The 144179-nt window shown below is 38.1% G+C and overlaps 1 pseudogene; it reads left to right on the top strand.

The window, feature by feature from the left end:
• The first annotated feature begins 37819 nt into the window (after positions 1-37819).
• Positions 37820-99046, top strand: LOC108395209 (BRISC complex subunit Abraxas 2 pseudogene; annotated as a pseudogene).
• The last annotated feature ends 45133 nt before the right edge of the window (positions 99047-144179 follow it).

Below are 144179 nucleotides of genomic sequence, written 5' to 3'. Positions count from 1 at the left end.
GTAGACTGGCTTCCCTGATGACTCACCCTTCCCTCCATCAACAGTTGCAAAGTGCCTGTCAAACCTTAGGGAATCAGGTGCTTCTGGATTGGCTGACAGCTCTCATCAGAGCAGTTTGGCCTAATCAGGGTGATTTACCATGCTTACCCAATAGCTGGAAAACATACACAGAGCTCCAACAGGAGTTGCAAGAATTGGGCATGAAAAATATCATCTATAATATGGACCCCAGGGCCCCGATGAGGAGTTGTTCACCATAGGAATGAGAAATCTGGTGCTCCATAAAGCTCCCCCATCTCTCTATGGGTCCCTAGTGACTATTTTTGTCCATATCAGGCAGTGCATAAGTGAGGCTACTTGTACTTTAGCTCATCTGGGGAAGGTTGAAACAATAAGAGCCTTGAAGGAAGTATGGGCTATGACTGAAAGGAGAAGTGCAAAAGGTCCCATGAAGGTGTTGAGGACCCAGATGTGGGTTGATTTGATAAAAGCTGGGGTAGTGGGAGAAAAACTTGATGGGAAGCCAAAGAGGATCTTATTAGAACTGTGGCACCAATTAAAGCCAGAGCAGCAGTTCCAGCCCCTGAGGTTCAGGAAATGGAAACTAGAGTCAAAGCCCTATGTCTGGCCTCTGTCCCTGCAAGACTTCCTGGGGGTCAGTACTCTGGCTCCACCTGGGCCCTCACAATCACAGGAGGATGATTGGGCATTGCAGTTCAACTGAGGGGAGGGTCAAGGCCTCCACCTTGGGGGATGTGTTGGGGACCAGAAGTTACATGTAAAATGATATTCATTGGTCCCCTGTGAATATACAACATGTCCTGGCCATGGTGGACACAGGAGCTGAATGTTCCATGATTTACTGTGACCAGGAGGGTTTTCCAGGGACTCCCCACCTGCCCTCCACTGTTTTTAGAGTGGGGCTGAGTGGAACAAACCCACATCCCCTTGAGAATAGGGCATCTAATACTCTGTGTGATGTTATGCTCATGTCTGATTACCTTACAGATAAATGTGGCATTTTTGCAAGAGTTTTGGGGTCTTATAGGCTGCAGGAGAGTGTTTATTACACACTTGGCATAAATTCTGAAGCTCTTATGCCATATGGTACGAAAGGGCATCAGGTGGGGCTGGCATGCAATATGTGCATTTATCTCCACTGTTACAAATTGGACAGTCAAGGCCATGAAGGCCTTGAGTAAGACAAACCCATCAGGGCCCTGTGAGCTGGATATCCATGTGACTGAAGAGAGCTGTGGCTAGGGCCTTGGCAGTGCCTGGTAGCACAGGTGCCTTGGCTAGTAGAGCAGCTTGCCTTAAGCAGAAAACAATGTAGGCTGTAGCCTGTCAGTGGTGCCTTCCTTTGACCTTTGAAGAGTTCAGCAGAACCCCATCAGAAGTGCACTGTGTGACTGAGTCCCACAGCAACCTGGAGACTACATGGCCTTGGACATTTTGACACATGGACCAATGATGGCTGACCCTTCTGGCTTCTTGGGAAAAAAGCCTAGAAGCTGGCTTCATTTGTATTCCTGGGTTAACAGCAGAGTGGCCCCCAAAGATCACGGTAGTGTACCCAAAACATCTGGAAGGTAAAATCATCTTATTGGGGAGTTTTTCTTACCACTGTGGCCAGTGCATTTGTTTCCCATAGCCCTACATATAGACCCATCAGTAACCCCACAGGGAGAGGGGTGAAAGTCTGGTATACTAGAACTGGATGAGATCCCATTCCTGCCACTGTCCTATCACAGGACCACTCTCTTGCTTGTATCCTATCATTAAAACATGCATCTTATCGCCCTTAAGATTTTCTTCTATAGTCCCTGTGGGCTGGACCTGGCCCCTGGCTGCAGCTGCTGTGTGATGATTTGTCTGAACTCCCTTCCTGTTCAGCTACTGCCTGTGGAATGAGCGAGCCATGGACTTAATCTGAATAGGACTTTGAACCTAGCTGAAGCATCCAGCTTGAGGATTATCATGATTTTATTACTGCTGTTGATATTTTATGTTATTAGCCTGGTTACAGTGCTTCAGTTTTCTCATACAGGGGCCTTTGCGGAAGATGGGGAATGTGTAGATTGTGAGGTGAGATTTCTGGAGGGGTGAGCTGTGGGCAAAATTGAAGTATCTTGGCGTTAGTGCATCTGCATATCCATAGGTGTTTCCAAGGGGTAGAGAGATTTAGTCCATTTGCATATCAATAGATAATTACGAGGTTGTGTGAGGGTTTTTCTGGATTGGAGAGGTTGGGTGGAACTGTCTGCAGCTGCAGCCTGGTCAAGAGAGAGCCAGGACAACTGCTTGTAAGAAATAAATGGGTTTCTTAACTGTAATTCTCCATTTGAGTGATTTCAATTTTAGAGGTATTTTGCCTGGGGATTTCCCCCATAGTTACAATCTTCTTCTACTCTACGGTGATAATGAACTACTTAAATTTCCTAGAATGTACCAAACTTTCTTTTACCTTATGTTTTTTGCATATGGACTTACTTTTGAATGTAATATTCTCAAATGGCCACCCTTTTCTAAAAACCACCAGTGCCATGAGCCCATTGCCTTCACTTGCCTATAGAAGTTCTTTCAAAACTCAGCTTACATTGAATATACTGTGCGAAATCTTTCCAGCTCCCAAGATGAAGGTAGATTCTCTTCCTATGTGATATCCTATATGATATCCTGTTTTTGCCCCTGTTGTAATACTTATCAATATATTTGGTTATATGTTAAGTTTACTTGCCCGGATTCTCCACCACAGTGTAGACCTCTTGAAGGCAAGGATGGATGGAGTCTTATTCTAGGTTATATCCTCAGTACTGTGATGGTTACTCACACATTATAGATATTGAGAACCTATTCTTTGATTGTATTGACATTAGCCATTGGGAAATAATGCAATAAATCCAAAATGCAGGTGTTGGCTTTATAGTGGCTAAAAGTACAGACACTGGAGTCATATTGCCTGGGCTTGATCTTCATCCCATGTAAATTGGCCTTGGGTCAGTTACTTAACCCTCTGTGACTTAGTTTCTTCCCTGGTAATATAGGGAGAGTAAAGGGACTGTAGTTCATAAATTTGTATTAGACTTATAAGAGTTAGTTTGTGTACAAAAGTCTTACTAGAACTAAGTTTAAAATCAGATTGTCAAGAGAGGAACTGTAGATATTGAAATTAGAAAGAGAGAGTCTGAGTCCAAAATTTCAGACCACAATTTATAGGAAGTGGAAGATTGTGTGAGGGCATGGATATAACCTGTATTCCTTTTCTTCCTGCTAGGTCTTGCATCTCAAAACATTTAGTTCATTACTATCCCTAGAGCAATATTTCTCCTGAGATTGTCCTTTGCCTTTCAGAATCAGAACCACCTTATCTCAGCTTGGTAAAAATATAGATGTCAAGACCTCATTACAGAATCCTTGCAGGAGAGCCTTGGAGAGCTGTATTTAAATACCACCCTGGATGATCATGGTGCCTGAAGTTTGAGAACTGTGCTTTGAGGTTCACTTATCTGGACATATTTCTAGAAACAGAGATGAGCAAGTGAGGTTTGAAACAGACTCCCTACTGATTCATAAATGCTTTTCATCACTCTACTGCTGTCAGTCATAATATTTATAGCTTTTATAACATTGCTTGCTTTATTCCTTGTGTTTTGCTGTTTGCAAAAATAGAAGATATAATCAATGTCCTCAAGTAGCTTACAGTATAAGTATAGTTAGTTAAGAGATGGATGTCAAACATACCAAACAGTTACATAAAAATTACAAACCAAGGTAAAAAGGAACAAGCCAAATATTACAAAATAAAGTTTGGTGTTTACTGGAAAGGTTTTGGAAGTGAGTTGAGCACGAATTATGAGTAGGAATTGGTTGAGCAGACGGGTGTAGAGGAAATGTCTAGAGAGCATTGAGGCAGAGGTAAGAATGTGAGTAATGGAACAAACATGGGCTAGAGGATGGAACACTTAGGGAAGCTTAAAGAATTAGTACTCAGATCTTTCATGTTAAGCAGCAGAAAATTTTGGGGGTCCAAAAACTATCTTTCATTTCATCCAGTTTATGTCCCTTTCTGTCCAAGATGGCACTATTTCTACTGGTATAACCTTGTCAAAATCCTTGTGGGCATCCCTGGTATGTCAAGGTGATCTGTGCATTAGACAGATGATTTTTCACAGGTCCTTCCTGAGCAGCACCATCCCTACCTAGCTTCTGCTGAGATGGTTGACTGGATCCATGAATTACATGTCTAATCTCTTTAGCATAAAGTTGCTCAGCCACACCCCTAGCCTTTTGTCCAGAGTATGATTTTCTTAATTATAGCATCCCTTGCAATCTGGATAGGCTAATAACCTCCCAAATCATTGAATATTGTTTATTTTTTCTTTAATAATTCCTCTCTCAGTTTACTTCGTTTCTCCTGCATTTTACTAAAATTATCAATGATAAACCAGGCCATATCTGCTATACTTTTCTTGGAAATGTCTTGAGCTAAATATCCAAATTTATCTCTTGAAATTTCTGCTTTCCATACAATTGTAGACTACAACTCAGTCAAGTTATCTGCTGCTTTATAACAAGTACCACATTTCCTATAGTATTCAATAACATGTTCCTCATTTCCTCTTGAGATCTCACCTTTAATTTCCACACTGGCACTAATAGTCTCATCAAGGCAGTTCAGGCTTTTTATATCATGTGCCTTAAAATTCTTCCAGTTTCTACCCATTATCCAATTCCAAAGCTCTGCTTCCATATTTTAAGGAATTTGTTATAGCAGTGCCCCATTTCCTGATCCCAACATCTGAATTAGTCAGAGTTTCATACATATGCTCGTGAGGAAAAAACTATACTGCGTGTGTGTGTGTGTGTGTGTGTGTGTATGTGTGTGTGTGAGATTGTATATGAGCTTTATTTCAAGGAATTGGTTTCCACAATTATGGGGCTAGAAAGTCTGAAATTTGTAGATTCAAGTAGGCTGAATCTCTCAGGCAAGAGCTCAAGTTTCAGTCCATAAATGAAATTTCTTCTTCAAGGAAACCTCAGTTTTGCTCTTAAGGCTTTTCAGGTGATTGTATGAAGCTTACCCAGATCATGAAAAAAATCTCCTTCACTTAAAATCACTGATAGTGGTTAACCTTATCTATGAAATATCTCAACAGCAACACCCAGATTAGTATTTCACTTAATAACTGAAAACTGTAGTCTAGCCAAGGTGACATATAAAACTAACCAACACAGTGACTGAATGTGTTTTTCTGGCTGCCTGAATCTGCTGTCCTCTAGCTAACTCACAGTCACACTTGAGGTTGCAGCATAAATATCTTGTCATATTTGGTGAACAGCTTTCTCTGGGCCTCTGACCAAGTTCACTCCCTGTTAAATGTCCCTGAAAGCACTGTGCAATTCTGCACATCCACTCCTTATTTCTTAGTCAACTCTGGAACCATCTGCTGGATTGTGAATTCCATGAAGTTTCATGAGACTATCTCATTCCCTGCATAGCTGGCACTCCATAGAGTGAGGGAATGGATAGCTCACAGGTTAGGTTGATCCAGATGGCAGGTTCTCTCCATCCACAGCTCAAGGATTCAGGACCAGCTCTTGCTATTTTAACAGGCACCAAAGGAATAAAGAAAACCATGTTCTTGCTCAATAATACTTGACTTTTTTTTTAAGAGCATTGTGTCTAGAGATTAAACAAAATTAAAAAAGATGTTTAAGAAAATACAACATCAACTTTAACAGTTAAATCTGAATAATAGTTTTCTTTTCTACTTAGTATATGCCCTCCTATAGGGCTACAGAAAACCACTGGTGCAATGGGTGGGAAGCCCCACGATAACCAGAGTTTTAGGATTTGACATAAAATCTGAAAATATATTTTTAAAAGTAGTTGAAAGAATAGACTTTGGAATGATATAGACATGGATTTATGTCCTGATTAGAACACTTACTATCAAGTGATCTTGACCAAATAACTTTCTTAAGCCTTAGCATCTTTATAGTATTAGTTAAGATACTTCCATAGAATCAGTCTACTGAACTAAATGAGGAGTTCATATATTTGAGGGGATGACTATTTCAACCTGTCAGAAAGGAGGCAGACTTGGCTGCCAAATTGAAAACAACTCTGGTATTCCAGTACCTGGGCTATTCAAGACAATGAAAGTAGTCAACATGCGCTTGGAGTTGGAAAGGCAATAATCCAGCAGAAAGTAGAGACTCTGCTGTTGATGGAAAAATCAGAGACTCTGAGTACTATTTGCTGAACATTACATTTGAGCCAGGCAAAATTTATACACAACTATTTGATGTACAAAACATTATAGTTTCTTTAGTTTCACTTAGAGAAAATAGTTATGTATATGCTATGTAAATCCCACTTATAATCTTTATTTGTAAAACAACTATAAAAATACTTGCTCTACTAATAATCCAGAAGTTGTTGGGAAAATCAGAACAAAAATGAGATAATATGTTTGAAATTGGTTTGTACCTCATGAAGAAAATACAAGGTATAATTATTTAAAGGTTTGTATCTACATGCTTCAACAACTGAACAAATATGTTCTTAAAAAAACAAATCAATCAAGCTGGTTGTTATTGATCATTATGTGGACAGAACAATTGTTGATGTGACAATCTTTCCCATTGCAACTGGCTGTCACAGCATCATATTGACTGACAAAGAACAGTGATTCTCAGTCCTTTTCAGTTTCCAGATTCCACAAAACATTGAATGAAGAGATTTGAAAATAGTAGTTTTAAAGTCTCCACTCAAGGCTTAGTCAGAAGATAAACTTCAGGTCACAACTTTGATGTGTTCTGAAAAAGCAGATATTGACTATTACTATGCCCCCTGCTGTTTGTCTTTGGGAGATGCCCTAATTTAGACCTTTTGACCTTCTGGACAGATGGAGAATAGAAATAGTCATGGGACTGGTGAAAGGATGAGCAATGATGGTTTCTTTTAGTTGCCAACAATGATATAATTTTATAATTCAAAATGGCTTTAAAACCTTATGTATGCCACCCTTTCTCAAGATCACATTCCAATTTATTGGAAGTTAGGACTACAATCCAGATTTTCTGAGGCCAAATTAAATATATCCCACTCCCCACTTCTCACCCTCAACTGTGCTGCACTTAAAATAAATAGAAATCATGTTAGCTTTAATCTACCTTCCCTTTTACTTGAATCTTACATGAAAACAGCATGTAAGGGTGCCATAATTCTCAATAACCTCAATATGTGTTTTATCTAGATAGATTTGCCAGAAGATGGCACACACCTCTCTATTTCTACTACACTGGACAACTCATGAATTAAGTCTGCCTACTGTGACATAGTTGGGGCTATACTTCATCTACCATTATGTTCCCTGACAAGTTCTTAAGAAGACTCCGGATTATATTAAACAAAGACTGCTGGAAAATAAGGTCTCCCATAAGCCTGCTTAATGGTAGGAAAGCTGATCACATTCCCCATTCCAAAACCCATTTATCTGGAGCAGTTATTCTGAGTGGGTGGATCACTTCACTACCAAAAATGCTTATTTTCCTTTAACTCAACATTTCCTGAAACAGTAAGGAATAAGTATGAGTCATTCTTAATCATCTTTAAAAGAGGAAAGCGTGAACTTAATTTAAACATTGCAGTAGTGGCAGTAGACCTACATAGCTGAACAAAACAATACCAGCCTTGATGTAGTCTTATGACAATAGCCAGTAGCCTTCTGAATACTTTCATGTGGAAAATCATTTGAATTATAAATGTTTCAACTAAGACCAGGGATACAATTTCAGTTATTGGCCATATTCGGAGTGTGAGGAAATGACAGTTCACTGAAGTGCTGACAGGGCTTGGGTACAGCCCTCAATGTTTTTTCTGATCTCTTCTTGTTCTTTGTCCATAATAAACTCAGAATCAATGCTTATCATGACAGAAATAAGTTGGGAAGCACATGTGAGCTACAATCATAGGCAGAGACTAGAGAGCAAAGAGAATGGCATCAGAGGAAGGAAGACTACAGAAAAAATTTGATGTTTAGCACGATAGACTATGGAAAATTCACACTACTATAGATTGATTAGTAAAATACTCTAATTACTGAGAATGCTCTAAACTATCACTCTGAAGTCCTACATGGATCAGAGCGAACGAAAACCCAGAGGCAGGATTCTGAGAAACTGGAGGGAAAAAGCCATTGGGGCTAACTTCCAAGTGAGATGCAGGTCTTGAGCTAAACTCTTCTCCTCCCCAAGCACTTACTGTTCTGAGGGAAACATGAGCAAATGAACTGACCGTTCAGGCATTTGGTGTGATGTGGCTGTGATGGAGACAAAAGTCCATTCAGTCACATGGGACCTAAAATGAAAGTAAGGAGCTGCACAATGAATCCAATGTATCACCTCCCCCATATGTCAGCTTTACAGCGTTGGTCACATAGAAACTTAAAGAGGTGAGAGGCTGGTGAATTAATCCGATGCATCATCACAGGATACCTTGGCATCTCTCTTAAAATTCTGGCCTACAAAGGTGTAATTATGCTATAGTATTTATGAATTGTACAAGTTTCCCTTTTGCTCGCTCTTTAGAAGTTTTCCATAAAAAAAGTACACAGGCTGAATCAACAGCAACATTAAATAGGAATCATCTTTTTTTTAAAATTAAAAATAGGAAAAGTTCCATTCCCATATTATAAAAATAAACTCCAACCCAATTATTTTCTTCTATTCAGTTCAGTTATCATATTTATCCATATTGTGTTCTTGGGCTGATAATGAGAGGTTTACCCTCTTTTGGGGAGGTCAGGGGGTCTCTGCCTGTCAAAGAAGAGCCCCATGGGATCAGAAAGTATAATGTGTCTTATGTTTGTGTCTGCACACTTCTGTTTACTTCTGAGGAAGCTGCTCTGTGTGGATTCGCTTTCAATTTAGAACATAGTTCTCATTAATTAGATTGTTCTTAATTAGCCAACCAGCAGGCCGTAATAGCTATTTTCGTAAAAGGGTTAAGTCTTCTTTTGCTTCACATTTATTTGAATTTCACAATTCAAATAAGAGAGGAAAACAGATCCAACTTTTCTCAGGCTGGAGACACTGATGGGATATGAGATGTTACATAGTCATGAGACAGTTGGTCTGAATAATAAGCGAAAACCTTAAATCCTACAACATTTTGGCTTGAATAATAGATCATTAGGCACTTATAAAAGAGAGGATCTTGATGATGGAATTGGACAAAACTCCTAACAATATGTTTATGTTATATAATTGCCCTGAAAGTGAGAAACCAAAGCTTCCTTTCCTCATATATGTAATCTTAGAAAACATAGTTTGTTTTAAGTTAGACCTAAAATTACAAACCTAAGTTATGTCTAAAGTTAGAAAAGGCAACTATTTCCACTAGTGCAGGAAAACCACCTTGGCTTAACAGTTTTGCAAATATACATTTGGAAGTAGAGGTTATTAGCTTTTACTCTTGGTGCTAGAAGGACAGCGTAAGTCCTCACACCCCATACTTTGAGTTGCCTGGTGACTGGGTGACAATGCTATGCTTTGCAGGGTCAACAGGCAGTTGCAGCTGTCACAAAGAGCAGCAGGGGACCATGCAGTTGCTGTATCTCCATTTTAACCTTTGACAACTGTTTGAGTTAGCAGTTGAGCTGCAGCAAAAGGAACACCCAGCTTACTGTCATTTATTTCACTGAAAAATGAGAAAAGCTCCATTCCCATATTATAAAAATAAATCCCAATCCAGTTATTTTTTTCCTATTCAATTCAGTTATCATCTTTATCCAAATTGTGTTCTTGGACTGATAATGAGAGGTTTTACCCTCATTATCTGATTTGAGGGGTGTATAGATTTGAAGGCTGATTTGAAGGGTTTGTGGAGGTGAATTACTATTCCTTGTCAAAATGGCATGATGGCTTCTGGAGTTCAGTGGCCTGAGGGACTGAATGGAAATCCCATTGGTTTTAGTGGTAAGAGAGATTTTCCAAGAAAGAAAGTAGATGGTGAAGGATTCAGGTTGATCTCTCACCTAGGCCTAAAGTGCCACAAATTTCTTCTCACTCAGCTGGCACACAGGGGGAGGAAACAGAATGATTTGATTTTTTCTTGGGGTAACCTAAGGTAAATGATATTTAACAAGGGCCATTTGGAATTGGACAAGATTGTGTAAATGCATGAGAATTTTTATTTATTTTACTTTACTTTTGGGGAGTTGTCCAATTCCTACTTTAAAGGCTTAAGAACTGTGTCCAAAGCCTCAGAATATCATGGTTTTAGTTAGTATCAGCACACATTTGAAATAAGGATGATTTTCCTTGCCTGTTAATTAATGACTTATTGATAAATAGGAATCCCACGTTATCTTTAATACATATTTAGGTTGACTAAAATTATTAGGAAATAAGTTAATATCTGGGCCCTGCTTACCTGTGGAACAATGTTATACAGGCTCAATGTAGTCACTCAATAAATGAGGGCTTTTTGTTCATTTCACTTTTTATTTGATAAAAATACCAAGGCATTTTCCTTAATTTTTAGCCTGTTTCACACTTTCTTGACTTTTGTGTGTTTTTTAGAGTAATGGGCCACTGGTTTTCCTAATTCAGAAACAGACAATTTATTTTCAATGTGGATATTGCTGTGTCTCCTCCTTCAATTTCTCTTGAGATTGGAAAACACTTTTTTTTTCTCTTGCAAAACACTAAAAGGCCTGAAAATATCTCTGAATCTTGTACCAAAATGCATGGTGCCCCATAGGTAGCAAAAAGAAAAATTATTTTAGGATTTGTGAGTTTGTTTCTTTTTTCTGCCAGGAACCTACTGTTCCTTTGAAAATTGCTTGATTGTCCTCTGGAAAGTGGGCTAAAGTCCGTTCCTGGTGCAATATTCTAACCATTTGAGCAGTGAGTAACAGGTCAGGAACTAAGAGATTGACTCAACCCCAAGGTTTTCATCAAAAACCTACTCTGTGCCAGTATTTTGTAGGCTAGTCTGTGTGACAGCAGACCTAGAAGTCTCTATTTTATAACCAAGAACAAAATTAAGTTTACATTTAATTAAGTGCTAGTCTGAGTGATTCAGACTATAGACATTACAGGAGTTCAGAGGAAGGAAAGACTGAAAATATCCAAGACCAGCATCATTTACTTGAAGTGAGTAATCATAGTGCTTATTTACAATGTTTCAGAAGTCCAAATAATGCAGTGAAATCTGACAAGATGAAAAAGCTGACACAAGTACTCAGTGTTCACATGGAAATAGTAGATTAAATAGTAGGTTCCTCTGATCCAGCTGTGACATTGAAAATGTCACTTTTACTTGTTATGTATATTTGCCTCTGAATTCCTTTATATATAAAACCCAAAGGTCACCTGACACATCACGAGGCAATTACTACTGTTTTCATTGTGCAAGTCAATGGCTGACAAAGTACACATCATTAACAGTTCAGGAATCCTCTATTCTTTTCTCTTACACCCAGGCATTTCCTTGGTGATACCCATGGTTTGGCAGGGGTAGAGAAATAAAGTCAGTAGGAGTAATCACAAAGTTGCCTGCTGTGAAGAAGAGTGAGCTTTATTTACAGCACAGCACTCTGTTTTTGTCTTAAAAGAATTACATCAACTAAAAATCATATATAATAGACTTGGCAGAAACATAAGCTGGTGGTCAGGCCTGATTATATCAAGTAGAAACACTTGGAAAGTAATGTTGCCAAGGTGTGGCTCACTCAGATTTATAACAGGTGTCCACAGGACTGTAATCCTCACACATCTCAACTGCTTCTTAAATGCTAATATTTTGAGCTAGTGATATCCTGTGGCTCTAAAACAAAAAGTGTTATGCTAATTGAGATCTATCCAAACCTTCCATCTAAGATAAGGTAGAGCCTAAAAAGAAGTCATGTAATGAATTGATCCTTTCATTGCAGCATCTTCATGATAAATCTTGGGGAACTATTTAGGCTGTTGATATAAATCAAGCTAGGAAAAAAATGGAAAAATAATATCTTGATCCACAATAACAGACATAGAAAATAAAATTCATTGGTAACAAATAATTACTATGTAACAGAATGGGTATTGTTTGGGTTCCATTTGCCATTTTTTCCCCTAAAATAGTATGCTCAAGGTCTAATGTAATAGCTTTTAAAGAACTGCTCTGTGTGTGTGGATAGAGCACCAAAGCCTTGGTTCCAGCCAATAAATTCTAAAAGAAATCGCTTGTTTGCTTGTCTGTTTTTCTTTCTAGATCGCGAGTTTTACAAACGCAAGGAATGTCACTTCTGCCTATCTGTCCTACCAGTCCCCAGCACAATTTCTGCTCATAACAGAAGCTCAGGAAATGTTGGGTGACGATGCTAAACAGAAATATTTTCAATTATGGGTTTTCTCAAAAGCGAGAAGATTAAGGAGAAAAGTGGAGACTAGGTAAAAGTCTTTGAGGCATTTAGTTATCTGAGCAAAGCAAGGCTTGATAGAGTCCCTGTTGGCATGGCCTCACTGTAATTAGTTAAACAAGAAATGTGAAATAAAGAAACAGTGCCATAGGGTTAATGCGGTAATACTTTTGTTTTCCTTATATAGCATTAAGCAGATTTTTAATAACCATTCAGGTATGATCTAGACTTAATTTTGGATTAATCATTTAAGCAACATCTGCCACCTTTACATACATATTTGGACTCTAGGAAGTCATTTTGCCATGTGTTAGGACTTCCTACATTTGAGAGATCAAAAATAATGAAAATAAATTTGGAACCAGAAGAGAGCTCTTCCAGTAGGAAAAAATGTACCCAAGAGTATGAAGCTGATACTACCATATCTGAGAAGGCCTGTTCAACGTAATTATTCAAACAGATAAAAGAGTTTATTTTTGGGATATTTTAATATTGTCTGAAAGTTGTTCTAAACAAGTAGGACATCATTCAATTCAATGGCTAATGTACATATGCACCTCTAAACTGGTAGTTAATTTTTATTTTCAGATTCTACTCTACAGTACATAGAAACTTCCCAGATGTAGTATGGAGCATCTAAGGCGATGTGTAATGTTTTGGGGAGTGGGGATGTATCTTTTCTATTTAAAGATTCTGCTGTTTAACACAAATATTGACTTTTTTAAAGTATTTGTATGCCCATGAAGGCAGCCTCTCCTCTTAGGTAGGTGTATCATAAAGATTTTATAAATGAGAAACAGAGGTGAAGAGAATATATTGCTCAAGTGCACACAAGTACAGTAAATAGCAGAGACAGGATTTGAACTCTGGCATATGTCTTAGAGCCATAGTACATTTTCTTCATTAAAAAGACTAACTCAGTATTTAGATAAAAAAAAAAAAAAAGATGCACTGAAGATCAGTTTGATGACCAGCAACCCAGCTCCAGTCCACCTCTCTTTGATTCTTCTCAAAGGCAAGGACTTCTCAGTTTGGAACATAGTCTTCCAGACTTTTTGCTATGTATTTGCATATATCCATATGTACTCCTAAAGGAATATATAGTATCATACATTTTATAACTTTAATATATGTGATGTAATGCTATTTTGTCATTTTGAAACAATTTTAACTCAACCATATGTTTTAGAGACACTTCCATGTTAACATATTTAATTCTACTTCTTCCTTCTAAAATGCTACATAGTGTAGCATAGCAGTATGACCATATCTTCTTTTATTTTAACCAAATTTTTTCTTAATTTGCAGTAGATTATTTCCATCTGGGGGAGGAAGGATGCATATGTAAGGCAATTCCTTGACTTCTATTGTATATTACCTCTACAGAATTAGAATATCACCATAAAAATTTGAACCATAGCTATATTTAAGACTAGAAAGCTGGTCTTTTGGGTTGTGGGAAAACTGGACATGCAGTTAAAATAGGTTTCTTGTTTTGAAGTAATATATTCATGACTCTCTGAGTCTCAATGTTCTTAGCTATAATTGGACATTGATATTATTACCTGCTCTGCCATATGTCTATATCTATATTTTTGTTTTCAAAAATATAAAGTATTTTATGAATTTTAGGTGAAATTATTATTACATCCATTCAAATTCATCATGCATTCATTGAATATTTTCTATGAGAGATATTCTGATGTAGGCATCATGAAAGCAAAATAAATATTTTAAGAGCATGTGATGGAGTGACAGTAAAATACACAAATATAAAAATTTCTGAAAAAGGACTATATGATCTGAGTTGTAGGAAAGAGGCAAAGTTCAGCTGGATTATAGGTGAGGAAGAGAGTGCTCCAACTAACGGAGCTATGAGATTCTTGTTGAGAGAGATGAGATACATAGTAGAAATTAGAGACACATTAGAGTATAGGAGGAAGAGAGGAACAGATTGTTGCAAATTCCCTCTTATATAAATTGGACTTGGATATTTGTTCAGGCTGGCATTCTAGAGCTATTGAGTCTTTCTGGCATGAGGCTCTTTCCAGTGCATTATTAAGGAATCTAAAAGCCCTTGTTTAGTGTCAGAATTATACTGGAAAATCAAACATGCAGAAGATTCTAAGGAATCTTCCAATAAGCAAAGCCCGCTCTGATGCAGTGCCCCAGCAAATCTGAGACACATTAATATGCCCAATCCAGGACTTCTGGAAGGTGGATGCCTGGGGAGACCTCAGAAGGCACCAGAATTCAGAATCAGGGGTCTCTACCGGCTGTTCCAGGCTTTTCAAGGACAATGAATACAACTCCAGTGGAGGTTGGAAACTGGGGAAACTCAGACCTGTCATCAGGCATGTGGTATGACTTAGGATATATTTTGACTGATGGATAAGGGAGGAAGACAGAAGGCAGTACAGAGGGTGAAGACAGTAGAAATGTGGCTTAGAGTACCTTGTGACTTTGAATGCCAAGGCAAGGCTCTGATTTTAATGATGCATGGTGAAATATTAAAGCTTTTCTTCCATGGAGTGACACATGATCAACTCTATCCTTAAGAGGTATTTCTTACCAGACTGTGGGTAAATTAAACGAGGAAAGATTGCAGAGAGTGAAAACACTTATGGGATTATTATGATAGGCTGGGAAGCAGGTAAAAATAGTGGAAGGGGAAAAGGACAGACACATTTGAAGACATTACAGAAATTGACTTCTTGGGATGATGGTTCAGCTGACTTGATGTGGACATGAGGAAAAGAAAGGAGTCAGAGATGTTAGTCACAGCCAAAGTGCAACAGCTATTTAGTTGCTATACACAAGGCATCGTGTCTATATATATATACATGTATATCTGTGCATATTCTTCTGGTTCAAAGTGTTTTCCAAGTATCATAGCCATTACGTTTCAGGAATATGATAGCATATAGATCTTAAAATCCACAAAGTACTACAAAGAGGCTAACTGACAATCTTCCTGGTTTGTTGTTTTCTTGATGCATGAAACACTTTGTGCCAGCTTTTTTTATAAAGGGAAAAAATAACAATAATGTAATTTCCTAAATTCCCTTCAGTCTTTGAAAATGAAAGCCCATTTCCAGATAACGAATTTGAGTGTGGTGAGATTTAAATGCTATCCAAATAAGTTACATTAACTCACAGTTATTTATTTTAACAATGTAGAGGAACCCCTAGATAATTGAAATCCATAGATAATTGAAAAACTGCATTTAGTAATATTTCTCAGCCTCAATCCATATCAAAATTTTTATTGGCATTATAATCAAATAACAAAACTTTCTCATTTAAATTTCTCTCTTCTCACTTATATGGGAAGGGAAATGCCTAGTTAATAAAGGGCAGAAGGCAAAAGGTACCTGGCTCTTTTCTAAGGGCAGATCAGAAACTGGTTGTCTGAAACACTTATACTACATAAAACAATAATTCAACCAAAAGCATTTAAATATAGTTATTTGGGTATTGTTGAATGCTTTATAAATAAGAGAAATTGACTTTTAACTGGAATTGTAGTATCATTAGGTTCTGAGCTTTATAATGCTTTGAATTGGAAAGAAAATAGTTTTGATGTTGGCTTTAAATTTTTTTGTTGTTGTTTTGCTTTGGTTTGGTTTGGTTTTGAAATTAGAAAATTTTATTTAAAAAGCTTCAGAATTATAAGACTGAATAAAATTGAAATAGCTAAGCCCACAAATGATGTGTTTTGCATGTTGGTAGCATTTACAGTTTTGGAGTTATTAAAGCTTAAAACTAGAATAAGAATTTTTTTCCTGTTCTTTTAGCAAGTATTTATATATATATATATATATATATATATATATATATATATATATATATATATATATATATATATATTATTATTATTATTAAAGTATCATTGATATACAATCTTATGAATGTTTCTTATGAGCAACACTGTGGTTATTACATTCACTCATATTATCAAGTACCCCCCACCCCATTGCAGTCACTGTCAATCAACGTAGTAAGATGCTACAGACTCATTAATGTTCTCTGTGCTATACTGCCTTCCCCGTGACCCCCCTACATTGTGTGTGCTAATCATATGCCCCTTAATCTCCTTCTTCCTTCCTCCTTCCCTTCCCTCCCCCACGCCCTTCCCTTTGGTAACCACTAGTACATTCTTGGAGTCTGTGAATCTACTGCTATTTTCTTTCTTCAGTTTTGCTTTGTTATTATATTACACAAATGAGTGAAATAATTTGGTACTTGTCTTTGTCTGGCTTATTTCACTGAGCATAATACCCTTCAGCTCCATCCATTTTATTGCAAATGGTAGGATTTGTTTTCTTACGCCTGAATAATATTCTATTGTGTATATGTACCACATCTTCTTTATCCATTCATCTACTGATGGACACTTAGGTTGCTTCCATATCTTGGCTACTGTAAATAGCTACTGTAAATAGTGCTGTGATAAACATAGGGGTGTATATGTCTTTTTGATCTGAGAACTTGTTTTCTTTGGGTAAATTCCCAGAAGTGGAATTCCTGGGACAAATGTTATTTCTATTTTTAGGTTTTGGAGGAACCTCCATATTGCTTTCCACAATGATTGAATTTACATTCCATCAGCAGTGTAGAAGGGTTCACCTTTCTCCGCATCCTCACCAGCATTTGTTGTTCCTTGTCTTTTCAATGTTGGCCATCCTAACTGGTGTGAGGTGATATCTCATTGTGATTTTAATTTGCATTTCTCTGATGATTAGTGATGTGGTGCATCTTTCCATGTGCCTGTTGGCCGTCTGAATTTCTTCTTTGGAGAAGTGTCTGTTCACATCCTCTGCCCATTTTTAAATCATGTTATTTGCTTTTTCGGTGTTGAGGCATGTCAGCTCCTTATATATTTTGGATGTCTACCCCTTATCAGATATGTGATTTATGAATATATTCTTCCATACTGTAGGATGCCTTTTTGTTCTACTGATAATGTCCTTTGCTATACAGAAGCTCTTTAGTTTGATATAGTCCCACTTGTTCATTTTTGCTTTGGTTTCTCTTGCCCAAGGAGATGTGTTCAGGAAAAAGATGCTCATGTTTGTATTCAAGAGAGATTTGCCTATGTTTTCTTCTAAGAGTTTTATGGTTTCATTACTTACATTCATGTATTTTATCCATTTTGAGTTAACTTTTGTGTATGGAGTTAGACAATAATGCAGTTTCCTTCTGTTACATGTAGCTGTCCAGTTTTGCCAACACCAGTTGTTGAAGAGGCTGTCTTTTCCCCATTGTAGTCCATGGTTCCTTTATCATATATTAATTGACCAATATGCTTGGGTTAATATCTGGACTCTCTAGTCTGTTCCATTGGTCTATAGGTCTGTTCTTGTGCCAGTACCAAATTGTCTTGATTACTGTCACTTTGTAGTAGAGCTTGAAGTTGGGGAGTGTAATCCCTCTGCTTTATTCCTCCTTCTCAGGATTGCCTTGGCTATTCAGGGTATTTTGTGTTTCCCTATGAACTTTAAAACTATTTGTTCAAGTTCATTGAATAATGTTGTCAGTTTTTTTGATAGGGATTGCATTGAATCTATGGATTGCTTTAGGCAGGATGATCATTTTGACAATGTTAATTCTTTCTACCCAAGAGCAGGGATGAATTTCCATTTATTAGTATCCTTTTTAATTTCTCTCAAGAGTATCTTATAGTTTCTGGTGTATAGTTCTTTCACTTCCTTTGTTAGGTTTATTCCTAGGTATTTTATTCTTTCTGATGCAATTGTGAATGGAATTGTTTTCCTGATTTCTCTTTCTGCTAGTTCATCATTAGTATATAGGGATGTAACAGATTTACGTGTATTAATTTTATATACTGTAACTTTGCTGAATTCACATATTAGTTCTAGTAGTTTTGGAGTAGGTTCTTTAGGATTATTATGAGCAATATCATGTCATCTGCAAACAGTAGCAGTTTATCTTCTTCCTTGCTGATCTGGATGCCTTATGTTTCTTTGTGTTGTCTGATTGCCATGGCCAGGACCTCCATGACCTCATTTATTCTTCTTCTTCTACCTTCATTAAGTGTGAGTTTAGACTGTTCATTTAGGATTTTTCTTTCTTGAGATAAGCCTATATTGCTACACCCTTACCTCTTAGAACTGCCCTCACTGCATCCCACAGAAGTTGCAGTGTTGAGTTGTTGTTTTCATTTGTCTCCATATATTTCTTGATCTTTAATTTAATTTGGTCATTGATCCATTGATTACTTAGGAGCATGTTGTTAAGCCTCCATGTTTTATGGGATTTTTTTGTTTTCTCTGCATAATTTATTTCTAATTTCATACATTTGTGGTCTGAGAAGCTGGTAGGTACAATTTCAGTCCTTCTGAATTTACTCAGGCTCTTCTTGTGGCCTAGTATGTGATCTATTCTTGAAAATGTTCCATGTGCACTTAAGAAGAATGTGTATCTTGATGCTTTTTGGTGAAGTGTCATGTAGATATCTGTTAGGTTCATCTATTCTAATATGTTGTTCAGTGCCTCTGTCTCCTTACTTATTTTCTGTCTGGTTGATCTGTCTTTTGGAGTGAGTAGTGTGTTGAAATCTAAAATGAATGCATTGCTTTCTATATCCCCTTTTAATTCTGTTAGTATTTATATCACCTATGTAGGTGCTCCTATGTTGGGTGCAGGGATATTTGTAATGGTTATATTCTCTTGTTGGACTGACCCCTTTATAATTATGTAATGTCCTTCTTTGTCTCTTGTTACTTTCTCTTTTCTGAAGTCTATTTTTTCTGATGCAAGTAATGCAACTCCTGCTTTTTTCTCCCTATTATTTGCATGAAATATAATTTTTCATCCCTTCACTTTTAGTCTGTGTATGTTTTTGTGTTTGAAGTGAATCTTTTGTAGGCAGCATATAGATGGGTCTTGTTTTTTTATTCATTCTGTAACTCTGTGTCTTTTGATTGGTGCATTCAGTCCATTTACATTTAGGGTGATTATTGAAAGATATATACTTACTGCTATTGTAAGCTTTGGATTCGTGGTTATCAAAGGTTCAAGGGCAGCTTCTTTACTATCTAACAGCCTAACTTAACTCACTTAGTACTCTATTTCAATTACAATTTAAAGATCTTTTTATTTTTCTACCTTCTTTTACTTCCTCCTCCACTCTTTATATGTAAGGTGTCATAATATGTACTCTTTGTGTGTCCCTTGACTGATTTTGTGGGTAGTTAATTTAATTTTGCCTTTTCTTGGTGATTAAGTGGTCTAGTTCCTTTACTGTGATTTTATTTCCTCTGGTGACAGCTATTTAGCCTTAGGAGCACTTCCACCTACAGCAGTCCCTCCAAAATACACTGTAGAGATAGTCTGTGGGAAGCAAATTCCCTAAGGTTTTGCTTATCTGGAAATTGTTTAATCCCTCCTTCAAATTTAAATGATAATCTTGCTTGGTAGAGTATACTTTGTTTGAGGCCCTTCTGTTTCATTGCATTGAATATATCATGCCACTCCCTTCTGACCTGTAAGGTTTCTGCTGAGAAGTCTGATGATAGCCTGATGGGTCTTCCTTAGTAAATGATCTTTTTTCTCTCTTTGCATGCTTTTGATACTCTGTCCTTGTTTTTGATCTTTGCCATTTTAATTATTATATGTCATGGTGTTTTCTTCCTTGAGTCCCTTGTGTTAGGAGATCTTTGCACTTCCATGGCCTATGAGACTATTTCCTTCTCCAGATTGGGTATGTTATCAGTAATAATTTCCTCAAAGAGCCTTTCCCTTTTTCTCTCTCTTCTCCTTCTGGTATCCTTATAATGTGAAAATTGTACCATTTGGATTGGTTGCAGAGTTCTATTATTCATTCATTCCTAGAGATCCTTTTTTCTCTCTGTGTCTCAGCTTCTTTGTTTTCCTGTTGTGTAATTTTTATTTCATTTACTGTCTCCTCTACCTCATCTAATATGTTTTTAAATCCCTCCACTGTGTGTTTCATTTCAGATTATTTTTCAAAGTTTCTATCTCTTTCTTGAAGTTCTCCCTGAAATCTTGACTATTTTTCTGTATCTGCATGAGCATGTTTATAGTTTTTACTTTGAAATCTTTATCAAGAAGACTGGTGATTTCAGTTTCACCTAGCCCTCTTTCTTGTGTCTGTTGGGTTTCTGTTTGTACACAGTTCTTTTGTTGTTTCATATTTCTAATGATTATGATGGAATAATAACTTTGTGTATGTGGCACTCTCTAGTTCCCAGAAACTTTACTCTTTGGAGCTACCCAGCCCCTAGAGTCATGGCACTGGTTACAGACAGGTGGCACCAGTTCCTGCTGGCAGGAAAGAGCTCTTTCCTGCTTCCTGGCTGCAGTGCCTGCCTCCACTGGCAGGTCTGTGTGCTGAATGCACAGGGAGGAGCCTCTGCATTATGCCCCTATAGCTGCCATGGATGGGGCCACCATTCAGCTGGCATGGCGTGATGATGGGGCAGCAGGCGTGCAGACTGTTGCCTGCTGGGAAGAAGGAGTGGTAGGCTATGTATTGCAGTGGAGGGCCTCACTGCTCCATCACCAGCGAGAGGCATGTAGTGTCTGAAGCTCCTGAAAGTTCTCAACCTGCTGGGCTGAGTGCACTGGGACAATTTGTCCACCTGTCCTTTCTCCTGAGCAGCAAGCTCTGTGCAATTCTTGCCCCTTTAGCAGCCATCTCATTGTTGGGAAGCCTTTCAAAGCACCCCCTTTCTTTTATCTCAGAGGAGTCAGTTGTGGTTACCTGTTCTCCACAAGTTGCTGGAATCTCAGTCTCTTCAAGCATTCCACCTGTCTTTTCTTTTCAAGCCCTCTAAGCTCCAGAGCACCATTTAATATAGGTTTGTGCTCCCAGAGTAGATCTCAGGGGTGGGTATTCAGCAGTCCTAGGTCTGCACCCCCTCCCTGCTCCATTTCTCTTCCTCCTGCCTGTGAGCTGGTATGGAGGGAGGACTTGGGTCCAGGTGGATTGCAGCTTTTCTACTTCACCATTTTCCATGAGGTTTTCTCTTTTCTCCAGAAGTAGACTTTCTGTCATAGTCTTCTTTCCAGTCGTTCTTTTAGGATTAGTTGTACTTGCTATATTTTTCTGTTATATGTAGTTTTGGGAGGAGGTTTCTGCCTGACTTCTCATGATGCCATTTTTTCTCTTCTCGGCTCTGTCATTTTAAGTGTACAATTCAATGATTTTTAGTAAATTTACAGAGTTGTGCAGTTATTATTAAAATTCAATTTTAGAACATTTTCATCACCTTCAAAAGATCTCTTGTGCCTATTTGCAGTCAATCTCTACTCCCTCCCCTAACTCTAGGCAACCATTAACCTCTCTGTCTCTATAGATTTGCCTTTTCTGGACATTTCATATAAATGGAATCATACAATATGTAGCATTTTGCATTTGGCTTCTTTTATTTAGCATATGTTTTTGAGGTTCATCCATGTTGAAGCATAGATCAATAGTTCCTTTTTACTGCTGAATAGTATTTTATCATATAAATCTGATACATTTTGTTTATCCATTAAGACAATCATGTTTTGCAGTATGGAATAAGCTAAAGGTTTAAAATATTGTCTATAGAAGAATTAACTGCATTTTTCTCATGTTCAGGAGATTAGAAAGTTACTAAAAGTCTTATATGTTGTAAATCAGGCTTTGAAGAGGTTGAGATTCTTAATCTCCTGGGAAAAGTTTGAGGAAACAGAAAGAGCTCTGAAGCTATAGGCACCAAAACTGAACTATTACCAAACCTTAGGACTGACTTGGTTAAAAGAAAGCATGAAATTAGAGCATCCTGTTACCCCTGAGAATAGTTTAGTACTACCAGTTCAAAAATTAATGCTAACCAGACTTCCTCTTGGGAACAGCAGCATGAGGAGCTCCAGGGGCCTGCTCCCCAGTGAAAGAACCACAGATGATAGATGATAGTTCCCCACAGATAGATGATTAGAATTATACATTCATATCTATTTTATCTGTAAACACACACAAACCACACACAACTATTTTAAGTCTCTGGAAATTGTCCTAAGGGTATACTGAAAATAAATGAAGAAACATTTATTCAAGAAACTACCGAAGTTTGATAAGTACACTGAGAATCTGCATATTGAGCCACATCTCACTTCCTTCTGCTCTTCCTCAGTCCCTCCCCACCACCAGCTCAGCTGACAGAATCTCCACTCCAGGTGGAGATGGCCAAGAAGACAGCACTCTCTTCTCAGGCTCCAACCAAGGATGTAGGTGTGGTTGAGAAGTCAGAGGCTTCCTTCCTCCAGCCAGCCTCCACGCATAGGAGGACGCTAGCGGGTGAATGCTCTGCCCAGCCACAGCAAGCCAAGAATAATATTAGGGCTCTGATCATCTTCTCCCTAGCTCACTCATAGGACACATCTTCAATGCCAGGAGAGGTAAGATGAGAACAGAAGCTACTGCCCCCACCCAGTGTTCAGAGCAGTTGCTCAGGGAAAAACATAGTCCATAAAAACAAAGTATTCCAGAGCTTTCACCAAGGGAACTAATTCTATTTAAAACACAGTGTGTGTAATTTCAATACTAAGGACTTATCAAAAACAATGGAGATCTAGGTAATAAACAATTAAGAAGAGGCTGCTAGCTCTTTGAGATCACCAGACCAAACCCCACGCAAACTAGTTACCAGAGACAGCAGAGAAATAGCTAAGAACAGCCCTCCGACAGTCAGAACGAACATCCAAGACTGGCCTTAAAAACTATCTCTGCCCATTTTTAGCTGGACTGGACTGGGGAATAATTTATGCCTGAGGACATTGTCCAAAACAAAAGAGCAGTCCACCCATAGTTAGTGCAATCTGAGAGTTGCATGTGATACCAATAGAGGCAGACAGCTTAACTGAGAGATCAGGGAGACAGATAGACAGAGACCTGTGAAAGCAACTGCCATCTCATGGTGATTGTGTACACACACAGGGCTGTATCTTAGGAAGGCCCAATCAGAGGTTTCATATAGCAAGCCCACCAAACTTCACTTGAATATTCTAGCCAAATCACTAAACAAATAAACAAGCAAACAAAAATAAAAACAAGCCCTGGAGAGGGGGATGAAAATCAATAGCCAGAGTAGCTACAATTTATTACCTAAAAAGTAGCTTCCAACAAAATATTATGATATATACAAAGAGCCAATATGATCCATACATAGGAAGTGAATGCACACAACAGAAATCAGCCATGAGAGGGCTCAGATAACAGTAATGCTCCTGGGAACAATCACCTTCAGTCTGGCTGGGAATGGAAAGGCTTTCCAGTAGTTCAGGACTTTAGGTTCCCATCCAAAGGCTTCTGGAAAGGGACAGGAGTGACAGTCACCAAACAACCTGTGGCTATGCACAGAAAGGAACAATATATTCTGTGGACAACTTTTAGAAGTAATGTTTTAATACTTTGTCTTTCAGATGTGTCAGCAATGGATATATGTAGAATATAAAGGTATAAAAACAATGGAACAGTATAATATGTTCACTTAAACTCAAACCTCAATAAGAGTCTACTTCTAAATGCTACCTGAAATACTAAATAGAAACATTTATGGGTTGGATTAAATTTAATGTTTAAATAAAATATATTACTTTAAATTCTTATGTTTTATTATTATATGTTGAAGCCCAAATACTCTTCTCTGCTTATATCTAGGATATAAAATACATTGTATAAGGTAACTTCCCACTTAAAACCGATTTTTCTTCCTTCCTAGTGCTCTCAGTTTTTCTCAGAGCACTACTTTAGGTATTTATAGAGATGCCTCAATCATCTTGCATATTTGATATATTTGTTATGATATGTTTATGTAGGAAGGGGCCGTACTTAATAAAAGAAACAATCTGGTGTTATATATAATGTCCATTGCTTCAAAAACGCTTCTAGTATATGCGCTGCCTCTGTTTTGGACAGTTTGTGATGGGAATACCAGATGTCAACTAATAAATTGATACAAAATTTCCAAGAACACCAATTAAAAGATAGTTCTTAATTTTTCTGCAAGCGACCAATTAAAAACTAAATAGAAGGTTATTCCATGAAGTCCATTCATTTAGGAATGGAAGCAGTGAATTCTAAGACAATTCCATGTGTTGCTGCAGAAGAAAAGAAACAGACCCTTCAGTGCTGTTTGCACACTTGTACAAGTTCCTCTTCTGTGAACTCAGGTTTGATTAAATAGAAATCATGGGAAATCTGGTAAGCATGTTTAGAAGTTCTTCCATAGAAGAATTATAACTCTATTAGAAATATTGTGTATTAATTCAAATAATCATGTAGATTATCTTTGAATTTTAAAAGGAAAAATTTCAAGCAAGATACAACTGTGCTTTAAGTATCTATAATTTTTCTTTTTAATCATGGGGATCTGTACCACACAAAGGTTAAAGATTTTAAATATTTAGTAAAATGTACCTTTTAACCTTCCCTCTCTCGGAAGGCAATCCAAACTATTCAATTCGTTAAATTAATCCTTAGTGGCCACAGCAGAATAAAAATTTCAGTTCTTTAGCATGCAAATGATGCTATTAATGTGTGGAAATACACAGCACACAAGTCATTTACTTGTCTAAGTGAATTCTGTTCTGAAACCTGCAATGTATTTCATATATAAGTAATAAGGATTAAAAGCAGTGTAAAAATTTAATCTAACAGAGAATGCAAAACATTAGTTTCTTTTTATGGACAAAATTCTGTTTTAAAAATTGTTTTGGAAAGGTTGTAATGCTGTCTTTCCACCTAAGACTGGTTCAGGCTAGGTACTTTGAGTATCTTGTAATTTTAATGCACTTGAAACCTTAAGGATAAACCTTTCAGTGATCTTTGGGATCTGGTATTGTTATTTGGTTTGTGTGTGGTTTTCTTAAAACATTTTTATTTTAGAGCAGTTTTAGATTTACAGAGTTACTGCAAAAGAAATAGAGAGGATTCTCGTATACCCAACTCAGTTTCCTCTATTATCAACAACTTGCAACAGTGTTCTTTATTTGTTGCAGTTAGTGAACTGATGTCAATACAGTATTATTATTATTATTAACTCATTTCCATACTTTATAAATTTTGTTGCTCGAATTGTTCCAGCTTTGACCATTGGGAGCTTTTAGTTGGCTCTTGGACCCCTTTCGCATAATTTTTTTTCTTTTGAGCATTTATTTTTTGGCACTACAAGATGCTCTCAGCTCATCTTGCATATTTCCTGCCACATTCCTCGATTCAAGCTTTTCTCAAGAACACTGGCCCTTTTTAATAGAGAATGGTGTAAAAAACCAAGATTCTTGACCTGGGTGTGCTCGTTACTATTGGGTTATTGTTGTTTCTAGGCCCTCTAAGCTGAGAGACTAAGCAGATGTTTGTATGAGTAGTAATCTATCTCTATATACACATCTACAAATATTTCTGTATATCCACCTGTATCTATATTAAATTAAACACAAGTTCATTAGAGTCTGTAATCTATTACCACATGGATCATTCTAACCTCTTTCCCCTTGCTTATACTCCCACTCCAACAGTGAGAAAGCTGGTCCCATAATCTGCTGTCCATTTACTTTAATTGTTCAATTCCAGTATCCACATATTGGGCTTTCAAAATTGCTAACCCACATGCCAGTAGGAAGCAACTTTATCAAACATAGAATACTGCTAAGTACAGTTAGGTTTGCCTTTAGTAATATAGATTCTATTCATTTCCAAATTTGTTAGGTTATCATCTTTGTCTACAAACCCTTCAGTGAGGCTGTTTAAACAACTATAGTACACTGAGATTCTTTTATCATCTTTTGCATTCCATACTAGATTCCTCAGCCTTATACATGTTTTTTTTTAATTTGCATACATTAATGTGCACTTTTTGTGCTGTTAAGTTTTAGGACTTTTAGCAAATACAAAAATTGGCATTATAATATCACACAGAATACTTTTAGGGCCTAAAATCCTTTATTTCACCTATTCAACTCTGTCCTCCCACAAAGTCCTGGGAACCATATATCTTTTTCCTTTCTTTGTTGTTTTTTCTTTTCCAAATTTCATATAATTGGAATCATATAGTATGTAGCTTTTTCAGAACTAGCTTCTTTCACTTGGCAATATGCATTTCAGATTCATCAATGTCTTTTTGTGGTTTGACAGCTAATATCCTTTTATCACTGAGTAATATTCCATCATATACCACAATTTGTTTTTCCATTCACCTATTGAAGGACTTCTTTCTTCCAGTTTTTGGCAATTGTGGATAAAGTTGCTATAAACATTCATATGCAAGTTTCATGTAAATATCATTTTTGAAATCAGTTGAATAAATAACTAGGAGCATAATTGTCAGATTGTGTGTTAAGACTGTGTTTAGCTTCATCAGCAAGTTCTAAACTGTCAAAGTGGCTATTCCTTTTATTCCCACCTGCAATGAATAAGAGAATCTTTGATCCTTATTTTTGCCAGCAATTCCTATTGTCAAGTCTTTGCATTCTAGCTATTCTAAAAGTTGCATAATGCTATCTTATTGTTGATTTAATGTGCATTTCTCTAATGACAAAGATGTTGAAGATCTTTTCATATTGTTATTTGTCATCTATAATGTTCTTTGGAAAGGTGTTTGTTGAGATCTTTTGCCCATTTTTTTCATTGAGCATTTTGTTTTTTATTGTTAAGGTTTAAAAGATCCTTGTACATCCTGGAACAGTTTTCTTACCATATATAGGATTTGAAAATATTTTCTTCATTTGTGTTTCACAGAACAATTTTTTATAATAAAACCTAACTTCTCAGTTTTTTCTTTTATGGATCATGATTCTTTCTAAAAACTCATCACCAAATCCAAGGTAATTCAGATTTTCTCTTATGTTTGCTTCTAGAAGCTTTTTAGATCTATGATCCATTTTCAGTCAATTTTCATATATGTTGTGAGGCTGTATCTAGGTTCATTTTTTTGCATGTAGATATCCAAATGTTCTAACACCATTTGTTGGAAATATTTCCCTTTCTTCATTGAATTGCCTTGCAATTTGTCAAAACCAGTGATAATATTTGTGTGGGTCTATTTCTGGGCTCTCTATTCTGTTTCTTTGATCTATATGTCCTTTTATTACAATACCATGGTTTTTGGACTATTGTTTGGTCTTATATGAAATCTTAAAATTGTGTAAACTGAGTCCCTTAACTTTATTCTTCTTCAGAATTGCCTTGGCTCTTCTATGCCTTTTGCTTTCCCAATACACGTTATAATCACTAGAACCTTCAAATTAAATCTCCCTCTTTCAGTGGGCCCATATACTGGCTATGATCTGTCCACATGTTTCTTTGACAGTTTCCTTCTCTCACCACCAGCCTCTCTCCCACCCTGTCGAGAAAGGAATGACTAGTGAGAGGAGTGTCCCCGTGGGCTCTGAAACAAAGCTTTTGGAGTTTTCCTTCCTGGAAGGTAGGTTTTATTAGGGAGAAGATATCTGGTACATTTCACAATAATGACTTATCCTTTTCCTGCTAGAACAGCAGGGGATCTAGCTCAGATTTTTACTGTGACAATCTAGTGGATTCCAGGTGGAAAGTTCCATGGAATTAAGAGAACTCCTTAAGCCTGGAGCTGCCAAGCAAGACCCTCACACTCAAGCTAGTTCACCTTCAGTCTCCGTCAGCTAATTAAAATTAGTTTAAGTGTCCCTGCCATTTTATGGCTCCAGTGGCTTCCACTTTAGGTAAGCAGATATCGCTTATGACTCTCCAGATTCACATTTCTATCCGGACTTGTGGTGACTGTTTGCCCCACATTATTTTTTGATGAATCAAAAAAAAATTTCATTTTTCAGAGTGTCAAAGTTTTTCTTGTTTCTTCCAAGCTTTTGACATATTTGAGCTAAAACCTGAATTCTATAGTGTTTTTAAAGCAGTTTAACTTTTTCCTCTTTAATGCCCATACAGTAAAATCTATAGTTTGATAAAGACCTCTATTTTCAAATTTGTGATAAATCTTCACCTTGGAGTAGGTTTGGAAGAACTTGGTAATTCTTTTAAAATGAAGAGAGAAACTTTATGTTCAGTAGTTACCTTCAGCATCTGAGATGTTCCCTTCAAACCGTCCTCAGGTCCAATTTTGAGCTCTTACATATAAAAATATTTACTGAACAGATTTGAATTCACTTTAGCTAATGCAATCCCTTTCCAATAAGATTAGATTTGTGGGAAACAACCACAAAGGCAGTATTTATAAGGAACTTTTAATTAAAACAATATGCAAGGGTTTCTTTAAATTAGAAACATATTCAAGGAATGTAATTTTACCTGGAATATAGCAGGTATCAGTAAAGATATGGTTTAAAACATACATTCCAGTTTCCTCAATCCTTTGTTTCTGGAACCAGCTTAGCTAAATTAGGAGCAGAACTAGTTCATTTCTTTGGTTTCCTTTGGCTCATTTATCTTCCCTTTGAAGATTGAATTATAAAGGTTAGTAGTGGGAATCCAGATGAAATAAAGGAGGTGACCAACCCAATATCCTGATAAACTCTCAGATTATATTATGTTATTATGAAGACAGTTCTCAGTGCTTTACCTACAAAAGGATAAATATGAAATTCTGTTGTATGGTTTCTAAGGCATTCTACAATATGCCATCAACCTATTATGTCAGAAACATTCCTCAGGGTAAACATTAAACATACAGAAACTGACTTGTGTGAATAAACCAACAACCTCCTCTCATCTTGGAAAGCTCTCTATGAAACTGATGCTCATCTTTCAAGGTTAGATAATTTACATATTGACTCACCTAAAAGCTAGGTCATCTGTTAACTCAGAGCTCTGCGGCAGCACAAGAAATACTGAGACGAACATTCAGTCCCACTCTTAGAATTTAGATCTTAGAGAGACAGAGATAGTTATAGTACTCTGAAATAAATGTTACGATAGAAGTTAATACAAAGTCTTCCCTCATCCCCATGACTCGAATAATTTGATCATTTCTTATTGCTTACAGTAAACTTATTTTACCTATTTTATTTTTTATCATGATACATTATTTTCATAATCTCTTAATTCAATATATTATAACATTCATGAAGACTGATTAAAGGTCTTATTCATTATTTTATTTCCACAGCATCTAGCATAATGCTTTGAGATAACAGCTGTTCAAAATGTTTGCAAAATAAACCTGTAACATTTTACTCCTTAATAAATGACATTTCTTATCAAAATAAACTTTCTGTTACAAAAAATGTGAAAAATTCTTGGAAGACTTTATATTAGGACTACTTAACATAGTTTGTAGGTAGGTATTTTACACTAAGAATTACTTAACTCCTCTAATTAAAGATTATTATGGTAACATCATTAAACTTTCTACAAAGAAAAATAGGAAAGTGTATGGAATGTATGCTCAAATGTAAAATGCTCCTAAAGATAATTATAAAATCTAAATAAACTTTGTAAACATTTATCATGCTTTAAAGTTTTAATATATCTGACTGTCTTGCCAATGGGTTTGAGCCCAGGGCAAGTTCACTATGGATTCAATGTGACCAAAGAAATTGACAGCAAAACGTTCTTTGGGGTAAAAGGGATTATCACCTGGCTAGTTCTCCTGGCAGTAGGTCCAGCACTAGTGTCTCTGGCCCTGCCAGATAATAGCATATTGCCTAAAGGTGTGGAAGCAGTACCCTAGCAACAGCACAAGTACATCATCAGGTGGTTTAAGTTCAGTGAGGATCCTGGCCATAGGAACACCAACTTCCCCACACTGACACACAAAAGTTTAAGCGGAAATGAATGTTAAGAGAATTAAGAAAAAAAGTTATGTCCTTTTGGTTAGAAGTAGATGTTGTTGATACAAATTGTCATAATGGGTTGAATGTTTAAAAAGTTCTTTCAAATCACATATTTAATTACTGACTTTATGGCACTATTAACATTTATAGATTCATACTGAAGAGCTATAAAATAATGAATTTACTAAATAAATTTTATTAGCCTCACTTTTCTTTTTGAAAGAAGTAAAGCCCAATTTTCTGCATTGCATTGGTTCAGAAGGGTAAATTTCCTGCCAAATGTTAGATATACCTACACAAATAGGCTATTGTTATGAGATAACATTCAGCAAAGGTTACAAGGGACATTGTATCAGATTTTCTATCTTAATGAATGATAGTAAGTATGAATGAAGCAGAGTTTCTTGAAGATGCTTATAATCTAAATAATATATGCAAAGGATACTTTTATAGAATGGAAAGGCTAGTATTGTTTTTCATTCATTTATTCACTCAGCATATGCATTACATGCAAGGCATGATGTCCTGCAAGAATTGGTATGTAAAGTTATTAACCTCATCCCTGTTTCTCTCCTTTGCACTTTTCCCTTCATTCAGAAAATGTGTAATGTGATATTTATTCTAGAATTTTATCTGGACCTTTGATTTATCTTATCATTTTACTGTGATGGTTGAAAGAACCTTGTGTAGTACATTCTATAGAGTTTTGCCTAGATCACACCCTTCAGGGCAGAGGCACTCAAAACTAGGACTGCCAGGCAATTCACAGTTGCATTCCTTCAACTGTCCTTAGTTAGTTTATTCCTTCCTCTGATGCAGTGGGCATCTAATGTGTGGCAGGCAACAAGGCCTGGCCATCATGCTTCAATCTGGAAAAACTGAATTCCCATCTGTGGGGAAGTCAGGGTTCCTATGGCCAGGATCCTCACTGAACTTAAACTACCTGATGATGTAACTGGCCTGTTGCTGGGCTGCTGCTTCCACACCTGTAGGCAATAAGCTATTATTGTGCTATATAGAGAGCTTGACCCAGTGCTCTGGGCAGAGAGGCAGAGAGGCTCATGCTCGACCCACTGCCGGAGAACAAGCTGGGTAATAAACCCTTTCAACCCAAGAACATTTTGCTGTCCATTCCTTTGGTCACAATGAATCCATAGTGAACTTGCCCAGGCTGAAACCCATTGGCAAGACAATTGGCATAGTTGGCAGGATTCACTGTTGACCAAGGGAAAAGACAAGCTGCCCTTATGGGAGGGGTACTTCAGCAGGCTGCCCCTGTGAATGGGAAAACAGTGGATTGTCCCCCAATGGGTATATGGTCTGAGGTGGCTTACCTCCTAGAGGACTGGGCCATATCCCAGGACTGGAGACAAGTGGAGGTGACACCTGAGACAGTAGGGGTGGCTCTTGATGTAGTAAGTAGATTCTTTGAGAAGCAGAGTGCCCATGAGGCAGCGGGGACTGTGGGTTGGCTGCTTCTCACAGTCTTAAAAAGGTCTACAGAGGAGACCCAAGAAATGGTGGCACAAAAATGCGAGCTGTAAGGTGGAGACAAGATGGCAGTGTGAGTAGGACAGTGGGAATCTCCTCCCAAAAACATATATATTTTTGAAAATACAACAAATACAACTATCCCTAAAAGAGAGACCAGAAGACACAGGACAACAGCCAGACTACATCCACACCTGCGAGAACCCAGCACCTGGTGAAAGGGGTAAGATTCAAGCTGCAGCCCGGTGGGAGCAGAGGCCCCTCATTCCAGCTCCCGGTGGGAGGAGAGGAGTCAGAGCGGGGAGGGAGAGGGAGCCCAGGACTGCTAAACACCCAGCCCTAGCCATCTGCACCAGAGTGCAGACACACAGTGCCTGCATGGGGTGCTGGAAACTAGGGAAGCAGGACAGTAAGACCTGTGAGCAGGTCCCGAAGCCGGCACCCCTGGGAAAAAGAAAAGCAAGTGCTTTTTGAAAGTCTTAAAGGGACAGGGACCTAACAGCTGGATGGAAGCTTCCCGGATCACAGTCCAGCAGCTGATAATTCCAGGGAACTCCGGGCACACTAACCTCCTGGGCAACAACTCTGAGACCCCTCACGGAGGAAAAAAGCCAAACAGCCCACCGTCCATTATCCCTCCGGGGCCCTGCCATAGCAGAGCAGTGGCCTGAGGCTGACCATGCCCACAGCAAGGGAGCTTCCTCCATACCGTCCTGGCAAGATACAGAGACACAGTCTACATGCAATTGCCCAACACAAGCCACTAGGGGTAGCAGTTGTCCCAGTAAAGAAAGGCCAGGAGCTAGTGGAAAAAGTCTAGGCTCTCCCAGCTGACAGATGCATCAATGGCATACCACTACACCTATCAACATGAAAAGGCAAAAAATTTTAATCCAGACAAGACTAACCCAGACAGCTTCTATATCTTCTACATCTTCCCCTGAGAAGGAACCTGGGGAGGTAGATATAACCAGACTTCCTGAAAAAGAATTCAAAACAAAAGTTATTACCATGCTGATGGACTTGCAGAGAAATATACAAAAACTAAGGAGGGAGAATACAGAAATGAAACAATCTCTGGAAGGACTTCAAAACAGAATGGATGAGATGCAAGAGACCATTAATAGACTAGAAAACAGAGAACAGGAATGCAGAGAAGCTGATGCAGAGAGAGATAAAAGGATCTCCAGGAATGAAAGAATTTTAAGAGAAGTGTGTGTCCAATCGAAATGGAACAATATCCACATTATAGGGGTACCAGAAGAAGAAGAGAGAGAAAAAGGGATAGAAAGTGTCTTTGAAGAAATAATTGCTGAAAACTTTCCCAAACTAGGGGAGGAAATGGCCTCACAGACCACAGAGGTACACAGAACTCCCATGACAAGGGATCCAAGGAGGGAAAAACCTAGACACAAAATAATTAAAATGGCAAAGATCAAAGACAAGGACAAAGTACTAAAGGCAGCCAGAGAGAAAAAAAAGGTCACCTACAAAGGAAAACCCATCAGGCTATAATCAGACTTCTCAACAGAAACCCTACAGGCCAGAAGAGAATGGCATGATATACTTAATGCAATGAAACAGAAGGGCCTCGAACCAAGACTACTGTATCCAGCACGATTATCATTTAAATATGAAGGAGAGATTAAACAATTCCCAGACAAGCAAAAGTTGAGGGAATTTGCCTCCCACAAACCACCTCTACAGGGCATCTTACAGGGACTGCTCTAGATGGGAGCACTCCTAAAAAGAGCACAGAACTGAACACCCAACATATGAAGAAGGGAGGAGGAGGAATAAGAAGGGAGAGAAATAAAGAATCATCAGACCGCATTTATAATAGCTCAACAAGTGAGTTAAGTTAGACAGTAAGATAGTAAAGAAGCTAACCTTGAACCTTTGGTAACCACAAACTTAAAGCCTGCAACGGCAATAAGTACATACTTTTCAATAATCACCTTAAATGTAAATGGCCTGAATGCACCAATCAAATACACAGAGTAATAGAATGGATAAAAAAGCAAGACCCATCCATATGCTGCTTACAAGAGACTCACCTCAAACCCAAAGATATGCACAGACTTAAAGTCAAGGGATGGGAAAAGATATTTCATGCAAACAACAGAGAGAAGAAAGCAGGTGATGCTCTACTAGTATCAGATAAAATAGACTTCAAAATAAAGAAAGTAACAAAAGATAAAGAAGGACATTACAGAATGATAAAGGGCTCAGTCCAACAAGAGCATATAACCATTATAAATATGTATGCACCCAATACAGGAGCACCAACATATGTGAAACAAATACTAACAGAATTAAAGGAAGAAATAGAATGCAATGCATTCATTTTGGGAGACTTCAACACACCACTCACTCCAAATGACAGATCCATCAGACAGAAAATAAGTAAGGACACAGAGGCACTGAACAACACACTGGAACAGATGGACCTAATAGACATCTACAGAACTCTACATCCAAAAGCAACAGGATGTAGTGCACATGGAACATTATCCAGAATAGACCACATACTAGGCCTCAAAAAGAGCCTCAATAAATTCCAAAAGATTGAAATCCTACCAACCAACTTTTCAGACAACAAAGGCATAAAACTAGAATAAATAGTACAAAGAAAGCAAAAAGGCTCACAAACACATGAAGGCTTAACAACACACTCATAAATAATCAATGGATCAATGATCAAATCAAAATGGATATCCAGCAATATATGGAAACAAATGACAACAACAACACAAAGCCCCAACTACTGTAGGATACAGCAAAAGCAGTGTTAAGAGGAAAGTAAATAGCAATCCAGGCATATTTAAAGAAGGAAGAACGATCCCAAATGAATGGTCTAATGTCACAATTATCGAAATTGGAAAAAGAAGAACAAATGAGGCCTAAGGTCAGCAGAAGGAGGGACATAATATAGATCAGAGAAGAAATAAATAAAATTGAAAAGAATAAAACAATAGCAAAAATCAATGAAACCTGAGCTGGTTCTTTGAGAAAATAAACAAAATAGATAAGCCTCTAGACAGACTTATTAAGAGGAAAGGACAGTCAACACAAATCAACAGAATCAGAAATGAGAAAGGAAAAAACATGACGGACCCCACGGAATTACAAAGAATTATTAGAGAGTACTACGAAAACCTATATGCTAATAAGCTGGGAAACCTAGGAGAAATGGTCAACTTCTGAGAAAATTACAACCTTCCAAGACTGACCCAGAAAGAAACAGAAAATCTAAACAGACCAATAACCAGCAATGAAATTGAAGTGGTAATCAAAAAACTGCCAAAGAACAAAACCCCCAGGCCATATGGATTCACCTTGGAATTTTATCAGACATACAGAGAAGACATAATACCCATTCTCCTTAAAGTTTTCCAAAAAATAGAAGAGAAGGGAATACTCCCAAACTCATTCTATGAAGCCAACATCACCCTAATACCAAAACCAGGCAAAGACCCCACCAAAAAAGAAAACTACAGACCAATATCCCTGATGAACGTAGATGCAAAAATACTCAATAAAATATTAGGAAACCGAATTCAAAAATACATCAAGAGGATCATACACCATGACCGAGTGGGATTCATCACAGGGATGCAAGCATGGTACAACATCCAAAAATCCATCAACATCATCCACCACATCAACAAAAAGAAGGACAAAAACCACATGATCATCTCCATCGATGCTGAAAAAGCATTTGACAAAATTCAACATCCATTCATGATAAAAACTCTCAACAAAATGGGTATAGAGGGCAAGTACCTCAACATAATAAAGGCCATATATGATAAACCCACAGCCAACATCATACTAAACAGCAAGAAGCTGAAAGCTGTTCCCATTCTATAGGGAACAAGACAGGGATGTCCACTCTCCCCACTGTTATTCAACATAGTACTGGAGGTCCTAGCCATGGCAATTAGACAAAACAAAGAAATACAAGGAATCCAGATTGGTAAAGAAGAAGTTAAAATGTCACTATTTGCAGATGACATGATATTGTACATAAAAATCCCTAAAGACTCCACTCTGAAACTACTAGAGCTAATATCGGAATTCAGCAAAGTTGCCAGACACAAAATTAACACACAGAAATCTGTGGCTCTCCTATACACTAACAATAAACTAAGATAAATCAGGAAGACAATTCCATTCACAATAGCATCAAAAAGAATAAAATACCTAGGAATAAACCTAACCAAGGAAGTGAAAGACCTATACCCTGAAAACTACAAGACACTCTTAAGAGAAATTAAAGGGGACACTAACAAATGGAAACTCATCCACATGCTCCTGGCTAGGAAGAATTAATATCATCAAAATGGCCATCCTGCCCAAAGCAATATACAGATTCGATGCAATCCCTATCAAACTACCAACAGCATTCTTCAATGAACTGGAACAAATAGTTCAAAAATTTATATGGAAACACCAAAGACCCCGAATAGCTAAAGCAATCCTGAAAAGGAAGAATGAAGTGGGGGGGATCTCACTACCCAACTTAAAGCTCTACTACAAAGCCACTGTAATTAAGACAGTTTGGTACTGGCACAAGAACAGAGCCACAGACCAATGAAACAGAATAGAGACTCCAAACATTAACCCAAACATATATGGTCAACTAATATTTGATAAAGGGACCATGGACATTTCCCTGATAAAGGGAAATGACAGTCTCTTCAACAGATGGTGCTGGCAAAACTGGACAGATACATCTAACTGAATGAAACTGGATCACTGTCTAACCCCATACACAAGAGTAAATTCAAAATGGATCAAAGACTTGAATGTAAAGTCATGAAACCATAAAACTCTTAGAAAAAAACATAGGCAAAAATCTCTTAGACTTAAACATGAGTGACCTCTTCATGAACATATCTCCCCGGGCAAGGAAAACAAAAGCAAAAATTGAACAAGTGGGACTATATCAAGCTGAAAGGCTTCTGTACAGTAAAGGACACCATCAATAGAACAAAAAGGTATCCCACAGTATGGGAGAATATATTCATAAATGACAGATCTGATAAAGGGTTGACATCCAAAATATATAAAGAGCTCACACACCTCAAAAAACAAAAAGCAAATAATCCAATTAAAAAATGGGCAGAAAAGTTGAATAGACAGTTCTCTAAAGAAGAAATTCAGATGGCCAAAAGATATGAATAGATGCTCCACATCACTTGTCATCACAGAAATTCGAATTAAAACCACAATGAGATATCATCTCACACCAGTAAGGATGGCTACCATCCAAAAGACAAACAACAACAAATGTTGGTGAAGTTGTGGAGAAAAGGGAACCATCCTACCCTGCTGGTGGGAATGTAAATTAGTTCAATCATTGTGGAAAGCAGTATGGAGGTTCCTCAAAATGCTCAAAATAGAAATACCATTTGACCCAGGAATTCCACTTCTAGGAATTTACCCCAAGAATGCAGCACTCCAATTTGAAAAAGACAGATGCACCCCTATGTTTATCGCTGCACTATTTACAATAGCCAAGATATGGAAGCAACCTAAATGTCCATGAGTAGATCAGTGGATAAAGAAGAAGTGGTACTTATACACAATGGAATATTACTCAGCCATAAGAAAAAACAAATCCTACCATTCGCAACAACATGGATGGAGCTAGAGGGTATTATGCTCAGTGAAATAAGCCAGGTGGAGAAAGACAAGTACCAAATGATTTCACTCATATGTGGAGCATAAGAACAAAAGGAAACTGAAGGAACAAAACAGCAGCAGAAGCACAGAACCCAAGAATGGACTAACAGGTACCAAAGGGAAAGGGACTGGGGAGGATGGGTGGGAAGGGAGGGATAAGGGTGGAAAAAAAAGAAAGGGGGAATTACAATTAACATGTGGAGTGTGTGTGGGGGCACCGGGAGGGCTGTGCAACACCGAGAAGAGAAGTAGTAATTTTACAGCATCTTACTATGTTGATGGACAGTGACTGTGAATGGGGATGTGTGTGGGGGGGACTTGGTGAAGGGGGGAGCCCAGTAAACATAATGTCCTTCATGTAATTGTAGATTAATGATACGAAAATAAAATTAAAAATAAAAAGAATGCAAACTTCAGTAGATTCCCTGAGAACAGAAATGGTATTGATGAGCGAGGAGGCACCACAAGAATGTGAGCTGCAAACCTCTGTGAATTCCCTGAGGCAGGAGATGGCCTGGATGTGGGAGGAGGTGGCACAAGAGCACCGGCAGCAAGGAGCTATTGGAGACAAGACCGCAGCACTGCCAGGTGTTCTGAAGGAGGATGAGACCATCAAGCAAAAAGATGAACTTCTGAGGGATGCACAGGTGGACGTGGCACGAGAACATCAGCTGCACAGCATTGAGCTGAAGGTAAGAGAGCTTCTGAAGACTGCGGTAGCATTGCTGCGAGGCACAGTAGATAAGGTAAAGGTTGTAGCAGAGGAGGCACTTGGGGGAGGGGAGAGAAAGGTGCCATCAGCCCAGAAATGGAAGAGCTGGGGAAGGATGAAGGGGTTTTGGAGGCACTGACTCCTCCTGTATTGAAAGCACACCTAATGGTTGTAAAGAAAATAAAGACCGAGCAGCTGAAAGTTCCCTAAGGAGAGGAGCAGCCCCCTCCCCAGGTCATGGAGCACTATGGTTCACCCCTATACTCAGGCTGAGCTGATAGATTTGGGCTCTTAGGCAGATGCCCTCGGAGTCAATATCAGCTTGGCTCCTATATCTGTGGGACGTAGGGGTGGCTGGAATTGTTCTGTCTGGATCAGAGATGGGAAAGCTGGCTTCCCTGACAGTGTAGCCTGCCTTGAGGCAGTGATTGCAAAATGCACGTCAGACCCCAGGGAGTCACTGCCTCCTCAATTGGCTTATGGCTGCACTTCGCGCTGTGTGGCCGAATCCGGGTGATCTCCCATCCTCTCCTGTTAGATGGCAGACGTATGCTGTGCTCCAACAGGTGCTATGAGAGCTAGGCATAAGAAATGCCATCTATAGTCCAGACAATTATAACCTGGATAAAGAGATTTTCACTACTGGGATGAGAAATATTGTACTTCAAACATCTCCTACATCCCTCTTTGGGTCTCTAGTGGCCATTCTTTCCTCTCACTTAAGGCAGCCCATAAGCGAGGTGACATATATAGTAGCAGACATAGGAGAGGCAGAAGCAAAGAGAACCTGGAGAGAAATAAGACCTGTTACTCACAAGAAGAATTTACAGGGCCCTAAGAAGGTTACAAGGACCCAGATGTGGGTTCATTTAATATGGGCAGAAGCAGATGGAAGGAAATTAGATGGGAAGTTAAATAGGATCTTACTGGAGCTATGGCAACAGCTGAAACCAGAGTAGCAGTTCCAGCCACTAAGATCAAAGAGGCAGAGGTCAGAGACAGAGCCACAAGTCCAGCCTGTGTGTTTGCAAGACTTCCTGCTGGAGAGTGAGCCAACCTCACTTGAGCCCACACAGGAAGGTGATTGGGGAATATGGTTTGACTGAGGGAAAGGTCAAGGTACCTGCCCTGAGGGACCAGGGGGGGACAGGAGGCCACATGTTGAAAAGCTATCCATTGGTCCTCAGTGAACATACATGTCCTGGCTCTGGTGGACACTGGGGCTGAATGTTCACTGACTGACGGTAACCCTGAGTGGTTCCCCGGGACCCCCACTATCATAGATGGATATGGGAGGAAGGCTATCAGGGTGAAAAAAGCCCAAATTCCTTTGGGAATAGGGCATCTACCCCCAAAAGAGTATACTGTGTATATATCTCCTATTCCTGAGTTTATTTTGGGGATTGATATCCTGCAGGGTATATGGTTGCAGGCCACTGCAGGTGAGTTCATACTGAAAGTATGTGTGGTGAAGGCAGTTCTGAGGGGACATGCTAGGCACCCACCCATAGCTTTGCCTGTGCCTTGGCGGGTGACTAATACTAAACAATACAAACTGCCTGGAGGGCATAAAGAGATTGGAGAAACTCTCTAGGAGCTGGAAAAGGTGGGTGTTATAAAGCCCACCCATAGTCCTTTCTATTCCCCAGTGTAGCCTGTAAAAAAGCCAGATGGCACCTGGCGTATGACTGTGGATTATAGAGAACTGAATAAAGTCATACCCCGTATGCATGCTGCTGTCCCCTCTATTGCAGACCTGATGGATACCCTCAGCCATGAACTAGGAGCATACCATTATGTGGTAGATCTGGCTAATGCCTTCTTTTCCATTGACATTGAGCAGGAAAATCAAGAGCAGTTTGCCTTCACGTGGGAAGGATGGCAATGGACTTTCACCATCCTCCCACAGGGGTACCCCCACAGCCCCACCATCCATCTGTCATGGATTTGTGGCCCAGGACGTGGCTACATGGGAGAAACCGCCAACGGTGCAGCAGTATCATTATATTGATGATGTCATGCTCACATCCGATACTCTTTCAGATCTAGAAGGTGCAGCACCTAGACTGCTACAACATTTACAGGAGAAAGGATGGGCTGTGAACAGCACCAAGGTTCAGGGACCTGGTTTGTCTGTTAAATTCTTGGGGGTCGTCTGGTCAGGTAAGACCAAAGTTATACCAGAAGCAGTTCTAGACAAAGTCCAGGCCTTTCCTACCCCCACAACTGCAACATTGCTACAGGATTTCTGGGTCTTCTAGGCTACTGGACAGTGTTTATACTGCACTTGGTGCAAATTCTGAAGCCCTTATACCGATTGGTACAAAAGGGCATCAGGTGGGACTGGGATGAGACATGTGCATCTGCCTTTACTAGACCAAAACGGGCAGTCAAGGCCATGCAGGCCTTAAGTGTGATAGACCCATCAAGGGCCTGTGAGCTGGATGTTCATATCCCTGAAGATGGTTGTGGCTGGGGTCTCTGACAGAGGCTTGAATGAACTCACCAACCTGTTGGATTCTGGTCACAACTCTGGAAGAGGGCAGAGCTATGATACACTCTGAGAGAAAAACAACTGGCTGCTGTGTATCACACCTTGCTGGCTACAGAGCCCATCACTGGAATGGCCCCGATAAAGGTAATAACCACCTATCCCATCTTGGGGTCGGTACAAGACTGGACCCAAAAGCCAAGGAGTGGTGTGGCACAAACTCTCACACTAGCCAAGTGGGTGCTTACCTATAGCAGTGTAGTGCCCTCTCTAGTAGCCCCTTGAGTGAAGAACTCCAACACTTGTTGAGGTCAGTGACATATACTAGTGAAAAGCAGGAAGAACTTACTTTTGAACCATTAGTAGCAGAGAGTCCCTATCAGGAGGGAAGAGCCCCTGTACCCGAAGATGTATGGTACACAGATGGCTCCAGCCATGGCAGCCCCCAAAATGGAGGGCCATAGCTTTCCATCCTAAGACTGAGACAATATGGATGGAAGATGGTGAGGGGAAGAGCAGCCAATGGGCAGAGTTGTGGGCTGTGTGGCTTGTGATCAGCCAGGATCCCTCCCCTATAGTTGTCTGCACTGATGGCTGGGCTGTCTATCATGGTTTGACCCTGTGGCTCCCAACCTGGTACCATGCCAACTGGCTGGTTGGTCACCGACCCTTGAGGGGCAAGAATTATGGCAAGACTTATGGGCCTGTGGTCAGACCAAAATAATTACAGTGTACTATGTGACAGGTCATTTCCCACTGGCATCCCCAGGAAATGATGAGGCAGATAAATTGGCCCAGATACATTGGTTAGAAGGAAAGCCTGCCTCTGATGTCACCCAATGGTTACATCAGCGTTTGTTGCATGCAGGGGAGAAGACAATATGGGCTGTAGCCCATCAGTGGGGCTTGCCTTTGACCTTCAAAGAAGTTAGTAGAGCCCGGAAGGAGTGTGTCGTGTGCTCCAAAATAGACTTCACCAAGTTCCACAGCAACATGGAACAATAGCTAAGGGGCCCATATCCCTCATCAGGTGGCAGATAGTCTATATCAGGCCTCTACCTGTGTCAGAAGGATAATGGTATGTGATGACTTGTGTGGCCACAGCTACTGGACTTCTGCTTGCTTTTCCTACCCGTTGTGCAGAGCAGCAGGTGACCAAAAGAGGCCTGGAGCATCTCTTTGCTGCCTGTGGCTGACCACAGGTGATTGAGAGTGATCAGGGCACCCATTTTGCTGGACATACACTGCAAGAATGGATACGACAGCTGGGAAGCAAGTGGAAGTTTCAGGTGGTATACAATCCTACAGCAGCAGGCATGATAGAGAGGCACAATGGCTTGTTAAAATCTGGACTAAAGTCAGATACCAATAGTCTGCGGGGATGGTCAGTCCGCTTATGGACTGCATTACAGTGTTTGAATGGGAGACCCCGAAATCAAGCCCTGAGCCCTGTAGACATGTTAACACACATGGCTGCCTCCCTATACAACTGCAAGCACAAACCAAGGAAGAATCACTGAAGTTGAGGTTTGGCCACCAGAATATTATCTTGCTGCCAGCACCAACTGCACTGAACCCCGGAGACTCCATTGAGTGGATGTGGCCTTGGACCTTTCGACACATGGACCCATGATGGCTGGCTCTCCTGGCACCTTGGGGACAAGGCCTGGAAGTTGGCCTCCTGTGTATTCCTGGAATAGCAGCAGAGTGGCCCCCAAAGGTCACAGTAGTATATCCTGAATGGCCAGAAGGTAAGAGCATCTTACCAGGGAGTTTTGTTTTGTCATTATGACCAGTGTATGCATCTCTAGCAGCACTATATATAGACCCTTCAGTAACCCCCATGGGGAGAGGAGTAAAAGTATGGTATACTAGACCTGGGAGGGACCCCCTTCCTGGTACAGTCCTATTACAGGACCACTCTCTTGCATGCATCCTACTTGATGGACAAGAGTTGCCTATGTTGGTGACATTAAAACATGTGTCTTATCGCCCCTAAAGTCTTTGTGGATTGGGAACTTCCTCTGGCTTGAGGATTATTATAATTTTTGTATCAAAATCTTGCTGTATCTTAATTTTTACTATCTCTAAGTTGTTATCCTCTGTTGCTATTGTGGAATCTGGTTACAGTGCTCCAGCTTTCTCACACAGGGACCTTTGCGGAATATTGAAAACTTGTAGATTGTAAGGTGAGAATTCTGGAGGGGTGGAGTGTGGGGAAGTTGGGGTTCCTATGGCCAGGATCCTCGCTGCATTTAAACCACCTGATGATGTAACTGGCCTGTTGCTAGGCTACTGCTTCCACACCTTTAGGCAATAAGCTATTATTGAGCTATATAGAGAGCTTGGCCCAGTGCTCTGGGAAGAGGCAGAGATGCTAGTGCTCGACCTACCACTGGAGAACAAGCTGGGTAATAAACCCTTTCACCCCAAGGACATTTTGCTGTTGATTCCTTTGGTCACACTGAATCCATAGCAAACTTCCCCAGGCTGAAACCCATTGGCAAGACACCATTTCAACTCCTGAGCTCTCTATGGAACTGTCTGAGGGCCTATGGCCTCTGTGGCAACTATGCATTGAAATTCAGCTTATCCGTCTGCTGGTCCTGCTTTCTCCACTTCCTTTCAAGTGTTGTTCCCCAGTATACTTACCTATAATCTCTTAATATGTATCTGCTTCTCAGTTTCTGTATAAAGGGAACTTTACCTAAAAGAGTCAGTACTGGAAGTTACCTAGAAAGTAGGCTCTAAAATAGGACTCTGGACATGCATTATCTGTTGGTCAGATAATCCTGGCACATTGTGGTGGTATATGTTAAGAATTTTACTGGTGGTTGTCTTGCCAATGGGTTTCGGCCCTGGGCAAGTTTGCTATGGATTCAATGTGACCAAATAAATTGACAGCAAAATGTTCTTGAGGTGAAAGGGTTATACCCAACTTTATTTCAGGGTGGCAGGTCAGTCACTAGAATCCCATTCACTCAGAGCAAGTCTGCAGGCAGCAAGCCAGTCTCTGCCTCCAGGTCCTTCTGTCTGTACAGCCATCCTCTGGGACCCTCTGACCACACAGCTGTCCTCTGGACCTCTCTGCACAGTTGTCCCACACAGCCATCCTCTGGGCCTCTGTCCTTGGCGCTGCCACCACTCCAGCCTCTGCTCTGCTCTCCTGCAGCCTTGTAGCTCTGCCACCATGTTGTGCCCATAGCACTGGGTGGAGCTCTTTATATAGAGTCAACAGCCATGTAGTGCCCACAGGTGTGCAGTGAGCTAGTCAACCAGGGCCAGGTGAGAATCCTGGCCACAGGAACTCTCATTTTATCCACAGTGGTGAACTGGGTAGGAAGGAATTCATTAATGCTTGCACTATCTCAAGTGTTTGAGAGGTACAAGGAAATTAATAATTCTAAAGACTATCAAATCAAATGGCTGTTTCTGTGCAACATTGATGCTTTGGGGAAAAACAGGCTGAGAGTGATTAATAATTAATTGAAGGGAAAGTGTAAACATTACAGGGTTTCCTTAGTAGCATATAAAGAGACTCTCATTGCCTACAGCCAGAGGGCAGACAAGCTGAAGATGAGACCCAAAAATTAATTTCAAGGGTAGCAGAACTCCGGAGGTTGAATTCTTAATCATAGGAGGTTTTCTGCAGCAAACTAAGGGCTCTGATGGAGAAGAACTAGGGCCCTGAAACTTGGATGGAGGTACCTGATGAAGCCCTTAAGACTTTGGAACCCAGAACACTTCTCTGGGCTTGTAGAAAAGAAAAACTCCTCCCTGATAAACTAGCAAACTCCCTTGCTTGAGGGTGCCATGTAGAGATTTCTGTCTCACAGAAAACATGAGGCTATTCTGAGCTTGGTGCGAGAGGAAAAGGATTACATGCTGATAGTTACAGGATCCAGCCAACACATACAGGCAGGAGTTGTGCAAGTATATGTGGAACTGGACCTTGAAGTTGCTAAATCAAGGGAGTTGGATTGTAAAGTTTGATAAGGGGAAGTTCACCAATATGGAAATACTTTCCCATGATAAGAATTTAAAGCCCAACAGAAGACTTCTAGTGCTATCATGCTGTGAGGAGGGCTGCTGAAAGCTGGAAAAATGATGGCGTACATTACAATGAGTAGAAATGCATGTCACATGGTGGAGGAGGGATCAAAAGACTGGGAGAAATGGGCATTGCATATAAACTATATAAGCCCAGAGTACACACCAGCTGACCATGATCCACAGGGAGCCTGAAGGGCATGCCATTTACCATGTGATGAAAAGTATGCTGGTTAGAATAGTATTAGTATTATTGAGGAACTCAGTGGTAGGTCTCTTCTGTAGGCCACTGCTAAGGTTAATAGATAATGCTTTAAAACCAGATTCCCTAGTGGTAGTGGGTATGATGGGATCCCAAAATAAGACAAGGCAATCACAACTACATGGTGGCTGCTCCAAAACATGCTGCCACATTGTTGCTGCTGTGAACTAAGACAGAGGTGCTGGTGAAGCCAGTAATAATCAGGCAACCCAAAGACAGGCTTTTGTTTAATTCTGCAGCTGCTGCCTTCAATGCTAAACTATGTGGCTGGCTGAGCTGGTCTTTCGTGGCACTAGAGCTGTAACCCATACACATTCCCGTAAGGCTGGGAGACCCTCAAATCATTACCAGATTATGGTTTCTCAAGCACTTTATGAGCCTTTGTGACTTTGATCAGGACACAGATGTCTCAGTTTACACACACACACACACACACACACACACACACACACACACACGTGCACACACACCCACTCATACACCACTCAGCACAACCATTTCTCACATGGTGTGGGTAAAGTGAAGGTTCTTATGGCCAGGATCCACCTGAACCTAAACTACTTGATGTAACTGGCCTGCTGTTAGGCTACTGCTTCCACACACTAGGCAATGAGCTAGTATTGACTGAGTCACTATACAGAGAGCTCTGCCCTGTGCTCTGCACGGGAGCAGAGACAGAGGAGGGTTACAGACCTGTAGACTGTTGGATACAGACATAATTCTAGTGCTCGACCTATTGCTGGGAGAACAAGCCAGGTAATAAACCCTTTCACCCCAAGAACATTCCATTGTCATTCCTCAGTCTCACTGAATCCATAGTGAACTTGCCAAGGGCTGAAACCCATTGGCAAGATATACAGCTACTTGGTGGTTTTGGAACTGGATCAGATCATCTGATCAGGCTCCTCTCTCTAAAAAAGAAGAGGTTGGGATTGTAAACATTTTCTTCCCAATTGGGTTTTCATAGCTTATACTTTTCTTACATTATTCCCAGAAAATTGAATTCTACATACCGAGAAATCCAAAATGAAGCAATCTCAATTTAAGAAAAAACAAAACAAAAATAAATAAAATGTGTTATAATCTTTCTCCAAAGCAACAGGTAGTCATTGTCACATATCTGTTGTGTAAAGGCCATGTGAGAGATTCCTCCCAGAGCAAATAAAAAACAAGGAGACTTACATCTCTGTGTTAGATCTGGAGAGTCTGGTAGTTTAAATACCAGGTTTGTGCTAATAGCACTAGGCAAATATTTAATGTGCCACCTTACCAGACATTTTTTAACAAACATATTAACTTTATTGGTTAGAAAGGAAAGACAAATTAGATATAACTGAAAATAAGTTAATTATTATGGTATGCTGTCAAATTAATTCAAAAAGATAATTCAGTCTAATAACTTGCTTCATTTATTTCATTATTTAATACATTTTCAGTTTAATTTTCACCTGTTTGCTATAAACTTTATATATATATATATATATATATATATATATATATATATATATATATATATATATATATACTTATTTTTTAAAGCAGAAGATTATAGAGGCAAAGTAAATCATGGTAATATTGCAGTTGAAATTAAATGTTAGAACTTTGTCTATGATGATGAATAAGAAGTGAAGTCAAAGTTTAAATTGAGTATTTTCCCCTGAAGTACACAGATTGGTTGTCTGCATTTGATAAATATTTTTTTATAATTGCTGAAATCATATTTTAGACTGCCTCTATGAATATGTCCTCCCTGGAATATTTTAAATCTTTCAATGTGTTTATTAGATGCCTATATTATAAAGTGTGAAATGATTGTTTAATGAACTTTTTCTTCTACTATGATGCCCCCACCCACAAAACTACACTGCAGTGAAAGCCATGTGTCATAAATAGAACATTCCTGAAGACTCTGATACAGCATCATTTAAAAACTTTAAATTGCAAGCAGCTGATGAATGAGGTCCCAGACATAAAGGCTTCAGCTCCTGTTTCATTGGGTGCCAGAGTACAGCCTATTTGATACAGGAATGCAGTATTTCAAAAGCAAAATCTGGTGCTGCTGCACACAGCAGTGTATGATGGAAAACGTTAGGAGGCTCATGACTTCTGCAAAGATGGGACTGATTTTTTGGTTGGGGATGGAAGTTTCGAATCAAAGGACAGGGACTTTAAAATCATCCAGTGACTGCAATAAAACTCAGAAATTGCTGTTTGAGACATGTTAAAAAACAAAGGCCCATTAAAGAAAGACACAGAAGTACTCAACCCTGCAAAGAGAGAAATATCATTTACTAGTAGGGACTAGTGGCATGCATTTTGCAGAGTGTATTGGAAGAAGAAAAATCTCCTCAGTGATGCAGCCAAGGGCTGTCGATCATTGCCTTTACCTCTACCTGGTAATTTTTTTGCAGGTGTAGGAATTTCAAGGTAAAAAAAAAAAGAAACAGAGGTAACTCTGAAGGGAAATGTTGGCATGCACCTGTAGGTCACACTTAAATGTTTTAAAGGATTATTAGTAGAAAAAAAGAAGGAAATGGCAAGAAGCAGCATATTCTGTGCAATGCTTTGCAAGATATATTGTTAATGGCATTCCTGATAATTTGCTTTAAACATTTCTCTGTTTTATAACCATAGATTTGGGGGTGGGTTTGAGGATGGAAAGGGCATACAGAATGGATAGTCCACTTAATCTTGATAAATCTCTGGTACGCTTTTTTACATTTTTTTCCCAAAGCAAAACAGAACCAAATACTTAAGCTTTACATTATAGTATCAAAGCCAAAAATAAACAAAACCTATTGTAGTACAGAATAACTAATGATCTTTCATTATAACTACTTTTGGCCTCATCTAAAAAAATCACAAAGTTTTAAGCATGAAGGACATAAAACTGAAAATACAAATTCATACTACAATGGTACTCACCAGTAAAAGAAACAAATTGCTGCAATTAAACCATGTCCTTGATGACCTTACCTAGCTTCATGGAGAATTAGAATTACAGCAGGGATTGCTATTGAAATAAAATTGCAAATTTCTCTTTTATTACAAAATGAAGTATGAAGCTACTGCAGTTCAGATTGTCTCTTAATTTCAGCAAACAAATATTAGATGTTTATTACTTGCCAAGCAATGTGTAAGTTATCAGGATAAAAGTGTAAATATGATACTATTTCCTGCCCTCAGCTTGCTTATAATGCCCCTGTAAAGTCAGAGATTTGTACAACAGTTCCGTAAATAGTGCCTAGTATCCATGCCATATTGGTAAAGTTGTGAACTAACCCGACTGCAAAGATGCAACCAAAGAAAGCTAAATTTTTTTTTTAAGCCATGGATCTTGAAAATCATGAATACGTAGACTGGGAAGGAAGAGATGCTGTCAATCACCAGCTTGACGATCAAGCAGAAACAGAGAAGAGGAATGAGAGGGATTGCCAACTTGCATCAGGTTTTTTACAATATGGTTTCACTATTTGAACGGAATTGAATTCTAAGATTATTGGAAATACCATAGAAGGGCTATCCTCACCCCCCACAAAATCATAAACAGTTTTTGAATTATCTGATACTTTGTACAATCCACGCCTCAGCTCCTCTCCATTAAAATAAAGACTTGCTTTCCATTTCCTCCCTGTCAGTGTGATTAAAAGGTGAACACATATTATTTAGCCCCAGGCAACATCTTGCACAGTATCTCTGGCATTCAGTAGGGAATTATTTTGCAGTTAATGAACTACTGAAAACATTTCAAGCCAGGCAAAATCTGTTATCAAGTTCATTTGCTACTTTTCAAATATATTCTCATTATTTTTGGCACATGAGGGAAATGCCAGTTTTAAAAAAGCCATTTAAAGCTAACAACTGTTTCTAATCAAACTTGGTTGGAGGGTGAAGGCAACGTAAAGAGCAAAGTATTAAAACAGCACCGTCCCAAACAGAATCATGAGCACACACTCCACTGTTAAACCCTCTCATGAGAGCAGGAATAAGCAAATGGCTTTGAATTTTGCTTAGAAAGTATGAGCAAGTGTTTTTAGAAACTGAAGACAGAATATTCATTGGAAAGTTATCAAAAAGAGAGTGACTTGTTATTTTCTTTTTTTCCAAAATACAAAATTTTTTTGTTTTTCATAGCAAAAATACTTCATGCTAAATGCAAAACTCCAAACAAGTACGAAGAAGAAACTAGCTCCCATGAATTTCACTAAGAACACTGTGTGTCATTCCCTCTGCTGCGGCCACCCTGACCTCCTGCTCCTCCTGAACCACCCAGCAAACTCCCCAACCTGGGGCTTTGGCATTTGCAACTGGAATTGTATTCTCTGGATATTTAGTGCTTGTTCTGCACTACCTCACTTCTTACAGTTTTCTACTTAAGACCTTAGAAAGTCCCATATTCACTCTGAAACACCGATTCCCCACTTCACTGCTCTCTATTACCCTTTCCCACTGAGAGCACATACGTAATTTACCCAAGTCCACACAGCTAGTAATGGCAGACTCACGGCTCACTCAGACTCTCTGCTGTAGGTCTCTCTCTCTCTCTATATATATATAAATCTGTGTCTATACATCACATTTACTTTAATCAATCCATTATTGTTGAATACTTAAATGGTCTTCATAGTTTCACAATTGTAGTCACTGCTGTGAATACTTACCTGGTTATCTTCTTAGAGTGAATGTTTACATATGAGGTTGCCAGATCAAAGGGTAGGCACATTTTGAAGGCATTTAAATCATTTACACATTTCTGTACAGAAATTCGGTCCTGACTTCCACCAATAGAGTCTGGGGGCTTTGTTGCTGCGCCCTGCCCCTTGTCCGGGTCCTGCCCCCTGCCCGGGTCCTGCCCCTGTGGCCAGCACTTGCCGGTTATTGGCGGGCAGCAGGGTGGTTGGGCCGTGAGCTGTGCACCGATGCTGCCTGAATAAACTTCCGACCCTTTCATATCTTTGCTTACTCAGCTATATAATCTTTAGACAAGTTATTTAAACTCCTTGTCTTCCATTTTGTATTATATATTAATATACTTTTTTATTATACATTTATACATTTTTATCCTTTCAGTTTCTTTTTGTCTTTTATCTGGGTTTATGGTATTTGTTTTCCATACACTATACTTGTTTTTAATTTTAGTTGGAGGGGGCTGTTTTTATAGTTTTGTTTCAGGTTTTATATAATCAAATTTATCAGATGTTGCTTTATTTCTGCCTAAGTATGAAAACTATAACTCAGAAGGATATAGGCTCTTTATTATTATGTTTTCCTCAGTATTTTTGGACTGTTCTTTTGCTTGAAAATCTAGTCTGTATTCATGAATACATATTCTAGTAGAGTTGATGCCTGCACAACACAGGGGTTGGGTCATTAGTCCCCTCACAACCATGCATTTGAAAATCTACATATAACTTTTGGCTCCCCCAAAACTCAACTGCTAATAGCCTGCTATTGACTGAAAGTCTGACAAATAACATAAACTCCCTATTAACACACATTTTGTATGTATTATATACTGTATTCTTGCAATAAAGTAAGCTAGACAGAAGAAAAGGTTATGAAAGTCATAAGAGAAAATACATGTACAGTACTGGACTGTATTTATTGAAAAAATCTGCTCATAGGTGGACCCAGGTAATTCAAACCTATAATGTTCAAGAGTCAACTCTATAACTTAAAAAGTACAAGAGGATTTGTTCCTTTTGGGAAAATCAAACATGAAACAAATGTACAAAATAAAGGGTGGAAGTTCTCATCTGCTTTCACCAATTCTAAGACTAATTGTTATTAACACTTTCTTGTATATCCTCTGCACTTCCTCTGATATATGAATTCTATCCATTATTTTGCAACTTACTCCTCACTTAAAAATATGTAGCATAATCCTTCTATATCAGTATATTGAGATAAAACTTACTCTTTTACTTGCTTGGGATTAAATGAGAGTTCCTGTGGCCAGGATTCTCACCTGGCCCTGGTTGACAAGCTCACTGCACACCTGTGGGCAATACATGGCTGTTGACTCTATCTAAAGAGCTCCGCCCAGTGCTCTGGACATGACATGGTGGCAGGGCTGCAAGGCTTCAGGACAGCACAGCAGAGACTGGAGTGGTGGCAGCATTAAGAACAGAGGTCCAGAGGACAGCTGTGTGGGACGACTGTGCAGAGAGGCCTGGAGGATGGCTTTGTGGGAGGGCTGTGCCGACAGAGGGGCCCAGAGGCAGAGACCAGCTTGCTGCCTGCAGACTCGCTCTGAGTGAACAGGATTTTAGTGACTGAACTGCCACCTGGAAATAAAGTTGGGTATAACCCTTTCACCCCAAGAACGTTTTGCTGTCATTTTCTTTGGTCACATTGAATCCATAGCGAACTTGCCTGGGGCTGAAACTCATTAGTAAGACACTTGCCTATATAGATTTCCATAATTTGAAAAATGTTAAAATTGATTTAATTATTAAGTGGTAAACCTGTAGGCTGACTCCAGTTTTTGCTACTGTACATTTTTCAGCAATTATTTTTTACATATATCTTTGCACATTTGTGCCAATATTAATGGATGATGGATACCAAGATAATCAACTGATAACTCAGATGATATGTTTATTTAATAGTTTTGTAGAAACTGTTAGATTGCACCAATTTACACTTCCATTCGTAGTGGAAAGTGTGTCTATTTTCCACTCTGGCAAATGTTGGGTATTTACAGTCTAATCTGAATCAAATGTAAGTAAATTATTTTTCTTATCCTAAATGTAGTAGTAGGAATTTCTTTTTATATTTTGATGTCCAGATCACATGAAGATCTATCCTAGACATGTGTCCCTGAGGGAACATTTTTTATGTTAAGTATTTGATATTTTTTCTTTCATTATTTCTATTTTCATTTGTAGAATACTTACACTGCTTGTGAAATTTCTATTAGATTGATATTGAATCTTTCAGATCTATACTCCATGCCTTTTAAATTTTCTTTACAGTTTTACATTATTTTCAATTCGTACTATACTTTGGAAAAAAGTTATCTTCTAGATTACCAATTCCATTTTATGGGTTATTAACTCATTCTTTAAGTAGAGATTTGAAATTATTTGTACAATCAATTTTTAACTTTCAAGAACTAAAATTATATCTTTTCCTGTATTAGTTACTACCAGTTTTCCACCATTTCATCACTCTCTGCTTTGCCAACAAAATACGGAATGGCGATGTTTCATTTTCCAGCCTCCCCTGAAGCTAAATGTGGCCATATGAGGTGCTCTGGTAAATGTTTAACACCTGATTCTCTGAAAGAAAAGAGCTGTTCTTTGCAGCTTTCGCTGATTCCATGGTGTAAGTACTCTCAGCTGAAATTACTTAAGGTTAAGTCCCTTAATTCTTTTTTTGGGTGCAAAGCTTATTCTTGAATCTTATCAGTGAACATGTTCTCCATTATATATTTCAGTAGTTAATTTTACAGGGCTCACTGAGAACAAACATCACAGCCGGGCATATGACTGAACTCATCCTGAGTGAACAACCTACTGACTAGGTCTTGGTTTACTCTCACTCCACCTGCAGTGATAAACCTAGACCTTGGGTCTAGATTCCCTGAAGGCAATTCTATTTCACTCAGAAGTTACCCTATTTATTTGGCCTTATCGGATTGCATGTCTTTTTGTGCTCTAAATCTGTCATTAATCCAGTGTAATTCCATTTATATTTTCAGAATATTTTTCAGTGTTGCTCAGTTGATAACCCCTTCTTGGTGTTCCACCAACTATGGGTTGCTTTTATATTTATATTCTTTTATCATTGAAATTATCTTTCAGAAGAGAAGAGGATATAGTTCACTATACTGAACTGGAAACAGGTGAACTTTAGAATCAGATAAGTAACAGTTTCAAAAATTCAGATGTTCAATAGATTTCATGAATGTGGTGTGTAAAGAAAAAGAAAGACATTAAGGTTATAAATTATAGTACTACTTTGTAAACCTCTTAGTACTTGTAAAGACTTAAGATTATTTGATGAAGACTTTCCATGTCATTAATATTTGAGAATACCCTTGTGTTTCATAACATTTTTTAACTGCCTATTTTATAATTTGTTTGCTTATTTTTTGTTGGTTGCTGCAATCTTAATTTAGTTTTAATTTTTAATTACAGTTTAATTTTAACTTTTAAGCAATATCATGATTGTGGGGAAAATGTAAGTCCCTATGGCCAGCATCCTCACCTGACCCTAAACTACTTGATGATGTAACTGGCCTGCTGCTAGGCTACTACTTCAACACCTGTATGTGATGAGCTATTACTGACTGAGTCACTATATAAAGAGCTCTGCCCAGTGCTCTGAGAGGAGGCAGAGATTCAAAAGGATTATGGACCTGCAGACTGCTGGGTGCAGACATGATTCTAGTTCAACTGCTGTGAGAATAAAGCCAGGTGTAAACCCTTTTACCCCAAGAATGTTCCATTGTCATTTCTTGGTCTCATTGAATCCATAGAGAACTTGCCCAGGGCTGAAACCCTCAGGCAAGACAATGATGGACTTTGCTTACATTTATAGTTAATCCTTAATATAATTTTGTAGAAATTAATCAGGCCAACAATTTCTATTTATCAAATAAATATTGGTTTAAATAGCCAAATTAATTAGATAGTGGTATTTCAGATAGAGATGCTAAATAAAAGGAGAATTGGCCTTAGGAGTTAAGTAGATGTGATACTAATCTTAAGAATACCATCCAATCTCTGTATTCCTCAATTTCCCTGGATGTAAAATGGAGATTGTAATGTCTTGCTCATGAGATTGTCGTGAAGATTAAATGAAATGCAGTGTGCACAACACTGTGCTTGGTAAAGAGTGATTTGTCAGTCACATTCAGGTACAGGTTGTACACTGCAGTTATACAATGCACACCTGTGTGGTCATATGTATAAACTCTGGCTTGAAATACATGCTTACTCTTTATATCAATATACTACTATTGTAGATACCAAAGATTTTTAATTCTTTTTTCATTAGTGTTCTGAACTAAAATATATAGCCAATTATCACAGTTTTCATCAAGTTATATTTTCTTGGGTCTAACTTAAAATTTGAATTTCATCTTTGATTTTTTACAAGTAAGCTCTGCTTTATGGTAACTGGCTTCATGAATATTTGCTCAGCATTTTTCAATGGAGCTTTTGTATATTTAAAAAAATCATTGAAATTTTTCTCCCACCCTTCCTGACTTCTCCAGATTATTTGAGAAGGCAGAGTTGACTTTCTGAATAATTATGCATTTTGTGGATAATTATGTGAGAAAACACTTGTTTTCTGTTTTTCTATTTTAATCTAACATGGTAACTCTTGAGATAAGATCATATATACCAAGAAGAATTTCTATTTTCACTGTTAGAGAATATAAAAAGTAAGTAGGCTATCACTCAGTTCTGAAGCAATATTGAATACCTACCATGTAGCAGACTTTCTTCTGGGGGAGTGGCAAACGAGACATAAATAGTCCCTAATCCTCTGCATCTCATATTCTATAAAAAGGATAACAAGAGTAACTTGAAAAGTTTTCATAGCCAAACAGTTCTATTTTTCATTGAAACCATACATGAAAATTCTATTACTCAATGAGAAGGTGTTCAAATGAATGGCATATTTAAACACTCACAACAGAGGGAAACCTGATAGTAGATAGTTATTCTTGCCCAATATCTACATATATTGAGAAATAGATCATGAGCTCCCTGTCCAACTTTATATGAACACTCCAGCCTTTAGAAGAGCAGGCTTGCCAGAACAGCCCTGTCACTGAAATTATCTTCCATTGAAATCTTCAGCATTTCCTAATCTGAAAAATGATATGAACCAGAATATTTACTTTTCCCTGAAAATTATCCGCTATCCCAGGGAAGAATCTCTGTTTGTGTTTTTGTTTGTTTTTTCAACAATAGGGAAGAATGTTTGAAAAGTATTACATTTACATATAAATAAAATTTATATCATATTCTAACATATACATATAATAAGTGTAATGAATACAATGTATTAACATATACAAATAAATTTATATATTTTTATGCTGTCTGGACATGCTACATATTCCATAAAAGCCTCTTTACCCATCTTGCATTTTAAGTTTCAATTCCATATTAAAATTTTTATTGTATCATTTAAATATTAAAACTCAATCTTATGGACAGAAAAATGTACAGTAAAGCATTTTATTCTGGTATGATCTTACCATAAAGAATGATGGAATACCCTTGATTGGATATGGTAGTTTTTGAACACAGCATGAAATTGAATTGACCTTTTAGGCAAATTAATTTCACTATTGGCTCATATTGAATTTGTGGTAAAGAAAGCTTTTCTAGGCTTCTTCACATGCATTGATGTCAAATCAGTCTAATGATCTGCCTGGCTCCTGTCCCCATCACATACCAACCCTGAGAGAATTGAGAGCCCTCACAAACTTTAAAAATCTATATTTGGGGCTGGGCAATTTACCATTTGTTAATCCATGATTATGTCACCTGCATTTGTAACTTTTTTAATTTGTTCTTTAAAATGAAGTTTTCCCAGACAAGTCAGTATTAACAACTGCCATCATCTCTTCTCTAAGTCCTAAGACCACTTTCTTCATTTCTCATCTCAAGTTTTACTCTTAAACAATTTGTGTCTCATCAATGTATTCCTGTTTATTCCCACTCTTCCCTGTGCATCCTGAACTGTTTTATTTTCCTGATAGAGATATAGCTCTTGACACATAAGTATATATCTCAGGCTTATGTTGATGACATATTCTGGTCTATTTTAAGCTCCTTACCTTAGTTGCCCTTAATTACATACTTTTACTTTAGTCTTACTTCTAAATCTCTTTTTATTTGAAGTATAATTGATATGCAATGTCCCATTACTTTCAAGGGTACATCATAGCAACTTAATATTTTTATACATTACAAAATGATCTCCATGATAACTCTAGTTACCTTGTGGCACCATACATGATTGTTATTTGGGGTCTTTTGTAGTTCCATACACATTTTAAGATTCCTTGTTTTAGTTTTTTGAAAAATGCCATTGGTGTTTTGATAGGGAGTACACCGAGTCTGTAGATTGCTTTGGGTTGTATAGATATTTTAACAATATTAATTCTTCCAGTCCATGAGTATGGAATATCTTTTCATTTCTTTGTGTTGCCAGCAATTTCTTTCAACAATATCTTATAGTTTTCAGAGTATGGGTCTTTCACCTCCTTGGTTAAATTTATTCCTAGGTATTTTATTCTTTTGATGTGACTGTAAATGGGGTTGTTTTCTCAATTTCTCTTTCCCAATGCTTGTTATTAGTGAATAGAAATAAAATTGATTTCTGTATGTTAATTTTTCATACTGTGAGTTTACTGAATTCATTGATTAGTTCTAACAATTGTTTGATGGTCTTTAGAGTTTTCTATATATAGTTTTATGTCATCTGCAAATAGTGACAACTTTACTTCTTCCTTACCGATTTGAATGCTTTTTAGTTCTTTTTTCTTGTCTGATTGCTACAGCTAGAACATCCACTACTATGTTGAGTAAAAGTAATAAGGGTGAGCATCCTTATCTTGTTCCTAATCTTAGAAGAAAAGCTTTCAGCATTTCACCATTAAGTATGATGTTAGCTGTGGGTTTGTCATATATGGCCTTAATTATATTGAGGCAGATTTCTTTTATACCCACTTTGTTGAGACTTTTTATCATAAATGAATGTTGAATTTTGTCAAATCCTTTTCTCCATCTACTGAGATGATCATTGATGTTTATCCTTCATTTTGTTAGTGTGATGTGCCAAAATGAATGATTTGTATATGTTGAATGCTCTTTGCTTCCTTGTAATAAATCCCACATGATCATGGTCTATGATCCTTCAACATATTGTTGAATTCTGTCTGCTAATTTCCTTGAGGATTTTTGCATCTATGCTCATCAGGTATATTGGCTTGTAATTTTCATCTTTTATAGTGTTCTTATCTCGTTTTGTTATAAGAGTAATGCTAGCCTTATAAAGTGGTTTTAGAAGAGTTCTGTGGGTCATAAAATTTTACATGTTTTTTTTAATGTTATCCTCTCCTCTTTTTTCTCTTTTCTTTTAGGAAAGCCAGGTTAGAGGCTTGTATTGGCAGAGAAAGTGAGAGGACAGAGCTCCTGGCTCACACCAGGAGGGGACAAGAGAGCCCCCTCTCTATATTTTATACCAATTTGTACTACCACCCACAGTATGCACCTCCTGTTCTCTTATCCATTTGCTAATACTAGATATTAATACTAGATATTTTTGTGTATATATGTCTCCTAAATAAAAATTTGTGTCTTATTTTAATATGCTTGTATTCAACAAATATTAATTCAGGGCATGTGATAGAGCAATTTTTATTATGTTCTCTGGATAAACTAAACAATACAAAATTACCACTCAAGGATTTTTCATTCTGGAATGGGATTGGGTGGGAGTGGGAGAGCTAGAAAAATCAACTAATAAGCATTCAAAGAGTGGTAAAACTGCAGGAAATTAAAATGGGGTATTATGATAGATATTGAGTGGTTGGTAATTTTATTTTGGGTAGACTGGAAATGCTTATTTGAAAATATACTTAAATTGCAATTTAAAAAATAAGAAGGAGTCAGTCATAGAAGGAAGAGGAACAGCTAGTGCAAAATGTCCTATTTAGGAATGAGTTTTATTGAAGAAACATGAAAGGAAAACACTGACTCTAGAAAACAAATATGTGAGATGAGACAGAAGTAATCAAGATCCAAATATGTAACTGGCATATTAAAGTCCATATAAGTATTAAAAGACATAGGAAATGTGTCCAAGACCAAAGAATAAATTATAATTGGGTCTAAACAAATCATAGTTCTATTTCTGAATTCCAAGTCTTCCTTGCATTTTGAGAAAAATGTGAGCAATTAGGGAATTTTGCTTGATTATGATTTGATGACTTTGAGTTGAAAAGTTGATGACTGAGTAGAAAATATAGTGGGATAATAGAGAAGGAGTAGGAAATAATGTCATATTAATCTGAGAATGGAGGAGTGGATTCATGGATTTAAAGCAGTTAAGTCCTTCCTGAGACTTGAGTCCCTGACCTCCATAACACTACTGCCCCATTAAGTGATATTATTTGTTTAAGCCTCTGATATTTGGGTTTGTTGTCTCTCATAACAAACTTATTCAAATATAGCAGATATTGGTTGATATTTAGAGGGAGTGTGATTTAATTCAATGTACATTTTGAAAAGAACATTCTGGCTGTTCTGTGGATACTAGGATATGTGGCAGCAAAGACAGAGGCAAAATTATGAATGGCCAATGATTCATAAGAAGATAGTCAAACTGACTTAATATTTATTGATCATTTACATTAGTTTTTATGTCATTTTCTTGGCGTGCTGCTGTAAAAATTACCAAAACTAGGTGGCTTAACACCACAGAAATGTAGTCCCTCAGCGTTCTCGAGGCTAGAAGTCTGAAATCAAGTGTTATCAAAGCCATGCTCCTTCTGAAGCCTCTATGATAGGATCCTTTCTTGCCTCTTCCAGCGTCTGGAATGTAAGTGCTCACTGGTTAGTGGCAGCATTAACTCCATCCTCTGCTTTCTTCGTTAATAGCCATGTAGTCTGCATGTCTGTGGGCCCAAGTTTTCCTCGTCTTACAGGACACTAGATGTTGGATTAGGATCCAGTTCAACCCATAATACTTGGTCATATCCTTTTTCTATTGTTTTTACTAGATTATTTGCCATGTTCTTACTATTATTTTGTGAATTCTTTAAAAATTTACACACGCTGTAAACATTTTTTTAACTTAGTCTCTATACTTCATGTAAGAAAAAACAATCATTGGAAACCTTGCATTTTAAATAAGTAGTAGTCTTTCTCTTTTTAAATGTATAACATTGTGCTACTTGTAAACATATAATTCCAAGATTATTTTTCAGTTCATCCATTTAGTCAATTATCTTATTTAATATTTAAAGAATTGATTTTTCTTATTATTTTGGAATTTACTTTGATAGGGATCTTAATTATGTTCTTTCTTCATGCCCTTTAACCTTATCCATTAGCAAAGCTATCTACTTATATTTATTACCCACATAATACAGGCCCTGCCATCACTTACACTGGTCCCCCTGATGTTCTTCCTACCTGGTTATCAGGTGAACTAAGTTATTTATGATATATCCCGAAGAGCTTCTAGGAAAGCTGACTTGGAAATTTCCAGGCCTATTTTTTCTGGTCTGAGCTAGCGTTGCCTCTGGAAAATTCTGCTCCTACAAATTTAACATTGCCAAGTGTGTATGTAGAGACTCACTAAATGGGTGTGCTCTTGATAGATTCAGGAGGAAGTAGCCTGGAATGGAGGGGCAGGGCATAGAGTGAACAACAGGAGGAACTCCAACTCTCAATGCTCAGGAGAAAAATCACTAGTAAGTGGAGAGTTCTTGAGCTAACAAGAATCACAAATTGTGACTGATAGATTTTTTTTTTCTTTTTAAGAAATAAGGACTTTTGGAAGATGGAGGCATGAGTAGGGTGGAGGAAATCTCCTCCCAAAACTATATATATTTTTGAAAATACAGCAAAAACAATCATTCCTGAAAGAGAGACCAGAATATACAGTACAACAGTCAGGCTACATCTACATCTGTGAGAACTCAGCATCTCACAAAAGGGTAAGATCAAAGCCATGACCTGGTGGGACCTGAGCACTCTCTCAACCCCAGCTCACTGGTGGGAGGAAAAGAATCAGGTGGGGAGGGACTGGAAGTGCAGGACTGCTAAATAATCAGCTCTAGTAATCTGCACCAGGAGCACAGACACACATCGCATGGTGTACTGGATATTAGGGAAATGGAAAAGTAAAATCCGAGATGGAGACTGTGAGTGGGTCTCCACAGCTGGCTCCCCTGGGACAAAAGAAAAACTGGAGCTTTAAAAGTCTTATAGGGACAAGGGTTTAACAGGTGGACAAAATCATCCCGGCACACTCAGCCCAGCAGGCTGGGAATCTTAAAGAACTTCAGGCGCCTTAATCTCCTGCGTGGCTACACAGTTACAAAGCCCCTCATGGTGATAAGCAGTGTGCCATTTATTCTCCCCCACCGACGCTGCAAGCAAACTGGCTGACCCACCACTGCTGCAGACCAGCTGGGGAGCAGCATTGCCCACAGCAAACACTGAGTCTTCTCCCATTGCACAGCTAACTGGGACAGACCCAGAGGCTTCCTGAAGCATGCAGCTGTCCAACATAGGGAGAGGAAGCCAGGGGAAGCCCAGAAGGCACAAGGGGTGCCATTCTCACAGGAGAACACACCCAGTGAGTCTACAACACCCGGCAGTGCCCTAGGCTAACCCAAGGGCTGCTCCACCCAAGGCAGCTCAGCAAATTAACCCAGAGACTGCTCCCTGTGTGTGGGTAAATAGCACAGGCAGCATAGAAGGGCAAAGTGACCAGCAAGCAGGAAGGGACTTTGTTATCCCAGCTGAAACATGTGCCACCTGCCAGCAATTACTTCTATAGCCATGAAAAGACAGAAGAACCTGGTCCAGTCAAAAATCACTCAAACAACCCCAGAGAGAGGGCCTGGTGAGGTAGATATAACCAATCTTCCTGAAAAAGAATTCAAAATAAAAGTCATAACCATGCTGATGGACCTGCAGAGAAAAGTACAAGAACTAATGAATAAAGTCCAGAGGGAGAGAACAAAAATGAAACAATCAATAGAAGGACTTAAGAGAAGACTGGATGAGGTGCAAGAGACTCTTCATGGAATAGAAATCGGAGAAGAGGAACACAGAGAAGTTGAGGCAGAGAGAAAGGATCTCTAGGAATGAAAGAATATTAAGAGAACTGTGTGACCAATCCAAATGGAACATTATTGGTATTATAGAAGTACCAGAAGAAGAAGAGACAGAAAAAAGGATAGAAAGTGTCTTTGAAGAAATAATTTCTGCAAACTTCCCCAACCTGGGGAAGGAAATATTCTCTCAGACCATGGAAGTCCACAGATCTCCCAACACAAGGGACCCAAGGAGGACAACACCAAGACATATAATAATTAAAATGGCAAAGATCAAAGACAAGAACAGGGTATTAAAAGCAGCCAGGGAGAGAAAAAAGATCACCTTCAAAGGAAAACCCATCAGGCTATTATCAGACTTCTCAACAGAAACCTTACAGGCCAGAAGAGAATGGCATGATATATTTAATGCAATAAAACAGAAGGGTCTTGAGGTAAGAATACTGTATCCAGAAAGATTATCATTTAAATTTGAAGGAGGGGTTAAACAATTTCCAGATAAGCAAAAGTTGAGGGAATTTTCCTCCCACAAACCACCTCTGCAGGATATTTTAAAGGGATTGCTCTAGATGGAAGTACTTCTAAGGCTAAATAGATGTCACTGGAGAAAATAAAGTCAGAGCAAAGAAAACAAACCAAACAAATCCTAACTAAAGGCAAAAAATAAAATCAGCTACCCACAAAGCAGTCAAAGCAAACACAAAAGACTACAGAATAAAACAGATAATATATAAAGAATGGAGGAGGAAGAATAAGAAGGGAGAGAAATAAAGAATCATCCGACCATGTTATAATAGCATAATAACTGAGTTAAAGTTAGACAATTAGATAGTAAAGAAGCTACCCTGGAACCTTTGGTAACCACCAATCCAAAGCCTACAATGGCAATAAGTACATGTCTATCAATAATCACCCTAAATGTAGATGGACTGAATGCACCAATCAAAAGACAAAGAGTAAAAGAATGAATAAAAAGAAGCAAGACCCATCTATATGCTGCTTACAAGAGAATCACCTCAAACCCAAAGACATGCACAGACTAAAAGTGAAGGGATGGAAAATGATATTTCACGCAAGCAATAGGGAGAAAAAAGCAGGTATTGCAGTACTTGTATCAGACTAAATAGACTTTAAAACAAAGAAAGTAACAAGAGACAAAGAAAGACATTACATAATGATAAAGGGGTCAGTCCAACAAGAGGATATAACCACTATAAATATCTGTGCATGAAACAAAAGAGTACCAACATATGTGAAACAAATACTAACAGAATTAAAGGAGGAAATAGAATGCAATGCATTAATTTTAGGAGACTTGAATACACCACTCACTCCAAAGGACAGATGAACCAGACAGAAAATAAGTAAGGACACAGAAGCACTGAACAATGCACTAGAAAAGATGGACCTAACAGACATCTACAGAACTCTGTACCCAAAAACAGCAGGATACACATTCTCCTCAAGTGCACATAGAACATTTTCGAAAATAGACCACATACTAGGCCACAAAAAGAGCCTAAGTAAATTAAAAAAGATTGAAACTGTACCAACCAACTTCTAAGATCACAAAGGTATAAAACTAGAAATAAATTGTACAAAGACAACAAAAAGGCTCACAGACACATGGAGGCTTAAAAACATGCTCCTAAATAATCAGTAGATTAATGACCAAATTAAAACAGAGATCAAGCAATATATGGAAACAAATGACAACAGCACAATGTCCCAACTTCTGTGAGATGTAGTGAAGGCAGTTCAAAGAGGAAGGCATATAGTAATCCAGGCCTATTTAAAGAAGGAAGAACAATCCCAAATGAATAGTCTAAAGTCACAATTATTGAAACTGGAAAAAGTAGAACAAATGAGGCCCAAAGTCACCAGATGGAGGGACATAATAAAAGATCAGAGAAGAAAAAAATTTGTGAAGAATAAGACAATAGAAAAAAATCAATGAAACCAAGAGCTAGTTCTTTGAGAAAATAGACAAAATAGATAAACCCTAGCCAGACTTATTAAGAGAAAAAGACAATCTACACACATCAACAGAATCAGAAATGAGAAAGGAAAAATCATGACAGACACCACAGAAATACAAAGAATTATTAGAGAATACTATGAAAATATATATGCTAACAAACTGGATAACCTAGAAGAAATGGACAACTTTCTAGAAAAATACAACCTTCCAAGACTGACCAAGGAAGAAACAGAAAATCTAAACAGACCAACTACCAGCAATGAAATTTAATTGGTAATCAAAAAACTACCCAAGAACAAAATGCCGGGGTCAGATGGATTCACTGCTGAATTTTATCAGACATATAGAAAAGACATAATACCCACTCTCCTTAAAGTTTTCCAGAAAGTAGAAGAGGACGGAATACCTCCAAACCCGTTCCATGAAGCCAGCATCACAATAATACCAAAACCAGGCAAAGACCCCACAAAAAAGAAAATTACAGACCAATAGCCCTGATGAACATAGATGCAAATATACTCAACAAAAAATTAGCAAACCAAATTCAAAATACATCAAAAGGATCATACACCATGACCAAGTGGGATTCATCCCAGGGATGCAAGGATGGTACAACATTCAAAAATCCATCAACATCATCCACCACGTCAACAAAAAGAAGGACAAAAACCACATGATCATCTCCATAGATGCTGAAAAAGCATTTGACAAAATTCAACATCCATTCATGATAAAAACTCTCAGCAAAATGGGTGTAGAGGGCAAGTACCTCAATGTGATAAGGGCCATAAATGACAAACCCACAGCCAACATCATATTTAACAGCGAGAAGCTGAAAGCTTTTCACTTATGATCAGGAACAACACAGGAATGCCGACTCTCCACACTTTTATTCAACATAGTATGGGAGGCCCTGCCATGGCATTCAGAAAAAAACAAAGAAATACAAGGCATCCAGATTTGTAAAGAAGAAGTCAAACTGTCACTATTTGCAGATGGCATGATATTGTACAGAAAAACCCCTAAAGACTCCAGTCAAAACTACTAGAAGTAATATCTGAATTCACCAAAGTTGCAGGATACAAAATTAATATGTGTTTGTTGCATTACAATACACTAATGATGAAATAGCAGAAAGAGAAATCAGGAAAACAATTCCATTCACAATTGCATCAAAAAGAATAAAATACCTAGGAGTAAACCTAACCAAGGAAGTGAAAGACCTATACCCTGAAAACTATAAGACACTCTTGAGAGAAATTAAAGAGGACACTAACAAATGGAAACTCATCCCATGCTCTTGGCTAGGAAGAATTAATATCGTCAAAATGGCCATCCTGCCCAAAGCAATATACAGATTCGATGCAATCCCTATCAAATTACCAACAGCATTCTTCAATGAACTGGAACAAATAGTTCAAAAATTCATATGGAAACAGCAAAGACCCCGAATAGCCAAAGCAATCATGAGAAGGAAGAATAAAGCAGGGGGATCTCGCTTCCCAAGTTTAACCTCTACAACAAAGCCACAGTAGTCATGAAAATTTTGTAATGGCACAAGAACAGACCCACAGACCAATGGAAAAGAATAGAGAGTCCAGATATTAATCCAAACATATATGGTCAATTAATATACGATAAAGGAGCCGTGGATATACAATGAGGAAATGACAGCCTCTTCAACAGCTGGTGCTGGCAAAACTGGACAGCTACATGTAACAGATTGAAACTGCATTATTGTCTAACTCCATACACAAAAGTAAACCTGAAATGGATCAAGGACCTGAATGTACGTTATGAAACCATAAAACTCTTAGAAGAAAATACAGGCAAAAATTTCTTGGACATAAAGATGAGCAACTTCTACATGAACATATCTCTTGGGCAAGGGAAACAAAAACAAAAATGAACAGGTGGAACTATATCAAGCTGAAAAGCTTCTGTACAGCAAAGGACACCATCAATAAAACAAAAAGGTATCCTACATTATGGGAGAATATATTCATAAATGACATACCTGATAAAGGGTTGACATCCAAAATATATAAAGAGCTCACGCATCTCAACAAACAGCAAATAATCCAGTTAAAAAATGGGCAGAGGAGCTGAATAGACAGTTCTCCAAAGAAGAAATTCAGATGGCCAACAGGCACATGAAAAAATGCTCTACATCGCTAATCATCAGAGAAATGCAAATTAAAACCACAATGAGATATCAGCTCACAGCAGTTAGGATGTCCAGCATCCAAAAGACAAACAACAACAAATATTGGCGAAGTTGTGGAGAAAGGGGAACCCTCCTACACTGCTGGTGGGAATGTAAATCAGTTCAACCATTATGGAAAGGTATGGAGGTTCCTCAAAAAGCTGAAAATAGAAATACCATTTGACCCCAGAATTCCACTCCTAGGAATTTACCCTAAGAATGTAGCATCCCAGTTTGAAAATGACATTTGCATCCCTATGTTTATCGCAGAATTATTTACAATAGCCAAGAAAAGGATGCAACCTAAGTGTCCATCAGTAGATGAATGGATAAAGAAAAAGTGGTACATATACACAATGTAATATTATTCAGGGATAAGAAGAAAACAGATCTACCATTTGCAACATCATGGATGGAGCTAGAGGTTATTATGCTCAGTGAAATAAGCCAGGCGGAGAAAGACAAGTATCAGATTATTTCACTCATCTGTGAAGTATAAGAACAAAGAAAAAAACTGAAGGAACAAAACAGCAGAATCACAGAACCCAAAAATGGACTAACAGTTCCCAAAGGGAAAGGGACTGGGTAGGATGGGTGTGAAGGGAGGGATAAAGGGGAATAATGGTGCATTATGATTCACATACATAATGTAGGGGTGGCACGGAGAAGGCTGTACAACACATAGAAGACAAGTAGTGATTCTATAGCATCTTACTATGCTGATAGACAGTGACTGTAGTGGGGTATGTGGTGGGGACCTGGTGAGAGGGGGGCAGTCTAGTAACCATAATGTTGCTCATGTAATTGTAGATTAATGATACCAAAATAAAAAAAAATAGAAATAAGGACTTTGGCTGTCAAGCTTCCTTTAGTGACCATAAATCTCTCCCAAATGCTAAGAACCTGTTCGAATTTGGCAAGCAGCTGAGTAAAAAGGTCATCTTCTTGCCTAACAGCACATTCTGTAGTTTTTAACCACACAATTCCCTTTATGGTCATAATTGTCCCTTGCAAAAATATAGTGTTACAGCAGAACTCATAAAACTGCTGTCTCTGGAATAAATAGGAAAGGGCACATTCTCATTTCAAAACAACTTATGCACCAATAGAGTTTAGCTTCCATTTAAAGTGGAAAGTAGTGTTTCCACTAACAGTCAATAGCTTTGACAGACTGCCCATTTGACCTTTTAGTGCATAGATGAATCTGTTTGTACTTATTTGGATAGTTGTATCTTTAGATTATAGGTACAAATATGACTTTCACATTTATTTACAGTTCCTATAGGGCTGCACTTCTGTCTCTGGCTAACCCAGGACTCAGCATAGTTTTAAGAGCAAGGAGGAGCTTAATAATACATATGTTTTCAGCATTTTCAGTCCTGAATAGGAGCAAGAATAAAAAAGAAAGAAAGTGCATAGTGAAGAATGGGTGTGGCCTCAACCTGAAAGAGAATTTAAACTGACTTCCACACTTTGAAGTTAGAAAGAACATGATATGGAAAAAGAAAGGGGAAAGAGTAAACATCCACGTATGTGAATTCTAAATTGGGCAGGATTTTAGTGGGTTAGTGTACAGTAACAATAGCCAAAGCCCTCATCTTTGATGGGGGAATGCTAACTTTTACATTCTGGAACTTAAAAAACAAAAGTTTTGAGGTGCAGGTTAACTAGGCAAATAGTCTTCCTTCCCAGAAAGCCTGATCTGTAAGGAAGAGAATATTCCATAGATACATAACTACAGGGAAGAAAGGCCATTAGACCATGTGAGAAACGTAAGACACTACCTAGCTTTTGAGTTTTAGACCCTGTGGCTCTGCTATATTTTGTTGTTGATGGACTGTGATGTGTAGATGTTGGGAGCTCTGTCATTGCACAGCCTGGATCCAAGCCTAATCCTCCAGTCTCTTGTTTGTGCAAGCATTACTTATTTGTTCCTTAATTTGCTTTATCTGTAAAATGGGGTTAATGGTATTGTTTATCTTATGGGGTTTGTGTTGGGAGTAAATGGGATAATATACATAATGACCTTAGACCAGGGCCTGGTACTGTATAAGAACAAAGCTGTCAGATACTGGAAGTAGTTGTAGAAACAGTAACATAATTTTTATTAGTTTGCTTAGACTTCCTTAACAGTATGCCAGCAATTGTTAGTTTAGCCAACAGAAATTAATTTTCTCATGGTTTGGAAGCCAGAGTTCCAAGGTCAAGGTGCTAACGGGGCCAGGCTCCCTCCTCATCGCTCCTGGCAGCCCTTGGTGTTCCTGGCTTGTGGCAGCGCAGGTTAACTCTCTGCCTGTCTTCACCACATCTTCTTCCTTGCATCTCAAGGCCTCAAATCTCCCCCTCCTTTCTTCCACAAGGACAACAGTCACTGGATTTGATGTCCACCCTAAATTCCGAGTAATATCTTCTTGAGATCTCTAACATTATGTCTACAAAGATCTCTAATGTTATGTTCTATTTCCAAGTAAAATCACATTCATAAGTACCAGAGAACAGGACTTGGAGGTATCTTCTGGGGTAGGCACAATTCAACCCACTGCACACCCCATGCCCAGTGGTTCAGGTGTGACTTACCCTACACATTATGACACCCTGTGGATAGGTATTTTCACACCTGGATTATTTGAAACAATCTGGTTTTTCAATCTCAGTCATAGGTTTGGAATGGGTTGGTAATTCTAATTTTGTTTATCAAGTGTTTCCTGGGGTTTTGGGACTTTCCTGCTATAGTGATTTACTTTACTATTCCTTTTATGTAAGCATGAATTGGTTGAGGCTATCATGCCCAACCACACTGAGGAAGCTGTTTAAATTTACATACAACCAGGGCAGCTTGCAAAAAAGAAGCACAATTTTGGTAGTAGGAATGCTGAGAGAGAGGGAGGAAGGAGAGATGGAGGGTATGAGGAAGGGGAATATGGTAGGAAAGAGGACAGAGGGGGAAGAAAAAATGAGAAATACTTCATCTCTTTGGTTGAAACAGAATTTATCTGTTCCTGACTAAGAGCATTGGTCAATTTAAAACATTGTATTATATAGACATTGCCTGCCTGTTTTCTCTCTTCTATTAGATGAAGAATTGTAGACTCCTTGAAGGTAGGGTCTGCATGTAATTGATCTTTGTGACCTCTCTGTTTCCACTCCATTCCATTGGGAATTCAGTAGACAATTGCTGGATTAATGGAAATGGGTGGAATTAAGGAAACTAATATTTTAAAATTTCCGATTGGTTTAAGATGGCGGCATGAGAGGAGAGACAGAGGCTTCATCCTAAAACTGGATACAATTAGAAAATTTAATTGGTGCAACTAATCCTGAGAGAGCAACAGGAAAGAGGATGGTGTCAGACTGCATACACCTGGAGAGAAGTGCAGACTTCACCGAATGGGGTAACGTACCAGAGCTGTGGCTCTGCAGAACCTGAGCCCTTCCCTCACCCCAGCTCACTGGGAGGAGGAAGAGAAATGGAGCAGGGAGGGAGTAGAAGGCTTGGGACTGCTGAATACCTAGGTCCGGAGATCTGCTCTGGGAGCACAAACCTACATTTCATGGTGCTTTCATGAGACTCGCATGACTACTGGGTTGGAAAGTTAATACAGGCAGAGTTCCTGGAGAGACTGGGATTCCGGCCGATTGTGGAAAGCAGGGATCCATATCTGGCTGCTCTGAGACAAAAACTTATACCTGTGTGCCCAGCCCACTGGCTCAGGCAGTGGAGACAGCCACAGGAGCCAGGAGGTGGGGAACAGCTCTTTCCTGCTCCCAGGCACCAGTACCACTGCCCTGCAACCCCCCCACATTGCTTCAGGGGCTAAGTAGCTCCACAACAGAGCTGCTGGACACTACAGGGCACCATATATAAACATGAAATGCCAAAGGAAACTTGTCCAGAGAAAAATTGTTAATACAATTCCCAAGAAATATTTAAATCATATGGACCTCATGACTCTTCCTGAAAGGGAGTTCAAAATAAAAATCATCAACATTCTAATGGAGGTACGGAAAGACATCCAAGAACTCAGGACTGAATTCAGGTCGGAGATCCAATCATTGAAGAGCACAGTAGAGGGTATTAAAAGCAGGTTAGATATGGTGGAAGAGACAATAAATGAAATAGAAACTAGAGAAGAGGAATACAAAGAAGCTGAGGCACAGAGAGAAAAAAGGATCTCTAAGAATGAAAGAATATTGAGAGAACTGTGTGACCAATCCAAGCAGAACAATATTGGCATCATAGGGATATCAGAAGAAGAAGAGAGAGAGAAAGGGATAGAAAGTGTCTTTGAGGAGGTAGTTACTGAAAACTTCCCCAATCTGGGGAAGGTCATAGTCTCTCAGGCCACACATCTTCCAACACAAGGAACCCAAGGAAGAAAACACCAAGACACATAGTAATTAAAATGGGAAAGATCAAGGATAAGGACAGACTGCTAAAAGCAGCCAGAGAGAGAAATAAGATCACATACAAAGGAAAGCCCATCAGGCTAACATCAGACTTCTAAGCAGAAACCTTACAGGCCGGAAGGGAGTGGCATGATGTATTTAATGCCATGAAGGAGAACAGCCTGGAACCAAGATTATTTTATCCAGACAAATTATCATTTAAATTTGAAGGAGGGATTAAACAATTTCCAGATAAGCAAAAGCTAAGAGAGTTTACCTCCCACAAACCATCTCTGCAGTCTATTATGGAGGGACTGCTATAGATGAAAGTGTTCCTAAGGTTGGATAGCTGTCACCAGAGGTAGTAAAACCACAGTAGGGAGTGTGGAACAGCTGATTGCAAGGAAAATGCAAAATTAAATTGACTGTCCCCAGTGTCAATCAAGGGATAAACAAAAAGTACAGAATTTGATACCTAGTATATATAAAGAATGAAGGAGAAAGAAAAAGGAGGAGAAATAGAAAAGGACATTTAGATTGTGTTTGTAACAGCATACTAAGTGAGTTAAGTTAGACTCTTAGATAGTAAGAAAAGTAACCTGGAACCCCTGGTAACCACAAATCTAAAGCCTGAAATGGCAATAAGTACATACCTATTGATAATCACCCTAAATATAAATGGACTGAATACACCAATCAAAAGACATAGAGTCACTGAATGGATAAAAAAAACAAGACCCATCTATATGCTGCTTATAAGAGACCCACCTCAAACCCAAAGACATACACAGACTAAAAGTCAAGGAGTAGAAAAAGATATTTCATGCAAACAATAGGGAGAAAAAAGCAGGTGCTGCAGTACTAGTATCAGACAAAATAGACTTCAAAACAAAGAAAGTCACAAGAGATAAAGAAGGACATTAAATAATGATAAAGGGCTCAGTCTAACAAGAGGATATAACCATTATAAATATATATGCACCCAACACAGAAGTACCAGCATATGTGAAACAAATACTAACAGAACTAAAGGAAGAAATAGAATGCAATGCATTCATTTTAGGAGATTGCAACACACCATTCACTCCAAAGGAGAGATCCACCAGACAGAATATAAGTAAGGACACAGAGACACTGAACAACACAGTAGAACAGATGGACCTAATAGACATCTATAGAACTCTATACCTAAAAGCAACAGGACACACATTCTTGTCAAGTGCACATGGAACATTCTCCAGAATAGGCCACATACTAGGCCACAAAAAGAGCCTCAGTAAATTCAAAAAGACTGAAATCCTACCAACCAACTTTTCAGACCACAAAGGTATAAAACTAGAAATAAATTGTATAAGGAAAGCAAAAAGGATCACAAACACATGGAGGCTTAACAACATGCTCCTAAATAGTCAATGGATCAATGACCAAATTAAAATGGAGATCCAGCAATATATGGAAATAAATGACAACAACAACACAAAGCCCCAACTTCTGTGGGATGCAGCAAAAGCAGTCTTAAGAGGAAAGTATATAGCAATCCAGGCATATTTAAAGAAGGAAGAACAAACCCAAATGAATAGTCTAATGTCATAATTATCAAAATTGGAAAAAGAAGAACAAATGAGGCCTAAAGTCAGCAGAAGGAGGGAGATAATAAAGATCAGAGAAGAAATAAACAAAATTGAGAAGAATAAAACAATAGCAAAAATCAATGAAACCAAGAGCTGGTTCTTTGAGAAAATAAACAAAATAGATAAGCCTCTAGCCAGACTTATTAAGAGAAAAAGAGAATCAATACACATCAACAGAATCAGAAACGAGAAAGGTAACATCACAACGGACCCAACAGAAATACAAAGAATTATTAGAGAGTACTATGAAAACATATATGCTAAGAAGCTGAAAAACCAAGAAGTAACAACATCCTAGAAAAATAGAACATTCCAAGACTGACCAAGGAAGAAACACAAAATCTAAACAAACCAATTACCAGCAAAGAAATTGAAGCAGTAATCAAAGAACTACACAAGAACAAAACCTCTAGGCCAGATGGATTTACCTCGGAATTTTATCAGACATATAGAGAAGACATAAAATCCATTATCCTTAAAGTTTTCCAAAAAATATAAGAGGAGGGAATACTCCCAAACTCATTCTATGAAGCCAATATCACCCTAACACCAAAACCAGGCAAAGACCCCACCAATAAAGAAAACTACAGACCAATATTCCTGATGAACGTAGATGCAAAAATACTCAACAAAATATTAGCAAACCGAATTCAAAAATACATCAAGAGGATCATACACCATGACCAAGTGGGATTCATCCCAGCGATGCAAGGATGGTAAAACATTCAAAAATCCATCAACATCACTCACCACATAAACAAAAAGAAGGACAAAAACCTCATGATCATCTCCATAGATGCTGAAAAAGCATTTGACAAAATTCAACATCCATTCATGATAAAAACTTTCAACAAAAAGACAGGTATGCCCACTCTCCCAACTGTTATTTAACATAGTACTGGAGGTCCTAGCCATGGAAATTAGACAAAACAAAGAAATACAAGGAATTCAGATTGGTAAAGAAGAAGTTAAACTGTCACTATTTGCAGATGACATGATATTGTACATAAAAAAAAGCCCGAAAGAGTCCACTCTGAAACAATTAGAGCTAATATCGGAATTCAGCAAAGTTGCAGGATACAAAATTAACACACAGAAATCTGTGGTTTTCCTATACACTAACAATGAACTAATAGTAAGAGAAATCAGGAAAACAATTTCATTCACAATTACATCAAAAAGAATAAAACACCTAGGAATAAACCTAACCAAGGAAGTGAAAGACCTATACCCTGAAAACTATAAGACACTCTTAAGAGAAATTAAAGAGGACACTAACAAATGGAAACTCATCCCATGCTCTTAGCTAGGAAGAATTAATATCGTCAAAATGGCCATCCTGCCCAAAGCAATATACAGATTGGATGCAATCCCTATCAAATTACCAAAAACATTCTTCAACTAAATGGAACAAATAGTTCAAAAATTCATATGGAAACACCAAAGACCCTGAATAGCCAAAGCAATCCTGAGAAAGAAGAATAAAGTGGGGGGGATCTCACTCCCCAACTTCAAGCTCTACTACAAAGCCATAGTAATCAAGACAATTTGGTACTGGCACAAGAACAGAGCCACAGACCAGTGGAACAGATTAGAGACTCCAGACATTAACCCAAACATATATGGCCAATTAATATTTGATAAAGGAGTCATGGACATACAATGGGGAAATGACAGTCTCTTCAACAGATGGTGCTGGCAAAACTGGACAGCTACATGTAAGAGAATGAAACTGGATCACTGTCTAACCCCATACACAAAAGTAAATTCGAAATGGATCAAAGACCTGAATGTAAGTCTTGAAACCATAAAACTGTTAGACAAAAACATAGGCAAAAATCTCTTGGACATAAACATGAGTGACTTCTTCATGCATCTCCCCGGGCAAGGAAAACAAAAGCAATAATGAACAAGTGGGACTATATCAAGCTGAAAAGCTTCTGTACAGTAAAGGACACCATCAATAGAACAAAAAGATACCCTACAATATGGGAGAATATATTCGTAAATGACAGATCCGATAAAGGCTTGACATCCAAAATACATAAAGAGTTCATGCACCTCAACAAACAAAAAGCAAATAATCAAATTAAAAAATGGGCAGAGGAGCTGAACAGACAGTTCTCCAAAGAAGAAATTCGTATGGCCAACAGACACATTAAAAGATGCTCCACATCACTTGTCATCAAAGAAATGCAAATTAAAACCACAATGAGATATCACCTCACACCAGTAAGGATCACCACCATCCAAAAGACAAACAACAGCAAATGTTGGCGGGGTTGTGGAGAAAGGGGAACTCTCCTACACTGCTGGTGGGAATGCAAATTAGTTCAACCATTGTGGAAAGCAGTATTGAGGTGTCTCAAAAAGCTCAAAATAGAAATACCATTTGACCCAGGAATACCACTTCTAGGAATTTACCCTAAGAATGCAGCACTCCAGTTTGGAAAAGACAGATGCACCCCTATGTTTATCACTGCACTGTTTACAATAACCAAGAAATGGAAGCAACCTAAATGTCCATCAGTAGATGAATGGATAAAGAAGATGTGGTACATATATACAATGGAATATTACTCAGCCATAAGAAAAAACAGATCCTACCATTTGCAACAACATGGATGGAGCTGAAGGGTATTATGCTCACTGAAATAAGCCAGGCAGAGAAAGACAAGTACCAAATGATTTCATTCATATGTGGAGTATAAGAACAAAGAAAAACTGAAGGAACAAAACACCAGCAGAAACACAGAACCCGAGAATGGACTAACAGTTACCAAAGGGAAAGGGACTGGGCAGGAGGGGTGGGAACGGAGGGATAAGGGCAGGGAAAAAGAAAGGGGGCCTTATGATTAGCATGTATAATGCAAGGGGGGCATAGGGAGGGATGTGCAACACAGAGAAGACAAGTAGTGAGTCTATTGCATCTTACTACGCTGATGGACAGTGACTGTAATGGGGTTTGTCAGGGGGGACTTGGGGAAGGGGGGAGTCTTGTAACCATAATGTTCTTCATGTAATTGTAGATTAATGATAATAAAGTGAATATAAAAAATTTCCTATGAGTTCCACATCCTGTGGTAAGTACTTTCCATAAATTATGTCAGGTAATCCTTGAGACATCTTTGTAAAGCAAGCATTAGCATCTGTTTTTTTAGAGATAATTGATCTATGACTCAGAACATTTTTATAGATTTCTGAAGTCCATATACTTTTAAGTGTTGGAACTGGGATTTGGACCCCAGGCTACCTCCTCTGAAAACTTGGCCTTCAAGTCTAGCTGGTTCCAAAACCTGACATTAAAATAGAATTCATGACAAGCATAAGCTTTGGTGAGGATTTGTAAGGAATAACCTAATGTTAGAAGTGGGATGCTTGAATTGAGCTTTGAGGAATGGATATAATTTCTAAGTCCAGAAGAGTACTAGGGAGATGCTTAAACAATTTAATGACCTCTTGGAAATCTCTAGTTCAGAACTGTCCAGTAGCTTCTCCTTATGCTTGGAATAAAATCCAAACTTCTGACCCTTTCTTAAAATGTCATTCATGACTTTCATTTGCTTTCTAGTTTATCCGTATCTCATTGCTCCTCTTCAGCCATTCCAGAGCCTCCTTTCTGTTCCATAAGCACACTCACCTCACTCCTTCCTGCTCACACTAGCTTTCTCTTTCTCTGATGCACTCTCCTGATCTCTGATGGGCTCCTTTCTGTCATTCAGATCTCAGTCCACACATCAGACGCAACTTCCTATTCACTTCCATCATGTAAGCCTATTTTAATTTTAATTTTAATTGTTAACACTTGATGCCATTTGACATTTTCTTGTTTGTTTACATGAACATGTTGTCCACTATTTTCCTCCACCACTTCAAAGGAAGGTAAAATGTCCTTAAAGCTAGACTGTCTGCCTTGTTGGGGTGTCTCCTCTCCCCAGATCTCTGGCAGTCACAAGCCCACAGCAGTTATCTTTTGAATGAATGAATGAATGAATGAATGAATGAGAGTATAGTAGAGTAGAGTATCTGTGGATTGACAGGACCCACTTTAATTGAACTTAAACTCAGATGTAACAGAATAAATACTTGAAAGTAGTTGCTAGAGTACAAAGTGCATTAAGGATAGCAGGTTATAAAGCAAGACATTTTGATATGGCCATTTTGATGCTGTAGTTTTTGTTATATTTGCATCAAAATGGTTCTGGCAAAATAGATGGGACAGTGACAAAAATACCATATGATGCATATTCAGTGGCTTTTCTTCACTTATGCCTGTCTAAGAAAGAGCCTGCATTTTCTCTGTTCACCTTCTGGATATTGCATGGATCAGATAATGGGAGTTGTCGCCCATTAAAGAGAATCTTCAATACCTATCTCTAGTAGAGAACAGCTGAGGGAAAGCAAAGGTGTGGTTGATTTACAGAAGAAAGTAATCATGATGTAGTAAGTCCTGGAAGAAAGTTTATCAGGTAGATGGAGTCAGGGAAATGAGGCTGATGTTCAGGGAGAGAAGAGAGATTCAAGGAGTAGCAGCTATCCTGCAAAGAGGATTTTTCAGGAGTTAGATGGGTAAATAGGACTGATTAGGACTTGAAGTGTTCTGTGTGATGTGCTTGTGCTTCACCAGTTCTTCATGGCACTCCAGTAGACGACCGTATGATTTGTATTTTTAAGGCTACTGGAGTTGGATTTGTGTTTCTTCTAGATGTGCCAAGGCCAAGAGGAGCTTCTAAGTAGTTTTAACACACTGACTCACTTGAGCTACATGTGTATAGTTATTTTTACTAGTAATTCATGCTGAACACACTCCTCTGATACTGATTTCTTTTTGAACCCCTGTTCCTGCCACTCGACAGCTGTTACTTTTTTACAAGAAAACAACCAACACTAGATTAGCAATTTGAGTTTAATGCTTGATACTTTTTCATCGTTAGTTAACAAAGTATTTAACAAAATACCATACAATGTATGCATGCCACTGATTATTAAGGGAAATAATAGCAATATCACTGAGAATTTTCTGTGCAACTTGAAGCTGAGGTAAATAATCAACTCTCTTCCCTATTTCCCCATAAATCCACCTTTTTCAAATCAATATTCTCATGAAATAGCATTAGCTAGATCAGGAAAGTTACTAAAAGCAATTTCCCATATATGTAAATAGGAAAAGTACCATTATTAGGCTATTTGGTCTCTTTATTCCCATTTGGAAATGATGTCTGTAAGTGCTAAATCCAAGACCAAGAGACAGGCCATATAAGGCATATATTAACATGGAATGAATAAGCAAATGCTTAGCTTGTCCTGATTAATGGTTTTTCCTGAGAAAAGCAGGTGTGCTGCCATCACTTGTGACCATGTGTGGTCTGTCTGCTAGGGGTTTCTCACAGGCCACTGAGTTCTTCAGCCCTTCTTGCCCCACATACCCCTGGCCTCCATGTTTTCTCATTCTCTGCCTTCGGTTGATCTTAAAGTGGTGGAGTTTATAGATGGAGAAAGGCTGAGAATGAAGTAAAAATACATATTTTCTAATACTGAAATAATTAAAAGGGTTCTTTTGCTTATTTGTTTTAAAATACCCAAATCAAAAACACTCATTTAAAAGGGTCTTGTTGGTATTAATAAATAGCTGAATCAAAGTAGCCTCAAAATGCCATGTTCCCAGGAGAAGAGCTGAGTAGGGTTCATAAAGGATCAGGATTAGATGTAAAGGGTATGTTTGTTTAGATTCTGGAGGCTTGAATGAAAAACTTGTATACTTGGTCTTGAGTCAGTAAGACATAGAAAACCAGAAAGCTTTCTTTTTAATCAGATAATAATAGGAATAAAGTGACATTTTTATTGTATTTAGTAGCCTAGGTTCAAAGTTAGTTTCTTAGGCATTAAAAATCTTACTTGGAAACATAAATAAGAAATAAAGCATGTTTATAGTCAGACAGATTTGGAAGATACTGAGTTAAACAAAGCTTAGCACAGTTCCACGTTGTAGGATCCAGGGCTCTCAGAGACTGCTGGCACTGCACGGGAACACCCCGGGTGACAGCACACAGTGTGTGCACGGAAACATCCTGGGTGACAGCACACAGTGTGTCCTCAGTGTGGAGGGCTAGTGGTCTGAGAACACGCAGGATTATAGAATGCACATGATTTTGAGGGGAGAGCAAACAGCCTAGAAGCAGAGGGAATGGTGAAAGGGTTATCCAAATAACCCAGTGGGGAGCTAATAATATCCTGCCTTAAAAGTGGCACAATGACAGAGGGGGAAGGAAGTTCTCAATGCTAGGGTATGTAAGATGTGTTCAAAAATTTGGTATAAAATAGACATCCATGAGGTTTTAACTATCCCTTACAAAAGCCTTATGCCTCTGTCCTTCATTTTTTATTAATCTATATTTCTGTCAATTGAACATTTCTATCTTTAATTAAATGTGACATATGCCAAACTCATTATAGCTTGTTGTACCAGCTCTTTTCCTATATAATTTCTTTGTCTCATGTCTCAGTCTCTCATGCTCTAACATATTGGATTCATCTTTGATTCATCCTTCTCCCCATCTGAAAACATGCCAAAAATCTCTCACTTTCACTGTTGAGTTATTGCTAAGCTCTGTCCACTTCTTCATCTCCTATGACTTCCCTTCAGATTCTATTTCCAAAATGATTTTCTTCAAAACAAGTTTAATGGTGTCACCTCCACTCTGTGCTTGAAATACTGTACTTCCTTGTGCCCTAAAGGATGGCTTCTAAGGGAGGGTTTACATGATCTGGACCAAACTCCACTAGCCACCTGAGCCAAGGCTGTTCATTGACACAACACAGGTCTGTCCCCATTGCACATGCTGTCTCCTCTACCTGAACTGTCCTTCCCTCTTTATGTGGTGAAAGCTCACTCATTCCTTAAAATTGTTTGCTTCCTCCTTGAACTCAGCTATGAAGATATTTAATATACTTGTCCTGTCACCAACTCTCATATACTTCAATGTAATCATTTATGTGGATAAAGAAAACAATATAGTCCTACCTTTGTTTCTTCTATTGAAGTCAGGTTTCTCTTCATGAGTAAGCATTTGCTCTAATCTTCTGGTAAATGTGTTGGTCTGGAACCTTCCCAAGACTCTCTAAAAGTTGAAGTAAGTAATTCCCATTAGTTCCCCTTTATTCCCTGTTCTTCAAAATATAAATACCATTTAGTTAAATATAATTGCACTTTTTCGTCCATTTTACCTTTCTAAAAACTGCATATTCCATTATGAATACTTACCACATAATTTACTAATTTTCAACTCTACAGCAGGAAAACCAGTTTCCAAGGTCACTTTCCAAGCCTTATGAAAAAACGAGATGGCAATGTGCCAATGGTTTGGTGCAGTGTCCAATTCTAATGAAAGATTAAACGTTTTAGCCAGCAATTCCAGTGTCCTCTGACTGTTTTAAAAACATTTGGTTGGATGCCATCTGTTCTTTGTGATTTATTTATGTATTGTTTGTCAATTTCTTTTTAAATATTCTCTCGACTTATTCATTTATTGTTCAATTCCTCTGGCTTCTGCACTATGAAAGTCAATAAGAATGTATTAAACAGCTAACCTGTGCCCAGCATAGTGCTGGCTAATGTGGGGAATACAAAACATTTGAGATATGCATCTGTCCTCTAGGAGTTTGTCTTTAGTCAGTGAAAAGCAAAAAAACAAAAGTAGGTAGACCACGTAACTCAAATGATCCCAGGTGCAGGTGCATTAGCTGTTGACACAAAACACACTGAGCTCCAGAATTTAGTCTCCGTGCCTCCCAGATGCTCTCTCCACTTCCCTGACAATCCCTTCCATTGATCTGTGGAATTTCTAGCAGGCGTTTCTCATGTGTTCAAGAAAAGAAATTTCTACTCACATTCTTTTGTGTTGGTATGCTCTTGGGCATTTATTGCCCAAAAATGTTTTGAGAAAGACCTTAGACCGTGGCCGCTGCTGTCAGGGGTCTTGAAATGTTTGCCTCTTTGCCAGGCAGAGCTAGGATTGCTGATACTCCTTGTCTGCTCAACACTATGACTTGATGTTGCCCATTTGATGGAAAATTGGGAAGGATTTTGCTCTTCTTAACTTTGTTATCTGAGTCCTGAAGTGTGACTGACTGCACACCTAGTCTCTCACTCTCTTTGGTCAAAATGATCCCTCATATTCTGCCTTGCACCTCTTTTTTAGAACTTGAGGTGGGTGGACAATACATTTCCTAATTCCTCACCTTGGTTTCCTCTGCCTGTGGTCAGCAATTACCGTGCATCTCTTCCTTCCTCTTACAACCAAAAATAAAATTTCTCATTCATATTGACTCATGCAAAAAAAAAAATGCTGGAAGATATCATTGATCCAAATATGCATTTGCTACAGAATAAATCCACAAAGTATCTCAATTAATACTTACAACCTCCCTGCAGGATGGGCACTGTTATTCATGTATTATAGCAGAGCATACTAAAGTTCAGAGAAAACTAGCTTAAGGGTACACAACTAGTAAGATTCCATTATTAGAAAATGTTGGCAACCAATTCTCTGAGTGGGAAACTGCAGCCGTTTGATTGCTTTGATTCGCATTACTTTTTGTTATATGTAATACATACATATATATATATATATATATATATATATATATATATATATATATATAGTTGTTGATTGGTGCCTCCCTCAGAAAAGAATCTTTTCTTTTTCATAATTCTATCGTAACCCTCTAAGTCAGATTTGAAATCAATAAACGATAAGGCCATGGTTCAAATCAGGCATTATCTGCTTCAGAATTTATCATGTCTCAATTTCTGATTGGCAAGTGAATCACAGCCAAGTACTTATTCGACTCTAGTTAGGCTCCCTTCCAGTACAGTCTTCAATTATCTTTGTTATTGTACAGCAAAGAACATTTGCTTGATGAAGTAGGGCTGATTTGCTTATTGTATGTCTCTGCATTCTCGTTAATCTCTCCAATTCTGCAATTTGTATTGGTTTTCTAGTTATTAGTGTGAATTCATGAGCATGCTTTATTATTAGTGCTGTCTCCTAGCAGTACCTAAACCTTCAGAATATACAGAAACTGACAAAACTCTGAGGTCTGAAGTCTTTGCAGGCTGAGTATGAATGGCTACACTACAACAGATGGGGAAGAGTACGGATATTTGAACTGGTGGAGCTAAAGAGCAAATAGAAATCTATTAATAGGCTTAATCATTAAAAGAGTCATCTTTTCCTTCTCATCTCTGTGGCTTAAATAGAGTTTTAAAAATGTGTTTTCATGTGTTTGTGGATTGTCACTTCTTTGGTAGTGTATATGTTCCATGATGCCAGGAGACCCAGGCTCAGTTTACTGTAGGATTCTGATTGGAGAGCCTCCTGAGCCTTCTAACAGAATTCTGTTCAGTGACCCATTTGAACTCTCTGGCTTATAATTTAATACTGGTTAAGAAATGTCCTTATTATGTCACTTCAGAAGATTCCAAACAAATAATCATAAGTTCATATTCCTGCACTTTGGGGGTAACCTGTCTTTTTTGGGGTTCCTAAGCATCTTCACACAGTACCTGACAGAGGGCAGATCCAGGTATGTCTTGACCTCGCTTGAACACTATTTTAAGGAAAAAGGAAACACTAATTAGGAAATTGCAAAGATTTTCTAAGCAATTACTCTTCTTCTCAGTAGGGTGCTATTTCCATAGGACTGTAGAACTCTCACTTCAAGGCTTGGCAAATGTAAATTTGGCATAGGATATGGGGATTCACCCACAGCATATAATATTATAGCATGTGAGCAATGTCCAAATGGCAGATTACTGGAAATAATTGTTTTGGATAGAATTGAAAGGTTTTGCTAGAGCATGGGTTTTGAGAAGAGGAATGATGGCGAACAGGAAGTGTCATTTGGAGTAAGATGGTAATGATTAAAATACCCATGTTTTGCACATGGGAAAGGTCTTCATGTTCAATGTCTGAAAACTAGCCCCATTATTTCTAGGTAAATATCCTTAAGTAAGGGAAACATACCCTTTGATTTATGTACCTTATATCTCTTATGCTTTGTGAACTGAATGATTTATGATCTTGTGTCTCTTTGGCATTGACCATTAGACCCTTTCAGATGCCAGTGGCAGGTAACCTTTCCTCCATTTCCGATCAAGTCTTACCATATACAATATTATGCAATGATGCCCTAGGACAGAAAGTATATGAATAATGATGCTTTATGGTTGCAATTATTTCTCAGTTGATTTACTCATTACTCAGAGTGTGAACGCTGAGTGAAACAATCTCTTCCTATAGTTAAATGTTACTATCAATTTAGTATTATTGATTTCTGCCATATGTAAAGTAATCATGCCTCATTTCCAATACTGAATTGTCTTTGAGTGAGTGATCATATGTCTTTACCAATCTTTCTTATTAATTACTAATATTTTTAATCTTATGTAGTACCATAAATCTTACTCATTAAATGAAAAACCATGGTTAATTCTGAATCATTAACTGAAAACTAATGACTAAATCTAACTCAATTCATGACAGTATCTTTCTAAATTCCACATTTGCTGTAATCTCCATGAAAACAGATACATTTACATGCTTGTTTCACATTTGTGTTTAAGTTTTTAATCCCAGCTTATTCTTTCCCAAATAGTTCTATATTTGTACCTTGAATTCTTCTAAAAGGTTTTAAAGAACACCTGGGTTCACTATGGCTTGGATGTTTTTGTCAAATTACTTTTCAAATCTCTGTTCTTAGGAAATTCTTAATAGCTTGATTTTATTTTTCTTTTCAAAACACTGTGATTATATATTTTTTCATTTGTTTGTTTCCAGTACCAAAACTGGTTCACCTGTTTGGCCAATAACATTGAACATGATTATATAAAACATTTATTGCAAACACAAGGAATAATTTTAGTGACATGTACTTTTTCCTTCATTTTTTCTATTAAAATTAATAATGCCCTAATGAGTGTCTTTATACATAATTTTTTTGTGCATATTTCTGCTTATTTCCTTGAGACAAACATTCAGAAGTTGTATCACTAGGAAAACATTCTTGTTTAGGCAAATTTTTATTTTGGTTTAAAGTTGATATTTAGTAAAAGGTGAAAGATTTATACGATCTGAAGAGAAACCAAAGTATAAAAGTTGATATTTAAATAATATAGCCCTGGAATTAAATGTGAATTTATTTATTGACCACTGATAGTTCTTCAATTATGAGTTACCTATTTATTAATTTCCTTTTATTACATATATATTAGAGTTTTCATCTTCTTACTGATTTCTAAGAGACATTAATCAATTTGTGGCATTAATCCCTTGACAAATGTTCTTCTGGCGTAATTTTATTTCCTCAACCCTCTTAATCTTTCCTTTATCATTCCTTGCCTTTCTTTAAAACTAAGAACTTATTTAGTACTTTCAAATTAATATTTCCCATAATTTCTTTTAGGTTTTTTTATTTTTACTTTCCCCTACTTATCACTTTAATAAATTTGTAATTTTTTTGTTCCCCATAAAACTGACCTATTGAACCCACCCTCTTGCTTTCACCATTCACTCATGTTTAGGGTGCAGTTAAAGTGGCCTTTTAGGAAGTTTGATTCATTTCACCCTCTTGCTTATAGTACTCCTTCTCCTCTGTGTCACTAGCAGCTTTACCACTCTGACTCCAGCTGGTCCCTAGCACAAATCAGAGGTGTCACACACAGTATGATGAGCAGAATGATGGCCCACACAGACTGCCCATGCTCTCACCTCTGGAACATGTGGCTACGTTACAAGCATGGCAAAAAGAACTTAGAAGACAGAAGTGAGGTAGTGTACCTTAAGAGAGGGAGGTTTCCTTGGATTATCTGTGTGGGTCCAGTGTGATCACATGGGACCTTAAAAGTGGAGGAGGAAGGCAGAACAATCAGTCAGAGAAATGTGATGGGCAAACAGGCAGGAGATGTCTGAGGCACAACAGACTTGACCTTCTGTTACTCAACTGGACAAGGAAGGTAGGCATACTGCAGAAAGTTGGAAACAGGCCTCAGCTGACAGCCAGCAAGGAAGTGGGGACCTGAGTCTGACACCATGAGGAACCAAGTTCAGCCAACAACCCAGATGAGCAAGGAAATGGATTTTCCCCTGGAGAGAGGAAGGAACGCAGCCTTGCCAAACTTCGACTTTTGCCCAGGGAGACCCAGGCTGTTCTTCTGACCTGTAGTACTGTACAATAATACATCTGTGTTGTTTAAACTGTTTAGTTTATGTTCATTTATTATGGGAGCAACAGGGACCTAACACCTGAGGCTCTCACTATGGCACTGGGCATATCTGGGTCAGACTCCGACTCAGTCCCTTGATAGCTCAGTAACTATACAGCCCTATATTCCACCTACCTCATAGGGCTGTTATGAGCCAGAAAGCAGTTAAATAATGATCTGAATAATGATAATGACAATAATACTAATAATTTTTAACCATATAATGATATAGATACACATATTTTTAAAATAATTGTAGGCAACACTTATTGTTTACGCTGCACCAGGTAATTTTCTAAGCATTTACTATGTATTACCTCTTTTGATCCTTATAATAAATTCTTATTAGATGGTATTATTATAATCTCCCATGCCTTTTTTTCTTACATATAGGGACAGTTATTTAAAAAAAAATAAAAGAAAGGAAAGAGACCAGAGGAACAGAGAGGGTAAGTAACCTACCTAAGCCCATACATAGTCAGTGTTTAAGCCAGTACACTAAACCCAGAGGGTGTGACCCAGAGCCTGTTGAATCCCCTCGCTACAGCTGCTCTATTACTGTTGTTTTTGTTTTAATATTAACCATTATCCAACAACTTCTTAATCATCACTATTTTTGTTGTTACTATATTATTATTTTCATTCCCAATATCAACAAGAAGTCCACAGATAATAGAAAGGTAGTGGTGGAAGACTTGCATATGGCATTTTGATTTAGAATAACATTTCTTTGGAGCCTATTGGTTTGATCAGGGGCCCAGTCCAGCCCCATAGAGCCTCTAGAACTGGTGTAGGAGTTCATCCCAGAGTCAGGTGAATTCTGAGTAGTTCACTGAGCTCCCATGTTCTGGCTATATAACCGATCTTCCTAATAACATACACTTTTTTTTAAGTCACACATTAAGTCAGATCGATGGCTATCATTACTGTGAAAACATGACATAGATCATTCAAATACATACAGTCAGTGTTTAAGCCAGTACACTAAACCCAGAGGGTGTGACCCAAATAGGTGGCTTTATATCAGTATAACTTTATTTTTATAATTTATTTTAGAGAAGGACAGAAAACTAAATTATTGAATTTTTCACTTATATCCAGAGGGTCTACATGCTTTGCTCTTCAGTACACTTGCTTTTATAACATATCTGCTCTGGTTTTCACAGTGTTTCACTTGGGGCTTGGGGCTGACAGAGCAGAAGTGTGTGAGAAGTGAGACAGTGAGAAGCAATGACCAGCTGTTCAATATAACGATGCCACTGAAATGAATAAATTTATCTTCCTGTGGGAGACAAAAAGTCCCTTGCTCTGCAGCAGCAATGTATGCAGAGAGGAGATACACTGAGGGCTACAGATGTGATGAGGAAGATTGGCTTGAGAGCCACAGCAGACTTCTCCCTCAGGTAAGACCCCTGCCCCTTCCCAATAAATGCAGTCACCGATGGCCTTCAGTGGCCCACAGATAGGGCATGCACTTACGTCACTTACTGAAAGGGCAGCAGTCACATTTTCCCCCTAGTCTGAACAAAATGGGTAATTGGGAGGCCTTGGGGAGTGGGCTGGGGAGGATGATTCCAGTCAAACATGGAGGTCCTAGAAGCTTAGGCCAAAGGAAACAACTTTCAGCCCCTCCATGCCCCTCCTCACCTTGCTCAGTGCTTTTCTGGCTTTTCAATTAGTGGCCAGTTTCTTTGGCAAGCTATTTACTCTGCTCATGGTTTATATTTATGGTACTCCCTTATTTTCAGTCAAGGTAACTCAGCAAAAATTCCAGCTTTGAGATTTCAACAATCCCCCTAATAGGCCTTCTGGCTTAACTTTACAAACCCATTGTCCACCCAGAAACCAGTGGGATGTCTCTCAAAAGCAGGTCTGATTGTGACCTTCTTTGCCTTATAAGCCAAAATCAAACTCAAGATCAAAGCCTCTTAATATCAGTCACTTTGCTATAAGGAGAAATTCCACATTCCTTTATACATGCTCCAAAGTCTTTCTGCTCAGGCTTCCTCTCCCTGGTTAACCTCTCCAGGCTCACGTCCTGCTGTCAACTCCCTTCCTTCCCTTGCCTCTCCAAGCTGCATCAGCCACCACGGACTGGGTTCTCATCTCCCTGCTTCCTGCTTGCTCTTGCTTCCATGTATTTGCTTTAGGCCTTCTTTCTGCTTGAAACAGTCTCCTACCACTAGGTGCTGGCCTTTGCCTGGTAATTGCCTCTTCACCCTGCCAGTCCCCAGTTTAGGGTTTCTTAACACCAGCATGGATTTAAATGCCTTCAGTCTGTATTCTTGCTGTACCCTATGTCTCCCTATTTTAACACTTACCCATGGTGAATAGTATCTGGCTATTTTGGGGGACTCCCAGTTGACCAGGAGTTCCCTAAGAATATGGTCCATCTCTTGTGCACCTTTCTTCAGGGCCCATCATGGTGCCTGGCACATGGGACAATGAGTATCTCTGTTATATCTTTCTGTTTGCCTGGTATACTCTCACCACCCAGTGTGGGGAAGGAATTGGGTTGATTAGCTAAATTTAAATCCACAATGTAGGAAATTCAAAATAATGTTTTTATGAGGATCCAAATTGCCTTGATACTCATATCAAATATCAAATAATTGAAATAATGACTTATATTTTTCTGCAATTCTTTCTTCAATTTATCCCCATCTGTATATTTACATGAGCAGTGAAAGAAAAGAGTGGATGCGAACTCAGCAGTCCAAGCAGGTTTATTGCTGAACCTGAGAGGGAGTCCTCTGTCCTGGCCAGCAGAACAAAGGAGAGGGTTTCTAATGGGTCAAGAGGCTTTTTATGGCCAGGGCTTTGGTGGGTTCTTTGAGGGGAGGGGTCAGGGGAAAGGTGGGCTTGTGGCTTGCTGACGTTTCCTCTGGAGGATGCTTGTAGCCCAGGTAAGATGACACTTAGCTCTCTCTGAGGTGGTGGGTGGGCTTATTGAAAGGTGGTACTCAGGTCCGGATTCCATTATTCTTGGTTCTAAAAGGGTATAGGGAGATGGGTCACCATTCTTTTCTTGGCTACTTACTGCTGAGAGGGGGCAATGAAAGGGATTTTCTGATATTTGGAAGCAGAAAAGCTGTTTTGAGGTGTTTTTGAGTAGTTTCCCAGGAGATGGCTGCCATTTGAGCCTGTAAAAATCTTTGGAATAGGTTACTTAAGCAGGGAAGGAAAAGAAGGAAGAGGGTGATAGAGGCGAATGGGGCCAGGAGAGGTAGAAAGTGATCAAGGGTTGTACTTGGGCTGGGGAGAGAAGGGTTAGAGCCCAGTAGCTGAGAAGGTCAGAAAGGTTGTGTGAGGAGTGTACTTATAGGGGTTGGTAGGGGGAAATTTTGGGGCTTTGGGGATAAGGAGTGCAGCTGATGCCAGCACCTGTAAGCAGAGAGGCCAGCCTTTTATCACAAGGTCAAGTTATTTGGACAGATAGGCAACAGGCTGGAGGGAGTCCCCAGCTGATTCTGCAAGTAGTCCTAATGCTGGTCCCTTTTTGCTGGTTAAGAAAATAAAAGTTTTTTAGCGTTATGTAGAGTCAAAGCAGGTGCCTTGAGGAGTGCTCACTCAAGGACCCAGAAAGAAGCAGGAATTAAGTCTGTCTCTGGCACCCTTTTTGGGGATCCCTGTGGAAGGCCTTGTAAAGGGGTTTTGCAATGAGTGAGGAATTTTGGATCCAGAGTCTAAAATAGCTAAGAAACCCTAGGAAGGAAAGAGGATCTTGCTTTGTAGTGGGGAAAGGGAGATTGTTAAAAGCTTGGTTTTGAAAGGTGGGTATGCAGCAAGGGGTGGGGTGAGGTCAAGACCAAGGTAAGTGACCTTTTGCTGTACTAGTTGAGCTTTGTTTTCTGAGACATGGTATTACTATCCAGGAATCTAAGGAGAGAGATAGTGTGGGATAGAGAATCATTTTTTAAGGAGCTGGAAAGCAAGAGGTCTTTAACATACTGGAGCAGGCAGCTAGGGGCAAGGTTGAGAGATTGGAGGTCCTTTTGTAGTGCTTGGCCAAAGTGGGGACATATCAGTTAAGACTGCCTGCCCTGCCTTAAGATAGGCTGTTGGGCTATTGTGTGATTACCAGAGAATATGCTAGGAATCTTCTCAATTCTCTGCTTTTTAAAATGGAATCTTAGCCTTAAGATGGAGTTCCTCCTGTTCTTACTATACTGTTTATATCTCAGCATTTTTCATCATAGGCGGGAAAAGTTAATTATGATGCTAGTCCCATGTCTCTGCCCCACCTCATTCAACCCCTCAAGGAATGAGGACCCTTAAAATCTTTCAAGGAAAAGTGGGTGTCGGTCACTCTTCTGTAACTGCTTCCTGCCGAGTAGGGGCGCTGTCCCTGCCTGTGGGGTCAGCAGTTCCTTGCTGTCTGTCAGGAGGAGGAGGGTCATGGAGCCATTTTAGCAGAGGCAGACACAAACAAGGGCACTTGAAAGGAGGAGGCAACTAAGTTGCAGGGCTGCCGATGTGCGTGTTCATTATCAGCGTTAGGGGGATTGAAATCCTTGTCTGAGCAACATCTGGAGTTGGATTTTTTGTTCTGGAGCAAATAAACTTGACAAGGAGATTAAGACTGAATGGTTGAGTATGAGGACTAGAAATAGTAAAATTCTAATTGAAATGATGCGAGAAAACTGTAACATATGGAGGAGTCATAGCCAGATATTTTGAGGAAACCAGAATCCAGGATCTAGTTTATTTTACAATGAATGCTGAGTAACTTTCATCAGAATTTCTGGAAGTTTTGGAATGCCCAATTTTTACAAGCACTTGTCTTTAAATCAATTAATTTTTAGCAGTACCATCTGGAGGTAGAAAAGTATGTTATCAGTCCTGTGGGTAATTCTGCAAAATTAACATAAGAATTTTACTACTCTGGTCCCCTCCCAGGATAGCAGCTTCTCTCTGGGAGCATATCAATCAAGGCTGCCTGCACTGCCCCCATGCGGTGGATGATATCTCTTCCCAGAAGGGGGTGGTGCAGTGGGGGATTACTTGAAAGGAGTGAGGGAAAGTAATATTGACCAAGGAACAATATAAAGGAGGGGTTTGGGTTGGTGTTTCTATTAAGCCTTTCATTCCAACAACAGAGATAGAGGTAGGAAGCAAAGTTCCCAAGTATTCAGTAAGCACAGAGAGGTGGCTCCCATACTACCAAGAAAGAAACCTGACTTCCTGCTACCACCATTGTTACCCATGGATCTATTGGTCTCGTTGTGGAGGGGGCCCTGGGGTCCGGGCTGCTTCAATCATCAATCGATTGCTGAAGACAAAGCCGTAAGTGCCAGGTCCTCTCTGAATGTGCCGGGTCTCCTGGAGGGTAGAGAACTCAAGGGAGGGGCTGACTTCCCTAGAGGGCAATTCACTCTCCAGTGACCCCACTGTGCACAGTGCGGACAGGGCTTTGTAGGAGGCCTGGGATTAGGGCAAGCTCTTGCCCAGTGGCCCTGACTGCCACAGTGGAAACAGTTGCTAGGCAGGTGTGGAGTGGAGCCTTTTGCAGGCTTGTCAGCGGGAGGTCGAACTAAGGAGGCCAGAATCTGACATTTGGCTTTAGCCTGTTTTTCTGAGTTTTTGTTCCTTATCGGAGTTGTTGAAAACATTAAAGGCAAGGTCTACAAGCTCTTTCTGAGGTGTTCGGGTCCATTTTCTAATTTTTGGAGCTTTTCATGAATATCTGGGTAAGACTGGGAAATGACGTGGTGGTGTCGAATAAGCCCCTCAGAGGAGTTAGGGCTGCTGTTTGTGTATTTGATCATGGCCTCTTAAAGGTGGTTCATAATAAAGAAAGCTGAGTTTTCATCTGCCCCCTGGGTAATTTCCCTGAGGTGAATTTGTGAGGGTTTTTTGAGAAGGACCCATCTTTTGTTCAATATGCTCCAGATAATTAATTGAAAAGGAGACATGAATACAAATGGGCTTTTCAGTGCCTGCCCCCCTCACAGAGGGGTAGGATAGGGCAGGAAGCAGTCTGAGGAGGCACTGGGTGGGAAGCAGGAGTGCGAGAGCATGTGTGAGGCTGGGGCAGGCGGGTGAGGGGTTGGGGTTAGAAGAAGCCCATGTGCTGGTGACATCAGAGAGGAGGAAGGGGGGTGCTCAGAGGAAAACAGGCTGGTGCGCAGGCAGAAAGGAGGAGGGGGAAGGGTACTGGGGGGAGGCCGACCGTGGGGAGGGATCTGGATTTTGCTGAGGCTCTTGGGGAGGAGTATAATAAGGTGGAGGGTAACAAAGAGGGGAGGTAAAGGTGCGATGTTGTCAGGGTAGGGGTAGGGGATTTTTGTCCCGTGAAGAGAACTTTAGAGGGTTTTGGTTCCACTCTCACCTGAGTTGTTAGAGTCATCAAAAGGCATAGAGTCAGCAAGAGTTGTAAGGAAGGGTCTTGGCCAGGAAAGCCTCCCGGGGATCCGGGGACAATAGGAAGTTAAGGTACCTGGGGAGACTACTAAACTGTTTAGGAGAGTTGCCTGGGCTGAGGCCCGCAGTTGTGAGAAAAAAAGAACAGAAGAAACAAAAGGAAGGTTGCTTAGGGAGGGGGAAGGCTTGGACTTAGGGAGCCTCTGACCATTCGCCAGGCCTCTGGAGGAAGTTATCAAGATCTCGGGGAATTTGGAAATAGAAATTGCCCCCAGCTGGCCAGTATGACCCATTATTGTTTATATTGAGGCCACGTGGAAGTAGAGTAAAAGACTAGTGTTTTTCATTTAATGTCTTCTCTTAATCCCAATTGGGAAAGATTATGTAGGAGACCGCTGAGGGGGTGTCTCCCAAAGTCTTTGAGGGAGAATTGCCCATTGTGGGAGAGCAAGAAAGGGTGGCCGGGGTTTGGGAAACACGCTGCCGGGATGTCTCCCTGAGATCAGTTTCCCAGCCGGATTGTCCTGCACCCCAGAAGGAAGCGTCCCCCCAGTCAGAGTGCAGGAAGTCCCCTTACAGTGTTCTCAACTGGAGAACAGAGAGGAACAGAGAGGATCGAGGCAAGGGGACCCGGACTGACTTTCTCTTGGCGCCAAGAGAAAACCGATGAGATGCCAACATCTCACCCTCCTGGGAACTGCGATGGATTGATAGCCGGTGGTGGATGTGGAGACTGAGGTCTGCCAAGATGGTCCCTGGACTGGAGTTCTCAAGGGGGGTGTTGGGTGAGGTGGGGAGGGAGACGGGGCGAGACACAGAGGGCCCTCAGAATGTAGGCTCTAGTCCAGGACAAGCTGCTTCCTAGGCTGCAAAAGAGCCCCTCCCCTCGGCGCCCACTCGCGGGTTTCCGCACCATTTGAAAGAAGAGAGCGGATGCGAACTCCACAGTCCAAACGTGTTTATTGCTGAACTTGAGAGGGACCCCTCTGTCCTGGCCAGTGGAACAAAGGAAAGAGGGTCTCTAATGGGTCAAGAGACTTTTTATGGCCAGGGCTTTGGTGGGCTCTTTGAGGGGAGGGATCAGGGGACAGGTGGGCTTGTGGCTTGCTGACGTGTCCTCTGGAGGATGCTTGTAGCCTAGGTAAGATGACACGTAGGTAGGTCTCTCTGAGAAGGTGGGTTGGCTTATTCAAAAGGCGGTCCTCAGGTCCGGATTCTATCAGGCAGAATCCTGCCTCAGAACTTTGGAACCTGGTAGAAAGCGGTGCCGTCATTTCACATATGGCCCTTTTTCATAAGCTAACAATGTACCATCCTTTTCTTAGCAAGCAGCATAGTAATCCTTTAATATATATATATCTATGTCATCTGTCATTGAATGTTTGTGTTAATTTCACATGCTATATGTTATTTATATTTCCTTTTACCTTTTATTTTATAATCTCTATTTTATAAAGATAGACACAACTCAGCTCAGTGTGCTTAGTCTTAGCTTGAAGTCAGTAAGTGACTGACCACATATCTCTGATTCACTATGTGAAGTCAAGTTTCTTTTCAATTCTGGGTTATTTGGAAACATTTCTGGTTCAAAACCCAAAATGATTCAGACTGTAAATCCCACGGGAACAAAGCCCATGTATGGTTCCCTCACCACTGTGTTGCCTATCACTGGACTTGGCAGAAAGTAGATACTTAATAATTATTTGTTAAATTAATGAGGGAACCTACACTGGGAATTATTTATATTGCCTTTCAAGTCTTTTATATTTGCAAATAGTACACAGAGAAGAGATGTAACTTTCTAAGGTACCTAACATGCAAGAGGGATACAGGACATTTAAGTGGAAATAGACAGACATCAGAGATGAATTTTGGCTTTGTTATTAGTTTGCTGAGTGCTTTGGAGCCATTATTTGAATCCTAAATCTCAGTTCTCGCTTCCAGAATTTCCATCATCTGGCTGGAACAGATAGACAGCATCACTTGCTTCATAGGGTTTTTGTGGGAGAGATAACATATAAAAAGTATATACCATTTTGGAGATGCTAGATAAATATTAGTAGTTCTCTTCCTGATGTGAGGGAGAAGTATTAATTCATAGCCATTTAGGTCAGCAAGAGATTCAATCATCTAAAGAATTTTTCTAAATAGTCATTATGTATTTATAATTCCAGTCTGCTTGATTTATATGAGCCTCTGTTAGCTGCTTCTAAGTGGTTTCTAGCTTTTACATACCCCCAGAGTTTTTTCATTCTGTTATATAGGCTGAAAATGAATTCTGAAAAATCATACCAGTATAACTCAACAGTCTTTCAGGATGGAGGATTAGCTGTGAGTTTTGCCCAGGAAAAATAACAACCATGGTAAAATGTCTTGTAAATCCATACCTGAATGGAAAGAGCATATTAGAAGTTAAGCTCTTGATTTTAATATATGTGAGCTTTAGGCTACCTTTTGTATTTCACTTGGTATGCTAATCCACACAGAAAACATTACAGAAGTTTTGATTTCACGAAACCCCCTCTCAATGACTTTTAACTATCTAAGTGCTGAAATGGGCAGTTTTGCCATCCATTCTAACTACTCACAGAATCAGAGAACATAAGTTTCACTTTTCAACAAAAATTATTCTAGGCATGAATTATGTTTACGGAGTTAATAAAATATTGTACCTTCTTTTGTTTCTTTTATGTTTCCATATTAATGTAGTTAAATTCTTTCCTTTCCTTCAAATGGCTCTTTAAAAAAAATAAGTTCAAATAATATGTTCTTGGCCATTTCTGCAACTGATTATTGCTGCTTGTTAATCTCTGGCAAACTCCTTCCCCAAGTGAAAATATGTGAGGATTTCTGAAGCAATGTGCAATGACATCAGCTGTTTATATAGAATTTTAGCAGTCAGAGCGACCTTGGTTTGAATAGTGGCTCTGATTTGTTAGCTAAGCCATCTTAACTGATATGAGTCTCAATTTCCCTGTTGGTCAAAAGCAGACATTATTATCTATCTAACCAGTTTGTTGGATGAAGTAATATATGTAGATCTCTCTGTACGGAGCAGAAGCTCTATGAATATTAATCCCTTCTCCACTTCCCTCCGTGAAGTATTTAACTATCTATATGATGCTGATGGCTTTATGGCCAGTAACAATACCTCTTTGAATTTATGTGTTACTTGTCACTTTTGCCAAGCACTTTCCTGCTAGTTTTTCACCTTCCTAACAAAACTGAGAGGTGGGTAGCATGGTGATTACACTTCTGTTTGGGAAATGAAAACCATGTATTAAATTGTAAAATTCTTAGGTGTAAAGTCTTTTGCTCTTTTCTTTCTTCCTCAGGCTGTGCTTAGCACAGAGCTTGGCATACATGCAGAGCTATATAAATATTTGTTGTATGGAACTGATGAATGGGAAGAGCAGTAAGTTGTCCAAGGTCACACAGTGAGAGGTGATGGCTAGACCAGGACAGGATTCCTCTGACTTTCAGATTTTTCCATTAGACAAGTGGAGACCAACAGTTCAATTTTTTTCCAAAAGGGTCAGTTGAGGGAAAATAAATATGTTTATGTGCCACAGTTTTCCAATTAAAATGAAAATAGCTTTATTGAGTCTCAAGGAAAAATATATTTCTTCTAGTAGGATTACTTACTTCTGCAGTAGGAAAATGCCAATGAGAAATATTAGCAGTCCTTTTTCAATACCAAAATGTTAGTATCTGGGCATATTTGAGAAGGAGCTACCCAGAGGCAGCTTTCCAATCTTTTTTCCCTTATATCTGCAAAGCACGTTAGAGTTCACAAAGTGCTTTCACAGGCATTATCTAATTGCATTCTTGAAACAATCCCAGGAAGACGTATTATTACCAACCACACTTTCCAAGGGGTATGCTGAAGCTGAGGAGGGGAAATGACCTGCCTAAGGGCACACAGCAAGTGCCTAATGAACAAGGCTAGGTGCACTGCCTTCCACACCATATACTCTGAGCACTTGCTCCCTTCGCCTGTTCTAGGTCCTGCAAGGGATATAAAATCGATGCCCCCACCGACCCAAAACAAACATTTTGAGCATTTGCCTCTTTCACTCTCTGTCTCTGCTCATGTGCTTTTTTTTTTTTTCCAATCCAGCTGAGTACAGAAGCCTGGGAATGAACCAGTCCAATGACAACAAAAAAATATGATGGTAGTACTTGGGAGGCTTTCTGCCCTAAAGTCCTGGCTTGTATGGACAGGAAGACTACAGTGAGAATTATCCTGTGAGCTACAACATGGCTTTCTGGCCTATAAGCTGCTCTGTATGACCTGGTTGGGTGGTTGATGCTACCAAGTCAGAGGTTTGTTCTGGTTTATGGAACGCCAGTGATCTGATATGGTTTTGACTAGGAAACCTAGAAATTAATTTTGCCATCATATGCAAATATAATAATTCTTTAGAAATTTGTCATTCAATGTGCATGCAGTGATCCTTCTTTCCCACATTTGTTCATTCTATTTTTTTCATATATTCCTCATTTGATTGTGTTTACTTGCAATCAGAGATTGTGATAAAACAGTTATTTATTTAACCATGATGCTCATTGTGGGCAAGTGAACAGAGGTTATTTCCCCACAATTTCTCTTCAGGGAGTTCTCCAAGCTTCTTTGGAGAGTGGAGAAATTTGTGCTAGGCAGGTACATATTTGCATAAAGTGCCAAACTGGGAGGTATGCAGTGGGAGTGAGGATGGCACCAGGGGCATGGCTTTCTGATGATGAAACTGTCTCCCTGCCTACAATCTCACCTCCTAGATCTCCTTGTTTATCTTCCTTGCTGTGGTTTCTCATTTGTCACAGATGCATGAGGTAAGAATTAATTCTGAGGGTTTTTTTAAAAGATGTTTTTACTTTTTTGCTTCTAAAGCAGTTCATCCCTCATTTATATTTCACAGTTTATCTGTTACAAGTGACATCATTTCCCAAATTTCTTTGAAGATGAAAAAGCTGTCTACCATTATAATAGCAATAATGCCTTTTGCAGGGAGAAAGAACACTTGTGAAACCTTATGTTGGCCTCACACAGCGTGCTACTCTTGAAGAAATCCAGAGCTGCTTTATATTTGATTTTCTGCTTTCAGACCCAATAGAAATAATCATTGACTTGTGTTAGACATGGTTGTGTGTGCTAGCTGACTGATGAAGTTCACATTTAGTGGACTTGCTGAGTTTTTCTGTTTGTTCTTTGAGTCGTGCTACTGAAAGTGAAATTAGACCATCTATACCAGCTGCTGTTTTGGTGGCTTAAGTGGATAGATTTAGTCCATGGTCAGGAGGTCACCTTAGACGTGGGTACATATAATTTTTCTTCTTCTCGTATTTTCCTACATCTGCAATTCTGAAATTATATGCTCTCCTTTTTTAGCAAAAAAGTATTAATGTAAATATCAATCAAAAAGGAGTTTATTGAATTGGAAATCTTCACAACATGCAATTTGCAAGTATTCATCACTTTTGTGATGTTTATCACTTTCCATATTTCCAACATCTAATAACTATAGAAACAAAATTTTACCCAATGTCTGTTTATTTAATAGAATCAAAATCCCAGAAACTTATACTTATATCCAAAATTTCCCAAAAAGCTAATTATTATAGTTGATGAGAAAGCTTGTATTTTCCTTCCCCTACATGGTAACTCAATTTATTATCAAAGATAACATTTAGTCCAACATTATTTACACTTAGTATATATTTATGAGTCGCCTAATTGCCCAGGCACAATGCTCAGCCCTTAAATACTAAGATGTGATCCTAGAGTATTGCAGTAGTGTCTTAACTGATTTCCTTGCATTTTTTTTCTTTGTACCCACTCTTTCATGTTGACATTTCTTTTATGAAGCCATTTTTGATTTATCATCAGAATTATTTTAATCTCTCTTCATTTATAGCAGAACACTATTCTTGTTTTATGGCATATGATATATGCTATTCATTTGATAACATGGAAGTTGTAGATAATGTAGATAATAACCACTGAGTATAACAAACATACAAAGAAATGCACAAATCACATGTAATTCTCAGTAAGTTCTCACAAAGTGAACATATTCAGATTACCCCTTTCCAGAGTAGTAAATAGGACATTACCAGTTGTTGCCAAGTGGTCACACCTATGCTCTGTTCCAGTCACAGTCCTTCTCACCAAAGGTAACACTATCTGTATCTCATCCCCATATATGAGTATTAGTTTTGTGTGTCTGATTCTTTTGCTCAATTTTATGTGTATGAGTATAGGCATTTATAGGTATGAGTATAGGCAAGTACATTCATCAGTACTGCTGTGTAATTTCCCATTTTATGGATATACTCCAATTTATTTATTCATTTTACTGTTGAAATTTGTTTTAGTTTACTTGTTTTGTTTACTAGTTTGGGGCTATTAGAAAGAGTGCAGCTACATACGTTCTAACAGAGAGCTTTCAATAACAGATACATGTGCATACCCCTTCATTCATTTATCCTCCTCTTGGGATGTAGAATTGCCAACATGCAATCAAGAGTTCAATTAAAATTATTTTTAATACAGTAATACGTTCAGTAAGTCTTTGAGATTTGAAAGCAAGTAAACAGAACTTGTTAAGCTGGTTCACTTCCCAATTCCAAACGTCAGAGTTTTTAAATATCTTTCAAGTTCTATTCCCCAGAAAAAAGCTAGTTAGTAGAGATTATTAAAGAAAATCTGCCCTCAGTTTAAGAGAAATAAACAAAATATCCTGAAGCATTAAAGAAAAAGGAGAAATCACAAAAATTTTTAAGGTAATATGAATTCCTAAAGAGGAGATTTCACATGAATTCCTAGAAACTTTTATAAAAACAACTCATATTAATACTTAGTAAACTGAAACTGGGTCTTGACGATGAATCCTAAAAAGACTAAAATGATTTCTAAGATATAAAAAATAAATTTTGCATTGAAAACATTTGATGTGGTGTAGTAGAATTGTCCTCAAATACAATAAGGTAAGAGAGATAGAAGACATACTGGAGTAATTTTTAAAGTGTACACAATTAATCCTAAGAGAAGATAGAGTTGAGACTATGCTTTGTAAAATAGAAATCACCAGAGAAGAACAGAGAACAAAGAGGAATGACTAATAGCAAGGACATACTAAAATTAAAAATTCTAGAAACAAAATAAAAACTCTCACGATGGGAATTGAAGGAAATTAAAAACTCCTAGTATGGTTCCACATAAAATATATAAATGTAAACTGCTACTAAAAAGATATTAACAATTTTTTAACTTAAATTTTCAATGTCAATAAACAATAAAATATCAAATAAATACTGATTAAATAATTTATCCAAATGACTTTTCCTAAATAAAGCACTGGTGGAGATAATCTAGCATCTTAAAACATGGAATTCCATATCTTGAGCTCAGCAACAAAGTCTCTTTTCTTTTTGCATTTCCTGGCACCTTATTTAGTTAATACATGTTCCAATTTTATACAAATTGATCATTCTTTAGTCTTGTATAAATGAATATTTTGCTTATTATATTTTAAAATGCCTTAAGACATCTCAAAATGACTTACAGGATCAATGATGAGCATTCAAGAGTTAAGTAATAGTGATATCTCAAAATATAGGTGCACTTTTATACCAATAATGGAATAGCCACTAAATGTGGCTATTATTTTTGAAAAGAAACAATTAGATTTAATTAAACAACATCATGAAGATAGGGAAAAGACTAATAAAAATAAATTAGAATATAAACACAAAATTAAAGGAGGGTTAGTACTGAAAATTCTTAACTGGTATAATGCTGGAGCAAAATAGGATGGAAAAGAAAAATATCTGAAAATTAGTGGATTCTACATTCAAAATAAAATGAAGATATATGGGAAGTGGTAGAAGGTAAGAGAGAAGCTATTAAAGTATTCAACTATTTTTTCAAATATGAAGAAAGACTAGTATTTCAAAATTTGTAATGCATTATAAAATTAATTCTGCTATTAAGCGACCAGTAAAATAACATAAAATAGGATCATAGAAGACATCTAAACAATTAGAATAATATATTTAAATCATTTAAAATCTCTATAAAAAGATGAAGGATCTTGAATTGATAAAATATATAAAATACATTTTTTTTTAGAAATTTACATATAAACACCAGTGGGGACTTCTCCAGGCCCTTCACTGAGGTCTGAGCATCACCACTTCTTCAGCGTCTGCCACTGTCAGGAGTTAGGGGTCCCAAGCACACAGCAATATCTGCCTTCCTTTGCCCCGTCCTTCCCAGGCCAGTGCAATCCCTTTACTGAGGTGCCAACCTGAGCAGAACTATATTTGGGGACTGCCATTTGTAAGGGGCCATTCAAGGAAGGATTTCTGCTGAAAATGAAACCTTTAGCATCAGTGACTCACAAATCAGCAACACAGAATTTTGCAAATAATCGAGAACCATCACCATCAACTTTGTTCAACTATTTTTAATTTTTATGACTATGCAAGCAAAGTTAACAAAGAGAGTTTGGATGGGATCCTGAAAGATCAGGGAAAGAAACTTACTGGTGGTACAGATTCCAGCAAAACATGCTGTAGAAACCCACTGAGAGGAGGTTATCCATGAGCAGCTCACTGGCACCCTCCGTGTGGCTGACCTCATTTCAATTATAGAACATTCTTCTGTTCAGCTTCACCTCCACTGCCAGTAATTCCACTCATGCTTTAGAATACTTTCTCTTTAGACCAAATCAAAGGTATAATCAAAGGAAATCCTTTGCTTTTCCCAATCTAGGCAGCACTAGCCAGCAAGAGTATACAAAGTGCCTTCAGTTACAGATGCTTCCCCAAGGTATACCAAAGTTATATAAGAAAATGGTACTGACTTTTCTGACGAGGATGGAGGAATGCAAGACAGGGCGATTACAAGCTTGTAAGGCAGTCCCCACAGGCCAGAGTGCACCCATGTGGAAACGAGTGAGCTAGCAGTTGCATCTTGTCAGGCAGAAAGTGAACCAATTAAGAAGACATATCACTCAGAGGAGAAACGGAAACAAACTAGAAGGAAGATTGCAGCAGGTGCTGCTTAGTAGACAGGCGCCACTTGCAAGTTTAAAACCAGTGTCGGTCCCGGGATGCTGTAACGGGGCTCAAAACTGACGGTAGAAGCACACTTGGAGATGCTGAGGCCTCGCATCCTCCTCCCTCGTGTTTTGATTTTCACTCACGTAATCAAGAACGTACTTTGAACCATTTCACATGGAAAGTAGTGTGTTTATGCCTTCACCTCAAGCCGTGGGCTCTTCTGGCTGTGCGTCCACACCAGTGCTGGACTGAAGTATCCTGGAAGGAGAGCAGACCTTCCTTCCCAAAGTGCAGCAGGAGACAGAGTTGAGGAGTCTGAGACGACAGTGATTATGAAAACTGGATCGATTCCAATAGAGACTCACACTGGAGGGATTGACGATCCATGACACATTCCCATGGGGGTCTTCAGGAAAACTCAAACCTCCCAGATTTAACTAAAGCAAAGGAACTCCCCACTTAAGATGGATTTTCTTAATTACTTGTTGAGAAAAAATTGTGAGCACTTAATCTGGGGGGAGAACTGCTTTCTCAGAACCCTGGACTCCCAGGAGGAGACTGCTTGTGTGCAGAACTTGTCAGAGACTTGAATCTGTACACCTTCTGACCCAGTGTGCATGTTTCAAGACACAATTGTTATGGACATCAAATTGTCCTAATTCTGGTGCAATTCATGGATATAACTGGTATATTTAAGCTAAGTAAAATTTATGAACAGTTTCTGTTCTTTAAATTAATTGGAAATTAGAGACTAAGCAGAAGTAGTCTGTAAATGTCCTATAATTAGTCTACAAAAAGCTTACCCTGTGTGCTATCATGCCTTGAAATTCACATTTTCAAAAGGTAGTGAGCTTAGCAGCAGCCTTAAAAGAATCTTCTGTCTGTGATGAGCCAAGTTCATCTTTGTCAAAATTTTTTTTTGATAATTTCAAGAAGGCTGATTGGAACAAATCATATGTGCCTTTTTTTTGTCTTCTCAGATAGGACTTTGTGAGATTGAAAGGGCTTTGTTTAAACTTTTTTTACTAGCCTAATATGTATTGGCACTTAAAATGTTGCCTTTCTTAAAAAATGTAGAGATGCTTGTTACCATTAAGTAGTGATTCAGGTGAGCATGTCATAAAATAAATAAATTTTTTTTTAGGGTTAGTGTGTGCTAGCCACATTTATGGTCTCTGTTCTGGAGCCTTAAAAGGAGGACATACAGCAGTGGGTATTAGAGAGGAGTTATGTACCAGACCTGAATGTTATGGGGACCAGATTCCAGACACAGTAGATTTAGTTTAGTCCATATGTAATGGACATAATTTATTTAGATTTCCTGAAAAATCCTAGTGTTAAATTTATTTATGGAGGAAAGATATTAATAAACTGAGAATATTGATGAATAAAGATTCATTTTGAATCTGGGGAGGTTAAGCCTATGTGCTAGAGGTAAAAATATTGCACACTATCTATGTTTTATTTTCACGATCTATTTTTTTTTCAAATGTACAGATTATATCAACAATTTTCAGATTGGAGGAAAATAAAGTAACTTCTTTGTGTGCTGGTGGTAGTTCAATTCTAAAGTCAGGGAATATTAAAACTCACAGCTTTTTGCTTGGAGTTCATAAAATTAAAAGTTAAGAAAAAGAAATGAAATAAACTAAACATGCCATTTAAAATCATAGAAAAGTCAGGATAAGAATGATAAGAAGCAAATTTTCAACATCTATTTTCAAGATAATAGTTGAAGTAGACAAGTTTACCTGTAAATATTGATCAAAGTACCTAACTAGTCACCTCTGCACTACTATATAAAGTATAGATGTGATAAAATTGCCAATGATGGTGTCAATTCTTACTTAGATTTCCAGATTTCATATTGGGGTTGTTAACCAAGGGATTTTAGTGGCATAGTAGGCTAAATGTATAATGTATCAAAAGTATTGATTGTGATATAATGCTTAGTACATTTAAACTTACTAATATAGTAGCAAAGGTCTTCCTAGGAGACTGATGTTCATAGTTGATATGAATGAAAATTGCCAGCACAAGATTTATACTAACAACTTTCCATACATTTCATATTATTGTTTTTATTTTATATAAACTTATTTTGCAGAGAAACCCAACATGAGATAAAGTAGAGCCTTCTGAAAGCTGTGTTTTCCTTTGTTTATAGCAATTGGAGAAATTCTAGGAGTATTCATGAAAATGAATACAATATAGGAAATACAATAGGAAGAAATCCATTTTATGTATCAAATTGTTGAATACTTTTTTGAAGATTTGTCGTGCTCAGTTTCAGCAACCTCAGTGCATAATTTAAGGATATCATTTCATATCATCATATGGTTTTAACATCTACCCTGAGTATTTCCCTGGTAACAAATGTATTTGACACTATCACAGATGAAATTTTTTGTTTGGGTACATATTAACCTGTCATTTCCCCAGTGCTCTGTTTTAAAATATTGAGATTGGTGGCTTTATATACAATTTATGCCAATCTACCTCAACCATGCTGAACTCTAATCCAAAAATTTAAGCTATAAAATTTAATAAAACATTTTTCAAGCAAAATACACTTTTAGTTGTCACCAAGAAAGTTTGACAGACCATTTGTCATAGAAATTTTGAAACCCCAGATATTGAATCATCTTTATTTATGTTCTGTTGTTTCTTTATAGTCAAAGTATAAAAGTTAACCAGTTTTCATGATGTGTTTTTCATATCTGTTAGTTAAGTAATATTTTTCACTCTGTTTCCTCTAATATACATATATTTTAGTTCACTATTAACCCCTTCAAATATGTATGAAAATACATTTCATTCACTGTACAATCTAGATTAGGCTTAACCTTGTTTCATTTGTTTTCACATGTTTTTCATTGAAGTAGACCAACTTTGGAGGCCAATGTTAGGAGGTATGAACCATTTTTGAAGAAGATAAACATCGTCCATATAAATATAGTAGGATTGAATTAAGAAAAGAAGAAAAAATGCTGCCTCTGAGAAAAAAACTAGTAAGATACAGATATAAAGAGTGTGGTTAGAGGATTATTCTTGGTGTTAGGATAGGGAATACTTTAGTGTCTGCATAACAAAGAAAATAACTTGGATATGGGGTGGTGGACAAATGTTACCATTAGTAATTGATAGCCAAGGACCTTCAGAGAAAGGAGACAGATATTTATACTTTTCATTTAAAATTTTTTTAAATTATTTTTATTTTTATTTCTATTTTTGTATCTTTAATGTACAATTACATGAGCAACATTATAGTTACTAGACTCCCCCCATTATCAACTCTCCACCACATACTCCACTACAGTCACTGTCCATCAGCATAGTAAGATGCTCTAGAATCATTACTTGTCTTCTCTGTGTTGTATAGCCCTCCCTGTGCCCCCCTCTACATTATACATGCTAATCTTAATGCCCCTTTTTCTCCTTATCCCACCCTGCCCACCCATCCTCCCCAGTCCCTTTCCCTTTGGTAACTGTTAGTCCATTCTTGGATTCTATGACTCTGCTCCTATTTTGTTCCTTCAGTTTTTCTTTGTTCTTATACTCCACATATGAGTGAAATCATTTGGTACTTGTCTTTCTCTGCCTGGCTTATTTCACTGAGCATAATACCATCTAGCTCCATTCATGTTGTTGCAAATGGTAGGATTTGTTTCTTTCTTATGGCTGAATAATATTCCACTGTGTATATGTACCACTTCTTCTTTATCCATTCATCTACTGATGGACACTTAGGTTGCTTCCATTTCTTGGCTATTGTAAATAGTGCTGCGATAAACATAGGGGTGCATCTGTTTTTTTGAAACTGGGCTCCTGCATTCTTAGGGTAAATTCCTAGGAGTAGAATTCCTGGGTCAAATGGTATTTCTATTTTTAGTTTTTTGAAGAACCTCCATACTACTTTTCACAGTGGTTGAATTAGTTTACATTCCCACCAGCAGTGTAGGAGGGTTCCCCTTTCTTGGCATCCTTGTCAGCATTTGTTGTTCCTAGTCTTTTCTGTGTTGACCATTCTAACTGATGTGAGGTGATATCTCACTGTGGTTTTAATTTGCATTTCCCTGGTGATTAGTGATGTAGAGAATCTTTTCATGTGCCTATATGCCATCTGAATTTCTTCTTTGGAGAAGTGTCTGTTCATATTCTTTGCTCATTTTTTAATTTGTATTGTTCCCGATCTTAGGGAAAAAACTTTCAGCTTCTTGTGTTAAGTATGATGTTGGCTGTGGGTTTGTTATATATGGCCTTTATTATGTTGAGGTACTTACCCTCTATACCCATTTTGTTGAGAGTTTTTATCATGAACCAATGTTGAATTTTGTCAAATGCTTTCTCAGCATCTATGGAGATGATCATGTGGTTTTTGTCCTTTTTGTTGACGTGGTGGATGATGTATGGTTGCTGTGGGTGGGGCTGCTCTGCAGCAATTGTGGGTTAGCCGGTTTGCTTGCAGTGTCATGGTGGGGTGTGGGGGTACGGATGAACGGCAGGCTGCTTATCGCTGTTAGTGGCTTTGGAGCTGCATTGCTACCCAGGAGGGTATGGCAGTTGAAGTTCCTTAAAGTTCCCAACCTGCTTGGCTGAGTGTGCCTGGAAAACTTTGTCTGCCTGTTAAACCCCTGTCCCTTTAAGCCTTCTAAAGCACCCACTTTTCTTTTGTCCCAGGGCAGCTGGCTGTGGGGAACTGTTCACAGTCTTAGTCTTGGATTATGCTTTTCCATTCCTCTAATACCCTGTACACCATGCAATGTGTGTCTGTGCTCCCAGTGTAGATTACTAGAGCTGGTTACTTAGCAGTCCTGTGCTTCCACTCCCTCCCCACCTGATTCTTTTCCTCCTGCTGGTGAGCTGGGGTGGGGGAAGTTATTGGGTCCTGCTGGGTCATGGCTTTGTATCTTACCCTTTTCCATGATGTTGAGTTCTCACAGATGTATATGTAACCTGGCTGTTGTACTGTATCTTCTGGTCTCTCTTTTAAGAAGAGTTGTATTTGTTGTATTTTCAAAATATATATGGTTTTGATAGGAGATTTCTGCCACCCTACTCATGTTGTCATCTTGAGATTCTCTGAGGTATTTGTTAAATGAAGGAAGGAATACATAATCAATGGTACTGAAATGCAGTATTACTTCATGTGGTTATGAGGCCAAGAAGTCCCATGAGCTGCCAAGCTGGTGGTATAAATCCCAGTCTGAGTCTGAAGACCTGAGAACAAGGAACTCCGATGTTCAGGGCGGGGGAATCCAGGTGTTCCAGCTCAGATATCTGTACTTTTAACAGACTCCCCATGTAATTTTTTTGTAAATTGTGGAGGTTTATATGGAATTTAAGTCTGATGCTTATATTATGCTCAATTTTTTGTAATGTTATTTTTCCTGTACTTTTAGAAAAGGTCTTGATTTAAGTAGCTTGTCTAACTTCAGAGTATTTTTCCTTCTACTTGTTTGCATGCATGTACATGTGTGTGTGCGTTATCAGTGTTGAAAAAAATTATTCATAGTAGATTGCTCTCTAGGACCTTGTGGCTCTGTCAGCTTTTTCCACTGGATTCTTTCTTTCCTTTGCTCCTGCTGTTTTGTCCTGATAACTTTGGTCTCACTGTTAGTAGTTACTCCTCAATGTGGATTCCTATTTTAGAAGGAAGCTCTAGTGGGTCTGATTGAGAGTTCATAGGGGATATACTGCTTCAGCCCCTCAGGTGATCTTGCTGTGCCCCTCTTGTGCTCACTCATCTGCTATTGTGGGAGAACTCAGTTTTAGCTGCTCTCAAATTGGCTCACTGCATGTTCCAGTGCATATCTGTTGGTCATTTAGTGTAGTTTTCAAGTCTACCAAATATCACATCACTTCTATCAGGCCTTATGCCAGTAGTATGCAGTTGCTGTGGCTGTTGACAATTTTTTTCCACCTGCAGCTATATTGGGGCTTGTGGGGCTATCTTCTTACATAGTTGTGTTATAAATACTGTCTGTGTAGTTTGATTTTGCTGTCTAGTTACTTTGTCCATTTTTATGTGGGAATTCAAGATACAAAACTAGGCCATGATATTCTAAATTTATAAACAGTTCTACAGGTGACTCATGTATACCAGTGCCCTGTCTCACAATATTTGAGCCCCAGTGCCTACTATCAACTAACTTCAGTCTGTGTTTCTCTTGGTTTCAATATTGGAGAGAAAATCCAAGTAATTATTAGTCAGCAAGCGTTTGCTTGTCCTCATCTCTAACCATGATCTAATCAGCAATGGGTGGTGACAGAAACTGACACATTTTTGTTTACAACTGAACAGTACAGATTAACAAAGGAAATAATTGCTTAACATTTATTACAACTTCTATTCATGATTCTCTGAAATATTAAAACATGTGACTGAAAATAAAAAGAGGACTCTTTTTTATAAATGCTTTACTGAAGTAGAGTCGACATACAATATATTAGTTTCACATGTACAACATAGTGATACAACATGTATATACATTACAAAATGCTCACCACAATAAGTCTAGTCTAGTTACCATCTGTCACCATACAAAGTTATTACAATATTACTGACTTTATTCCCTATGCTGTACTTGTCATCCCTGTGACTTATTTGTTTAGAACTGGAAGTTTGTACCTCTTAAACCTATTCACTTCTTTTACCTATATTGCCATTTCACTCACTTCTGACAACTAACTACCAGTTTGTTCTCTGTATTTATGAGTCTGTTTCTGATTTGTTTTGTCTGTTCATTTGTTTTTTTTTTAATTCCATATATAAGTGAATTCATATGTGTTAGGTAAATGAAAGTTTTCAACCAAAATTCCCACCTGATCTTGATAGTGATATGCATATAAGGACCTGTTTGTACATCAATGTGATGTTTACCATAGCAGAGCCACCAGTCCATAATAGGATTACCAGTTGGGGTAAGGGGTGGAGAGTAGCAGCCATTCTATCCTCCCTTCTATTCCTGGTACATAATTAGTCAGGCACCCTACAGTCAGTCACCAGGGACCCACCCACAGAGTTTCTCCCAGAAGGTGCAGGGGAAGGTGGAACATGCTGCTAGAGAGAGAGGACTTGGGAGGGGAGCTAAGCAAGAGGGGTTGGTTTTCTCTAGGGGAAAGAGAGTGGAGCAGCTAGGGTTCACTGGGAGAGAGACTTGAGCCATGAGAAATAAACCTTTAATCCTCAACTTACCCTTTCCCTTGTCCTCCTTAGGTCTTATTAGATTCATAAGAAACTTGCTCTAGATGGGAAACTCCCTTCCTCCAAGAGCCACAATATATATTTTTCTTTCTCTGTCTGACTTATTTCACTAATCCTAATACCATCTAGGTCCGTCCATGTTATTACAAGTGGCAAGATTTCATTCTTTTCTATGGCTGAGTAATATTCCACTGTATGTCACAACTTCTTTATCTATTCATTTATTGATGGACACTTAGGTTGCATCCATGTCTTGGCTGTTCTAAATAATGGTGCAATGAACACAGGGGTGCATACAGCTTTTCAAATTAGTGTTGCTACTTTTTTTCTTCAGACAAATACCAAGAAATTGAATTGTTACAGAGCAGTATATTGTGGAATTGCTCTATTTTTGCCTTCTTGAAAGAACTCAGGTGAGAGACTTGACAGAGAGTTAAAGCTACAAAGGGTTTTTTATTTAGCAAAGCCAAAGGAAAGTATGCTCTAGACACAGAGGAGCAGGTTGACCCTGAGAGTGGATGGCAGCCCTTTGGGCTTTACATTATGTCTTCTTTATGGGGGTTTACTTGGTTTCCTGCCTACTGTTTTGTCATTGCTACATCACCCTTTAGATCCACCTTGGTTCCTTCCCTTCAGCTTCTTCATGCAAGTTTGTGTTTGTCATTTTTCCCATAAGCTCCTAAGTGAAACCCCCAGTGGGGCAGTGAAAATTATCTTATAATGTAATATAATAGTATATAGTATACATATAACATATATTAACATATATATAATGATAAAAACTGCAATGTAAATTATATTATAATGATATTATAATGGCTTCAGGGCCATTAGCAATCAATGTCTTCCTTTTTCATTGACTTGGCTAGAGCTCACTCCATGCTCCATCATTCGGTTGACTGACTCCAACTTTTTTTCCATCATATGTCAGTCCTGATTCCTGACACTTCTTTGACCTGTTCCTTTTCTTCAGTCTAAGTTTAATATTTTCTCATTCATCCACTACATTTCAATTTTTGTTTTCTTGTCTTTCTGCATAGAAGACAATATATTAGAATAGGAATTATGGTTTTTCTCTCTATCTCTAGCTTCAAGCATAATATTTTCCATGTAGAAGAAACTAATAATGATAAATAAATAATTAATCAAAAATAATTTCCCACTTAGCATTTATCCCTGGCTGTTTATGGTAAGCTGAATAACATTCCCCCCAAAATACACATGAATCTCCAGGACCTCAGTGTGTAACTTTATGTGTCAAACATGTCTTTAGAGATGTGTTTAAGGATCCTCAGATAAGATTGATTATCCTAGATTATCTGATGGATCTTAAATATAATCACAAAGGTCCTTATATGAGGGAGACTGTGCAGTAGGAGATGTGACAACAGAAGAAAGAGAGAGTAGTGGGGCTCATAGATGGTCACTAACTAGGGGTGAAGTAAACTCTAGAAGTTGGAAAAGGCAAGGAAAATTATTTCCTAAAGCCTCGAGAAAGAGGCAGCCCTGCCAACACATTGATGTTAGATTTCTGACCTCCAAAACTGTAAGAGAGTAGATTTGTGCTGTTTTAAGGCACTTATTTTGTGATAATTTGTTACAGCAGCTATAGGAAGCTAAGGCAGATTTTGATACCTGGAAGTGAAGTGTAGTAAATACCTAAAAATGTAAACATGGGTTTAGTATTGTATGAGCAGAGGCTGGAAAAATTTGAGGAGAATGATAGAAAAGGTCTAGATTGGACTATCAGTGACACTAGGAAAGCTAAAGGTTTTGCTGGCTATGGGCTTAGAAGGAAGTGAGGAATACAGTAGGGAAAGCCAGTGTCATCTTCAAGAATACCTGAATAAACAGAATGTTTGTAGATACAGAAATGTTAATGGTGCTTCTGTTGAGGGTTCAGAAGGAAATGACCAGTTTACTGGATACTGGAGGGAAGGAGATCCTTGTTATATAGTTGCGGAAATTAAGCAGAATTGTGCCCTACACAATTATGTTTTAACAAGCTATGTTAAAAGCAAAATTTATAAATGATTAACTTGGGTATTTAGATGAGACAATTTTCAGGCAAATATTGAAGATGCAGCTTGGTTTCTTCTTGGGCTTATAGTAAAATACAAAAGAAAAGCAATAAATTGAAAAAAATTCTTATGCAAAAAAACCTAGGACTTGATTTGAGAAATTTTCAGCCTATCCAGATTGCAAAAGATGCTAAAACTAGGAGATTTGTTGTAAGGAAAGTGTGCTCTAGAGATAAAAATCAAGGGTTTTGCTGGATAAACTTTTGCCAGTGTCTCCTAATAAATCAAAAGGTCAAGGTGTTCATCTACAGGGAGCTCTTGGAAGAGATTAGGCATGTCACTCACAGATCCCCTCCACCATCTAAACTGAAGCAGGGTATAGAGATAGGATTACCCAGGAAAGATCTGTGGAAGAGCCTCTTACCTAATAGAGCAAATCCATGAGACATACACAGAAGACCCACAGATTCTTGAGAATACTCTATCAGTAGAAATACTGTCAGCTTGGACTGAAAAGGACAGACAGCATGAAATAAAAGGAGGCTTTCAATTTCCAAAATTCTACAGGAAGAAAACAAGCTAATAACATGACTCAGTTGCAAACTTGTACTAGTTTATCTAGGTGGGCTCTAAATCTAATAAATGAATAATGGCCCTTATAAGAAAGCAATAGAGGGTGAATGGGGAGTAAGAAGTGTGCGGACAGAGGAAAGAAGTTGGAATGATACGTGAAACTGGAGTTATATGAAGATGCCTAAGAAATGCAGGCAGCCCCTAGAAGCTGAAAACAGGAAGAAAACAGATTTCCCTCTGAAGACTCCAGAAAGAACATACCCCAGATGACACATTGATCTTAGACTTTGGGCCTCCAGAACTATAATAGAATAAATTTGCATTGTTTTATGCCGCTAAATTTGTGATAATTTGTCACAGAAGCAATGGGATAAAAATATAATGTCTTTTTCTTGTTTCTGATCAATAACATATACTTCAAGATTATGTAAAAATTAACTGACAATTGTTTTGTGTCATATAGAGAATATATTACCAGTGAAGATTTAGGCATTCTTCATTTTAATAACTGCCTTTTGTCTGAGTGTTCACAAGGTACTTAAGGATCAGTACTAGTCCATAAATATGATAGTTACAACCAGATGTTTCTTTTCCTATGAAATATTTTTGACACAAGCAAGTTTTTATCTTCTTCCTTATTATCACTTTGTATTCTCAATGGCTGACCTTCACAGATTGAGGCATCTCCCAACATAAAATAGACCGCACAAGGGCACTTAATCATGTAAACAGTAAAATCAGTCTCACCACTAATCTTTAATCTAATGGCAAATTTCTTAGCTGTGTGTACTTTGATGGTGATGATGAAAGGGAATACTTTTATTATCCCAAAATGTACATTCCAACTTGAGACTCTCAACAGGCATTGGTTGTAATTACAATAAAATCTTTGTTCTTTTTTTCTTTCTTGATTGTAGGTAGATACATTAGCATTACTTTGGAATACAATGCCACTCCTATTTCACTTATCTTTTTGGAATGTGTAATGTAGAAAAAACAAAGATGATGCACCTAGTAATATTTTATCTATGAAAGGACATTAGTTTTTCCTTTTTGCTTTTGTTGTGTTATGGGCTATGTTAGAGATAATGGATTACAGTGAAGCCGTTTTCACTGGTGATTCATCAATCTTGGGGGTGGGGGCAACATCCACTCTGCTCTTAATGATTGGTTTCTAAGTGACACGGCCTTTTGTACTGGGAAAAAAAGAAGCTAGTTTCTAAGGCTTGAGAATTACATTTAGCAAGAAGACAGAAAATGTAGGTATTTGTCAATGAGTAAATTAAGATGACAAAAAGGATGTGGAATTGTTCGGTCTCATCTCTTTTGGGGAAAGGAGGAATAAAATGGTTTCTTACATAATCACATATCCACACTCCTTTTACCTGTAAAATTATGAGACAACAAAAGCACTTTGTGGCCTGGAAGATTCTGTATTTGCAAGATCAGCCACACAGAACTGCTTGAATTAAGCCACTAATCTTACATCGTGGCTCAACTCTGAAAGAAAGGTTTAGTACTAAATATGACTTACAAATTATCCAGTTTAAATAATTAGATAATTGACAAGGTAATTAAAATAGCTAGATTAGCTCTTATTTTAATATGTTAATCCTCCAAAATTTAAAATACTTTGATCATTGCATATGATAGACTCAGCCACATACTAATGCTATTAATCTGTTTTTTTAAGAAGCTTTTAAATTCCTCATAGTATTAATTTTTCCATTCCATTATTGGATCTTCTTATTAGCTTCATTTTTCTTCTCACTTTTTTTGCAAAGTTTAAATATGTCAGAGGTTGTGACCTATAAGCTAAGGACCCTAAAATGAATCTTTTCATCTTTAAGCTCTAATAAAGAACTAAAATTTGTATTCTAGAAGACTAGACTAGGCTTCACTGATCTTCAAGACAACAAATCGATCCCTCAAATAACTATAGCCCATCTTTGTATACTGTCTCACTGTCTTGTCCTCTGTTAGATTTTAGTCAAAGCAATGCTGTCAGTCATGGGCCTCCTGCTTCCTGTTTCATAGAAAGGCTAGTAAGGGGAGAAATTTAAATACCTGGGAAGGATTGGAATACAATCACTGAAAGCTACTTACCTACCCTCCCTCATCTGGTATCTGGCCTCATTCTTGCAACTCCTTTGGGTTTCAACAAAATTTCTTGATTATTAATTGAAATCCTGAGATGATTATAATGTTAATCAGTCATTATTTTTAAAGAAAGACGTTTGTTCCCCCTTAGGATTTCTAATTTATTCTTTGAATAGATAATATATAATTATGTAGTAATTCTGATGAGAGAAATAAACAAGATAGAAATGGCCATCCTGATAAGGCATCCTAAAACACTACCAAACGTTGTTAGTTTTATTTGAGAAAGCACCCATTCATCTCATCTGGAATGTTCAATTATACCTGAAAATTGGACCCATCAGTAGTAGGTGAATTTAATAGATTTAACAGTTTTCTAAAGGTATTTTCCATTTATACAAATTCAGAATCAAAGCAACTCAATCTTTTTATGAAAAACTAAAAGTAAGCATTACTTCCTCCATGCTTCCAAACAAGGGTGTTTTAAATTCCTCTTAAGATTATAGGAGAAATAAGTTGTTCTTCTTTCTTAAGCTTATTCATACTCAGACACTGGAAAAGGGGAATCGTATCCCAGATATTTAATGAACAACTTTTTTCACATATTACAGTGACTACTCTATCAGGCTCTTAAAATAGGGGAAGTTGTATGATAAAGCTTTGGACTGGTCATCAAACTGACTGTATTTGATCCAGGTTATAGCACTGGATTTGGGCAAATTATTTCATCTGTTTCTTTTTCTGCAAAATCAAGATAATACAAAGATACATCTCATTGTGTATTGTATATCAAAAGAGATGACCCATATAAAGCATTTGGTACACTGTCTCACACAAAGCAAGCAGTCAATGTGATAGATATGTTTATTATTCATGATAATACAATTCATGGTTAAAATACAAATCTGGTATCAGAACGTAGAATATTCATAACAAATAATGTGATCAGCCAACTCCTGGTTCTGTTCTATGAAAATAGAAGTTCATAAAATTAAACAAAAGGGAAAAGCCAAGCCATTGAATGTTTGTATTATAGTAAAAGACTGAGCTATGAATTCCTTTGAATCATTAGTCCTTCCAATGCTCTTAAAATGTGGCTCAATTTACAAATATTCAACTTAGGAAAAAACCTTTATGGAATCAAACTATTGCGTGGAAGTGGTAGACCTCTTTTGAGAGCCCACTGATACTATTTTTTCACTGGCTGTGGTTACAGTGGTTCTGCTGGATTGAAGATAAACCTCTAAGGGAAATTCAAATCATTTGTGGTCATATTTCAGGCTCCCATTTTGTCTGTCTTCAAAACACTGTTCATTTTTTGTTCATTCTTCCTCCAAAATGGGAATGCCAATGGCTTGGAAGTAAATGAATGGAGCAGGTTTTTCTAGGTCAAATAATGCTGTATTTTTTCCTGTGGGACCACTCAGATGAGTATAAATATTTCCTGAGAAACACAATATCTCTAAATTTTCCTGCATCATTCCTTGTGCCTAAAATTGTGTTTTTTATAACAATCATTAAAATAAAAAAATTAAAAACCTGATTAAGTCATGTTTTCCTATAGATAACTATTAAATTTTTATGGTTCTTTTTTTTTTTGAAAATGTTAATATTATCCAGGTAAGATGGTCTGAAAATTATGCAATTCCAGGAAATTTATTTTGTGAAGTTTATAAACCAAAAGAACAAATGAACATGCAGAAAAATCTTTTGAAGTAAATTTTCTAAGAAACTTGACTTGTGAATTACTATGAATAGCATAATTTGATAAAGTAAATAATTTGTGCTTTTTCACCACATTCTTTTAGTATGACTTGAAACTGATATTTTTGACTCAAAATTAAGGATCTTCCCATGGCCCAGTGATATATACCAAATCACACATAAAATACTTTCTGAGAATTTCAAAGCTTGAGTTTAACCATATGTATTTATCACTCCCTTGTACCATTTTCTATGTCCTTGATATCTTTACTACCATTGCTACTATTATTTATTGAAAGACTATATTGTAATCAATGTTTTATATTTTTTACCTCATTTATTCCTCGCAATGAAGCATTGTATTAGTGATTACGCTGATTTAAAAGATGAGATCACTTAAACCAACAGGTTAAAAACTGACCCAAGGTTATACAGCTACTAAATGATAGAGTCAGACTTCAACCCAGAATTCCTATGATAGCAGAACTTGACTTTGGTTGTGTGTGCCAGGAATACTATTGGTGGTTGAGGAGAGAGACAAGACATACAAAATGATTAATCTCTCAAGCTAAAGTATGTCGTGGGTGATCTAACAGAGGGTAAAATGGGACCAAGCATTTTCCTGGAGGCATGCAAAACATTTTTCATAGAGAACATGGCAGCTGGGCTGAGTCTTGAAAGATGAGTAGTGTTTACCAGGAAACTAATGGTTTCAGAAAAATTGCCCAAGACATGGAAATGAGCAGATGAGATTATCTTTTCAGGGGAGCGCTCACTGATACTTGGTGGGTCAGGGCTGTGCACAAATGAGCAGGAGAGATTGTTGGTTTTCCTTCGGTGGCATTCTGTGCACCTTAGGTTGACTTCCCATTGCCTACCCTATTTTCAACTCTGAAGGGCAGGAGTTAACTATGAGAAAACTGAGAGTCACACAAATGATTCATATTCATAGGAGTGAAAATGGATTTTTTTCCACTAGATATAGGATTGATTTCTGTCCAGTACAAATGATAATCCTATACATTGCATTTTATCACTCCATGGGATATGGGATATCAACTACATTTGAATATGCAAATTTTTCAGCTACCTAAATAAACTGTGTATGTGTGTGTCTGTGTGTGCAGCCTCAGTGTCAATTTATATAAATATATATATCTCTTGTTTCTTTTCAGATGGTATCAATATCTTTTTCCCTCACTAATTAATGAGTTAAATAGCATCTTTTCTCAAATGTTCATTTTATATTTTCAAGAGAGTCATCTTTTTCAGTTTTCAACTTTTTGAAAATTGTATTTAAGCAATAAAGTATGGAAACTTTCATTAGAACAAAAACCTTGAATGTAGAGCATATTCATAAAATTGTGTGGCATCTAATAGTTATGCTAAAACTATTTATACATCTAAAATACAAGAGAGAAGAATAGTTTGGAGAATGCATGAAGCAGGGGAGGTAAGCAGGGCCCTCTTTTTATAGGCCTTAAATGCTACACTAAGTGACTGGAGTTATGCAGATAAAACTGTTATATTGAGACACCTAGATTAAAATCAGAAAACAGCTACATCCTTTTTTTAAACATGTCTTTGTAAGCCCACTTTGTTGGCAATGCTATTTTTGTGGGGTGAAAATTAAGAAAAATTGCAATAAATTTTTGAATACTTTTAAATAGTAAATTCTAGTAAAAAGTATCAAGTCAGTAATAAATATGTTCAGTCCCAGGAAATTATCAAAATTTACAACTTCATTCAATGTTTCTCCCTGCCATAGGTTGGACCTGTTCCAAGGCTGGTGGCCAGGCAGAAGGAGGCATGGTCATTATCTCCCTACTTTCCCAGGCTAGAATCTGTGCTTCTGTTTCTCTTATCCCACTTACCAGGTGCTATGTAATACTTTCTGAATCTTACTTGATTTGTACTTTCTTGGCTTACTAAGCATTTAAACCTACTCTTTTCCCATAGGGCACTTCTGAAGGTAATTTAAAGAACCCTCCATCAGTGGGATATTCTTACATGCCGGTCTTTAAATATAGTGGAGTCCATCATCTTTGCATGACTACTCTATTGACTTTTTAAGGTACATAAAGGAAGTAATAAATGCTTGATGTTATTGTTTTTATATTTTTTAAAGTTTTGAAATATCTACAAAATATTATTGTAGCCACAGAAGAGAAATAGATGCATGTTTGAAAAGCTCAATTTCCTGTTTTGTAGTCTTAACTATCTTAAGAGTGATTCTAGACATCATTCAAAAATAACACCAAGATACATATATGAATACTGTTTTGAAGGATCCTAAGCATTTATATAAAAGCAAGTACTTTCTGGTATAGTCATCTTGAGTTATTACACATTTTTTATTTTTTATTACCAAACTGATTGGAATTTTTTTTTTTTTTGCTCTTTTTTTGGTTCCTAGGCACCAGACTAATTGATACTGTGTTTCTGCTTCAGTTGATTAGTTTTTCTGTTTATATGCAATTTGGGGTTTGAAGGGAAACAATGATAAGCAGATCGAGTGTCAGTAAGTTTATCAACATATTGCTTTTCTGTCTGAATTGAATATGGAACATAAAAAGTTACTAAACTCACTTTGAAACTCACAAATGAACAGTTCAGAAAAATATCCAGATTCTCCAAATACTATTTCAGCCATTACAGTCTTTATGAAAACATAACAAACCAGTTATAAATTCTTCTTTAAAATCTGTCCAGTAGGGGTGGAGATGCTACCTTCAGAATCCTGCATGCAAGTAGGTGGTCTTTTTGCTTCCCTGCAAGTTTTTTGTTGTTTTGCTTTTGTGACTCCCTCATTCTTTGAACTATTTATTCCACAACCTTCCGTTATCTTTGTTTCTCTCTTCAATACTCATCCCCAGAACAATGCCCTGACTTTCTTGAAGCACATAATATGCAGATATATTCATCTCTTATGTGGTTATTTTTGATGACTTTAGAAAATCCGTATCAAAGCTTTCTCAAAATCCTGGTCTCTCAGTTACTTAATCTACCAAATTTCAAAACACTTTTTCAGCATGTCACTTCAGCAAACCACTAATATCTTTTAACTCATTCTCAAACAAAAAAGAAAAAAGCAAAACCAAACCAAACCCACCACTTCTAAGAAATGTACCCTGAATTTCTAAGGAATTCAACCTAGAAATTATATTTCTTGTCTTTTATGTTCCTTATTTTATTTGTAAAATATTATCCAGTAATAGCTGTTGAGTAATGCCAGAACAAACATATTTAAACATGCTAAAAGACTCCACTGTGGACAAGGGGTATAAGAGAAATCTCTATACCTTCCACTTAGTTCTGCTGTGAACATAACGTTGCTCTAAAAAAAATAGCCTTTAAAAAAAAAAAGGCTCCACTGTATATTTATGCATCTCCTATGGACTCTTTAAAAACACCTCAGCAATCCCTATATATACCTATAGGCTTTTTTGAGGCTGTTACAAATCTTAAAATTGTTTCAAGGTCCTAAACTACTTCATGAATCAATGACCTTAATAGCAGACATTACATATTATGTCACTTATCTGAAAAATCTTAAGATTTTAAGACCATCTGACAGTAGTTCCTCAAGCCTCCCTCTTCCATATCTTTTCTTTCTTCACTCATCTTTTCTTCGAATGTCGAGGATGAAGATGTATCATTTCTACACTGCAAGCCTCCTCAGATTGTATGCTCATTCCGCCTCTCCCCACTTCATTTTATTCTATCTGGTTTGACTGTTTTCTAACTAGTTTGAATTTCTTTCACTCTCTTTTTCTTTCCCTCACACCTATGAATACACATTTTTTCCTCATCTTAAACTGAAGACAAAACCCCAAATAGTTGTACAGGTATTTCTACTCAAAGAACTTAGTCAAAGGATTGTATTATCTTTGTATCTCTCAACAGGAACACCCTATTGCTCACTTCTAATATTATTTCAGAATAAAGTATATATTAATATTATAACTCAGTATAAGTCAAAGCAGTGGGTCAAAGTGTCATTCTTTAAATCAGCTCTTGACTTTACCTGTTCACATCAAGTTTGGAGTGAGGCTTTGCAAATCATTCATTTATTGAATAGATTCCTCTGAATCTTTAAATTAGGAAAATACAATTTCCAAACCTCAGTCCTACTGTTTTGCATAATTTAACATTATTTTTCTGGTGCTGGTTACACACTCTTTTAAACTTTCTCCTGACTGTCTTTATAGATCTTTAACATTTTATCTTCTCTGCATCTTCAGATCCTCTTTTCTTTCCTGATCTAAACAATCATACCTCCAAGGTCTGTTGGATCCAGGCTGCTTCTTTCCTCTCCTTTTTCCTTTGGTGCTTTCAATGATTCTCACAATTTTAGTCTCCTTTGGAGCAAAAGGAACACTGCGTTTAGTATCTTAAACTGTCTTATCTTCTAGGACTTCTTAGATACAGAGTGAACTCAATTGGCTGAATCACGTCCAACTTAACATGTTCGACATACATCTGTTCCCATTCTCCCCAGTCCCGTTCCTCCCCTGCCATACTTGTCTCTAAGAAGAATATCATATTCTTGCAAGGCATGGTTTTTCCAGGTCATCTTTCACTTTTTCACATCCAGCAAGTGCTATGCCTACCATCTGGCCAAGATGCTGTGGGTTTTACATGAGAATAGCAATATGGCTTTCCTCAAAATGCTTAGAAGATTTATTTTTCTTTTGTAAGATTATACTACAGATATTCTAGAATATGTTCTAGAAAATACATTAATTTCCAAGACTTTATTAAGGTATTAAAACATTTCAAGGAAACAACAACAAAAAGTTGTGTCAATCTTGGGGGATGGTTCAGCAGTGAAAGGCAGAAGAGCAAAAGGACATGTATCAGTTTTCAGCCATCTCCATAGGAAGCAGTGCCCAGCTTTGAAACCTGAATATTCAAGACTGGTGTATTCGTGGTGAAGATGGGTGAATTATACTGTCAGGGCTCAATGACACCGGTCATTGATTTCATTTTAGGAACTCTGTTCTGATTCCACTCTCACCCAGCCACCTTCTGCTTACATTTCGGCTTCCTTCAGATTCAGTTAGAACAATTGTTCAGTCTAAATAATAGTTGTATTTTTCACTGAATCTGATGAATGCTGGTATATTACAGTAGTCTCCAAACTGGATCCCTTTCTTTTTTTCAGTCTTTTAACACAGTAATCAAAGTAGCCCTTTTAAAATGTGTGAGTCAAACTATACCTATTTTTGGTTCTAAAAAATCCTCTAGCAGCTTTCTATCTAAGAGTGAAATCCAAAGTTCCTAAAACAGTTCTCAAGTCCCTAGTGTGCACGGTCCAGCACAAGAGCCATCTCCACATGTGACTACAGAGTACTCCAGATGAGGAGTCCAAATCAAGATGTGCTATAAGTAGAAAATACACACCAGATTCCAAAGACTTTGTACAAAATACTTAAAATGTCAATTTTTTAACTGATTATAGGCTAAGTGATAATAGTTCTCATATATTGGATTAAATAACATACTATTAAAGTTAATTTCACATGTTCCATTTTTCACTTTATAATATGGCTATTGGAAATTTTAATTACATGTGACTTATATTATAATTATATTAGAAAGTACTGCTCTAAACAATCTAGGTTCTGTTATCTTTCTCATTTCCTTTCCTGTTACTTCTTCACCATTTTTGACCATAGTGAATTCCTTGCTCTTCTTTGACCTCGCTAGACATGTTCCTGCTGCAAAGCCTCTGCATTTAATTTTCTTTCAATCTGGAAGGCTCTTTCTTCTAGTATTTCATGATCTCTTCCTCCTATTCTCTGGGCCTTTTTTTAATACTATCTTTCCAGTGAAAACTTCCAGGACTCTTTGATCTAAAATTGAAATTCAAAGAACTTTGTCTTTCTCTTCTCTGCTTTATTTTTATGCATGTTTATCTTTACATAACACAGATTTGTCTAATACAGCAAACTGAATACTAGACAGTATTTTTAAATCTAACAAATCTAGCTTTTGTGGGCCAAAGCACACAATGCAGAGATTGCAGAAGTTTTTACTCAAAGGATACACAAATGATGGGGCCTTTGAAATAAGAAGAAGGTCTCTCCAGGACTTTGGAACACATGTCTCTAAATGTAGTTGTGAGTCAACACTTAGGAGTCCAGCTGAGTGTGCCTCTTGTGTTATGGAGGGATGATCATGAATAGTAGAAGCCCAGCACTTCAGCTCCCGAGAAGCGCAGCTGCAAGGATGTCAAGGTCACACTTCTGGCCCAGGAGGCACCTGGTTGTGAGTAGCAATGGAGATTGAAGCTGAACCCCAATATCTTGTTACCAATGGGCACAATAAATGATGGGTTACTAAGAGTGAGGAGCATTATCTGAGAGAATGGGTTTGTTTAGATTAGTAATGGTAGAGACCTCTGCTTAGCATTCATGACCACATCCTAATAATAATCCCATACAGAGACCTAAGGAGGCCATGTTCTATGATGTGCACTTTAATGGCTGTCATTTTTGGTTGTCCAGCTCATTACAGGCCAAGTGGTGGCTATCCATCTCTCAGGTCATTGCACACAGTCGATTTGCCAAAAGGCTCAGAAGGGTGGCAGTGCTGACTGCTTCTCTACCTCCATCTAAGACTGAAGGGAATTTGCTGCCTTTAGCCTTGGGTGTCCAAGAAAGCTTCATTTCATCAGAGAATGCACTGCATGCTTCCCTTAACAGGATGGTACTTGTTACATTGCCCCAAAAAATTGTTGGGAAAGAAAAGATCAGTTATTTCTGGTCATCTTTGAGGCTTAACCATGTGTTAGAGTGTGATTTCTGTTTCCTACATATGAAGTTCACAAACCAGCAGATGTGATTATGCAGCAGCAGGAATAGTAAAGGAGGGGTCTCCCAGATACATGCTGGCTTATTTTATTAAAACTATTGATAATAACATTAGATTTAAAAATGAAAAATCAAGGCAATTGCTAAATGATGACATGGGGTTACCATATCCAATTATTACTCACTAAGAATACACATACATTCCGTAAGAAAAGTGGAGCATGCAAAAATTGCAAATCTAACTATATAGTTAGATCTGAACCAACAGATACTATAAAGAATTTTAAGATAAGATAAAATGCAACAAACTAATGGGGCTGTTTATATCATCCACTGAGTACATTTGCTCCCTTTGGCCCATATGGGAGACCAAATAGGGCATAGACCACTCCAGTTCATATTTGACTCTCTCTATATCCAACATGTACAATGTTGTCCCTGTTTATTTCTGTCTGCTTATTTCCTACCATTATTTCCTATTTCCCAGAGGATTTCTAGTCTTCTTTAGAGCTCCATAGTTCTTTAAAAGAAAAACCTGAGAACAAAAATGCTCTAAGTATATTTCTAAAAGACAAAATTACAATGTGCTACCTATTGCTTTACAGTTTAAGGATGGACAGAAAGATGGAAGTGAAATCGAGAAGTGACAGAACTCACAAAATAAGACATAAAGTGCCAGATCGTTGTTAACTGTTTTAAAAATCAGGAATCACTAGCCTGGTGAAATATCGGTGGAAGAGGAAGTTACAGAGCAGCTTATCTAAGATTTCTGAAACTCAGTTGCCATAGTTGTGAGGCATATATCAAGTGGTTGCTGGGAGGAGAAAATGGTGTAATTAATGTACAGCACTATGTCTGATTGAGAGCAACCATTCCCTCAAAGTATATTTTTATTATTGTACTTACTGTTGTTCAGCCAATGGATGAGATTCAACCCTGATTCTTCATTTATTGTATACTTTAATATATACATCAAACAAATTATTTTCCTGACTAGTATTGTGACTGACAATGGTATTACGGTGTAATCACGAGGGAGACATTGCTCTGCACAAAGAGATCATGTTTATACAGAATCTCTGCCTCTAAAGAATATGCAATCCAGCCAGACAAGAAATATTTTCACATGTGAAACAACTTAATGTCAACACAAAGAGCTCCTATGTACTCAGTAAGGATGGGATCATGAGAGGGGTGATCATTCTTCATGTGACAATGACAAGAAGAAAAAAAATATCTTTCACTAAGTGTTTGCTCTATGTCAGAAAAGTGCTGGACATTTTTAATTGATTTATCATATTTAGCTTTTACAGCACACTGCATAGGAAAGTACTATGACCCTCCTCCCTTTATGTACAGCATTATAAAACTGGAGCTGGAAACAGTAAAGTGTCTTGCCTGACGTCATGCACCACTGGAAGAGCCCAGAAATGCACTCAGTCCTTCTGACTCTTCTCTTCATGGTTTAATCCAGGAATCCAGCATGATGTTAGGAATATGGAAAATATCAAATGACTGTGTTAAAAGCCTGAGTCAATGAATGAATGAATATAATTTAAGGTGCAGGCTACACATGCTTTTAGGATTGGAGAAATTCTTTCATTTCATAATTTACTCAATATAGATTTATCAAGCATCTATCATTATATCAGGCATGGCAATAAAAATCTGGGAATATAAGAAAGGTTGAGATATGATTTTTGTCTTTAATAAATTTATATTCAATAAATAGAATAAATACTTTTGATATGATGTTACAGGTACTGTCATAGGGGAATACACCAAGTGCTGTGCAAAGATGACTGAAGAAAAATTTCTCTTATCTACGGGGTGTTGGATAGAGATGGTCTCATGAATGAAAGGTTATTAGATATTCCCCAACTAAAAGAGAAATCTCAGGCAGGAAGAAGAGGGAATTCAAAGAGTAGGTTTGTGAATTAGTATAACTTCTTTGGAAAAAAAAATCAGTTTTGTATGGCTGGTGTGTGGGTAGGGCAGGACAATGAGAAGTTAGGATTAACCCAATATGAGATTAGTCCTCTGTAGTTGCATCCCAGAGCAAATGCCAGCCTTGGGCATATAAAGGCTGCTTGGTAAGTAAAAGTCAGTAAGCAGAAAAGAACATAAGACTTAGTGATCCTAGCTGATTACTGTCTCACCTGAGCTGGACTGTCTCTGGGTAAGTTCACTCTGGAGTCTGAGACCAATAGCAATGATGTATGGGGTAAAAGGGTTTATACCAACCTTTATTCTCAAAGCAGCAGTTTGAGTGCTGGAATCACATCTGCCTCTGAGGTGTTTGCAATCCCCCTTCATCTCTGCCTCCAGGCAGAGGTCTTTATGTAGTAATACCACCATAATGGCTTATTGCCAACAGGTATGTAAGCATTAGTCTATGCATAGGCCAAATACATCATCCAGTAGTTTAGGGACAGGTGACAATTCTGGCTATAGGAACTTCCATTTTCCCTACAATTACCTAAAAGTTAAAACAAGAATTCACCACTTCTTACTACTCTAGCTGCAAGCCTTGGACCAACCTCTGATCTTTTGAAGGAGGCACTGTTGCTTCTTATATCGTATGGGAATAAGTCCCACAGCCCAAGGGTCGGGATCCCTCTTTTGTCCTCTTAGGTCCGTTTGTGTTGCCTCAGAGCCATGAACAGTAAGGGGACTGTTAGCTCCTCACTAGGATTCCCCCATGAAACATTGTTCCAGGTGTGGCAAATGTGCTATCTGCTTAGTACCCTCAAATGTTCAACAGCTGATGAAGGTAGAAAGGCACTGTAATAATACCAATGCTATGGACTGAAGTGTGGTGTTTCTCCCCCAAATTTGTATATTGAAGCCATACCCCCTAATGTGGATGCATTGGGGAAAAGATCCTCAGGAGATAATTAAGGTTAAATGAAGTCTGAAGTATGGAGACCTAATCCAAAGGGACTGCAGCCTTATAAGCAGAGAAAGAGAGAGGTCTCTCCACCATTGGAAGACACAAAGAGAAGACAGGTATTTGGAAGCTCTCACCAGATCCCAATCACCTGGCACCCTGATCTTGGATTTCAAGCGTTCAGAACAATAAGGAAATTAATCTCTGTTGTTTAATCCACCTGATCAATGGCATCGAGGGTTCCTATGGCCAGGATTCTCACCTGGCCCTGGTTGACTAGCTCACTACACACGTGTGGGCAATACGTTGTTATTGACTCTATATAAAGAGCTTTGCCCAATGTTCTGGGTGATGTAGTGGCACAGGTGCAGGGCTACAAGGCTACAGGAGAGCAGAGGCTGGAGTGGTGGCATTGGCAAGGACAGAGGCACAAAGGACAGCTGTGCGGGCAGAGAGGCCCAGTGTCAGAGACCAGCTTGCTGCATACAGACTTGTTCTGAGTGGATAGGATTCTAGTGACTGACCTGCCACCATGGAAATAAAGTTGAGTATAAACCCTTTCACCCAAAGAACATTCCACTGTCATTTCTTTGGTCTCATTGAATCCATAGTGAACTTGCCTGGGGCTGAAACCCATTGGCAAGACACCAGTCTGAGGAAACTACAGCAACCAAGGATTAGAAATGTAGTTTGGAGGTTCAGAGACAGTCATGGGGAGTAAAAAGTAAATGTCATTTAGAAGTGTGAGGTTGCAGGAGCTATTAAGTGAACAAACTTTCTAATACACATCCCCATCCCTTTCTTAGCTAATTCATCCTTTACCTACAATTGCTATTAAACTTCCAATAGAACAATGTATTTTTAAAAAATTAAAAAGCACATTTTTATTAAAGGGCTGAATGTATTATGTGTTCCACAACTATTCCAGAAGTTAAAGAGATGTAAAGATTAAAGTCAATGACAAACGAAAAGGAAAAACTCTGATCTTGAAACTTCAGTCATTGACTGGAAAATGTTAGGAAGAAGCCTCTCAAGTTCTTGACAATACTTAAAATGGTATTAAAACAAAAATAAACAACTTCATTCCTGTATTCTTCCATCTTATTTAGTAAATCTAAGTGGAGGATGTATGTCTTGACAGAAAAGAGCCTTCCTTCCCTTTAGTGGAGAAGGAGCTTTTGCTTTTGTTTAAGGCTGTGGGGAAAATGGAAGTTCCTATAGCCAGGATCCTCACCTGAACCTAAATTACTTGATGATGTAATTGGCCTGCTGCCAGGCTACTGCTTCCACACCAGTTGGCAATGAGCTATGATTGATGGAGTCACTATATAAAGAGCTCTGCCCAGTGCTCTTGGCAGAGGCAGAGATGGAGGAGGATTATGGACCTGCAGACTGTTGGAAGATGTAGATGTGATCCTCCTGCTGGACCCACCACCGTGAGAATAAAGCCAGATATAAACCCTTTTACCCCAAGAATATTCTGTTGTCATTTCTTGGTCTCAGTGAAGCCATAATGAATTTTCCCAGGGCTGAAAACCTCAGACAAGACAAAGGTTCATTGGTTTATTTTTACCAAAACTCCATTTTCTAAAGAATATTGTTCAGTTGTCTCTTCTTCCATCCCTGAGTTTATATTTAGTTTTACACTTTCTGTTCAACTTTTATCCATCTTTAAACAACACAATAAAGTAACCTATGCCCCTGCTCTTGCTACTCTCTCCTCTGGATTCAAGGCAAAGCTACTTTAAAATCTTGATTTCAGCTTTCTATCTCCACTTAGTCTCCTTACCTTACACACACTGTTACCTGATTTCAGCCCTGAAAAATCCACTACACTTTCTCTGCTCCAAGCCACGCCTGACTTACTAGATACTAAATCCAGACAACATACTCCATGTTGTACTGACAGCCCAATATGAAGATTTTAAACTTTAAAGCATTTATTAGTAGTGTTTCCAACCTAGACTTCTTCTTGCCTTTCCATGTTTTGCTTCCTCATTTGTTCCCGGCAGATCAGCCAACCCCCAGAGGATTGCTGTTGGTCTTCTCTTCTCACTCTATACTTAAAAACTGGGTAGGCTTGTCTACTTTCATAACTTCAGCTGCACATTTAACACTTTCTACACCTAAAAGTCCACATGAGTGCTTTCTTCTAAGCTTTAGCTATGTATATCCAACAATTTACTAGACATGGAATTTAAGTCTCTGAATATCCTTGAAAAGATTACTTAGTTTCTTTAAAGTCCTTTATTTGCATCATATAATAATCTCACAGAGGAGGTAAAGAGAGAAGGTAAGGAGAGAATGAGATAAACATAAAAATAGGTCAGAGTAATATACATTATTAATTTCATTATTTTTAATATGACTGATTTTAAAATTTAATAATATTAATTTTATTTTTAATATTAAAATAATTCTAAAATTAATAATAATATTATTATTAATTTTATTATTTCACAGCCCATAGTTTACTTAAGCTCAACATATCTAACCTCCTACCACCAAAAAAGAAAAAACAAACTTTTGGTTCTCTAAGTCTGTCTCTCTGTCAACAGTGGTATCACCTACATAGATTTTTCAAGTCAATAACTAGGGAACATTGTGAATTTCTTCCTCTTCATTACCTTTCCCATCTTCTTGGTCACCAATACACTTGACATTTCTGGGATTCATCATGTCTCTATTTTCAGTCATTGCCTAATTCAATCAGTTGTCATTTTTCCCTGGGGAAGGGACGCATTTTAGTTACTTCTAAACCAAGTTAAGTCTTTAATCTTAACTTGACTGAATCTATTCTTCACATTGCTTCCAGAGTTCTTTTTCTAAAGTAAAATTGCATTCCTTTTCTCTCCTCTCTAAATCCTTCTTTAACTCACCCAAATGTTCTGGATACAGTCCAGGCTTGGTAAATCACACAAGACCCTCCAGAACTTAAACCTAACTAACACTTTTTACCTTCTCTCCTATAAACTATCAATTCTTCTTTTTCATGTAATTCTTTTTTTAAAACGGCCATCCTCGGTGCTTTGCCTGGCTAAATACTATTTTCCCCTCTATGTCTCACTGAGAGTCTGAGCTGGGAACATCATCTCATGTCCCCATTACACATTGTTTTCTCATCTATTACTGCATTTATCATTTTGTGATGTCCTAGAGAATAACAGTGTGAAGCAACATGGAAAATAGTGCAGACTTCAAGTGGCCAGCCTGTGTTTCAGGGACAATGGGGGAAGCAGTCTTTATAGGTGAGGAAGGCTGGCTGTACTGGGGAGTTGTTGTGCCTCTGGTTATATGGCTGGGTCAATCTATCAATTTTGGAGAATCTGGGACAGATCCCAGTCTAATACTGACAATATTCCTTTCAGATAAATTTAGTCCCTAGCCATTCAGAACATCATCACACCACACAAAGGACATTAAAGGAGATTTATATGTAATTCTTTCATTTCTTTTGACAAGGAAAAAGCATATTGAATTGACTGTCATGTTATTTACAAGGTGGCATCTGGAACAAGAAAATGTAATTGTTTAATTTAAAATATCCCTTGGAAATATATAAAAGCCTTTTAAAAGTCTTTAAATAATTCATGGTGATAGACTTCAACATTCAACATTGTTTGCAGGAATATTAATTTGCCCCCTTCCATTTGTAGTTTTCTTTCAGCTGGACACTATAAAGCACTTAACATATATTGGCTTATTGTAAAACAGATTTTGTTTTAAAATAAAATTGTATAATATTTGGCATGAATTAGGGTTTTTAGCAGTCTCCAAAACAGGCTTAAATTTTTAAAAATCACCGCAGACCTCATCTACAGGTCCCTCCATATAATTCACATCAAGAGCATGGAGACCGTATTCATTTTCTTTTTCACCTAATGTTCTCTCTCCTTAGGAAAAAAGCTCGAGGAAAAAGGCCTTAGACCCCTGATAATTCTGTGGCCCTTATTTATTTTCCCATAAGGTACAGGTACAGCCTTCCTCCTTGGGAGGTACGATCATCTGTGGCCTGCTCTAGGGAGTCTCTACATGGAAATAAATACAAAGCATAAAGGATTTGCGAGCCAGGCACACACAGAAGGGCATTATCCCTGTGCCAATTCAATTGTAATGGCAAGAACCAGATATCGGAAAGCAGGCTGTGCGATGAGGTTTCCTGAATAGAAGAATATGAGTTGCTGCTACGTGCCAGTGTGACTCTGATTATAAAAGTCAGATAGCCCACCATTCTGCCAGCCAGCAACCCAGGGGGCTTCTTTCCCCACATAGTCTTCTGAGAGCCCTGAACTTGAGGACATGATTAAGAGGAATACAGAGATGCAATGGAAAGCTGTGTCCACCCTGTACTTTATCCAAGTCAGGTTTATTGTAAAACACATTAGCTGCTCTGATAGTAAACCATAGTAGATACAACCTTGACCTGAGATCATTGTTTGAATTGGGTCAGTTGAGAGTAATCAAACTAGTCTTTGGACCACTTAAAGACTAAATACTGGTATATAACACTAGCTGTAAAACCTGTCATTTTCAGACCCTTTTCCACTTTGCACTATCCAATCCCAGGGGAAACACAGTCCTGGGAGTGTCTCACATACATTTCTTATTCATGCTTATTTTACTTGTGTGGAAAGATAGAAAACTAGCTTAAAATAACATTTTCATATAAGAAAAATGTATTGAAAAAAGTTGAGATAAAAACCTTGGAGCAAAGATATTACAAAGCAAAAACAAAAAACCTCAAGCATACTAAAATAGGTTCCTTTGGAAACAGAAATAGTCTTAATAATGTTAATTCAGAATTATGGCCAAGTGTCATTTCCTTAAAGTTTTCAGAGAATATTTCTTAAAGATATGTCACCCTGCTTTCCAAGAAAAAGGACAAATATATATTTTGAAGGTTAAGGTTTGGATCAATTACATTTATGAGAACTTTGCTATTTGTTCGAACATTTTTAATTGGAAAGTGGTAATTAGCTCAGTTTTGCTCATTGTAAATGCTCATTATTAGGTCTCTTAATGTTCTTGGTACGACCAAACATATCTCAGGTAGTTTCCTGGGGTAAATTACTGTAATTTATTTCTGCACATTGTCCATTCTGTGTGTGTGTGTGTGATTAAATAGTGGAGATTGTGCCTATAAGTTGTTTTTTTATTCCTTAGAAAATGCAACTCTCATGTAATGAACTGTCTGTGAGATGGGGTATTAGAAGCTCAGCTCTCTGTGAAGCAGTTCTTTGTCTCCATGCACATTCAGGGAATAGCAGTATGTCTAGCTCTCTCTCCACTCTTCTGGACTGAAACCATTTATTACAAGAAACCTGATCCTCCCATTTCTTTTTATTGAATAAGTATAGGATGGTTTTAGACTCCTTTGGGAAGAAAGGGATTGGGCTTGTGATTCATATTATTTCTAAATTAAATATTGTATTAGCTTTTGTTTCTACTCTGGGAGAAATCTTAACCTCATAATCAAAATGCCACTGTAATACATAGCTAGAGGGATAGATAGATACATAGATATAGTTATAGCCATGTATCTTTGTCCATCATATCGAATGTCCATGTGAGCATTGCACTGAGAGGACGGGCTGAGAAGGTAGACGCTGGAGAGCCGAGGAAAAGCACAGCAGTAGAATGTAGAGGGCAAAGCGGGAGGCTGAGCAGTGACCAAGGTACTCAAAATCATCTTTCTGGTTCAAAGATTAATTTTAACTCTCTTGTCTTGGTCTCTTTATCTGTGAAATTTGATAAATTTTGAAGCTCATTCCAGATTTAATCATTTGAGAAATCATTTCCATTTACATATACTTGTAATCAGAGGTTTTTATTTGTAATCAAATGTTTTATATAGCAGTATTCACTTCAGGAGCTCTTAGTAAAGCAGTATGATAATTAAGAGAGTTATTCAAAAGCATTTATTGAATATTGACTGTGTTAAGTGATATAAAAGATACAAGGTGTAATAAACAAATCACACCTTCTCTTTCCATAAAACTTACCCAGAAGAGCCAAAAGAGCCATGATTATTCTGGTGAGAAATGCTATCTCGAGCCATGCAAGTAGTTCCAAGGCCTTGTATTTGAAGAGAAGATGAGATTATCTGGGGTGAGAACACATAGGTACACAGAGAAAATGATATTTAAGTTGGGGATTGAAGGATGAGAAGGGGTAGGACAGTTCAGGGACAAGAAGGATATTGAAGTTTTGTGAGTAAACACATGAAAATAGTTCATGTACATGTCAGGAAATCGCTGTTTCCTATCACTTCATTTCAGTTCAAAGAGTGGCCACTGCTTGCCTTCCATGTGCTCAGTAGTATAGTCAGCCTTGCTGGTAGAAGTCAGTGCCTATGCTTTTTACATTTTTCTGAGAGCTGTAGTCCACTGGGGAGATGTATAAGCAGATCGTTCCAGAAAAAACAGGCATTAAATTTGATAGAGAGGAGCACACAGCGTTATAAAAGCAAAGATATGCAACCTCTTACCCAAATCTAGAGGAGGCAACATTGGAGCTCTGCCTTGTGAAAGTTAGTCTATCAAAGGTGGAACATTTATCTCAGAGAAAGGATAGCAGAAGGAGCTCAGTAAGAAACAGGCTAGAAAAAGGACTACCAGGAGCTCATTAGTTTTGGATCATTAAGTCTGATAGAGAATATGAGATATGACGCTGCAGTGGAAGGCAAGGGGCCTATATAATAATACCGTATTTGAACCTTACTCTCTATGTTGTAGTGAAGCTATCGGGAGCTTTTAAACTGGAGGAGGATGTAGTCAGATCTTTATTTTAGGTGTGAAGGATGAATGTGAGGGATAGAGACCTGAGTTGAAAGATCATTTAGGAGCTAGCAAGAGGTAAGGAAGGCCCGAAAAACAAAGTGAAGCAGGAAAAGGAGGACGAGGCATTAACTAGATAAATTTCTAAGGGTAAAGTCCAAAGAATTTTTCAACCAATTATATGTGGGGTTGTGAGAAAAGGAATCCCCCTCACTGCCCACTAACATCTCTCTCTCTCTCTCTTAAATTAGAAGCAGAGTCCTGTCATGGGCATTTCATCAAGTCTCCTATCGCATGCCGTTAAATCCTCCCAAGTTAGTGCTCCACAAGAGCTTTCTGAGACCCTGAAGATATCCTCCAGCTGGGATGCCTAATGAGATAGCCACTAGGCAGGCACAGGTACCACTAGCCACATTGAGCACTTGAAATTTGGCTGGTAGGACTCACTGAATTTTTTATTTTAGAAATTAATTTAAACTTAAGTAGCCACATGTGCCTTGTGATTACCATATTGAGCAGCAAAAATGACAACTCCTAAATGTCTGTTTTCAGCTTGGGTATTTCTGCTTAACACAAAACTATTCCAACTATCTATTCATTATCTCCACTTATATGTCAAATGGATATTAGTCTTTAGCAGTTTAAAATCCAACTTCTGGACTTTTCCTTGAAACCTGCTTTTCCTAAAGCCTTGTCTGTCAGTAAATAGCAACTTGACTTTTGAGTTCTTGAGTTATTTCTTTCTCTAACAGCCTGTCTTTACATCTTATCTGTAAATGAATCAGATAAAAATTTGTTCAGAATCTGCATGACAGCCACCTAATCCACAATAATACTGCCTCTTGTCAGGTTTACTGAAGTAGCTCCTTCCCAGCTGCCCTGCTTTGATTTGTGTGAAAATCAAGGTCATATTGTATTAATCTTCTACTCAAAATCCTTGCTGTAAGTTAAACCTAAAATCCTCACAATGGTCTATATAATCTGGCCCTACATTTCCTATGTCATTTCATCTACTACTCTCACTGGTCACACTGCATTTCCTTGCTGCTAGTGGACTACCCCACACATACTTCACTGGAGAGATTTGCGTTTACAATGTCCACTCCCTGAAGTGCTCTTGCTTTGAATTTCTGTGTGGCTTTCTTCTTAAGCTTCTACATGGCTTTGCTCAAATATAGCTTGGCAGTAAGGTCTTCCCTGGCAACCTTATTTAAAATTTCATTCCTGCAGGCTGACACTCTTAATCCACCCTCTTTGACACCCTTTCAATGTATTGTTCTACATCAAAGAGAGAGTCATCTGACACAGCAAATATTTTATTTATTTTATTTATTGTCTGTGGCCCTCCGTGCTAGACTGTAAATCTGGTGCAGGAGGGTACTTTAGTCTGTTTTGTTCATTACCACATTACCAGAACTTAGAACATCACCCAAAACATGGTAAGCACTCAAAATAAATTTGTCAGTTACAAAATTTATTTCAGTTTTCTAACTCATGTTGAATGGTTGTATCACTACAACAGAGTCCATAGAGAAACAGTTTTGTCATATAGTAGGTGCTCAATAAATATTTGTTAGGGATATTTGAATGGGATTTTTGAATGGAAGTAGCATGATAAGTTTAATCCTATGTAACAAAAAACAGAACAAATGGGGTGGAGATCATTCAGAGGTTGGGAGTTTTAGTGGAGCAAAAGATAAGGCTATGATATCAATGGAGTTGAATTTTGTTCTTTAGAAGGGGGCACTATTGGGAATGGTTTTAAGTTGTGGAATGATATCTGTGGATTCTGACAAAGCAATATCCTGTGTTTGCATTGCCTCTTTTGATATCCAAACTAATCTCTACCATCACTGATCCAGTTCAGGTCCTTATCCTTTCTTACTATCAATAATCTCTCAACCAGTCACTGTGTCTTCAATTTTTATTCCTCAAATCCATCCTTCATCTTGCCACATATTGATTTTGTAAAATATATATTGGTTCCTATGTTGTTGACTGTCTGCCCCACTGACATTCTTCCTGTTTTATGTATATATACACCTGAAGCTCTCTGGGTCTGATTTGTCAGGGGTAACTAACAGGAGATCCTGAGGAAACTTGTTATTATTAGGTCTAGAGCCTCATATAGTGTCAGGGACTCCTCTGTACTTACCAATATATGTTAAAAATAGGTACTTATTTGAAAGGTTCAATCTCTCCAAGAACACGCTATCCTGATTTGCTATTCACCGAAAGTTCTTTAAGTGTAGGCACTTGTCAAAAGTCACCCATATTCTCTAATGATTTCACTTCATGATGACAAATGGTTGGCATTTTTTAGCTGGACTTTGGGGGATAGGTACACAGTGTACCATTAGTGCATGCATAATGGGCACCTTCACCAGCTCCAGGGTCAAGATGTTTCTGACACAGCCCTGTAATTAATGGGAATGCACTTTCTGTGGTGCATGTCAGTAATTTGGCAATGGCAGAAACATATACCTTGTCTGATGAACCTGAAAGTGAGAGGAGGTGGGAGAAAACTTGCTAGAAAGCTTATTCTAGTTGACAGTCTACCCTGGGTGACATTAACAAGGCTTTAAGTATGTTGATATAAATCAAGATACAGCCAGAAGCAAGGCCAAGGCAGTTTGAAGAACTTTGAAATCAGCTGGGTTAGTGTCCCTGGAGCAGATGAAGCAATGATGCTGCTTTCAGCATAGAAAAAATCACCAATCCCCTCAGACAGATAATGAAAGGGGAAAACATTCAACATCTGCTCTCAAACCCTAGTAGCACAGACATCCACACACAGCGAGGGGAATGGACTACTGACACCCCCAGCCACCTGAGTCAGAAATCCAGGGGTCGTCCTCATCCTTTTTCACTTCCAACATCCAGTCATCCCTAAATTTTGAAACCTTAACTCCTATATATTCCTCAAATCTGACCCTGTTCTCCGTTGCTCCTCCAGCAATGCACATGTGGTGCACACTGAGCAGTCTCCTAACTGGACATCTAGTTTTCAGCATTTCCCTCCATTGAATCCAGCCACTGAAAAGCTTAGAGAAAGACTTGGCATGAAAATTATTTAGGGGCAATACATCAACTTCAGTGTAAAATTAATGGTTAAAGTTTATTGTGTGTTTATGTGCCAGGCACTATTCAAAGTGGTTTGTGAACATTATTTTATTTAGATAAATCTATGAGGTAGGATTATGATCTCCAATTACAGAAAAGGTAACTGAAGGCAGTTATGTAAAATTAACCATATTCTTAAATCTCTTACAAGAGGTGCTTATAATTGATTTCAGGTAGTTTATCTACAGATTCAGTGCTTTTAATCACTTTCTAGGATGGCAAACAGACCTCTCACTATCAGACCTCTACCTCCTCCTCCTCTTAGTTCCCTGCAGCCCACCTTCCCCTCCAGCTGCATTCATTGCAATCCCTACGGTACGAACTCACGTCTGCCATCTACATGTTTTTTGCATATTGTGCAGTTGGCTCAGGCTCTCATCTATCCTTCCCCTTTTTGACCTGGTTTACATCTTAACAAGTGTTATCCTGGAGGAAGCCTTCCTTTCTACCTCTCCAGAAGACCGCATTTATAGTGAGGAGCCATGTTATTTAAAGTTTACTCCTGAGTGCCCTAAATCAGAATCAATCAGATAATTTCTTAAAAAAAAACCCAAAAGTATATTTCTGGGTTTCTCTTAGATTCACTGGAGGAAGGGCCTCTAGAATTCTCATTTTTAACAAGGTCTCCAGATAGTGATTATTCACCTTAGGGTTTGAGAGTTATTGGTATAGTGATTGTGTGTTTGGGTTCTGGATTTAGGCAGATAATGAGCCTAAATCTCAAGCTGGTCACTTACTGTGTGACCATGGGTTGGTTACCTAAATGGTCTGAACCTCCTTTTCTTCAGCGATTTAACAGTGCTATGAACCCTGGAGAACAAAATGGCATAATGCATGTAAAGTGCTTTGCAAAGGGTGTGGCACACCACAGAACTCAGTAATATCAGCTGTCATTACTCTTGTCCTTCTTTGTTTAGAGCACTTTGTGAATACTGCTGTTATGGAATTCCTTGTACATTCATGCAGTTCTGGGTTATTTACTGTTCTTCCTTATTGGACTAAAGAGAAAAGCAGAGATAAGTAGGTCTCCTTCAGCTCTGTACTTCCCCATGCCCAGTATACTTATCCACTTTCTGTAAGTGTTTAATATGATAGTTGGATTCATAATAAATGTTTTAATCTTAAAGAAACCCTTCTAATCAAAATTTAAAATAGAGCTATAGAATACAAGGAACTCAATTTTGTATAAATTAATAGGCAATTCATTTTAAAACATGTTATCTTGAATTTTATTTGATAGCAGCTTTGATGTAAGATATATTCACTGATGAAAATGGAACTTGCTAAAAATACTCTGTCATTTAACGTTTATTTAGGGAAAGCCTCGTAGGTGCTGATTCATCTTCTGGGCACTGGAGATACACAGCAGTTTGAAAATTAGGGATAAAATTCCTGGACTCAAGTCGTTTCCAAGCTAATGAATATGTTGGGAGGGAGAGGGGACAGATGATACATATACTGATACATAGATAAATAAATCACGTGATGTGTTAGCTTTCTGTTACTAGGTAACAAATTACTACAAACTTGGCAATTCATAACAACATGTATTTATTATCTCACAGTGCCGGATGGGCACCAGTCAGGTACAAATTGGATCTTCTTCCAGGTTGTAATCAAGGCGCTGACTGGGCTGCATTGCCTTCTGCAGCTTAGAGTTTTCCAGGCTCATGTGGTTGTTGGCAGCATATAGTTGCTTGAAACTGTAGGACTGAGCGGTCAGTCCTTTCCTTGCCGGCTCTCAGCAGGGGCCCCTCTCAGCTCCTGGAAGCCCCCACAGTTCCTTGTTACCTGGTCCTTTCACAAGCTGGCAGCTTCCTTCTTCAAGGCTATTGGGAGAATTTCTTGCTCCAGTGTGCTAAGGAGTCTTATATAACATAACTGATTCAAGGAAGAGACCTGCCTTCACTTTTGCCATATTCTTATCTAGAAGCAAGTCCCTAGTCCTGCCTAGGCTCACAAGCGGGAAACTATACATGGATGCGATTCACTGTGAGTCATCGCAGAATTATGTTTACCCATGCATATGATGTGTCAAATGGTGGTAAGTATTATGGTGAAAGATAAAATGGGGGAGGCAGGATATGTCAAGGTGATGGTGAGAGCAATCATCGCAGTGTGAATGAAAGTGGACAGAGGAGGGAAGTTCTCTCACTTTTATTAATGTATATTTTATACATTTTTCTTAAGAGCATCTAACATAAATGACATGTCAATTAAAGGATATAAAGAAACAGATACTGGAGCATTTAGTAAAGTTGAGTTAAAATAATCAGAACAATTATATGGCAATCTATGTCCAGACAAACCTGAGAGCAGAATAAAAGTAGCTCACACAGTTTAGAAATCAACCTCACAAAAAAGGACTAAAGTACACACGATCGCTTTTCTCCTCAGGGACTTTCATTCATCAGTTAAGAATGTGGCTTTCTTCTTTTATTACTTGTAATTCATCTCATAAAGTTCTTTATTCCCAGAAGGAACCATGCTTTACTCATTCCCCCTCACTGTGGGATTGGGTCCCTATGAAGCAGTTATTTTTAGTCAACAATTTATACTCCTAATTTGTTTCCTAAGTATTATCACTGGTTAAACCACCAATTTCACACAATCTATGTATATCCCAGTCAAATGAGAATCCCAACAGCTATTACCATTAGAAGAGTAACCCTTTCTTCATGATAAGTTTTCTTTCGAGTTGAGACGGGGGAACACAGAAGTGACAAGAAATACCTGAGCCAGACATTCGATGCTGTAAACATCATAAGTGACCAAAAGAACAACAATCAGCATAGGACTTCCTCACCTACCAACTCTAAAGACTCCCATCTTTTTGCAGGAGTAGTAACTATGCTTTTTATTCTTTGTTTTGTCTTAGCCTGTTCAGGCTGTCATAACACAAATACTAAAAACTGGGTATCAAATGAGAAATGGATTCTCACAGTTCTGGAGGCTGCAGATTCTCGTGGGCTGGTGAGGGCCCACTTTCCCACAGAGGGCTGTCTTCTCACTAGCACTTCACAAAGAGGAAGGGAAGGGAGATCTCCTGGGGCTCTCTTATGAGCCTAGTTCCATTCATGGCCTAAGCACCTCCTGAAGCCCCAGACTGCTGATACCAGCCCATCGGGCATCAGGTTTTTTTTCATAAGTTTGGGGTGGTAACATTCAGACCACCGCAGTTTTCTTGTTCTTGGGTTGTATAGATGCTTTGGTCTGTGTGGGAGAATTTTCCTGGAGGATGTGAGGATGTAGGTAAGGAAGAACACTCCTCTGTGTGTCTCCTGCTCTCAATACTCTGTTTCCCTCTGGCACTTCTGATGACCCAATGTGTGGTCCTTTTACTCACAACAAACAGCAGGTTCTCTGAAGGCAAGCTGAGTGTCCTACAATTTAACTTAATTCTGACACTATCTACCTAGAGATAGTGATGGATCCCACAGCTAAAAGGCTCAATCCCGCAAGACTGAGCTCCCTTCAGATGCCAGTGGAAAGGCCAGATTGTCACCAGTGCTTCTGGAAGACCAGCTATAATTCAAAGATTTTCATGACCCCCTCCTCAGGTTCAATTAATCTGCAGCTCACAGAACTCAGGAAAGCAGTGTATTTACTATACTATTGGTTTATTAACGTATTGATATAGGCTCTTACTCAGCAAAAATCAATTGAAGTTTAAAAATCCTTAGTCTTTGTTAGTCCTTTTTAATATGTTTTATATATTAAGAAAAGCTCAATATATATCCAGTAGAAATGTACTAGAAATCTATTAGGAAGCCCTACTAAGTCTTCTGGATAGCTGTGGTATTCATTGATTTACTCAACAAATACATTATTGTGCACCTATCACATTTTACCATTACCATGTGCTTTGCTGAATTCAAGAAATTCTGCTATGAACAAATCAGGAATAGCCATTTCTTTCATAGTGCTTATAGACTAGTGGAGAAACAGACACTGATCATATTATTGAACCAATAATTGTCTGAATAAAAATTGGATAAATGTTACATAGAATGTGCCACTCCCTCCAGTACCAGTCCTTCCTTATTCTAAATAGGAAAAAACTCTAAGGCCTTTTTCTGACTTATAAAGTCAGGCACTTAACAACATAGGTTCATTTCTAGATGCCTTTTAGGATTTTATAGGTCTCTCTTGTAATGCTTACTATAAATATAATTTAAATATAATTCAATCAATAATTGTGCAGTTAGATGAATAATGGCTATGCCTCCCCAAAACATAAGTTCTAAGACTTAAGGAACTGTATCAATTATATTTAATTCTGATTCCCCAATGTCTAATAGTGCCCACACTGAGTTGTATATTATAAATGTTGAAGAATGAAAGAGCCGTATTCATTATCTAAAATGATCCAGTGAGTTGTAACCTCAAGTTAGACCTTTACTCTCCTGCTTTTCAAGAACATGCTGCTTTTATCTACTGGACACACCGCTTCATAATGGTATAGCTGAATCTGGGAGGCAGGGTATTATTAAATGTTACTACTTATTCATTAAGCAGGTATTGTCTACTTACTGTGCACAAAGCAGATCGTAGATGCTGTTGTATATACAAAATAAATATAAAACAAAGCTCCTAGGTGTTGGTTAATTACTCTGGGTAGGGTAGCAGGAAGTTAAACTTTCTGCCCCTTTGGGTTTTAGAAAATCAGAAGACATTGATGTTAGCTTAGAACAGTTCTTAAATTTGCAATCTCAGGATCCCTTTGCACTCAAAATTCTTGAGAATAACAGTGTTTTAGTTTATGTGGGTTATCACAGATCTCTTCTCCATTAGAAATTAAAGCTGATAATTAAAATGTTAATTAATTTAAAAATAACAGCAATAAACCCATTACATGTTAGTATAAATAGCATATTTTTATGACTAATGACTACCTTTTTAAAAAATAGAAGGGTGGTATTATTTTACATATTTGTAAATCTTTTTCATGTCTGAGTGAAGAGTAGACAGCTGAATAGTCATACAGAAAGAATGAAGCCTTCTAGTTGAAATAAATTGAGAGATTCAAGTTGATTAGCTCTTGAGTTTGTTGTTCTCTAGTGATGTAGAATCTTCCAATGAAAAGTTGCTGAGGTCACTGGATGAGTGAAGGGAGCAGGTATGAAATGAGAAAATTACAGCTTCAGAATCATAGAAATCTAACTTCAAGTTTATTTTTATGAATGTATTGATAATTTTTACTCAGGAAAGTTGTTTAACTTCTGAGCCTTATTTTTGTCATTTGTAAGAGGGGTAGTACTGCTTCCATTACCTTATACTTCATAAGGTTAGGTGAATAATATACATGGAATTGTTGACCCATAGTTTGCTCTCAGTAGATGTTAGTTCCTTTTCCTCTTTCTTTCCTCAAGCCCCAAATACTTGAAAGTTTAGTAGAACTGAAGCATAATAGATATTATATTTGCAAGTACAGTTTATAATCCTGTGCATTACTGTAGCTCTGAGAGGTAGAGTTCCCCACCCAGGGCATGTTGGCTAGGAAGTCGGTGAGACCGAATAAAGACAAGGTCAAGAAGTTGGGACTGACAGGGGTTTATTCTCATGGCTCAGTCTCTCTTTGCTCACACTGGTGGCTCTCTGCTCTCTCGCTGCTTCCACAGCACCTGAGAGCTGCCCATCCCTCTCTCCCGCTCTGCTGAAAACTTGTCTGGCAGGACACTGTCTCCTTCCCCTGCCCTTGCACCGGGAGGATCTCAGTGGGCGGGTCCCTGGTGACTGGCAGACGCCTGACCAATTATGTACCAGGAACAGAGACGAGGAAAGAGTGGGTGTTTCCTCTCTACCCCTACCCTGCACTGCAGTTCTGTGACTGATCAGCCACTTTGCCACTGGTAAACATCCCTATAGATGTGCAAACAGGCTCATATATATGGACAATGGGTGCTATTAAGGCCAGGCAGGAATTCTGGTCAGAAATATCCCTTTTCCCCACAATTACATTGTTTCTATTAAACATATTCTTGACTTTTATATAATTTCATAATATAAATAACATCAACCAATATCTTCGAATTTTTGTAAATATCAAAGATACTACTGAAATTGTTCTCAAGATTCCTGATACCCAGTTAAGCAGACAAAACACAGGTTGGAAAGCTCAAGAACCTATAAATAATTGGGAGGTGAAATAGTACAAAGGTTATAACAGAGCTGAGAGATTATGAAGTTAAGATGATTTAAACCAAAGAAAGTGGACCTCCAGAGATCCAAGTGGGAATTATCTGAGTATATAAAATATGCACATCCAGTACAAATGTATGTGTGTGCATGAGAATGGATATCAGTGGAATATGGCAGAACATTAGATAGTGAAAACACACTCATACCTGATAAATATTAGCCACCATTACTGTTTTTGTTACAAGCATATACCCATCTGGTAAACATAGGTTGGCAATTGTGTTTCTTGAATCATTCAGACAATCCTAATCTAATTTTTTAAACTTTTGTCAGATGATATTCCAGATATCCCAGTTTTTAACTATACTTACTACAATGAGATATTTGAGAAAAATTTCATATAAAATTTTAGATCCACATTATGAATATATATTTTTTATCTGAGGAGTTTATTCTATTTGCTCAATTTGTTCCAGTAAAGGGTTTCTTTTATTGTTCCTAGCTCCTTTATTTCTGGCTAACTCCCCCCAACTATGTAGGGCTTCAGTACATTGTGACTGGGTGACGAGGAGAAGATTTTAAGGTCTCCACTAATTGTTTCCAACATCTGGCTTCCATCATCCTGTATTTCAAGCTCTGAAACAGGTCCTAATTTCTACACTAGTTTTCCATGTTCCTGTCTTCCCCTTGAATTTTGCATATAGCTTCCCATCCAAGTATATTTATACTAGTAGTATAATACTAAGTGTTCACAACTGCCCATTTCTTACCTTCCTTTGTCTTGACCAAACTTCAGTCAAGCTTCGTTCCTTCCTTTACAAGCACCTGAAATCTGCTTGCCCCCAGCTTGAGCAAGCACTAAATAGTGGGAAGTGTTCCTTAGCAGCTTCTCTTGGGAATCAGCAAGACACTTTTCCAGCCATATCCACCGGTCACTTCTTTTTGCTTGTCTAAGTCCTCTTTAAAAGATGAGGCTTATTTTTGCTTCCTTTTCCTTACCCTATGAAAGAAAAGCCCTTTCTGCTGACATTGAGATGCTTGCAAATTTTTGAGGTCAGAGTTTTCTCCCTAATGCAGTAGTCTTTCTCCTGAATAAATTCTCTTTGTAAATCCAGAATTATTTTTATTTTGACAAAATCTTGGTTCTACTCTGTGGGAAATTCCCATTTTTCCCTTTCTTTGTGTCACTCTATCCCTTTCCCTCAGTGTCCTAATCTCCTGACCAGTTCTTGACAAAAATACCCAGCAACATTTTCCCATAAGCGCTGTTCTCTTGGCTGTGAATGGATGAGCCTGGGTCATTAGATACAATATTGATGTTAAATATAGAACATATTTCCTTTCAGATTAATGACAGTCACCATCCCACTTGAGCAAAAGCCTAAACATCTTCCCAAGTTTGAGAGAAAGTATTGTATGATTCAATACAAAAAGCAACTTGTTATGTATCAGGTGACATGGGGGAGTAAAAAGAATATAAGTACAATCTATTTTGTCATCTCATCATTTCATTTATTTGGCTTAATTATGTTAGTTAACATAGTGTTTTGCAGATAAATTTCCAATACTGAACCTGATTAATATGTTGGGCCACATAGAGGAACCACTACTTTGTTTTCCTATCCCCATGAGGTTATTAACATGTTTCATTTTAGTATTATCTGAAAATAACATCAATGATTTTCTCCTCTGTTTTAAAGAATAAAGAAGAAGCCTAATTGCTGATATTGCACCCTGTGCCCACTGTGTTCCAGTGGCTGCTGTTTTCATCTGGATTCCTTTTACATATTACCTATTACCTTCCAGTAGCTTCTTACCATGTACAAAATCATGCTACATACAGCAGTAAAATTATATTCCTGAACTATCATTTTGATCCTGGCATTCTCTTTTCCAGAAGGGAACCATTTTCTTTTGAGGCCTAATTGTCATAGCAAACCCCTCTAACAGCTGCTTCTTCATTCCCTTATGTCCAAGCAGATTCACATCATATACCTGCATCTCAGCTTAACTCTCACAGAAGATATCCATACAGCTCTGCCTTTCATTCATCCATTGCCTTAAATTCTTTCCAAACAGCTTCTGTAGGTTGAAGTTGTTTCCTTCCTAGAGTATACATTTATGTTACAAATATTTTTTTAAATAACTTAAGACTGCTTGAATGCTTTTAACTTCCAGGAAACTTACTAGATTTTTAGAAAGTTTTTTGAGTCCTTTCCCCTCTCCAAATTCATTAATTCTCTTAAAATCTAAAATGGTCACTGTTTTGAAATAATTTATTTTTCTTTTTTATTTTTCTCAGATGTCTGTACATGTTTTCCCAATATAGCTGATATATCATAATCTCTAAATCAATTAGAAAATAATAATAGTTACTATTTTAAAAAACACACTGGGAAACCATTTTCTAAATATTGTCTTTAACTATCACAGCTTCTGAGGCAGGAATGCTATCTGAGTAAGGAGATACAGGACCCATAGCCCCATCCCATACTATGATGCCTCTGTAATTTGAAGTGTGTATGGACAAGCCTGCCTTGGGTATGGCACTAAGCAGTACTTTGGGGAGTCTGGTGGAAATGTATACATCTGGGATTCCTGCTTAAGAGCTCCCAAGATACATTAGACACATTGCTTCCTTTGCTAAGTCTGGTCAGGCCAGTATAGTTCTGCATGTGCCCTGTTCAGACATACTGGAATCCATGCCTGAGAAGAAGGCAGAAACTCCATCATTTGGTGTCCTGACCTGCCTTGGATTGGAGCCCCCTGAGCCGCATAATGCTGGGGCCATCCTTCCTAGCCAAACTTCACTCCGGGATGAACTTCATTCTGCAGATAATGGGAAATAGCCACTTTATGCACAGTATTGAAATAGTTGTATTTTCCAGATGGTTGAACTTGCCCAGAGGGATAATAGATTAGGAAGTCAACATTAATGATAATGGCACAAAGTAACAATAAGAGTTTTAGCTGCTGTTACTCACTAGTCAGGTTGTGCCAAGTACTGTGATAAGTGTTTTTATACAATCATTTTAATGTATCCTGATAAACCATATGAGGAAAGACGTGACAATCATGTCTACAAGTTGAAGAAGTTTACCTCACAACTTGACATTCATAAGCATCTCAGATGTGTTCAGAATGCCTTCACGTCAGTCTCGATTGGTCTTCCCTTACACTGTTGAGAATCTGAGGCTCTCTACCCATGTTATGCTGGCAGAATAAAAAACAAGTGTATCAGATGATTTTCCTATGATGTAGTCTAATGTGTGTATTTTCTAAAAGAAAAGCATATTGTAGTCTGTGAAAGGGATACATAAATAGTGACTGTGTAATTTATCATCCAAAATGGACCCTTTGGAGACTGAAGGGGGATAGTAAAAATCTACTAACAGGTGGAACTCATTTACATCAGGTGTAACTGGATCTGTCCCCAGGAAGGTAAAGTATGACCTTATGCTTTAGCCATTGTCAGATGGCCTTACAATACTAAAATTTTTTTGGGTGTATATCAAATAGATTAGTGAATTCTTTATCTACTACATGAAATATTATAGTGAAAAGTTAAAACATTTTCAATATTACAAATTTTGTTTGCCATCCATTAATTAGACTATAAGGAAATTATTGATAATCAAGCTTTTTTCCAATTCAGTAGCATTTCCAAAAATTACATTATCATTTTCTGTTAGTAGTTTAGGTAAAGATTATGAAAAACACTGTATTTTGTTTTGTTTTTGTTTTTCCCTTCTTGCCTTTATTCGTCATTTTGAAACACTGGAGTCAGGATGTGAGAATGCTGTTAATGACAGAGTAATGAGCACAGACATTCCTGAGCCTTCATTCTTCTCTGCCCCAACTCTGCACCTCACCTTATGCATGCTCACCCCACCCCTGGCCTCTAATCCCAGTGGGAGTTGAGGTGAGGATGTCTGTTGAGCTCATTACTTGATGTGCATGTGTGTGTAAGTGTGTTTGTGTATAAGCTGAATATGTAATGGTTTGCTTCAGACTGAGTCAAAAATGTCAACCCTCCTGCCCCCTGCCCCAGGACTGGCACTAATGCTCCCTCTCCACGTTGCTCTGTCTCCTCCTTTGAGGTACTAATGGAAGACTGCTGGTGGGGCTGGAGTTTGGGCATACTGGAGCTGGCACTGACTCTTTTTTTTTTTTGGTACCATTAATATATAATAACGTGAGCAACATTATGGTTAGTAGACTCTCCCCATCATCAAGTCCCCCCCACATATCCCATTACAGTCACTGTCCATCAGTGTAGTAAGATTCTCTAGAATCACTACTTGTCTTCTCTGTGTAGTACAGCCCTCCCTGTGCCCCCCTCCCTACACTATGTCTGCTAATCATAATGCCGATTTTTTCCCCCTTATCCCTCCCTTCCTATCCATACTCCCTAGTCCCTTTCCCTCTGGTAACTGTTAGTCCATTCTTGGATCTGTGAGCCTGCTACTGTTTGTATTTTTCTGTTTTTTCTTTGTTCTTACACTCCTCATATGAATGAAATCATTTGATACTTGTCTTTTTCCACCTGGTTATTTCACTGAGCATAATACCCTCTAGCTCCATCCATGTTGTTGCAAATGGTAGGATTTGTTTTCTTCTTATGGCTGAATAATATTCCATTGTGTATATGTACCACATCTTCTTTATCCATTCACCTACTGATGGACAGTTAGGTTGCTTCCATTTCTTAGCTATTGTAAATAGTGCTGTGATAAACATAGGGGTGCATATGTCTTTTTAAAACTGGGCTACTGCATTCTTAAGGTAAATTCCTAGGAGTGGAATTCCTGGGTCAAATAGTATTTCTATTTTTAGTTTTTTGAGGAAACTCCATACTGCTTTCCACAATGGTTGAAATAATTTACATTTCCCCCGGCAGTGTAGGAGGGCTCCTCTTTCTCCACATCCTCACCAACAATTGTTGTTGCTTGTCTTTTGGATATTGGCCATCCTTATTGGTGTGAGGTGATATCTCATTGTGGTTTTAATTTGCATTTCTCTGATGATGATTAGCGATGTGGAATATCTTTTCATGTGCCTGTTGGCCATCTGAATGCCTTTGGAGAAGTGTCTGTTTAGATCCTCTGCCCATTTTTTAACTGGATTATTTGCTGTTTATTTGTTGAGGTGCATGAGCTCTTTATATATTTTAGATGTCAACCCTTTATTGGATATGTCATTTATGAATATATTCTCCCACAATGTAGGATGCATTTTGTTCTATTGATGGTGTCCTTTGCTGTACAGAAGATTTTCAGCTTGATATAGTCCCACTTGTTCATTTCTGCTATTGTTTCCCTTGTCCAGGGAGACATGTTCATGAAGACGTTGCTCATGTTTATGTCCAAGAGATTTTTGCCTATGTTTTTTCTAAGAGTTTTGTGGTTTCATGACTTACATTCAGGTCTTTGATCCATTTTTAATTTACTTTTGTGTATGGGGTTAGACAATAATTCAGTTTCATTCTCCTACATGTAGCCGCCCAGATTTGCCAGCACCAGCTGTTGAAGAGGCTGTCATTTCCTCATTGTATGTCCATGGCTCCTTTATCGTATATTAATTGACCATATATGTTTGGGTGAATATCTGGACTCTATCCTGTTCCACTGGTCTGTGAGTCTGTTCTTGTGCCAGTACCAAATTGTCTTGATTACTATGGCTTTGTAGTAGAGTTTGAAGTTGGGAAGCGAGAACCCCCCTGCTCTACTCCTCCTTTTCAGGATTGCTTTGGCTACTTGGAGTATTTTGTTGCTCCATATGAATTTTAGAACTATTTGTTCCAGTTCATTGAAGAATTCTGTTGGTATTTTGATAGGGATTGCATTGAATCTTTAGATGCTTTAGGAAGGATGGCCATTTTAATATTAAATCTTCCTACCCAAGAGCATGGAATGAGTTTCCATTTGCTAGTGTCCTCTTTAATTTCTCTTAAAAGTGTCTTGTAGTTTTCAGGGTATAGGTCTTTCACTTCCTTGGTTAGGTTTATTTCTACATATTTTATTCTTTTTGATACAACTGTGAATGGAATTGTTCCCCTGATTTCTCTGTCAGCTAGTTCATCATTAGTGTATAGGAAAGCCACAGATTTCTGTGTGTTAATTTTGTATCCTGCAACATTGCTGATTTCTGATATTAGTTCTAGTAGTTTTGGAGTGTCATCTTTAGGGTTTTTTATGTATAATATCATGCCATCTGC

The sequence above is a fragment of the Manis javanica genome, chromosome 4 (genome assembly GCF_040802235.1).
Source record: "Manis javanica isolate MJ-LG chromosome 4, MJ_LKY, whole genome shotgun sequence".
NCBI lineage: Eukaryota > Metazoa > Chordata > Mammalia > Pholidota > Manidae > Manis > Manis javanica.
This window is presented reverse-complemented; position numbering and strand designations above follow the sequence as displayed.